Source organism: Brachypodium distachyon, chromosome 1 (assembly GCF_000005505.3).
Source record: "Brachypodium distachyon strain Bd21 chromosome 1, Brachypodium_distachyon_v3.0, whole genome shotgun sequence".
Lineage (NCBI taxonomy): Eukaryota > Viridiplantae > Streptophyta > Magnoliopsida > Poales > Poaceae > Brachypodium > Brachypodium distachyon.
Window position 1 is genome coordinate 24,146,004 of NC_016131.3, and position 138,328 is coordinate 24,284,331.

Sequence of the window (138,328 nt, forward strand, 5' to 3'; positions counted from 1 at the left end):
AAACAATATTCAAAGTTAGCATGCGCAGTATTGCGCGCGGTGCAATTTTTAGGACATCTCCGTCACAGTACGTACTTTATTGTGCTGGTATTATTAAAGAATATCACATCCATGGATGATGTAGAGCTCTTTTGTTTTCTCCTGTAAATTCCATGGTGGAGGTTCTGACAATGATTGTCCTTTTTGGTTTGGAGGGCCGTCCCACACCGACTTTGATCTTAGATTCGTAAAGCCATTCTACTCCCGGGCCTACCACCAGCATCATTTCGGCTCATCCTGTGGCCGGAAATGAGCTAACGCCCGGATCAATTAAACTAGCTAAGTACTTTAGTCTCTAATCTGAACAAAAGATAAGCACTTGGCTACCTCCCAAGGATTAAACATGGACAAGACAACGGTGGTGCTGGATCGGCCTTTTGGTGGTAGCTAGTGTTGTCATACTGAGCCGGAGGAGCAATTCCATCCACAAGAGAATTAGGAAAAGAGAAACACAGGGCACTTCAGCCAGTGCACGCACGCATGCGCCGGCCAGGGGAAATAATTATACGAGAATCTAAGGCGAAATTCACACGACGGAATCAGATCAGCCCATGGTTCTCATGCAGCTCTCAACAATGGAACCACGGAAGTGGGTTTTGGGAGGAGCAGTTGGATCTTGTGGGGTGCAGGAACGTGATGGCTGACTCGGATTTTTGTGTGTTTCCCGGCGGCCTTCAGTTGCTTGTCCCTTACGTGTACAGGCACTATCATCGTTTTTTTAGACGCAGTAGGCATCATCATCGTTTTGTGGTAATGGATTAAGCTCAGGCTCGAGTTGTCAGCTAAAAACAACTCTTCTATTAGGTCAGTTCAAAGTTTCAGTTGCTCTATTTTAGGACTCGAGATGGATACCATGGCATACATGTCTTTGCAACTGAGACCATGTCTTCATTTTGCCAAATTCGCCCTGATTGGAACAAAGCTTGTGTGCAAGAAATCACTGCCTCGGAAAGTCTACTTTGACTTATAAAAATCCTGTCCAGTTCCAGCTTGAATGCACAACACAACGGGGCAATCAAAGAGTAGTTTATTAAAGTGATTCTACCTCGCACATTGATATTATTCAACTAAGTAATGGCATGAATGAACATTTACCTAAAATTCAAGGACACACATCCATGCAGCCATACCAGTATGTAAGATTCTTGACAATTGCTTTGTCATCTGCTGTAAGACACAGAAAATTTTGATTTCGCCTATTTGGTGCTTTCTAACCAAACAGAGGCCAAGAGTATATATATATGTGTGTGAACATTAAAAACAAGTTTTTTTTTGTAAATACAGTTGCCTTGTATCTAAATCAAACTCTTGACACCCACGATGAAAAAACCATAAAAAAGTCTGCTATGCTTCATTGCTGCAAAAACTTGTTTAATGCAGTCGTGTCCAACGCTGAGAATTCACTCGTGGCAGCAAGCACCGCAAGCCCAAGCTTAATGGCATCATCCTTGCTTTGTGCCTATATTCACATGTTGACATGACAGTCAAATGATAGAATGGTGCTTCCTAAGAGTTGAGAGTTGAAAGAAAAGGGATGATAAGCTAACCTCAATGTTCAGGGGAAGAACTGGGTCATGGAGGGATAGCCTCAACAAGAACCAGCCACCATATCCAGAAACCCTAACCTGTAGTAGTAATACAACATGACATATCGATCAGTCAAGATGCATACAGAGTCTGCTGAAAACAGGCAAACATTATTGACGTACGCCTTCGTAATTCTTTGGGGCTTTGTTGAGGTTGGGGTCTTTACTGATCACATTCTCCAAATGCTTCAAGATTGATTCTCCATAGTCACGGAAGGATCTGTCAATAGAAATTAAACCCATGAACTTTATCCGTCTTTCCACATAAGACATCCACAGTCAAGCTTGATCTGCCTTTGTTGTGACAGAAAGTGAACTAAATGGAGTATTGCATTTTATTTCTGAAAAATTAGGGGTACAGCCCTATTTCCACATGACTAAATAATTTTCTTTCATATGTGGAAGCTCTAATAAATCTGAACTTAAACAAGCATAACCAAGGAATTGTATGGATGTCACAAGTTTCATTTCCATTGAATTTTGGGCTAGCCCAAACTCTTGTACCTGCTTTGCTTCTCTTAATGAAAACAATATGCACACACTTGTTTATGTTATCTAGAAAAATCCCCCTTAACTGACCATTGAGATACCCGCAAAAAAAACTGACCATTGAAATGGCAAAGCATTTTAGGCCATGGTAGCATTATTTTTCATGTATGGGATTGAATGCCAGTTAAAAGTTGACATACCCTCCTTTCAAATCTGCATGACTCTGATCAATCTTCAACCTTATCTCCGCTGTCACGGCAGCGTCCTCCAGGCCCTCAACCAAATCAGTCAAAACTTTACTACCAATGTTTGGATTCAATGTTCTGGCACCAGCAAGTTTATTCAAAAGTTTAACCTGAGGCAAGAAAGAAGAATATAAGTATGGAAGTGCATGCCCACAAAAGAGAGATGATGCCAACTAAAAATGTGCTCAAGATCACGATGTTCCAGTTTTTCTTTTTAAAGCAGGTCAAATGGAATACAGCAGATCAGAAACAAAGATACCATCTTGCAATGGTATTAGTCTAGTATGGAAGAACTATCTTCAGAAGGGAGAGAGGCATAGATACAATAGTACAATAATTCCGCTGTAAAATGGCATAATAGTTCAAAACCAGATTCTTTTCAGATAAAATATAACCATGTTAACATTTAACATGATGGATTTAACCATCTTTACAAGGTAAAATACAGAAGGGCACTCACCTCATGCACAAAATGTCAACAATAACTATATGATATGATTCATATACTGCATGGTTCATAAAGTTTAATAAATGTAGCAGAATAAGCACACCCTTACCATAAGATATGCTCCATCATCGAGCCAGTGATTCTCTTTCAGTGCTCCATGGCCACTTGTTTCCATCGCCAAATGTGATTCCTCACCAGCAGAATTCTGAAATATTATCAGGAAAATGTGCGTTTCAATACTGCTGAGTATCATGGAACAAATTTCAGGACTATCTTAATCACGCAGAAAGAGGAAACTAACCAGACGAATAGCCTCATCTATTACATTCTTGTACCCTCGCTTGAATCGGTGATGCTTCCCTCCTTAAGCATAAAATAGATAAGCAGATGATCGTTTAATGAAACAAAGCACCTAGTTGTAACTAGTACGGTAGTACCTACCAAGTTTATTCTCAATAAATGCAGACAGCCCGTCTGATGTCACACTATCTGTCACAACAGTGGTTCCTGGATGCTAGTAGCAGAACAACGAGTTAGTTAGAGGCAAGCAATAGAGTAACATAAAAAAATGCAGCTCCAAAAGACCTTACTTCCTCAAGAACTATGGCAGACATCAAAGCAATCAATCGGTTGCGGTTCAACTCACGACCACTGGAATCAACAGCAGCAGACCTGCAAAGAGCGAGATACTTAGCACCAAAATTATTATGCATATGTAGAGCCACAATGGTTGTTCTGCACCTGTCGACATCAGTATCAAATATGATGCCTAAGTCTGCCTTGTTATTAAGCACCGCTTGTGTAATGGCTTCCATTGCAGCTTTATCCTCAGGATTCGGAATATGATTGGGAAATAAACCTACACAAGCAGCTCATAACATGAGAGGAAGGCCGAAATGAGAGATTAGCTGGATGAAGAAAAGATTGCTATTACCATCAGGCTCCAGGAATTGGCTCCCACTAGTAACAGCTCCTAATGGTTTGAGTACCTTATCCTGGTCCAAGAACCACAATAATTCCAGATCCAAATCAAAGGCAATATTTAATTATTTCAGTACAATTTAAGTATACAATCAGCAGTTTGCCACCTTAACATAATAACAAGTATTAGGGAAAATCTTCTATATCTAAGTAGGGGAAACCCACTACTTGATTCTTCTCAACATGCAAGCATGCCACATCATCACACCATTAATTTGTTCACACATCTATTTAGTGGAAAACTCATATTTTTTGCACATGCATGCACGTTACTTTCCATCAAGCTATTTCCATTAAATGAAGAATGTATAATCTATCATACAATTACATTATATGTTTTCAATGGATACTCTTTTGTTGCTACTTTTTACTCATGTATGTTAACTAAGAATTTCCTTCAACAACGTGGGCTCACGTATGTTAACTAAAACTTTCCGTGACAACGTGCGGGGCATCATCGAGTTAACAAAAAGTAAGAGTACAAAGTCAACTTGGGATATTGTAATCTAGAAGTAGAACTGTGGAAATGGATTAACCAGGAAATCGGTGGCATACCATGTTTATATTATATAAAAGATTATCAGTATCAAGATTAACTTGGCATATGCAATAGTCAATAGGTCATCTTCGTTCCTATACTAAAAGGTGAGAGTCCAGCTCTGCCGAACGATGGGAGAAGGGATGGTCTCGGTACCGAGAGACCTGGGTCCCGAGACCTAAATGGAATATTCGATGGACCAACACCATAGTTGAATGATTAGGGATGATACTATGCATCAACAAATTCCATCAGTGACAACGGGCATAACATGTACTCCCTTCTTCCCAAAAAAGATGTTGTATTAGAATTTTCTCTAATACCAAGCATTGCATGCATGCAAAACAGGCTGGAGCAGACATTAATTGTAAGCGCTGTCATGCCCACGACGCCTAGCGCGGAACATCTCTGGCCAAAGCGCAAAACAGCATTAATCACAGGCGTGTTAGTCCCATGCATGCATGCGATATTTGCCCGCTGCATGCGCTGCATTAACTGCTTGCTTTACTCATCGATGGCATGCGGCAACAAAAGTCGAGCCACACAACAATTAAGCCTCTTATACGACACTTATTTTGGGAAAAAAATTAAAAACCTAATATGTCATCTTTTTTGGGAAGGAGGGAGTAGCATTATTTATATGACTTTCTACACACAACCCATATTCATTTTGTATGTCTACTCCTAGTCTTGCGAAAGAACACGCATACTTCATTATATTGAAAAAGCAACAAAAGAACTTGAAAGACATAGTTGATGCCCCTTAAACTTTTAAAACTTTCCTTCCCAAGACTAAATGTTTACCAGAGATTTCATATTGGTGGACTGGACTTTGTTTTTCTCTTCTCTATTTGCAAGGATTGAGTTGAGAACATAAGGTTTTTTCACAGGCTAACGTGTGGCATTGCGCTCTACACGACACTATCCAAACACTCAAAAATAAAATTCCAGTGTAGATTATTGTCTGTTACTCTATAATTTGTACAGACCACAGCAAAACCAAAATCCATGTCCTTCCATATGCAGATAGTTTTCACTGAATTCGAATTTATGTTGATTGAATCACCTATAGGCATACGTATTCATATAATTTGCAGCAACAAACCATATTCAACCAGGGTCAGTATCCACCCTGGGAACCAATTGATTTCTGCTGGAAATCAGATTGACTGGAGAGGGCTATGAATTCAAAACAAAAGGATTTTACTAATTTTGAGACACCGAATTCAAATTCAGAAAAATTAATGCCTATTGTTGTGTTTGGGAGTAAAGTTATGTTGAAATAACTAAACTTTGCGGTATAATTGATCTATGACAATGCAGAGAGACAACTGCAAATGTTGAGGACATTTTTCAATCATTTGACCTAAGGCATATTAAACAAATCCAGACTCAATAAGGCATATTTCTACAGAAAAAATAATGGAAGTAAACACATTACCACAAAAAATCCACCTGCTCCATTCCCTGCGTCAACGACTATGTGCAGTCCCTCCAATGGTTTTTCTAAGACCAAATGAACAAAAGACATAAGCATAGCATTTTTATTCTTCCGTTATATCGATCTTTGATACTAAAGCATTTCATAGTTTTCTCTCAGATCTATCATCGCCATAGACAGTAGTCATATATTTGAATACAAGTAGAATGTGAAATACATGAAACCATTAACTAAGAAGTTGAGTATGTAAAAAAGTATATGCATAGCAGGAATTAATACGGTGGACACCACGAGTGAACGTCACTGCATCCAAGAAATGTAAATAGACAGTGGGATACAAAACCATATAAGTTTGTAAGGAACAAAGAAACCTTATATAAGATAATAATATAGCATATAAATTAATACGGTGATAGCACAACTGAATGCCTCTAGAGCAACCCACATTGTAATTAGAATGTGAAACACATAACCAACAGAATTTTATTGAGCAGATAAAAATCATATACGGAATAATGACATAAGAAAACAAGGGATGGTAGAAATAACATATCAAATATGAAAAGAAATGGCAAGAAATCTAACTCTGGTCTACTATAGATTGTCTAGTAAATCAAATACAGTATATATTAGCATATAATGAAAACCTTTGTTTCCGGCAGATGTCCGAACTGCTTTCACCAGATCAGAAGCATAGATTGACATGTAGTCCACAGTTGTCACAACACCCGTCTGTTCTTGTTTGCCACCATGTGCAGATTCCTCATATAATCGAGAAGCACGCTCCAAGATATCCTTGATATCAGCCTTATTTAACCCACCATCACTTGTAAAAAACTTAAAACCATTCCGATTGTAGGGTAGATGGCTCGCTGTACAGAAAAACCACCCCAACATTTTAGCAAGGCTAATATTACAAGATTTCCGAGAAATGAGAAGTAGAAAAATTTAAGGTCAATTACAAGTTGCACACCGTTGCTATCAGAGATGAGCACACATGCATATTATATACATAGTCAGAATGTATAGGTTCCAGTGAAGAATAAGACAATCACAGACTTAATTTTTTTGCACAACCACATAGTGAGAACAGATTTCAAGTAATTCTTCTTTTCACTCGTCATTGGCACGATAAATGACAACCTTTAACCCCTGGGATTCCTGATCTTACACAAGGTATGATAAAATCAACACTACGATTTCCATTCTCTTTCACTAATTTCTACTCTAGAGTTATGGATGCAAGGTAATGTTAAAACAGATATGTGCGTGCGTGCATCAACGTTCATCAACACGGCGACCGAATTTCCTTGCTCACTAGCCTCGCTTCATAAGGAGGTTGAGACAAGATGAAGGACGCCCAACTCTCCTTGCTGTTAGGTGGAATAGAGCACTAGATGGTACAAGATCCAAAGAAGAAGTCAGATGGCCAACCCACTTCAACCCCCAAATTGTTTTGTCAACTCATGGCATACATCACTTCCTCTTCGGTAAGGCAAACCTGATCCATCCTCAGTGGATTACGATACTCCGAAATGAGTAAATATAATCCTCAGTGGGTTACAATACTCCGAAATGGCATATTTCTACGATGCTCAGTAAGTCAGGACAATATTCAAATAAATAAATAACAATAAAGATAGTCATAAGGAAAATTTTGCATGTGTGGTAAAGACCTTGTACATTGATAAATAGAAATACTTGTATAGAATGGTGCATATCAGATTGGGTAGGTAGTTAGGTACCGGTTATCATTATGCCTCCATCAGCTGGGCAATGATGTATCTCGTCTTCCGTAAGTGTACTGTTGAACATCGCTGGTGTTGAAGCCAATCTGCATAACACATTGTCAGAACTGAAGACTGAAAAGGAAATTGCTAACTATGACTAACTCCTTATTTCTTCCATGCCACCCATTTAAACTTTTGTTAATAATTTGCCATCCGAGGGTTCAAGTGTGTCCATTTAAACTGAGGTCTTTCTATTCTGCGTTCCTAGAAAATGGTTTGTCTTGTGCAATTTATAAGGCAAAGATGCCACATGAATTCTAGTTGTTTTCATTACTTCATTTCTTTCACACAACAGGCCATCAGAGAAAATTAGATTCTAATATTTTGTTAGAAACTTTGATATATAAATAAACATAGTTGCATAGACTTGAATAACCAAAGAGTATATCCATACAGAACAAAGTTTAGATTTTAATACATAGTGTACATGGAAGACACCAACAGACCCACAGGATGTCATGGAGTGAATTCTTGACGCACTACTTCAGATAGGGGCAAAATGGACATTCTCTATACTTTTAATAGCCTTCATGCAGCAAGTCAATAGCGATGGGAAATAATGAGCAATGTTTTGAAATGGATTGAACATGAGGTTTTTCAGTGGCACATGATGAAACAAGGTGTTATTTATTACTCCCTCCGATCCATAATAAGTGTCGCTGATTTAGCACAAAGTTTTACTAAATTAGACACTTATTATGGATCAGAAGGAGTAGTAAATAAGCAATTCCGTCTTGAACATTTGACTCATGTTTGCTTCCTTATCATTTATCAAAGCAGAGAGGCAAGACATTTATGAAGAGGTGGAACCCCTTGGCACTGTTCAAAATAAAAATTGTAGCTTCCCAAGGATTGATGCATGCAAGTTATCAGTAAAAAAAGTCTCACATGACAGGGGAATTTCAGAAAAAACTACCTTTTTTGTACCTGCAGAGCTCTATACAAAAAACAGAAGATCTTGCATACTGAATGTAAACAAAATAGAAGTTTCAACTCACCCAAACTGTAGAACATCATGTCCTGCAGCGGTGATTCCATGAGTGACTGCATTCTGAAAAAAATAGCTATTAATAGACGATTGTCAAACTAATCACACAAATGATATTTGTGAACTTTAAAGTGGGGAGGTTGCAAAATTCCAACAAGCTGAATTCAAATTAGTTTAACCATCGCAATGCAATGATATTTATGAACTATATGGACATAGGTATCAAAATACCAGAAACATGAAAATAAATTGCATCATTGACAAATCCTGCAAGCAGAGAAGGCAGCCTATCCTGAATTGACATGTTGCTACTTCTGAGGAAAGGTGGCTGCAATCTACTCATATTTTGACACTGCCCCTAATGTATAGGCTCCATAAGGGCTATGAAGTGGATGTGACGGGAGAAAAAGCATGCAGAGCATACAACTACAGGAGAACCTTCCACAAGCTTCTGTTCCTGCCTTAATAATAATAACAATAAATAGAGTGAGAGTATGAGTCTCCCAATTCTCGGTCCATTCCCATAGATCAAACATCTAAGGTGCGAATTCCACCTCTACCCCAAAATGGCAAGTCAGCAACCCAGTGGTCTCAATGTACAGCATGCTGCAGTTCCCTCCAAATACCAAGATGAATTCTTAAAGATGTGTAATTAGAGCATAAATACTAAGTAAGATGGGATTTAAGCCATTGCACTCATGGTAAGATTAACAAATTATCTTGTTGAATTCACTACTTTCTGAACAAACCTACAAGCATATTATAGCCAGACCCCAATGTTTATAAATTCAGAATAGGAAAGAAATACAATTATTGACCAGGAAAAGCATTGAAATAACCAACTATTTGCAGCCAGTACAACATCAAGTAAAAAACCATTGCAAATGTCTCAACATAGAGGCAGCGTATGTTTAATTTGAGCCCAAGCATACCATACCAAATATTTGGCTACCCAAATTTTGTCAAAGGTTTTGATTGCACCTGAGTTGGCCAATATGGCAAGCAAAATGGACTAGAGTTGGTAGGGAGGCATTGAATTGCCAAAAAGTTAGCTCCCATAAAAAAAAAGACCAAAATTTTGGTAGGGTGGGATTTGGCCACCATCCAAAAACATACCCTAGGTCATTTGACATCTCGTAATCACAAGTTTTTAACTAGTAAATGATGAAATTCCACGCCATTGCAAGTTGGAACACAATTTGGCCCAATAATGACTTGCTACTAAATAATCCTTAACTTTGAATAATAAATTTTAAAAACTTGTGCCCAGGACCTTCTAGGTCCTCTTTGGCAGAAAATAGAATGCACCTGCAATTTATGTGCGGAAATTCGTGAATCATGTCCTACAGAGATTCTTAAACGTCTCAATCCGTCTGCTTTCTTCTTGTTTAGTAACCATTCAGCAAACGCAGCAGATATAGCTTCTGTGCCAGGCTCAGTGATGTTGACAGGCTCACCTTCAACTCCAGCAATGGCAACACCACGAATATCACTGCAAAACAAAATAGCCTGTATAAAAGCAGTTGATATATAATAATAATACACCATATATGTACACAACCCAAGAAGATATGAAACTGTCTATTAAATGCCTCTCCAGCTTTCTTGACAATTTGATACTTCCCTAGTTGCAATGAACTAGATGGTTCTAAAAGCTATTATTAAAGGGTAGTCAATTTTGTTCTGCCATATTTTGCAGTAAATAAGTACAAAATCGATTCACAAGAATCGCATCACTCCAATCTCCAAACAAGTCACCACAAGCCATATAATATTCAAAGAGTTCATCAAATATGATTTCTTAACCTTTGGTCCATGATATGAAGAAGGTTTAATAAATGATTTGTTAAACTTTGATGCATGATATGAAGAAGGCATTAGATCCGAGAAAGACCTGGCGGCAATAAATTTATGGGAAGCTACAAGGCAGATATGCACCCATTTGACACATCAAAGACTTGGAAGGATAGCACATATTGACAGCTACAACTTCTGGCAGCGAGTTGCTAGCAGCCTAGCACAGATATGCCGTGTCTCATACCAGAATCATTGTTAGTGATATAGTTTGTGCCAAGGAAGAGAACCACTACCAAGGATGACATGCTAAACAACATATACCACACAAGCTAGCAATCTGGCATAATATTTTATAAATGCCATTGGCTATTAACAAACAACAGTTTTACTGCTTATGGAACAACACCTGAAAACAAGTTATCCGGCCGGAATTACTTGTCACTGATTTAGTACTCTGAGACAAGTAATATGGGCCGGAGGGAGTACATGTTCTGTTACCATGCATATAGCAAAACATAGTTTATACAGTTTGAGTTCAAGAGCTAAGAACATGTAATGTCAAGGAAATCATAAAAAGTATAAAGCTTATTATACCTGCCATTTTGGAGCTTGAGAAAATCAACTTTCTCAGAGGATGAGACAGCACTGGTGCCTTGAGTAGCTGCAATGGAAGTTACTGTACTCCATAAGCAACATTTCACAGTTCAAATGCATACACATGACACAACGCATAATTTCTAAAATCAGCAATCAAGCTATGATCTGACATACCATAACTGCGAATTATCTGACAGAAACACCATAATGAGTTGGAAAAGAAAAAAACAAGTGATACTAGTATGATTACTGAGTGCCTAGAACACACCATTGAAACTAACATTTGCTTGTTTCCGGAAGCTAATCCATGCTGTTGATGTGGTATTTAACCACTTGGCAGTATCAGCCAATGTTAATCTACATCCCTGGAAGGAATGCATGCTGCGGGTATTGAGGGTACAAAAGTCACAGGCATGTCTTGTGTTGTGCCTAGACCGTGTATCATCTTGTGCCAAGAATGCATTTTGTATGGTCTTCGCTGATAATGCTGCACAAATTTCCAAATCTATTAGATCTTCTTCTAATGTTACGAGAGTGCACAAGATAATTGTTTATTTGGGTCAGTGAGTAACATAGTTTTGTTCCACAAAATGTAAATCAGAAATATTTGTACTCTCTCATTTCTCAAATATAAGCACCTTTAGGACACGGGCAAAAGGATTTAGGCATGTGTTGAAATGACCCTCCATACCCCTATCTACTTCTCCATAACCTATTTAGTAACTAATAAAATAAGGATGCAAGGAAAGCGAAGAAGTCTCCTTGGATAGATTTCTTACTTATATCTACATATCTAGGAGCAAGTTTAGGATGCTAGCTTGCTTGTATTCAAGAATAATGGAACTATATATTTTTCTAAAAGCCAATAAGTATCCTATTAGTGGAGGTGGAACTTCATCTGCTGGGAAGTAAAAACATCTTCTTCTTCTTTTTAGCCAAAAAGCAAGTTATTAGCTGTTGGGCAACTAATTGTCAAGAGTCTTCGATGAAATGTACTCCATCTTTAAAAATATTTTTGGTATTAATTGAAGATTCCAACATATTTAATTATTTATGCCAGCATCATGCATTCTTCAACCAAAAGTCCAACAAGACTCCACCTATGCTAATTTTACTCTACTACATTATTTAACCTTCTAATAGGGCATCAAATCTAAGTAAAAAATAGGCATATTTTTCAAATGCTTTCTTTGAGTTTTACTGCTTTGCCCCCCTCCATAGTGCTTTAGGCAATTCTAGCCCGCCCCACTACATTCCCATAGCCAAATTTGTCACCACGACAGCACCCGCAGTGTGCGTCACCTATTCTTAAGATTTGGTCAAATGAGTTACTGGTTCGTGTGGTTTTGTTAATTTCAACCATACCGGCGAACACTAAATATGAGGAGGTGCCAAGTTAGGCATCTGTTTAGTCTAAATAAGCACCAGTGCTTAACAAAAACTGGTTAATTTTTCTAAGCACCCACCTAGGCATCTTGCATTGTACATGCTCTAAATGATTACAAAAACCAGCAGACCAGTCTCCAAATACAATATTTAACAAGTACTAGTAAACACAAAATATGTTCCATATCAATCTGTCAGAGGCTGAAGGTACCCATACGGAGCTGCCAGTAAAAAAATCCTTGACATTTTGCTGCAAACGATATTTGGACACAATATTTATTCACCCCACGATAGTTCCCTATACGAACGATGAATCTCACAACTGGTTCAAGTTCCTTTTTTTCTCTGGCAGATAAGCAATAGCTGTATCAGTTAACTTCCATTTTCGAGAATGCGATTGGGCAGGTTAGTATGGTCCTCTTGGACTGAAGAGCAAAACACATAAAAAACAGACGACGTTCATCGGGGGTGCTATGAACCCTAACCTGAGGAAATTTCCCCATGACCCTAATCCTGTTATTTTCTTCGCTCCAAAGAACAAGACCATAGGAAAAGGTAGTAACCACTAACAATTCAGAAAGTTCTTTGGGTTCCCTTCTGTTCCAAACATGCCCCAGAATTCCCCAAACACCACAGGACGACGGGAATCATTTCTACAGCTATGGATTACGCCCGCGCTTCCAGAACTGTACGTTTCTACCCTTCTCGCTAACCGGCTGTGGTATACGGGAACTGCGGCTACGGATTCGATTTCCTGGTACGGTTCAATTCGATCGGGGAGATAGACTAAAGCAGGTATTGAACGTGCTAAAGGGCGGAAAGAGGAGAAGAATCAACTGACCTGCCATGGGTGCGAGGAGGAGGAGCTCGTGCGGAGGCGGCTTCTCCGCGGGCGGCGAGCACGAGGAGAAGAAGGTAGACGAGTTGTCTTGTTGGATACTTGGATCAGATCGAGCATCTGAAGATGCGACACGGACAAAACATCCGCGAGCCGATGGGTGGAAGACAGTAGACGTTCTTTAAAAACAATTTTTTTAAAAAAATAGCGTTAGACGTTATATTTTTTCATAAGTTCACCTTCTATTCTAATAATAAAAATTAATCCGTTCCGTTCTAAATGCCGTAGCTGAATTTATAAGGAGCATACGCTCGCCTTTTAGTCTTCTGGAGCGAACGTTTTGTTGGTCGTCCGATGAGCAAGAGCTTGACGGCAATCGTGCCACGTGTTTTGTGGCAACTTGCTCTTCGTAAATGACAACTTTACGAAGAGCCCATACACAGTCGTTGGAAAAGCAGTCGCTGCCGGAAAACCTGGCGTTGCCGGCGACAACAGACTTTGCTGGCAGTTTTTCACGGTGGCCGTCAGCAAAGGCCTGACACGTGGGCCCACGTCTAGCGAGTGCGTGACGTCACCGTCAACGGCTGAGGCCGTCGGCTGTCTTTTGTTGCCGGAGGACCACAAATTGGCCTCCAGCAAAGCCTATGCCGTCGAAACGATATAAAGCCGCCGGCAAAGAGGCTTTTACCGGTAGGGCTCCATACCGATGGTCTTTGCTCGCGGCCCCGAGGGAAAGCCTCCGGCAAAGGCTTTGCCAGTGGGTTTTGTGCCTTTGCCAGAGGTCCTAAGCCGCCGGCAACGCAAGATTCTCTAGTACTGAGTAGCAGCGATGGCCGCAGGACCGTCGCCAGAGACGCAGCACCCTCCTTTGCTGGCCAGAATCAGCTGCGCCAACATCAGTGGCGGTTGGTCGGTCGACTGCCCATATCGCACGCTGGTGCCGTTAGACGTTGTTCCGTTGGATGCTCACCCATGAATGCCCGTGCCAAGCCCCGATGGATCTAGGCCCCGCCGCCGACGACACCGTGCGGGCTTTGCCCAGCTGTGCCTTCCGGCGGAGGCGAGGGGAAGAGAGGGTGGCCGGCGGCAGCTTGAGATGGGACGTTCCGGTCGCCTAATCGCCGGATCCCTTGTTTTTGGATTCGGAGGTTTGTTTCGGTCCAGAACTTCTATCATGTGTGATGCCATACGAGCAAAATGCTTTTGTTTGATGGTCCGGAACTTCTATCATGTGTGATGCCATACGAGCAAAATGCTTTTGTTTGATGGCATATCAGCAAACCAATAGTTTGTGCAGGGTAAATATACAATTTTCTCTTTAAGTTTTGAACTGCTATGTTTTCTTTGTGAAAGTGATTTTATGCATTTTGATGCACTTGACTAATCTAATTGGTTTCATATCTACATGCTTCACAAAATGCGCGGTCGTCCCTTCCTCCTCAACGAGCAGCGACGGATTCCTCGACGACGAGCTCACCGCGGCGGCACAGATATTCAGGAGGTGGCAAGCACCACGTCATCGATCCGGCAGCGACACAGTGGCTGAGCGGCGGTGGCATGGATGGACGATGTGGTTGATTGGTTGTTATTTTTTTTTTACTTTTTTTTTTCATCTTTGCCGTAGACACTGCTCTCGGCGAAGCTTGCCTTTGCCGGAGTCCTCGCCCACGGCAAAGTTGTCGACCACACAGCCCAGCAGTTTGATCCAGTTGTTACTTTTGTTTGCCAAGAGCTGGAAAAAGCATACAGCAAAGGCTTTGTCGAAGGCCTGAAAAAAAGAGGCTTCGGCAGAGATCGGATTAATCTTCTCAACACACCAGACACGTGCTCCAGAAGAGAAAAAAAAATTCAATCTGTCGTCATATGAATGGATTCTCTGTCATCAAGCATGCCATGGAGACCAGAGATACCATCTCTTTACCACTTCCCTTTTGCATTGAAGCATCTCTGTCCCCAATTTTCACCTGAGAATAATGTTCACCATAACTTCAGAAACATTGAGGAACTTCTCCATATTCCATTTTCTATGGAAATCACATCCCTTGTGATCTGCTTGGGCATCTGGAAGACCGGGAATGATTTTATCTTAATTGAATGGAACTCCTCCTTCCCTATTCAGATGTAGGAAGATTTTCCAGGATGAACTGAATCTAGTTTTCCTGAGGCAAAAAGAAAGACCTATGCTGAGCTTCGGGACTGGATCTCAAATTTTCGTTGATTTCTAGTTGCATTTCTTTTCTTTGTGATAACCTTCTTGGTTATTTGTACATACTTTTTGCATTCATTATAATATATTTGCAGTTTTTTTATGGAAAGATTATAAGAGAAACTCTTACAACATATTTGTGAGCAACAATATTTGAACCCTGGTCATGCACCTACAACTCCAACAACACACTAAGAGAATTTTCCCTATATTTGCAGTAGATTTGTCTTTTCCTAAAAACAAAAGGAAGCCTTCAGCAAAGAGCCTCTTTGCCACAAACTTATACGTCGAAGTCTCTTTCTCAAATGCAACAACAAAAAAAGGACTTGGCAAAGGCTTTGCCGAAGGTTTTTTGGGCAAGGCATGTGGCATTCAGGAAAGCACGTTTTATCCCGTAGTGATTGGTGTTATTTTACACCAGTGACTAGGTTATGAGACCTGTAGCAAATTGTATTAATATGAAAAGAATTATGTACAAAGTGATAACCAAGGATTATCAGGAGGGTCTATCTAAATCTTCCTATCCAGCTTTTAAACAGAGAATATTTTTTTCTTCTAGCTCTATGGAAAACCATGTTATGTTCTCCCTTGAACAAATGCCTGCATTTGTAGAGTGAGGGCCTGATACTGTTGAAGATACAATCATTTTGAATTTTTCAGATGCTCCAACAAACAAGGGAGGTGATCTCCGTATGAAATGGTACCCTGAGCTGGTCTTTTAATTCCCTGATGTTTCTATGGACATTGTCAGAGGGAGTAAAATGTGGGCAGATGTATTTCCAGCAGCCAAGTGAGAAAGTGCACCGGAAAAAGAGATGATTTCTAGGTTCAAGCTGGAGTCCCTGACCTAGCACATTACATACGAGGTATCTTTTATTCTAATAAAATAACTGTACTGCAAAATATAATTCTATGATGTCGTAATGCTATGATACGATCTTACGATACCGTGGTGAGAAAAATATACTACTTACTCCGTCCAACAAAAAAGTCTCAATTTTGACTAAATTTGAATGTATCTATACACTAAGTCATGTCTAGATACAACCAAATTTCGACAAACTTGAGATATCTTTTGTTGAACGGAGGGAGTAGCTAGTATCCTGACACAGCAAAATAATGAGGAAGGACAACGGTGTGCAATGGTAACAGAGCAGTGCACATAAGATATATGCGAACGCCAATGTGTGAAGTTGCATTTTTAAATTTCGTTTTGTTTTTGTGTCACGGCATGCAAACATTGGTCACGTACTCACGCGTATGTATGTCAAGCACATATATCATCATCTGGTCGTTCGTTCGGACTTCGGAGACGGTGGAGCGCTGTTGTTGTGTATAGTGATTCCGACAGCTAGGAGGCCAGTGAATGCGCGTTATGCTTCTATTACGTACTCAGATAGCTCTCCGATTCCGTCCCGGCCGGAAAAACAGTTCTAGTCACGTCCGAACTCGGTTTCCGATATCTTTGCTTTGGTCCATGCCAGCCCATCTATATAAGTGCCGACCAGCAGCTAGCGGCGGTATCACGAACAAGCACAACTCGCGAACGCGACGAATTAATTGCTAGCTTGATCGATCAAGAGCCATGGCAACAGCGCCGAGCGATCCCGCGAAGAAGAAATTCATCTCCAGGCACGGCTTTGCGCTGACGGCGGCGCTCATCTTCCTCGTGCTGCTGTTTGTCGCCGGCTCAATCGGCACGCTTCATGACCACCACAAGAACGACCCGAACCATCCGCGTACAGTATCACGCAAGATTTTGATCAGCATCGAGAGCACGACGGACGACGAACCACCGAGCCGCCGGCCGACGACAACAGGCGGCGGCAGCAACAACAACAACCCGCTGCCGAGAGGAATCGTGCAGCGAACGTCGAACCTCGAAATGGAGTCCATGGTCGGAAACCCCAAAGAACGACGACAAGAGAAGAACCAAGCGCCGTCGAAGAGCCTGCTGGCGATCCCCGTGGGGATCAAGAAGAAGGCGGCCGTGGACAAGCTGGTCTCCAAGTTCCCCGCCGACCGCTTCACGGTGATGCTGTTCCACTACGACGGGGCGCTGGAGCAGTGGGGCGACCTGGAGTGGTCGGCCCGCGCCGTGCACGTGGCAGCCCCGGGCCAGACCAAGTGGTGGTTCGCCAAGCGGTTCCTGCACCCGGACGTCGTGGCGGAGTACGACTACGTCTTCCTCTGGGACGAGGACGTCGAACTGGACGCCTTCGACCCCGTGAGGTACCTGGAGATCGTCCGTAAACAAGGGCTGGAGGTGTCGCAGCCGGCGCTGGACCGGCGGTCCGAGATCCACCACGCCCACACGGCCCGCCGGCTCGCGCGGCCCAGCCGGCCCGACGGGGCCGAGGCCCACGGGGCGGAGTGGGTGGAGGGGATGGTGCCGGTCTTCTCCCGGGGCGCGTGGCGCTGCGCGTGGGGCATGGTCCAGAACGACCTCGTGCACGGCTGGGGGCTCGACTACAAGCTCGGGTACTGCGCCGGGGGTGACCGGACGGCGACGAAGGTTGGTGTGGTTGATAGTGAGTATGTTCTGCACAGGGGCGTGCCGACGCTTGGTCAGGGCGGCGGCAACCGGGTCGCCGTGAGGCGGAGGTCGTTTGTGGAGATGCAGATGTTCGACAGGAGGTGGGAGGAGGCCGTCGCCGAGGATGGGTCCTGGACCGACCCTTATGCTCAGCCGGCGACCGCAAGATGAGGTGATTGGCTGACTCCAGATGAAGCGACCAGCAGCTTAGCTAGCCTTCTCGATTATATTGACCTTAATTGTATAGATGATATTAGTAGCTAAGGTTCATAGCAACTCCATTTTGATGATGTACATAATACTATTGCGAAGTCAGATCGATGATGTAGTTATTGAATTTCCCATGCTCGAAAGCAGTTCTTAATTACATTATTGCCGTGCTGCAATTGGACAAGTAGCCAGTCGTATTAGTTGAGTACGTACGCACAGTACATGAGTTCATTAATTGGTCAGCACGATTTCGTCACACAAGCAAAGAGTCCACGGTTGACACTATGTTTTTGCCATCAGGAGAAGTTAGCTCTATCGATTTTGATCGATCAGTCTCTGTCACTCGCCACTATGTCGCCAGATAAAAAGCTGACCTCAACACTTGTCATTTTTTCGTGGAGCCCAACAATCACGCACCACAAGAATTGATTTAGCAAGTCGTCGCACTTCAGGTCTGTCCAAGCAAAAGCGATCTGAGGACGAAGCAAGACCATGTAAGGACGGCTTTGAATTTTTTTTTTGGTTTCGTCAGACTTGTCAGAAGGCTTCGTTGCTTGTGTTTTCTGAAAAGTTTACGAATGCATCGTACTGTCATTACTTAATTGTTGAAGCAAATCGTACTGTCATTACTTAATTGTTGAAGCAAATTAAGCAAAAGAGAGCAACTCCATACATGCTTTCCCGCTTTCGGACTTCTGATCATTCATTGTAGTGTCCAGGGGTCAACGAACTACCAGCCAGTTGTTTTTTTTTTTCAGAATGCAACCAAGCGGGTACGGCTACAACGCCACAAATGGCACAAAAAGACTCTACACTACTACAAGCAACCCACTCGTCCTAAGGCCCGACAAGGCAAAATTCCCCCTACACAGATGGGCTTGCTCCCACCGGACGGCCTCCTGGAGAACATGGTTGAGAATGCACCAGCAGGATGGAGAAGCGCCGTTAAAGAGCACATCATTCCGGTGCCTCCAGATATACCAAAGAACCAGGGTGACCGTGGTCCTGAAGTCCTTCTGAACCTCGTGAGGAACTGAAATGGAGGCCCACCACTCGCGGATATTCGAGTCGCTCACGGGCATCCAATCCGGGCGCCCCCACAGTGTGAGAATGGGCCCCCAAACCTGTCTCGCCACCACACACCCCAACAACAGGTGTGAGATCGTCTCCGGCTCCTGATCGCAAAGCGGGCACCGGGCAGGATGCGGCAAGCCCCGCCGCTGGAGTCTATCAGCCGTCCAGCAGCGGTTACGAACCGCGAGCCAAGCGAATAAGCGACACCGCATAGGAGCCCTGGAATGCCAAACCGGCCCGGCCAGTGGATCCGCCATCTTCCCAGCAAAGAGACCGGAGTATGCCGACTTGGCCGAGTAAGAGCCATGACTGGTCCAGTTCCACAACAAGGTGTCACGCCCATCATCCGGAAGTTTGAAACGTAGGAGCCGCTCCCACAAAATCAGGAACTCGCCAATGGCCTCCACTCCCAAGTCCGGCCCCACATCCGAGATCCAGGCCCCCGCAACTCCATCCCTAACCGAGGGGTGCGTAAGATGCGGGGGCGAACAGCCGCTACCAGCGAAGGGAAGCGGTCCTGGATCCTACCATCATCCAGCCACCTGTCGGTCCAGAAGAGAGTGTTCCGACCATCCCCAATCCGAGAGGAAGTGGCCGCCTCAAAGATGGCATCTACCAACTCCGAGGATCGAAAGCTGAGCTCCAGCCACGGCTTGGTGTGGTCGACTCTCTCAAGCCACCTCCAACGCACCCGCAAAGCCGCATTCAGGAGAGAGAGGTTGGGAATGCCAAGACCACCCAACCGCTTAGGCATGCACACCGAGGGCCAAGCCACCACACAATGGCCACCATGGACGTCCTTCCCCCCTTTCCAAAGGAAGCCACGACAGATCTTCTCCACGCCCTTGATGGTTTTCACCGGCAAGTCCATCGCCATCATCGAGTGAACCGGCATCGCAGTGAGAGTAGATTTGACTAGGATGAGCCGGCCACCCTTGGATAAGAGAGGCGCCTTCCACGAGGCCAGGCACGACTCCACTCTGTCCACAAGCGGTGCAAGCTGGGTTGCCGATGAAGGGGCGCGTAGAGATAAACAAAACTTTTCCTACACGAACTCCCAAGATCTAGCCGAGGTAGAAGGCCACGAGGATTACCACTAGACGCGCAGTTGCGGATTATCGATGCAGCGCCTTGATGCAGTGCAGTCCCTCGATCCGATCCAGCCGATCCAATCCCGCGATCGTCGAAGTGCTGAACGTACAGCACCTCCTCTGGTATCCACACGTGCAAGGAGGAGCTCCGACGGCGGATTGCTAGGTCCGGTGCGACAGTTGGACTGAATAGGGCTAGGGTTCTCAACACATGAGCGTGGCGAACCGTGCCCCTTAGGCATCCAACGCCCCTGCTTATATACCAAGTGGAGGTGGGCTCCAGCACTTGTGGCCCATCCACTCTGCAAGTCCAACTCGCATTGTCAGCCCATTTCCGGTTCGGGTCCAACCCGACCAAATACTTGCTCCCGCTCTTAAGTGTGTGACCCTGCAGGCTCATGGCGACTTGGACACGATTGGAGTCCGACTCTCAATCGATCAATCGGTAGCGGCTCCTAGCAGAACGTGCCGACTCCCAAGTACCATCGAGTCATGACGACGTACCTTCCAATGTGACATACGTCTTAGTCCCATTTGCCTCACGATATACCTTGTTGAACTATAGGCGATTAATCGTCATCCCTTTAATAGTTCAACTCTCTTCTCGATCTGTGATATACGATTCATCCGACTAACTCTTAGTCGATCGACCTGGTTAATAGTTAACCGAGTCGCGCATGGCCATGCTTCCCGAATCATATCACTCGAGAGGGCCCAGAGAATATCTCTCCAGTCGGAGGGGCAAAATCCCATCTTGGTTATCCACATCACACAGCTTGATTCTCAGTCAACCCGAATTCTGCCTTTATAACTGCCCTGTTACGGAACAACGTTTGACAGAACCTAAGTTGGTGATCCACAACTCGGATTGTGCGATAACCTCAGGTCTAAGGATTACATTGATTGAGACATGCAAATGACGACCTACTCGTTGCATCTCAATATGGGTCAGTCCGACTCGCTAAACTCTTTAGCCGAGTCCGTGTAACCTGGAATGACATCACCATGCCCATGACAAGTGGAACCGAGTCATCAGCCAACTTTCACATTAGTCTAGGTTATGTGTCCAGCACAACCTCAATGACTAAGGACAATTTAGTATGAGCAACATGAATACATAGTTCCACAATCAAATCACATATTCAATGATACATATCAGATGTTCAAACAAGGACAACTTAATAATCTTTATGAATACATTGAGAATTACATCATACATGATTGCCTCTAGGGCATATTCCCAACAGTCTCCCACTTGCACTAGAGTCAATCATCTCGACATCATATGTCTAGACATCTAATGCCCATACCTCTCATGTGCGCCTCATGCTTAGGCTGTGGTAGCGCCTTTGTCAACGGATCTGCAATGTTTGCATCCGTGTGTACCTTGCATAACTTGATATCACCTTGTTCGACGAACTGGCGAATGAGGTGGTAACGCATGAGTATATGTTTGTTCTTCTGGTGTTGTCTAGGTTCCTTGGCTTGTGCGATAGCACCGTTGTTGTCACAATATACGTCCAATGAATTGGACGCGCCCTGAACCACACCAAGATCAATCAGGAGGTTCCTGATCCAAACGGCTTCCTTTGCTGCCTCCGAGGCAGCAATATACTCAGCCTCTGTTGTAGACGCAGACACAGTATCTTGCTTGGAACTCTTCCAGCTCACAGCCCCTCCGTTCATCACGAACACATATCCAGATTGCGAACGAGAATCATCTGAGTCGGTGAGATAACTCGCATCCGTGTAACCCTTTACACTGAGTTCATCCTCACCTCCATAAACTAGGAACATGTCCTTAGTCCTTCTCAAGTACTTAAGGATGTTTTTAACTGCTACCCAGTGGCTTTCGCCAAGGTCAGCCTGGTATTTGCTCGTTGCACTTAGAGCATAGGAAACATCAGACCTAGTACAAATCATGGCATACATGATGGATCCGACTGCCGAAGCATACGGGATCGCACTCATCCGATTTCGCTCATCAGTTGTCGAAGGACACTGAGTCTTGCTAAGCTTTACACCATGGGACATCGGTAAGAACCCCTTCTTAGACGATTCCATGTTGAATTTCTTCAACACTTTGTCCAAATATGTACTTTGACTCAATCCAATGAGCCGCCTAGATCTATCTCTATAGATCATGATTCCCAGTATGTAAGTTGCCTCACCCAAATCTTTCATTGAGAAACTCCTTTCCAATGATTGTTTGGTTTCTTGCAACATCAGGACATCATTTCCCATCAATAATATGTCGTCCACATATAAGATTAGAAAATTTACTTTGCTCCCACTAAACTTCTTGTACAAACAAGAATCATGATCACTCTTGATGAAGCCAAGCGATTTGACTACCTCATCAAAGCGAATGTTCCAACTCCGAGATGCTTGCTTCAGTCCATAAATGAATTTCTGAAGTTTGCATACCTTGTAAGCTCTTTAGCCGAGTCCGTGTAAGCTGGAATTACATCACCATGCCCATGACAAGTGGAACCGAGTCATCAGCCAACTTTCACATTAGTCTAGGTTATGTGTCCAGCACAACCTCAATGACTAAGGACAATTTAGTATGAACAACATGAACACATAGTTCCACAATCTAATCACATATTCAATGATACATATCAGATGTTCAAACAAGGACAACTTAATAATCTTTATGAATACATTGGGAATTACATCATACATGATTGCCTCTAGGGCATATTCCCAACAGCCGACTGCTTGTGAATCCCCAGGGGAAGACCCAGGTATTTGCACGGGAAGGCGCGAACCTCGCAACTCAGTTGTGAGCTCACTAGCTCATGCTGCTCCTCGGAGCATCGAATCAGGTGAGCCGAGCACTTCACGAAGTTCGTGCACAGACCAGAGGCCACCCCAAAGTCGTTAACGACGGCCGACCACGCGTGGAGATCCGACAGCGTGGGCCGCAGGAAGGTGACCACATCGTCCGCAAAGAGGGAGGTCCGATGTCGAAGACCACCCGCCAAGCGAGAGAGTATCCCTTCCTCCTCCACCTTCACCAGAAGGTAGTGCAGCACATCCATGACCAGGATGAAGAGCATGGGAGACAGCAGGTCCCCTGTCGCAAGCCCCCTCCTGTTGACGATCGTGTCGCCAGGGAACCCATTGAGAAGAACCTGCGTCGTGGCCAAAGAAAGAAGGCCACAAATCCACGCCCTGAAGCGGGGTCGGAATCCCCGGTGCTCCAGAACCTCGAGCAGAAAGGCCCAATCAACGGTATCGAAGGCCTTAGTGATATCAAGCTTGAGTAGGACAGTGTCGATCTTCAAAGCATGTAGCCTTCTCACCATCCCCTGGACGAGCATGAAGTTATCATGCAAGCAACGACCCTTGATGAACGCGCTCTGGTGGGGTCCAACCAACATAGGAAGGTGAGGCATGACCCGGTTGGCCAAGATTTTGGCAAACAACTTCGCCACGCTATGGATGAGGCTGACCGGGCGAAAGTCGCAAACCTCAACGGCATCCTGCTTCTTTGGGAGAAGGGTGATAAGCGCTTGATTAACCCTATGCATTCCACGCGCATCAAGCCGTGCCAGAGCACGGAAGACCGCCACCACGTCGTCCTTGACGACCTCCCAGCAGGCCACGAAAAAACGGCACGAGAAGCCATCCGGTCCAGGTGCTTTGTCGAGCTCCTGGATCGGACAGCAGCCCAGATCTCCTCCTCCGTGAAGTCATCCTCCAACGAGCTAAGGTCGCAGCCTGGCACCTCGAGGAAGTCCAGGTCGAGGGAGAAGCCCCTTTGGGGAGCATCACCTAGCAAGGCTTGGAAAAAATCATCCACCGTGGCCGCCTTGGCTTCATGCTCCGACACCAAGACGTCATCTACGAGCAAGTGGGACACAAAGTTTTTCCTCTTGCTTTGTGACTCGCATGCAGGTGGAAGAACTTGGTACACGCATCGCCCTCCCGAAGCCAAAGCAGCCGGGACCGCTGTCGCGCGATCGTGCGCTCCAGGGAGGCGAGACCTAGCAACTTCCTCTTGAGAAGCCGGCGCAGCCCACGCTATTCGACGAGGCTGCAAACGCGGAGTACAACAGGCTTGTAAAGGATGGGAGGCAAACATCATCTGCGAATGTCTTGCACTTTGTGGTAACGGTGTTATGCTTCTCCAGTCTTTTGTGTATTTCCAATATTCTGTTGTTACACATTAATATTTTCCTCATTTCAGCGTGATGAGATCAGGAAGGACGCTGACAGAACCGAGATAGTTCTTGATGAAACTCCTCACGGGAAAAAGGGGGAGAGTGCACTAAGGAAGTTTATGAAGGTGCGTGCTTCTCTAGTCTTTTGTATTTGCATATATGTGAACCGAGAAATCAATTTTTCATTTCTGAACAATACAACGGCAAGGCAATAGGCTACGGCGGTTAGCCAACCTGATAGGAGGTTGCCATGACCGCGAGATGTCATCGTCAGCACTCTCTAGTTCGTCTTCACCCACCGATGCTGAGGAAGATGTTGAAAATGACTTGTCCAATGAGGTTTGAATTGTGCTTACATTAATGCAATTGGGTTTGAATTCTGCTTACATTAATGCAGTTGTGCTCGCATTGTGCTTACATTTATGCAATTGTCATGGCAATCGAATGCAGGAAGGACGATCTGTGGATGACGACACCACATTAGGTGATTATCAACGTTCAATCCCTAAGCAGCAGCGTGGAAACAAGGGAAAAGGACCCCCACAGATTTACACCATCGGATTATTCGACGAAAAAGAAGAAGGTGGCCGTTCATTCCGACAGTGAAGATGAGGAAGCTACAGAGGAAGCTACTTTCAGCTCAAGGAGACGGACGAGGGGCATCTCTGAAGAAGAGCAAGAAGGAGAGGAAGAGGAAGAGGTACATGAAGATGATGAAGACACGGAACCACCCCGACGGAGGAAGAAGTTGGCTTCGAAGAGAGGAAGAGGGTCTAGGAAGTAGATGTGTTTTTACATAACTGTCATGCTTCTCGTTGGTGCTACTTGTTGAACTATTATAACTCTATTTTGTGTGCTCTCAGACTAGTTGAATATAAGTCTACTTTTGTTGCTCTGGTGCTAAGCTAGTAGAGCTGTGCATGTGAACGATGAACTGTGTATTACAGCTGTTATGTGAATTGTGAACTGTGTATTACAGATGTTAATGTGAACTGTGTATTACGGCTATTAGAACTGTTATGCTAGAACTGTTCTGTGTAAAATTAATAGGTATGGCGCCCAAGCACTGGGCGCTAACAGGGAGCTGTAGCGCCAAAGCCCTGGGTGCTACACACTGACTTGGAGAAATTTCGGCCCCAAAACGCTACTGGAGCCTTCTGTTGCCTAAAATTAATATGTATAGCGCCCAGGCTCCAGGCGCTAACGTGGATGTGTAGCGCCCGCTCGCTTGGCGCTACACACTGACTTGGAGAAATTTCGGCCCCAAAACGCTATTGGAGCATTATGTTGCCTAAAATTAATATGTATAGCGCCCAAGCTCCAGGCGCTAACATGGAGGTGTAGCGCCCGCTCCTTTGGCGCTACAAACTGAGTTGGAGAAATTTCGGCCCCAAAACGCTACTGGAGCCTTCTGTTGCCTAAAATTAATAGTTATAGCGCCCAGGCTCCAGGCGCTAAAGTTGAGGTGTAGCACCCGTTCTCTTGGTGCTACACACTGACTTGGAGAAATTTCGACCCCAAAACGGTACTGAAACCTTCTGTTGTCTAAAATTAATAGGTATAGCGCCCAGTCTCCGGGCGCTATCATGGAGCTGTAGCGCCTGCTACCTTGGCGCTACACACTGACTTGGAGAAATTTTGGCCCCAAAACGCTACTGGAGCCTTCTGTTGCCTAAAATTAATAGTTATAGCGCCCGGGCTCCATGCGCTAAAGTTGAGGTGTAGCGCCCGCTCCTTTGGCGCTACAAACTGACTTGGAGAAATTTCAGCCCCAAAACGCTACTGGAGCTTTCTGTTGCCTAAAATTAATAGTTATAGCGCCCAGGCTCCAGGCGCTAAAGTTGAGGTGTAGCGCCCGCTCTCTTGGCGCTACACACTGACTTGGAGAAATTTCGGCCCCAAAACAGTACTGGAACCTTCTGTTGCCTAAAATTAATAGGTATAGCGCCCAGTCTCCAGGCGCTATCATGGAGCTGTAGCGCCCGCTACCTTGGCGCTACACACTGACTTGGAGAAATTTCGGCCCCAAAACGGTATTGGAGCCTTCTGTTGCCTAACATTAATAGGTATAGCGCCCAGTCTCCAGGCGCTATCATGGAGCTGTAGCGCCCGCTACCTTGGCGCTACACACTGACTTGGAGAAATTTCGGCCCCAAAACGGTACTGGACCCTTCTGTTGCCTAAAATTAATAGGTATAGCGCCCAGGCTCCAGGCGCTAACATGGATGTGTAGCGCCCGCTCTCTTGGCGCTACACGCTGACCTAGGCAAATTCCAACAAACAGTTGTTGGAATACAAACAGCTGTTGCAAATTCAAACAAACAACTGTGATGCAACAGACATATTGATATACATAACAATACATATAAAATGTTCACACTCGGAATCTAAAATGTCCTGAATCAATGGTGCATCACAACTCATAGTTCAATGCAGATTACAAATTCTAATTCGTAGTTCATAGTTCAATACATATTACAACTGTTGATTCAGGAAAAAGGTGTAAATTGCACGGACAAGAGTCTATTGGGTCGAACAAGTGCCCTTTCCCTTCCTCTCCCTCTCCTTCAGCTTTGCTTCGTCGTCGAGTGCCGTTGCGCGACTAGCATCACAAACCAGCTTCTCCTTCCATTCCTTCTCCTCCCTCTCCCTCTTCTTGGCAGCTTCTTTCTCAGCCCTTTCCCATGACTCAGTTAATTTCCTTACTTATTCTTTCTTCCTAAGCTCAGCTTGTTGCTTCAACCAAGTTTCCCGGCTCCAACTGTACATGTGCGCCTCAAATCTCATTCGAGAATCCTCTTGAACTTCCTCACTGTGCTTCCTAATTCTTTCCTTCTCCCTCTCCCTTGCTTTCTGCTCTTTCACCTTCATCTCAGCTGCCTTCCACCACCCTGGCCTCTCACCCTTGTCCCCCTCCTCTTCATCGTCCCACTTAGGTGGCGCCTTCGGAGGTTGATTACCGGCCATACCTACAAAATGTGCAACGTATATGTTAGTTTTGGTAATGTAGCATCATAATGTATATATTATGGAAACAAATATGTAGTGGAATAAAGAAATTCTTGCGGAAACAAATATGTAGTCGAATAAAGAAATTCTTACGGAAACAAATATGGAATGGAATAAAGAAATTCTTACGGAAACGGTCCTGATAGGTATCCAATCATACCACCACCCCGGTTGACTGCTTGTTGCCTGAGAGCTTGAAATGTATGTCTCCCTCGTGTCCCTCTTTGTTGGCTACCAGTACCTCGTTGGCGACCTCTCCCTCGGGTACGTCCTGGTTGGCTAGAACCATCTCGTGTACTTTCTTGTTGCCTAACTCCTTGGCTAGGACCTTGTTGGCTAGAACCATTTCTTGTACTTCCTTGTTGGCTGCCACCAAGTTGGCTTGGAGCTTGCTGGGCAGTACCTTGTTGGCTGCCACCATGTTGGCTTGGAGCTTGCTCGGCAGTACCTTGTTGGCTGCCACCATGTTGGCTTGTGCTTGTCGCGTTCCTCTTCGATCGTTTTCTAGATTGCTGGCTGCTGCAATCTCTAGTGTTGTGTCCCTCCAAGTTGCAATCTCCACACCTTGATCTTTCAGAAGGCTCCTCGAATATATTGTTCCCCATTTCTCGGCGACTGCCACCACCCCATCCGTTCATGTCACCCCTAAGACGCTTGGTTTTCCGTCTACCTCGTGAAACCATCTTCAACTCTAGATCAGGCCACATCTGAATTCCATGATACTCAGGCCACCGCGCTTGGTCAAAGTATGGGTGAAATCTACTTTCCCATGTCTTCCTCGTGGTATCGATCAAGTACTCGGACTCCCTCACGGTCAGCGGATTGTTAACATTGACATTTCTAAGTCGTGCCGCCGCCCGCAAATGTGAGCACGCGAGATGCAGCAACGATGGTCTCATGCACGAGCACTCAGATTTCGTTAACGAGACCTCGAAACTCCTGCCTCCATGTTGCACACCATCGCTTGTGCTGCCTCCAGGCTCGTTTACTTGTTAATCATTTGATCGTTGTCAAAGCATACAAGCTTTAAAGTGTGCGCCTTCCGTGACTGATATGTCAACCAATGATCAACCTTAGGTGGGTATTTGAGAGGCCTATTACGCTTCTTCCACGTACCTAGAATCTGCTTGGCGGTTTCGTCTGAATATTTCAGAAAGTACTCATTCAGCTTATCGAAAGTGTATTGAGTAATTGTCGTAACGGGCTATGCACGGACCCCCTTCAGCACGTTATTGAAGCATTCCGCCATGTTACTTGTCATTTGACCGTACCGGCGGCCCCCTTCATCAAAAGCGCGTGCCCACTTCGATCTATCACCGAGGTGCCTAATCAGGAATTCATGCCCCCCTGCGCTGAGGTCCCATGAAGCTAGCAGTGCGTTTATCAAGTTTGAGAAACGCCGATCAGAGTAAGCATTGCAAGATTCTTGAAGAAGGTCCGTCAATTCCTTGTTCCTACATGCTCTAAAGAAGTTGGCACAAAAATGCCGCATGCACCATCGATGGTGCAATCGAGCATGGCCAGGAATGTCAACCTCCACCGCGTTCAAAATTCCTTGATGGCGATCGGATATGACACATACTTCCCTTTGTGGCGGTCTAACTTTCGATCTAAGTAGACCCGTGAACCATGCCCAATTATCGTTGTTCTCTGCTGAAACCAATGCAAAAGCTAAAGGCAACAACCGGCTGTTCGCATCACAACTTATTGCCGCCAACATTGTGCCCTTGAATTGGCCGGTCAAGAAGGTGCCATCCACGGATATCACCGGCCTGCAGTGCTAGAAAGCCTGTATGCACTGTTCAAAAGCCCAGAAAGCACGGCAAAAAATCCGCACGGTTGCACCTTTGTAAGTCCTTGTTCGTTGGCCAAAAGGCTCGACCACGTGAATCATGCCCGGGTTTGTATGCACCATAGCATCCAACAACCTTGGGAGAAGGTTGTAGGCTTCCTCCCAGTCACCATACAACATCTTGAATGCGGCTTGCTTCGCCTTCCATGCCTTCCCATACTTCACCCGGTAATGGAAGAGAGTATAGACAAGCTCCATGACCGACTTAATGGGCATTATTGGAAGTGACTTGATGGAATTAGAAAGCCTATAAGCGATGAATTCTGAGGTCAGCTGTCTATGATCGTTCTTCACCATAGGTTCATCTATGTTCTTGCCATCGCACAAGTGAGTAGCACAACAACTCACGATGTACCATTCGGACCCTAATTTACGTGGCCTTGCACGGACAATCCATGGACAACGATCTTCAGTACACTGAACCGTGTATCAAATCTTGTTGTTAGAGTGGACAACCTTGTACGGTCGATGGTGCTTGACGGAGAACTCCTTTATCCACATCTTAAATTCCAGCAATGTTCGGAACCTCAAATCAGCCTTAATGCCATACCGTCTTTGTGTCACATCCCGATGGGAACTTGGCCTAGGTTGGACTAAAATCGAACACCAAGTCTCACTCCTCCGTGTCCGCCTTTACATTGCCTCCCAAAAATGCCTCTTTGTCCACGTGATGAACATGAACAATTCTTGCCATCTAGAATATAATTACAATGGAAAACATCCATCAACGTCTCTAAGATTGACTAATATCCAACAAGAAAAGTGCATGGCATTCAAATACTAGACACCCTAAATACCATTCCATAATTACCTGCCAAACATTTTTGGGCCAAGTACATATACTAGGGTTTGCCCCAAATATATCCAACAAGAAAGTGCTACATATCCAAATACTAGACACCCTAAATACCATTCCATAATTCGGACCATACATTCTTGAGCAATTACAGAAACTAGGGTTTGCCCCAAATCCAACTCGAACCCTCAATGCACACAAATTTCTAGGGCAAAATGCGGAGGAAACAGAGGGGATCGGAGGAGAATACCTGGGGGGGGGGCAAATGCCACCGGAATCCACGGAGATTGGGACCAATCGGGGAAGAGATTTGGAGGGAACCGCCGCCGCCGCCGCGGCAGCTCTATTCTAACGGGAGAGGCAAGGGCCGAACCTTCTGTGCGTGAGGCTCTGGCCCGAGCGGTTCGGCCGCTTTAGGGCGGGGGGTATAGCGTCTGGTTACGAGGCGCTAAACTATCACTATAGCGCCCGCGGAAGAGGCGCTATAGTGGCTAGCCGTGGGTCCCCAACGTGGCCACGCTGGCACCGGTGTAACGCCCGGTCACAGGGCGTTATAGTGCAGGTCTAACGCCCGGTATGCGGGCGCTACAGCGAAGGGTCAATTTTGTGAAATAGTTTCGGCAGGAGTCCATTTTTCAAATTACTTTGTGTTTTGGGTCAATTTTGTCGAAATTCAGATCGATCAGTCATCCGTTCCCACACTAGCACCATACCGCAAATTATTGGTTGACCAGGGAAGGCATGCATGGATCGATCAGAATCGAACGGTCACTCGGTGATAAGGAGGCTCCACTGCGTTACACTCTCGCTTCCTTTATTGTTCTAGTTCCTTGCATACTCTCTGGTTAGTGGTTACTAGTCTAGCGTGTGAATATTATGGCGGGAAAGAAGCAACCGGGAGCTGGAGGAGAGGAGAGCTGGAGGAGAGGAGATGAACTGGATCAGCTGGAAGCTCTTGCTGTACAAAGTGGGCTCTACGTCATGGATTGGTGGGAGCGATACCTCTTCGGTATCCTTCGATCTCCACCTCTTTAATTGCTTTTAATTATCGTATCACGTTGTCATGTCCCTTTTTGTTCTTTTTCTTTTCTTGAAACGTTTTCTAGGATTGAGTATCCTTTACGACACTCCCAATCATCATATTTTAATTTGTATCTTACGTAGTATTAAATACACATTTAGATACAGTTCCTCAAATGCTTTGTATTTTAGTGTTGTATCTAAATATGTTTTCATTTATTATGTTTTGTGAAAAAGCAATTATGAGTTTGTTGTGTTTAGCACTAAGAGTTGTATCTAGATTAAAATACCATGTCTTTTTTTTTTCATTAAATAAGATGCCACATCAGATTTTTACTTAGCTGTCATGCTTAAGATACGGCACTCTATACTCCGTATGATCCTGAGAAAAGATTTAGTCTCACACGAACTCACATGCTTCTATTTTGAGGTGTCAACAATTAAAGATTCATGTGTAGTAGTACGTACCAGCTTCGCAAATTTTAGTTATATTTATTGTATTTTCTTCCCATGAAAGACAGCCAACATACCGACCTATTTCTCTCTAGATCAGCTAGAAGAACATATTTGGATTTACTATTCTTTGGTGACTTCGCGCAAAAAATTAACCTCGTTTTTTACATTCCAGAGTTTCAATCACTTTCCTCCCTCTTTTTTTTCTGCTGAGAGAAGTCATTTTCCAGCTTTCTTGTTCTACCGCTCTGTATTTCTCTTCTCTTTGCCAAAAGTGAAGGAGAATGTGATCGCTTGGCCCTAGTTTCCAGCAGACACGACAATTATGATTCTCGTATGGTCCATCTGTTACAACATTAGTCGACTGATGTGGAAGAGGTTTGACAAGTAAGCTCTTTTCTGCTTTCCAGAAGTGCGTTTTTGTGCCTTGGGCGCTGGTAGTAAATATATCATGACACAACGCTTGTATGCATCTTCCATTCTGTTTCAGCAATCTCATCAGGACGTAGCTTGGTACAGGAAACTATTAAATCCATGGTAGGGTTGTCTTAAATCTATGTCCTGAAAAGACACCAAATATGAAGAAGCTTAAGCCATGGAAAGAGGGATATGATAGATAGATGAGTGCTATGTGAACAAGTCGGTTACTCTTAAAAAAAAGTGAACTAGTCGGTTGTCAGTTATAGATTGTATTACTGTATTGTCTTTTTGCCAAAATCGCATTGGTAGCGTGCATGTTTTCTGTTATGAACGCTTTTTCTAATGTCTGCAAAATTGTGAAAATAGACGGAGTCAAATTAAGATGGACTGAGCAAATTATTTTGTAAAGTGAATGGAGAATTGTTTCTTTGGATGATCCAGATTCCGGAGAACGTAAAATATGGATACCACACTATATCAACATTTTTTTACATATCTATAAAATAAAGTTGATCCCCACTATCTTCATTAACTCAATGTTTGCAAGTTTAACATATAAGGTATCCACATTATGCACATCATGAGCATGCAAATTGTCCACGTCACCATCCATATCATGTGTTAGACCATTACAAATTTATTTTGGTGTTTCTTTCGAATTTAATATTTTGATACCTAAATTTTCACTTTCACGTTGTATATAAATATAAATATTTTACCAAATACACATATTTTCACGATATGTGTGTCAATCTTTCTAAGATCTGCGATACACATATTTTGATGTTCGTGTACATCAAAATTACTCCTATCGTTGTTATGAACGCTGAATCGTTTTGCCCTACTATATTCATATTGTTTTTTTTGCATTCAATCATATTATTACCATTTGTTCATAACATCCTATCCAGATGTGCATACCCTCCGTAGTTGCTTTCTCGTTACCAGTACTTTTCCTCGCCCGTTTCCTCGTCTCGATCGTGCGTTCCGCCTCTTCGTCATCTGCGGCCGTCGTAGGATCATGGGAACCGTCATAGTCTTCTTGCGAAGTAACTCCGTCGACTCCCACGATGCTTCTCTTCCCTCTCCTTACGACTACGCGGCTTTTATTTGACGGATCTTCTATGAAAAATACTTGCTTGCATTGGTTCGCAAATACTCATGGTTCTTGGGTTGCTGGGATTGCTTCGACGTTAATTTGGTCACGAGGGATCCCAGGTGGTAGCATCATGGTTGTGAATCTATGGCCATCAGGTTTCCCGTTCGTAGCCCATCTCACACGAAAAAGTGGGATCATGGTGATGGAGTAGTCCAGGTCCCAGATCTCCTCAATCACTCCATAGAATGCTTTAGTCTTGGCTTGGCTATCAGTTGCAGTTTCGGAAACCAATACTACACCGCTATTTTGATATTGACTTTTACAATCCTGAGATTTTGTGTAGTACGTGTACCCGTTAATAGCGTAGGCTTGCCATGTGGCGACGTGATAAGCTGGTTCGCGCGACAACCTTAGCACAGTCTTTTCGTTTTCATCTACTGGCTCCCTCTCATACCAATACTCCTTTAGCCACTCAGCGAAATGTTTACTGTGCTCTCTATGGATCCAAATTTGTCCTCTGGTAGGGTTGTTGTTTTGAAGCTCTTGCATGTGCATTTCCTGGTAAGGCCGGACCGCATCAATGTGTTGAAGCACCACCAAATGTGTTCTGTTAAAGTCAGCTGCTCTCCTCTTTGAATGTACTTCGATATACTTCTGCCCAAAAAGTCCTTGGCCAGCTAGCTTACCCTTGTGCCTTGATTCCGGCACGCCTATTGCTTTCTGATCCGCCAGCCAATCTGTGCAGAACTCGACGCACTCTTCTACCAGGTAGCCTTGGAGGATGCTACCTTCAGGACGCCCTCGGTTACGAACATAGCGCTTCAAAACCCTGTTGTATCGTTCGGCCCATACATGTTGTGCAAAAAAGATGGCCCTAGGCACAATATCTCGTCGACGATATGGACCATTAAATGGACCATGACATCGAAGAATGTCGGAGGGAAGTACTTCTCAAATTCACACAATATCTGTACCATCATAGGTTGCAGTAAGAGACAACGCTTCACGGTAATTGACTTTTGCGAGATCGTGTCAAAAAAGTCACAAAGCTTCATCACTGTCTCTCTTACCCCAGGCTCCATGGCGCCCCTGATTGCAACTAGGAGTAACTGCATGATAATCACACGGCAGTCATGAGACTTCATGCCAACTAGCTTGTGACTCTTCATGTCAACGAGCCGCTTGATGTTGGAGGAGTAGTTCGAAGGGACTTTGATGCCTCGAAAGCACTCGCACACTCTATGCAGCTCGTCCTTGCTCACAATCACGAAACCATTTTTGTCTTCCGGTGACTCTTCTTCTTCTACCCACAGTTCTTTCCTTATCTTCAAAATTTCCAAGTCTTTCCTTGCCTTCGGTCCGTCTTTCTTCTTGTCAGGGATGTTCATCAGCAATCCCAACACGCTGTCACATACATTTTTCTCAACGTGCATCACATCAACGTTGTGCCGGCATCGCAAGTGTGGCCAGTATGGCAGGCCCCAGAATACAGACCTCCTCTTCCACATGGAGGTGTCCGGGCCGTCCTTATCTTTGACATTTTCTGCTTTCCCAGGCCTAACCTCCAGATCCTTGACAATATCGTATATTTCAAAGCCAGACTTTTCCCTAGGTTTACCCTCGTCCTCTTCCTTTCCGTTGAAGCTCTCCGCATCAAGCCTCCACGGGTCTTTAGGGTGCAACCATCGTCGGTGTCCCATGTACACAATTTTGCGTGATGTGGGCAACATCTCCGATATTGTATTCTCCGCGCACTTTGTACATGCCTTGTACACTTTTGTGCACTGGCATGATGTATTACCGTTTGCTGGGTAGTCATGCACACAAGTCAGCAACGCTGCTCTAAGGGTGAAGTACTCCTCCCTGCGAGCGTCCCAAACATTTCTACCTGTATTCCAAAGTTCAGCAAGCTCATCCTTCACTAGCTGAAGATAAACATTTAGGTCAGCTCCGGGTTGCTTTGGGCCTTGAATGAGCATTCACAGGTGGATGTACTTCTTCTTCATGATTAACCATGGAGGAAGGTTGTACACAAATATGATCACCGGCCATGTGCTGTGCGTGCTGCTCATGTTGCCGAATGGATTGATTCCGTCAGTGCTCAGCCCTAGCCTTAGTTTCCTGGGATCACTGGCAAAATCTGGGAATTCTGCGTCCAAGGTCCTCCATTGAGCCACATCGGCTGGGTGTTTGAGGATCCCAGCTTCAGTATTGTCTGTACGGTACTCTCCATCTGCATCGTACATTTTCTCACTCGGATCGTGATAGACCAGTCTCACCGCATCCTTCAAGTTCTGAAACCAACGCTCAAATCGACTACCCATCGGAAGATACCAGACGATCTTCGCCGGCCGACCTTTACTCACTTCTTCCTCATCGACTTCGTCGTGATTGCCATCTTTCTTCTTGTACCGTGAAGTACCACATATTGGGCATTTGTCCTTGTTTTTGTGCGGTCCCGTGTATACAATGTAGTCCAGTGGACATGCATGATATTTCACAACGTGTAGTCCAAGCGGGCAGGTAATTTTCTTCGCCTCGTATGTGCTCTTAGGCAATTTGTTGCCCTCTGGAAAGACTGTAGCAAGGTAACTCAACATCTCCGTGAAGCCCTTGTCAGAAAGCCCAGATTTTGCCTTTATCCTAAGAAGTTCAAGTGTCACTTCTAGGACATTATTGTTGATGCCAACATTGTCATACACTGGTGTGTTCGCGTCCTCGACTAGCTTCTGGAACTTCTTCTCATATGTGGCATTGTCGGGGTCTTTCAGTTGATTCTGTAAGCATTTCCCCCATCCGACCACGCGGAGCTTCATCGACCGGTGTTTCTTCATCCATGGCGTCGTCACCACGATATTCTTCACCACTTTGGTCAAACTCTATGTGTTCTTCTTCAAAGCCACTATCCACTTCTACCGCAACCTCACCGTGCGAAGTCCAGCAAAAATAACCTTCTACGAATCCATTTGCCATTACGTGCATCTCAACATCCACTGGCAGGTGCATCACTGTGTTACGACATCTGTCACATGGACAACACATCTTCACATTGCCCTTACTCTTCATATCAGCTACCACGAAATCATAAAATGTGGCCCATTTTGCTACCCAAGAAGCCGACATTCTCTCCTCATACATCCAACCACGGAGAGACGAGCTACAAAAGCATAAAAGAAATTGAAGCAATCAGTTATAAATTACATCACCGGCCGGGAGGCAGACAGTGGGCAGTGGGAGTTGGGGGGCAGTGGGCAGTGGGAGTTGGGGCCGGGGGGGGGGGAATTAATGGGGATCGGGCAAATTAATGGGGATCGAGACCGTGTACCGCCGCCGGCTGTTGCGGGAGAGAGCCAGAGGGGAGAGGAAGTAGATGGAGCAGAGAGAAGTGGGCGGGGGCTGGCCGGCCGGCTCCGCGCCTGCCGCGCATGCAGGGGAGAGAATGGGTCGGGGGCAGGGACTAGAGGGAGAAGAAGGGGAGGAAGGAGAAGTAGGATGGCCGGGGGAAGGAAGGAGAAGAGGATGGGGCAGAGAGAAGGACGGGGCCAGCGGCCGGCCGCGTGACAGCCGCGCGCGAGAGTAGATCCGGGGGAGAGGGGGCCGGGCCGGGCAGAGGAAGAAGAAGGGGAGGAAGGAGAAGAGAGGAGGGCCGGGGGAGGAAGAGAGGAGATTTACCTGGTGGCCGGCGGCGCCATTCCGCGGCACGGCATAGCTCCGCCGTGAGGAGGAGTATGGCGGCCGCAGCTGGTCGGGGAAGACGTGCAGCGTGCGACCAGCCGCAGCCACTGGGCCTATTTATACGGCAAACCTATCAGTGTCGGTCACAATGTAGAACCCGTCACTGATACTATCGAACCATCAGTGTCGTGTCTAGAGATGAAACACGCCACTGATAGACCACCTATCAATGTCGGTTCTTACCAAGGAACCGCCACTACTATCAGTGGCGGTTTCTGTTCCGACCGTCACTAATGGTGACCCGTGGGACGAGACAGGGGAGCGCGGTCGGTCCATCAGTGGCGTGTGATGTTGTACCCGCCACTGATAGTTATCTATCAGTGTCGTGTGAGAGGCACACGACACTGATGGGGGTCGCGTATAACCTGTTTTGTACTAGTGTTAGGATTATGTGATATTCTCTAATGTGTGATCCATGAACTAAGTTGTTTGTTTACCTTCACTTTGTAACAAAACTGTTTTGATGCAGAAGGCGGGGAACTCACCTTTTTAGGAGAAAAAACGTGCATTGGAGAAAAATAGCAAATGAAAGGTAGGAAGAAAGATTATGCTCTGGAAATCCATCGATTTGTTGGGCCACCAAAATAATGACCAGATATTTTACTCCGTATTTTATTTGAAATCTTATAGGTACACGTACGTGTATCTTCTCTTACAGTATTATGCTGCATGTTATCTATTTTTAGCATATACCACAGACTTTAACTGTCACGGAATCTCAGCCAAAGCGCCCACATGCTTTGATTATTTTGAGGCTGCAGGGAAGGGCTGAAGGTTGCAGTATGCTGAAGCAACAACACAACCAGATGACAGTGACAGTAGTGTAGTATCTACAGAAAAGCACTTTAGATATCGATCGTTTGCTGTAGAATTGATGAAGAATTAATACAGCGCTTTTTCAGACTCGCGCGCGGCGCCCCTGCTGCTGCCGGCCATACGGAGAGATCAGTTTCGAACAAGTACTACGTGTATTTGAGGAAGCTGCAACCATATGATTATGCCACGCACATGCATATCCTTTACAGCCATTCTGATGGTCATGCCACGTACAGCCGGCCATTTCTGATGGCCCATGCATCGGCCGGATGGCCATATTGCAACCACCTGCAATAAATTCGTTGGTTCTTGCCCTGCACGAAATTCTCTGGCGCTGCCAGGAGATCGAGATTCGAGAAGCCGTTATTTCAGGGCTGGATTCTCTGGTTAATAAAGACCACATGGTGGGCATACGTTCAAATTATTCATTAATCCTGTTACAAAGAAAGTACGTACACAATTATTGATCTGGGAATCCAGCCGACTCGCCGACTGAGTTCTGGACGCCGACTTTTTGTTCCAAACCGATCCAAAATGACACATAGAGTACTCTAATAAGCTAGCTAGCCATTGATCCAAGCTAGGTTGAGAAGAATCGTTGCAGCTTGTCGGACATCTCCGGGAAGACGCGAGTCGGGCGGTAGTCCTTGTTGAGGCACACGACGGTGGCCGTCGCTTCCACAACGAGCTGCATCCATTAATTCCATGATCAGCAATATTTTGTACGTATGTACTTTTTTCGTTTCTAAATATTGATTTTAGGGCAAATTGCATATGCATGCATAGAGGAAGATGGCACGTGTACGTACCTTCCGGTCCGGCATCGTCTCGATGATGTGCTCGGCGAATATCCTCACACCCTTGATCCGCACGAGCCTCACCCGCACCACGAACTTGTCACCCCGCTGGAGTAATTAGACCCATGTTATACGGAGAGCAGTACGTAATTAAATCTTTTCTCAAAATATTTGTATATATATATGTATATTTTCCACCTAAGTTAGCGTATCTATAGTGCATACCCTCAGAGGCGTGTAGTACTTGAGATTCAGCTCCGATAGCGCCAACAAGTTGCCGGTGCATATGATCAAGCCCGTGCTGATGCCAAGGCTCAGAAGCAGCTCCTCTCGAGCTGCATAGATACGTTTGCATGACATCAACATTATTATTAACGATCATCAAAGCACAAGAGATTGTTTAAGAACCCGATCGAACGGCTCACAAGATATCTGCAGGTGTACCTTTTTCGATGTAACTGGCGTAGATGCTATTGTTGACGACTCCATATTTGTCAAGCTCGCAGTCCTGGACCGTCATCTCCGTCTCAAAATATTTGTCCTCCCTACAAAACATTAATTGTTATACATGGCAACAATCAAATTAAATATGAATAGATAGTACTCCACACGTACGTACATGCATGCTAGCTAATTTAAAAACTTAGCGAGCAATATACTTCGATCCATGCATAAAAAACCTTAGTTTGATGACGTCCTGCAGCTGCTTCTCGTTGTTGGTGTTGTTCTTGGCAGTCGTAGTAGTACACACGGCTTCAGCAAGGGCACTGGCGTTGGGCGGCGCAACAGCGAGCAGAGCCCCGACGGGACGATGTGGGCGCCGCTGGAGCACTACGGCTAGGTCGTTGTTGCCGGCGCCCGAGACACGCCGAGCCCCAGCAGCAGCACTAATTGCTACCTGGTGCACGGGCGAGAGCTTGGCGTTGTTGTTCACTGCCGGGCTCTGCATGCTTGAAAATGTGAATCAGGCTAGCTAGCAGAATGCGTGTAGTACTGCTCGATGTGTGTGCTGCCGCTCTTGGGGGAGACTAGAGAGCAGTGGAGATCGATGTAGTGCTAGCTAGTTTGGGTATGAGGACCTTTTATATAGCGCAGAACGGGCTGGCGGCGCCCCTTTCGTGGGCCGGCTTACATCATGCCAACGCCTGGAATTGACTACTCCCGTGCTCTTGACTAGCGTTCGCGCGTGCGATCGATCGAAAACGTATCCATATTTGGTTCCCATATCGATCGTGGCGTCGTTACCCAACTGCAGTAGTACTGTACGTAGTAGTAACTTAGAAGGATCTTAATCAACTGCACTACTGCCTCTTGATTCACAACGCACCTCCCATTAATGCCACGGAAATTGGGCCTTGTCTGAGTGAGAAATAGTGTACTGTTCAAGGTGGACCTTTTAAAGTCGATGGTCGGCAATTGTCATTGGCATTGAGCTGGCCAATTAATCTTGGGCCATCGTGTGTGGTGCCGAGCAAAAGCGGTGAGATTTTCAAAAAAGAAAGTTGCCTTTTCAAATTTGTTGCAAAAGGATCTCAAACTGAAAAAAAAGAATATCTTCCCACGAGAAAATTTCACAAAACAATCACATTTGGAACAACTTTCTCAAAAAAAAATTACAATTTACTTTTTTTTACAAATGACTACCGTTTTTGTGCACCGTGGTACTTCAGTACCACGCGCATGGATCTGCGAGTTGAGTGCGTTTAGATGGAAAAACTGACAAAGAGAGCACGTATGTCGGTGTCACCGTGGTGCCACGCTAGAGAAAGCCGTCCACCGTGACCATGGAGGACAGAGGCGGGCTGGAACGCGCCGAGCATTTAGTGTGCGGCATTGTCGTGCGCTGCGCGCATCTGGACGTGGCACGGCTCGCAGCGAGCGGCCGACCACAGCGGCTCATCTTCGTCCTCCTTCTTCCATTTGTCCCCTAGACTGTAGGGGATGTTCAGCTCGAATGATGCACACCACCTGTTCGACAAATTGCTGCAGCAGGCCACCATGGGGATCGAGCAGCGTAACGTCGATCGAGACCCTCCCACCGGAGCAAGCTGCGAGCTTGTTGCGGTGCAGCTCGAGGCCTCGACCCTCGTTGGGACCTCGTGCTATTGGTACGCCATGGACAGGGTCGACGGCGCCACTGTAGCAGTAGCCGCCCCCACCGCTATAGACAACTGCACAGCCTGGGCATGCCACCTTGCACTCCGCCTCCATCCCGCCGCCGTCATGTTCGTCTCGACGCCCGTTGTTGTCACCGGCGACGGGGCTACGAGGGCCGGCCAGGGAGCAGACAGGTGGGGTCGGCACGAGGGCTCGTGGACGACCTTCGCATGCCCCCCGCCGCGCTCCTTCATGGCGACAGCAGGGGGCCCTTTTTCTTGTAAGATTCACGCTGTTGCTGCTGTTTGGGCAGGGGGCTCACTGATGCTCTCCGGCAAAGAGCAGGTGATGTAGCTTTTCTTCCCAAAGCCGCTGTATGCGCCATCCTGCTTCAGCTCGAGCATCGGTGCCTCCTCCGGCCACCTGGGCGACGAGTACCAACGGAACACGCCATCCCGCAGGATCTCGGCCAAGCGAAGAAGCTCGGCCAGCTATCGCGGTCATGCTTGGACGAGATGTCCACATTGGCGCCAAGCTGACACCGACATGTGGGCCATCTGGTCAGTTTTTTCCATCAAAACACACTCAACTCGCAGATTAGTGCGCGGGAGTATCGTGGAGCACAAAAGCGATAATCATTTGTAAAAAAAATTTAAAAAATGTAGTTGGTCCTAAATGTGATGGTTTGCGTAATTTTCTCATCTTATACTAGTCGCTGGCCGCGTGGCCCACGGTCGACATGTCACACCAGAACATGAATACATAATCCGACTCTGTCTCTGTTTCCCCTAAAAAAGACTCTGTCCCTCTTTTCCATTTCCAAAAGGAGAAATGAACAACAGGAAAACAGTGCAGGAATGCAACGGCGAACCGGCCAATAATGGTAGGAAAGAGCAGCAACCCAGCATCCAGCGACACACAACACCAAGTCTACCTGGCTGACTGCCTTAACTTTTGGAATCAAACTTCACGAATTTACCCGTCAAATCAAGTGTCGCTTGACAGCTTGAATGGGTTGCGTACCAGGCTGGCTTCGGTCTGCCGCATACCGCAGTGAACAATCCCATGAGTTCTCTTGTGATTTGATTACGTCGGTCTGGTTTACACTGAAATATTTACATAAAAATTTAATAAATACTGTCAATGGCTATGTGCATGGTCCGATTCAGAGGCCGGAGAGCTCTCTTTAAAAAAACATAAAAATTTAATAAATATGAATTGTCACTTTTGTTACAAAGTTAGTTGGAAATTTAAAGTTTCTCTTAAGATCAAACTTTTTACATGCGATATTTGTTCGAGGCTTGGTGCTCACAAAAATTATGTTTTTCGTGACCATGATGGTACATAATTTGTTCTTGGATTTTCCAACAGCTAGCGAGCTTAGTCCAGAGAGCCATGTCTGTGGGAATAAAATCCTATGCGACCCAGCAGGAAACGACCCATGACGTGGACCCATGTTTAGATCGTTAAGATGTGAAGGAGCGGACAGATCAATGAAACACAGCAGGCATGGAGACTAATTCTCGTGAGATCGTAAAGATCGGACAAACGAGAGGCGGGTCCAACACTGGGTCGTTCAATGCTGGGTCGCATAGGGTTTTTTTTTTTTTTGCATTTCTGTGCCTTTCAATCTCTTCAATAGTTTTTATTCTTTTGGGACAGGCCCACCTATGACCACGCATGAAGTGCACGATTGAACAAGTCCCCCAAAAATGGAGCCTCCCAAATTACATTTAAGTATCACTAGGTACGGGATTAATTAGATAAAATATTAAAGAGCCAGCCAAACACGCCCTTCTCCTGAGCGTTCCCTACGGTAAATAATCCTATATGACCTTCCCTCCCGAGACCCAAGGGCCCAGGATGGATCCTTGCACTCACCGCACGATCTGAACTGATGGAGCCAACAAATTCAGTTGGAATTTGAGCGTGATTAGATAGGCAAATCCAACGGTGAGAAACTGGTTCCAGACACTGGGTCGTTCATGCGAGGGTCGCATAGGATTTTTCTCCGTCCCCTATATACTCCTCTCTTGTTGGGTCATGCCGCGCAACCTCAAGGCCCGTACAATAGTCTCCATCGATCCAAACGATTTTCGTGTGATTTGACTACCTCGAGACGGTTTATAGTGAAATTTTTGTATAATTTTTAAATAAACATGAATTGTCACTTTCACCACAAAGTCATTTGGAAACTTAAACCTCATCTTAAGATAAAAGTTTTTGCCTGGAATCTTTGTCGAGGGATGTGCTCAAACAGGATAAATTGGCTCAACAGAATTGGAATGGTGGTAAGAAGTGTGTTTTTTGTGACCATCGTGAATCTATTCACAATTTGTTTTTCGTTTATCCAATAGAGAACTTAGTTTAGAGAGCCAGTGTTTGTGACTATCAATCTCCCACCTACTAGCCGTATAACCAATATATTTGGCCGATGGCTCACAGGAATAATAAAAAAACACTTCAATCCATCATCCTTGTGGGGCTAGCGTGATCTGTCTGACAAATTTCAATGGCAAGAACATTTTGGTTTTTAACAAGGAAAAAGTTTATTTTTTTGCATGTTATTTTCAAGACGGCGCATTGGTACTTGTTACTTGCTGCATCAGACGAATAAAAGAGATTCTTTAAAATTTGGGTGCAATAGATTAGAGACAACCCATCGATTTGAGTGTCGCGCCAACAATAGGTTTGGAGGAGTCTTTTTTTTGTGTGTGGCTATATCTAAGTTGTGTTGATTTTTAAGCAAAAGGCTTAAATCGAAGTTGACGAATCAGAACCCTTGAATTAGTGTGTAGATCTCATTTTACTTTCTTTTTTCATCATCCATTTGGAATCTTACAACACAAATCATATCAGGAAATCAATTTATTTCTAATTAACAATCAGACAAATTAGATATAGTAAAACCGATTGTCGCGGGCGCCATCTCGGCCGCCGCCGCCGTCGCGACCATCCTCCTCCGCGAAAGCACCGCCGAAACCCCCGGCACCTGGTGCACGCCGACCGACACAAACAGGACGCTATTGTTCCTCCCCGCGTCTGCCATGGAGTGGGAGATGTGTGGGGCCGTGAGGGTATGCGGGGTGGCGAGTGATACTGCTGCTGCGGACGCCATAGATACGGCCCCCGCCACCGTGGCCCCGCCCGCCCCTGCTCGCGCTGGCGGCCGCCCGCGCCGCCACACCTGCCCGCGCCATCGCCCTGCCCCTGCGCGCCTGCCCGCACGTCGCTACTAGTCTGCTGCTCGTTTTCGGTTTTGCGAGGACTTAGACGGAACAGATATTGCATACTCGTATTCGATTCAGTTTTCGGTTTCTATTCTGTCCGCGTTCTTCGGTTCAGCTAGATTGCTCTAATGAACATGCTCTAATAAACACGCACTGCGGGGCAAGTCTCAGTTATTGTTGCTTCCCAGAATCCCCGGTGATCCGAGGAATAATCCACTTTTGCTTCTTCTTTTTCCTTTTCGGGTGCACGACTCAACAAAGTTTCTGAGCAAACGAACACCGGATTCTAACTCAAAAACCGACAAGAAACAAGACCGACTCCCCATTTCCCAACAGGAAAAGTCAACTCTTCTCAGCTGCAACAGACAGCCGGACTGGACCCGGCCTGCACGCACTGACTTCAAAGTTGATGGGCAGCATTTGGAAAAGAATACACAACTTTAATTCGGCTTTCTTTGAAGCAGATCTATTATTCCTTGATATTTACAGGTATGCCCTAAAAAATCATGAATTTGTTCCTTCAGTACCATCGCCCACGTATTTAATTTGAAAGCCTGAATTAATACTCTTTTGTCAAAAGTGATTGTTGTCAAAAGTGATAACAGAATCAACACAATACGATACAAAGAGAATACTAAGCTTTGAGTTTTACATGCTCGCTAAGTTGTACTATTTCTTTGTATTTGCGTCTATGCTCTTAGAAAGCATGAATGTTTTTTTTTCTGCGACGGAACAGGTTTTTTTTATTGATGAATATTGGACAAATTATAGTCTTCGAGTAGCAACTCCGAAATGCATGGAGGTGACTCAAGCCGCATTAAACAAGAATGCACGTAAAAATAATAATAATTAAGGCAATAGTGAGCAACCGTGCATGGACATCAACTGTTGTATATAGCCAAAATAATTCTATGAGAAACGTTTCATGAGCAGTGGTTAACAGGACGGGAAAATAGGCAAGTACAAGTAAAAGACAAATTCTTATTTACATGAGATGAAATTATGCGACTACCTCTTTTTTCACATGGGTCGTGCCTAGGCATGCCTTTCGCCTTAGCGGGGTAGCACGTCACGACCCGTATATATGTGATTTTGAAGACCGGGCCGGGCTAAGCCCGGTTAGTAGCGAAGCGAGCCGTTGGCCATTTAATACACCTCTCCCTCCCTCTACCCGTGATACCAGGTCTAATTTTCTTGAAACTTGTTAAATCTGTGACATGTGATGTTGCAAACGATGAAAAATCTCATCTACTCTTTTGTTTGATCGTTCTAGGTTCCTCTTTCGTGCAAAAAAAGTTATCCGTTCCTCTGTTGGGTGCCAAAACAGATTGCTCTTAATCGATTCCAAGATATAAAACAACATCACCTATCTTGTGGTTCTTCAGTTTGTCACCGACCCCTGTCTTCTCTCGTCATCTGGCGGTGACAATGGGAGCTGAGGCGGCAACCTCCACAGCAGCAACCTTCTACGACCACATCGTCCACTGATGCAGGTACCTCCTCCTCCCCCCTCTCGTTTGTCGCTGCTACGTGGTGGCACTTCCGGCGCCTGGCCACCTCGACCTGCGCACCATGTCTATTCCCTTTCCTCCCACAGTTCCCTTATCCCAAGGAAAGGTAGGGCTAACAATCAGATCAAATCCTCCTAATCTTATTAGGAACTAGTACAGTGCCCGTGCGTTGCCACAGCCTTTTAAACATATGCACACAAAAATTTCACGTTCATTGAAATGACAATAAGATAATTTGACATTCAATCGGATTTAACAGAACAATTGCTTTTGTCATGCAGTCCATAATTGTCATATTCCTGACCATGAGAATTATGAGTCACTGAGTGTATTACCGACTTATCGTTGATTTCTTCAAAGAGCGCAAAGGCCGGTCCTTGCCCTCCCCCCCCCCCACCGGAGCCAGGTACATGCCGCTGCAGGATGGCCACCTTGTCCAAAGGGTGTAGAGGCGGGCCCTTTCCCCCACCAGAGCTAGGTACTGGGCGCTCCAGGATGGCCACTTTGCCCAGCGGCAGCCCGTGCGTGAGCAGCCATACATAGAACCCGCTAGCGGAGGAGGCGGACGAGCACGCCGCGGCAACGGACGGCACCTGGCCCCGGGTGATGAGAGGAGGGTATTGGCGTGGCAGGCGGCGAAGCAGATGTGGGAGCTTGAGCACGGGCACGAGGGGCTGCGAGGGAGGCGGCGCAGGGAACAGGGGAGGAGGAGGCAGCGGTGGTTGCCGGAGAAGGCGGCAGCAGCAGGCGAGACGGAGGTGGAGGAGGCCATGGGTGGCGCTCTAGATTCGGGTGGTCGGTGGTTGAAAGGCGGCGGCGAAGCGCATGAGGTCGGTGTGGATGAGGGGACGGGCGGCTGCGAGGCGTCGGGGCGGAGGTGAGCGCCCGGCCATAGAAGGTGGAGCAACATTGTGGCAACCAGAGCGCCGCCGCAGCTACTGGGCCGGCAGATGGAGAGAGAGAGCGCATGGAGAGGAGGGGTAAACTTGCAGAAAAACCCAGATCCGTGAAACGGCAGGACAACGCCTTGTGTCCCAACCCAGAAGGAGGCAGGGCGAGATGCGGGTCGGGGATGAGTCGGGAAGAGATCCGTGGAAGAAGACGAAAAATTGCTGTTTAGCCGAAACCCTGGAAAACAAACCCAGTTCCGTCCTTCGTTTGGAGGGCAGGTTGAATTAACAAAAATTTGATTGGACAAATTACAAAATTCAACCTTTATCCCTTTATTATTATTTGGGTAGATTTCTTCCTAATCTTAGTCCAACTCGATGGACCAGGCCATATTAGATCTCGCAGGCTCGCTCCGTGGCTCGTCTTCCTCCTCGCGCCAGCACCGCCACCGCTGCCGAGCGCCCCAGCCCCCTGGCTCGTCTTCCTCCACCGCAGGTTGATCTCACCTCTCTCTCCCGACCGTTTCTCCTGCCATCACCCCACGAACGGATCCCGCCCTTTAGCTCCCCGTTTCATCTTCCCCAATTCATAACTGAGGCGAAAATCAAAGTGGGGCGGCCGCCCTACCTTGCCCCTACCGGGTCCTCCGCCCGTGCTGCCGCGAGAAAGAGATGGGTGAGATGAACTGGGTGAACAGGAAGATCCACCTCTACAACGTCACCATGGGCCTCTACATGCTCGATTGGTGGGAGCGATGCCTCTTCAGTATCCTTCGGTTTATGTTTCCGCAATCAATTTCAGCAGCTGTTTCGTAGATCTGTTTCAGTTTATGGCTAATTTCTCGCTAGTTTCGTTCAATTTTGTTGTTGTTGTTGTTAGAATTAGATCCCCTATTGGCTATCAGCAAAGCAAGATTTAGGTTTGGGTACGAGGTCCAATTGGTTTATGTGCTACAACCACTTTCTCCCCATGTGGTTATTGATTTGTCGAATCATATCGATTTTGCAGTTGCTAATTTGTTCCTCTAAGGCTCATTTGTTTGGCTAGTTCTTGGATTGGTTTTTTCCTTTAACTCGAGTAGACATAATGGTGCTGATCCTGCTCTGTTTTATCTGCTTAAATGGATCTCGCTTCGCCATGGATGTCTATCAGAGGTACGCACCGCCCTCTCTAATCTCCCATCTCTACTCTGGAACGTTATATCAAATTTCTGTACCTGCTAGGTGTCAGATTTAGTTTAATCACGAGTCTATGAGTTAGAATTTTGCTATGTGTGGTCTTGAGGTTTCTGTAGTTTTCTCATGTCCTGAAGTGGGCATATATAGCTGTAATTTCTGCATCTATAGGACTACTATTTGCAATCTGTTGCAATGAGAATGGCACAGCTATGTGGAAAAGGTCCATAGCTCGTTGAATCCTTTTATTTTAGTGAAGAGTGAGTATATCGGTGATACTTCAACTTTTGACTTAAGAAGTTCGTTGAAAATAAAGAGATTAGCATGCAGAAAGAAAGGAGTAAAGAAATAAGGCTGGAAAGGAACCACGGTTGCAAATGATCACACTGTAATTAGCTTGGGCACCGTTTTAGCGAGTTTGAACCACGTGTCCTGATATTGATGGCAACAGTGAATCACACCAGACAACATTGCTTGTCCCTTGAAACGTGAATTGATTATGTGTTTCTGTAGTGTCCATTATGCTTCGTTGCAGGTTATTTTTATCTGTAGTGTCAATGTTAAGATGGGTTTTGGTTCTTGAGTACAACAATCAATATAGTAGTAGTAAACCGGACTTTTACTTCCAAAAACACGTTTAAGTGGTCCAGAAAGTTCTAAAAGTGTTGTTTTCCGCTGGATATTTATGTCCCAAACTAGCAGATGATATTGCAATTCACCTGGCGCTAGATGTTGACATGGCACCTCCCCTTTCTCCTTCCCAGCAGAACACATGGACATTCCCTCGAGCACGCCGTGTGCATACCCACCACGTCTAACCCATTGCACACAACATCCATCACTCCTTACTAGCATTCTACAGCTAATCGATTGCATCGGATATGATCAGGAACGCCGTGCACATGTTGCTATGGCCAGGCAGCCTCGACAGGGCTTGCACATTGATTCCAGAGCTTGAGCCCGTAGACCGGTCTTTGTCAGCCTTACATGCACGGATGCACCTACCAACTTTGGACCTTTTTGAACCACTTAAACAAGTTTTGTGGATTTAAATGTTCAGTTCTCAAGATTATGGGCGTATGATATTAGTCAGGAACAAACCTAAAGCTTATAGGATGTTACTGTCCTGATGCAGATTTAAGGAGTGAAGTCCATATAGAAACGCTGAGGTTTCCCGAAAAGATCACTTAACCTCCTGAGGTATACTACCAAGTATTTAACCCCTGTGGTTTGATAAACCATCTAAATCACCTATGCCCCTAATTAAGTAATTAAGCGGTTCGGGAGGGTTAGGCTTGCCACACAGGGCTCTCGTCTGTCGCATGATGGGTGTCCTCTCGTTTCCTGGTGAAGAGTGTCGCAGAGGTACCCGCAATCGACTGCAGCATGATGGGATGCTCTTCTCGAGTCTTCACTCACTCGTTGTGGCTAGGTGGATTTGCTGTTTCTCGTGTGCTGCAGTTGATTGCGATGCCAGTGTGGTTGCCGTGCGTCGACGGTTTGGTCCCGGGCGTCTGTCGCTGAGACTGCTGCGTTTGGGTGATTTGAAGTGCTTCTGTTTGTCTGCCGTTGTTGGAATTTCGAATATTCTAGGTGGCTGGATGATTTTTCATGAATTTAGTTTGATTCTTGTTACCATATCAATGGAGTGTGTAGGCTGCAGCTGTTATGCAGCTTGTTAAGCGATTTCATGGATATCAACGTGAAGGGGGGCTCTTATTACTTCATTGAACGAGCACGAGCCAGAGATTCCAAAGAGTTCAGGATAGCATCGCTAGCTAGATCCTCATGTCTGACTAGCCAATTAGATAACTAACACTACTACATTTTCATGTTTGTTCACTCTTTGTTTTGTACAAATATTTCACATTTCGTATGCATATTTCAAAGATTGCTCTGGCTTTTATTTTTGTACACAAAAGAACCCTCCTCCTAGTTCACTAATTTCTACGAAGGTACTAGATCTTTTGGATTTGAAAAAAGTTTCGGAATATGCATGCCCGTATATTAGCAAGGGCAGAGTGGACGATGGAACAGGGCCCCTAATTTTTTGGGCCCCCCAAAATTTAGTTAAGTATATGTATTAATTTGCAGGCTGGGTATTAGGTGAAGATAGAATCAATATAGCCCACCAAGCGCATGCAGCCCTTTCAAGCTCACGACTAAAGGAAACTAACGCATATGCTTCCTAATTGCTCTTTCTTTCGTCCCCTAATCGCCTGCTAAATCTCTAATCTGATTTCTCACACACATTGGCCTATGCAACTCCCCCAGCCTGAAAATCAATCTAGCAGACACCAATCTCTACTCCAGTTCACCAACGTTTTTTCCTAATTCCACTTTGGATCATTAGGATTTTCCAAACATGGGGCCTCATTTTATGTTTGGCACAGGGGCCTCCAAAGTCTAGAGATGGCCCTGGGAATATGCTCCCAATGTGCTTATGACGTAATAGCTGGCGGATCTTCAGCCAGTGTGTATCATCTTACGAGAATACAATGTGGCATAGATAACCCAGAAGAACTATGCGCATAAAAGTCTTTGCCGAGAAGGATAACCCTAGAGTTCTGTCTGTCTTCGCATTTGGATAAGTGCTGATTTCCAAGAATGTGTATCTTACTATAAGGTGGTAATCTCTTATGATAATCATCCATGCCTTAAACGCATCCTAATGTCTGAAAGTTGGGTAGGCTGGATTTGATGGTTATTTACTCTAGATGGCAAAGAAATTTGATTAACATGCCTAATCTGTTGGTCGCTACGAGGATTGACTAATGTTTCAGCTCTAGCTAGTGAGTGTGCTACAGGCAGATAACATGCGTGCTTTTGCAGCGTTATACATAGTGATACCTGGACTTGTGTTTGCACGGACTGAACCAGATATGATCAATTAAATAATGTGGGAATAGGTAATCACATGTTTTTTGGCACAGCATAGGAAATCTCTTCACTGTATATTTAGCTCAGAGTCCAGCATGGCAACTGGCAAACTATGTATGCAATACTACCCTCCCAAACAACTTAAAAAGGGTGGCAGGGGCTGATTTAAATACCTGGTATTATACCTTGGGGTTAAGCGATGTCTTGTGAAACCTCAGGTGGGTATATTGACTTGACTCATTTTTATTTGCTTTTATCAAACACATGATGGTGCCAAGCTACCAACCAACCGCACTGTTGCTCCTTTCTTTCTGCCACTGCCAACCACATGAAGTACTGAGCTGTACTGCCACGTCCAAGGAATTAGTGGTTGTTTTACGGTTTTAGGAGGGGCTTTTTTGTTTTTTCTCAGGTCATAGTTTTCCCCTTTTTTCAGTTGCTGTGTAATGGTTAAAATGTTCTATAAAGTTCAGACTTTTCTCCCTAATAACAACTGTACACAACCTGAGTATGACATGGAATGTTTCCATCTTGGAGCAAGAGTGTTGAATGGATCAATGAACAATATAAAGCTTTTTAACCATGGACATCTTTCAGCTAAACTTCGGTTGTACAGTTGTACTGCTATTTCAATCATAACAAATCTATGAACTATATTCGTGTTGAAATCACCACTCATCTAGTTTCCTTTCAACATAAAAAACCCTGTCATCTAGTTCCAAAACTGTGCACCATATTACATGTTCTGCATCTAAACCAGCTGGTTCACGGTTAGAAATCCATCTGATTTTTGAACATTCTGTTGCTTTTTTTATTCATACAAGAAAATACTAAAACCTCTAGAAATTTTGAGTTCCTATTTTTTAACCATCTCTTTTGGTCATATTGTTGTCCCTTTTCAGCCATCTGAAGTCTCGGTTTATGCATGGCGGGAACCATGGCATGGGAGGAATCGGCATGCCCTCATAGTCGTTGAACAGAGAAGAAAAACATGCTGGTTCTGAAATCTGAATGCGGTTCAAGTAACTCGGTTTCGTAGTTTTGTATATGTGTAATCTGCTTAAGTTTTTCTTTTTTTGTGTGTGTTAATTTTGCACTATGTCAAGTGGTAGATTGTACTGTGAGATGGCTTGCCGTAAGATAGTAGTACCGTGCATAACTTAATTGTCGTATGACTATGAGCTCAGTGACCGCCTCTTTGCATTCTGTGCTGCCGGAACAGTGTGTAGAGGTGAACGATCTCTTACGAGTTTGTCAATGCTAGAATTTAGAACAGGCGTCATGCATGGAAACACTGCGCACCTATCCGGGCATTTCCGCGTATAGTACCTGCGTGGACATGTCCAAATTGCATTGTATAGCGTGCTGAAGGTAATCACATTGACGGATAGCAAAGGTTAGCATAGATAACAGAACCGAAGAAACCAGTATAGCATGATACAAGTTGTCACAGGGAATAACCACTAACCTTGAACTGCTTCCACCTCGTCGCATGTGTCTGATAGAGTATGAATACGGAGTGATGCTTTTCATCATTTTCATGCATAAAGAGGAATTCAACGGATGCTTTCTTTAAAATGTTATAGCTTTGTATAAGTAAAATTTCTTAAAATTTGAACTTTATAGAAAAATCTATTGACATTTTGCAACTATAACTTAGTTTTATCAAACGTCTTATTTAATGTTGTAAATATTAGTAATTTTTTCTTAAAATTTGATCAAACTTTAAGAAATTTCATTTAGTAACAAAACGAGAACATCTTATATTTAAAAACGTAGGTCGTTGTAATATACTCCCTCTGATTCTAAATTCTTGACTGAAATTTGTCTAAATATAGATGCATCTATTCTTAAAAAGGGTTTAAATACATGTAATATTTCGACAACAATTTAGGATCGGAGGATGAAATAAGTTGTTTTCATGATATGTAAATTACCCATACGAAGTACGGACTGTGAATGATAGTCAACCCTGCCTGACTACTGCATTTCCTTGTCTCCCAAGGCGCGAAGACCCAAAGCCAGGTTTGTCTAGCCGGTTTAGTTTTACCGCAGGATGCCTTGTTTTGAGTTTAGACGGACGAGCACGGCGTCATTTGCCGTCACATCCCGCGTCGATTGCTGAGCTCTCCCAAGTCCCAAATCCCAATCCCTTCGCCCCGAAGGAAAAACGAAACCAGGAAAGAAATTTCTAAATTTCGCCTTAATTTCTCACCAATTCCCAAACCACCGCGCATTAAAAGTCCCACCGAAATCTCCTATCCCCCGGTCCAGTCTGATCTGTATCCGCAACACCGCAGAAGCAACCTCTTCCTCTTGGTCTCCCGCGGCAGGGGATCTCCGGGTAACCGGGGTTCGTGAGCCCTGCGATCCCTCGCCTCCGAAGGCATCGGATTCCGCGCGCGCGGTTCGGATTCCCCGGTTGTGCTGTCCTGACTCTTTGGGGGTTTCTGAGCAATTCCTTCCAGAAGAAGAGCGTTCCCCAATTTGTGCTGTCTGGTGAGTCCAGATGGGGCTGCAGCAATCCAAGGAGGAGCTGCTGTACCAGCAGGTGAATTACGGCAATATTGAGGGGATTCGGACCCTCCGGACGCAGGGCGCTGGCCTTGAGGCAAGCACAATTTCTCCTCGTTCGTATATATATTCCTTTCGATTACATGAGGTTTGTTATATGCCTGGGGATTTATTTTCCTCAATGGGGGTGAACTGTTCCTCGCAGTGGATTGACAAGGAAGGGAAGACGCCCCTGATGGTTGCGAGTATGCGCCCTGATCTGCTGAATGTGGCCAAAGTTCTGATTGAATTGGGTGCAAATGTGAATGCGTACCGGCCTGGTATGGATGATTTTCTCATGCCTGTCTTAATGGACTGCCAGTCGAACTTAGATTATAACCATTATTCCTAGGATGCATAGCGGGGGATTTGCGCGGTTGGGGCGAGTACGAAGTAGTTATTTGAAGCTTAGAACTTGGAATTGGCTGAAATCCGTTGTGTTGCTTCAATCAAAAGGGGGTTGATTTGGCCAGTGTCATAGGTGTAAAAATTGTGCATACACTGAGGATATGCAGCAACACGATGAAGTTTCTTTGGACTAAAGCTGCCCATTCTAATAGAAAACCAGTGCAGATTGTTGTCAAGTTAGAAAAAAGCTTATTGTTACATTTAATTACACTTGAGTATTACATTTCATGCGAAACGAAACCAGGGGAGCTGTAACATCACAGTATCGACATACACCATACCAGCTTTGCTGGAAAGAAATTTCTCATTTCATGTGATTCATTTATCTTACTAACGATCTAATATCTTTAGGACTATTACTGGATGCATGGTGAAGTAAAGAGATGCAACTTTTTTTGTTATTACTGTTGTAATGCCTCCCATTTCTCTTTATATTTGTAGGATCACACGCTGGGACCGCTTTGCATCATGCTGCCAAGAGAGGACTTGAGCTGACTGTCCATTTACTTCTCTCGCATGGAGGTATATGATGCAGTAGATCTAACCATGGCTCCATCTTTTTGCCCCATGAAGCTATTAAAAAACCTTTTTTTTTTGCAGCTAATCCTTTTATAACAAATGATGATTGCAATACTGCACTTGATTTGGCTAGAGAAAAGGGTCATGTAAAAGTTGTTAGGGCCATAGAGGTATACATTTTCTTTAATTCCCATTTTGCTTTAGTGTACTTGTGGTGGCTTTCTCATTTTCATCGGTTGCTGCTATAAGTTATTATTATTTTTCATCGGTTGCTATTTGTTCTTTGATTATTTTCAGGGACGCATTTCTCTTTTTTGTGGCTGGATGAGGGAGAATTATGGTCCTGGCTTTTTGGAAGCATTTGCTCCTCAATTCATGACTAGAAAGATGTAACATTCCTATGGCCTTCTTCACATGGTTTTCTGTACTCTATTTTATTATATCAAGTTCACATAGATGTGAGAATCATTTCAGGGTATATTTTATGATTTCTTTCTTACCTTGAATTTTCTCCCCAGTTGGGCAGTGATTTTACCCCGTGAAGCACGGAATCCAGCAAGACCTGTCAAGCTTGAGTTAGCAATATATCCTGAATTGCAGGTAATGATCATTTAGTTCCAGAAGAATTAAAGACATAATGCTTTTGGTTCTTACTGTTGTGCTTCGCCTCGGCAGTAACCACTGTACTTCCTTCATTGTTGTGTTATGTTTGCAATTTTATGTTTTAGAGTTCTATCATTTATAATATTTCTATTTTCTGAATAAGCAGGCTTCTAAACCTCGTGCTGTAGTTAAACTTTGGAAATCTCAAATTGAGGAACCAAAATATAACCAGGCTGACCCTTCCATGGCAATTTTTGACAAAGTTACAAGTATGTACAATGTTTTACTTTTTCAGTCCCAAATTATGCAAGTTTGAAATGCTTGTTTGTGTTGTTGACTATGTGCTTTATCAATCTTTCCATGAGTAATTTACTTAAAATCACCACATTTGAGGCATTGTTCTGACATAAGCACCAAAATTTTAATCTTTCCTTCTTACTCCCTCCGTCCCATAATTCTTGTCTCAAATTTGCCCAAAAATGGATGATCTATTCCTAAAAAGCGTCTAGATACATGTGATATTTCGACAAAAACACAGGATGGAGGGAGTATAAAGTTTGGAGTTGGTGGTCGTCCTATCACCAGGCTTTATGGCAATGGTTCATAGGCTGACTATCATGTTCTCTTCATTTATCAATTTTCTTTTTCTTGATGATTCCGTAGCAAAGCACGTGGACAAAGTTAGTTCTTTTTTTAAAACCCACCAGTAATGGGTTAGTCGTTGCTCACACCACAGATTATTAGTTGAGTGCTTGGGCACGAAAACTGACAACGGGGCCCACCCCTCAGGTCTGACGTGGTGATGCGTTAGTTGAGTGCTACTCTGGATTAGCCATTGGGTGGGCGTGTCCTGGATGATGCAGCCGGCCGGATGTCGCTGGCACCAGACCACCGCGCTAGTCTAATGCTGAAGCAGCTCGTCCTGGAAGCCGTCGGCGGGGAAGTCGACAGCCAGCTCCTCATGTGGGCATTGTGCACTTGCATCTGCATGGCATGCATGCTTGTTATATACATTGATGATCGATGCAAACAATACTTCTAATCTATCAAAGTGAATCCATCAACTTATTCTGCATTATCCAAATACACTCGAATCCATGAAAGTTAATCGATCGGAGTCAAGTATAACATTTGAGAGAGGCATTAAGCTATTGATGGATGAACTCAAGTACTCATGGCGTCGACCAATGTGGTGCTGTTCATGATGATGGTGGCGTGGTTGTATGTCCCCCTCTGTCCTGGCCGTGGTGCCAAGGCCCTGCTGCTTCCCGGTGTTGACGATGGGCCAGCTGAACACCCATACATGCTCGGCAGCGTCCATGACACAGTCCAGTGTGGCGTGCTGGCGCTGCACATCCTGGTGAGGTGGTCGGCAGCCGTGGACGCAAGGTCTAGCACCAGCTTCCTGTCTTGCTTCTGGATCATGTACCACGCCACAGAGACACCGCCATGGTGCTGGTAGTGCTCCGTGCCGGTAATCTGCAGCTCGAAAAAAAAAATGTTAAAATTTGTTGGAGCAGCTAGCCGCTGCTGCTCCTTCTTCCTCGGGCTTCCTCTCAAAGTCTCAAAGCTGCAGCTTGGTTTTCTGCCGCGGCAGAAACATTCCTACCGCGGCAGGAATCAGCAGCTCTTCACGAACAAGAACAGAAGAATCACAGAGACATCTTTGGCAACGGGCTGCCTCTCACGGCCCTTCTTTTCTCCTTCCTTTTCTCTCCTCTTGTTACCGAAAAAAAACATGATTACAATGCATGCCTTATATAGAGCCAATAGGCCGTTAGCCCCTAAACTGACGCTACGTGCACCTAACCGAGATCTGCCCCTCCTGAGATCACTCCAGGCTTCGCACGACCCGGCCAGCTCCTAACAAACCTTCCATACTCTCCTGAAATCTCTCCAAGAGTTGCCTAATACGTTGGGTCATCTTCTGAACTCGATCGACCGTGCCGCATCTCACGGCATCTCGCCTGGACGTCGCATCTCACGACGCACACCGGCATCTCACCACCATGTCAGTCGATCTTCAGCCCAAAAAACCAAACACCTAAACTACATGCAAATGAAAAATAAACATCTAGATACACATATATCAAGATTAGCTCTAACAAAATTTTGTGGGTGGTGATGTTAGAAAGCCGTCCAAATATGTGGTGGTTATGAGTACTTTACTGATATTTCCATTTTAGTGAAATTTTATGTAATGCTTGTCTCACTGTCAAAAACAGTTTGCTAAGAGAACAGTGGGCCTATTCTTAGTGATGAACTCATGATTTTGGTAGAATTGTTGTCCTAAAGGAGAACTACACGCCCATCCACATTTTCTAAAGCAAGTTTGTTATTTCTATATGTAGTGATTCCTTTTGCTTTGTATACATACACCTATACACATATACAAACACATGCAGAGTTTCCTTTTCCTCTTTATACAAAGGTAGTGTTGTGAAGTGTGGTTACTTCAAATATTTTAGTGATGTTTCATTACATCTTACTCCCTCCGTTTGGGTTTATAAGGCTCGTATTGAAATTTGTGCCACACTTTAACCAACAATTATTCAAATTATATTTAGTATATGTATATAAAAGTTATACAATTAGAAAGAGTTTTTCAATACGAATCCAACAATATATCTTTTGTGCCGCAATAATATCATATTAGCAATGCAATTTTTGATCAAAGTTTTGCATAAAATTCCGCGTGGGTCTTACATACCCAAACGGAGGGAGTATATTATTGTTGCATGGTTATCTGTGACTAATACCTTCCATCATAGACATAATTTGGTTTCTGTCGGATCAGCTGCACTTAAATGTCACATTGCAATATTAACTGGGACTTATCGTGGTGCCATTTCTTTCTAATCTTATGTGAATATTTACAGAAACTCGATACAAGATTCTATCGGCGTTTGAAGGTGACAAGCAGCAGATTCGATCATTTTATAGTGCATGTTGTGGCATGGCACAGGTGATATTAGTTGACTTTCTGAAATGTTTCCATTACTAACTAATCACTCGCTGTATATTCCGAACTATCTTTTAAGAGAAACCTTCATTTCTGAAATGATCAATAATAATGATACTACTCTACCTAGTGTTTTGAATTGTTGATGGATATAATGTTTGGTTTATGTAAGTTAGAGTCGACATAAAATTGTTAACCTCAATACAGAAACAAAACATCTACTCCGATCCATATTAATTGTCTCAAATTTGTCCAAATATGGATGTATCTATGCCTAAAAAGCGTTTAGATACATGTAATATTTCGATAATTAATATGAATCGGAGGGAGTAATTTTCTAAACATCCCCTTTTTTCAGGTTGTCAGCATGGTTCCTGCACGACCAGCAAATGCCCCAGTTCCAAATCCATTACCAATAAATACGTCTTCAACACCTTCAGTGCTATCCACTCCCAGCAAGGAGGATGTTGAGTTAGCGATGGCTATCAATGCCTCCATTCAATCAGCTATAGCAGAGGGAGTGCCCAACATTGAGCCAACAACATCCACTATAAACACCAATGGCTGGGGAAACACTGCAAACAGCTCTCTCAGCGGATGGGGCCCACCAGACGCTCATGCACCTTCAAAGATTAGTGGCCAAGGACAGGCTGATGCCCCAAGCAGCAGCACATACAACGGATGGGATATACCTGGAACAAGCGCTAGCCAAAGTTCGTCCACGCCTAACAAAAGCCAAACAAACCCTTCAGTTGTGATTCCACAGGAGGTACCTCCGACTGTTCCAACACCCACTGCTCTTCCAGCTATTCCAACACCGACTGCACCACCACTTGCTGAAGGAACCTTCTACAATGGTCCAATTCAGTACCCATCCATAGATTTCACACCAGTTGATGTAACCATGCCTACTGCCGAAGGTGCTGTGGTGGTAAACTCTTCGAAACCTGGAGAAAATGACGCGGACACAAGCAGTGGTAACACTCCCTCAGGTACTTGTGTTATTTGTTTAGATGCGCCTGTGGAAGGGGCCTGCATTCCATGCGGTCACATGGCTGGTTGCATGTCCTGCTTGAAAGATATAGAGTCCAAGAAATGGGGGTGTCCCATTTGTCGTGCCAAGATTAACCAGATTATCCGCCTGTACGCAGTTTAAAAAGTTTGAACAGTGGACCAGCAAGTCGGCAAGAGCAATGCCTGAGTTTAATGGGGGGAAGCATCATCTATAATGTATGCGATGATGTGATACTGCAGAATTTGTACCTTCTTATGTGAACTATCTGAAGCTACAATGCAGCAGGCAACTTGTGTATAGATGTCCGACGATTCTGTTGTGCATATAGAGTGTAAGCTTTTGTCTTGCTGACTGCTGAGAGAATTTCAAACGAACCACTTCCGCACTCAAGGTATTGAGTATTGACTCTGCCTGGTGTACCATGTTGTAACTTCCTCGCCAGTTAGTTGTGCTGCCGTGTAGTGAAGGGCTGAGGCCGTGGTTATAAACTGGTAAACTCTGAAATTAATGAATTGCTAGGAAAGTAAATAGTGTATCTATGACATGGGAAACACAAGGAAGAAACTACACTATCTTCTATACTACTATTCTACTCCACTTGGCTGGAGCAGCTACCGGTTGAAGCCTTGCAGTTGGTTCGGCAAACGGTCTCATGAGCTGGAGGAAACAAAAAAAAATCGAATAGCAATAGAACCTGACAAGTACTAGGGATAGCGTGGTAACAATATCTAGTAGATAATGCAATTTATTTAGAAGAAATAATGTAACGAGTTCTTACGACATTGGTTCAGTCAGAGCAGGGATAGAGTAGGGATGCAAACGGGATCCCACGAAAGTCCCGCTTCTAATTCATTTTTCAAATCTTCTATTCAAAATTTTGTTCAGAATTTGAATAAGAGATTTGAGAATTGAATTAGAAGCGGGGCTTTCGTGGGATCCCGTTTGCACCCTTAAGTCAGAGTGGCTCTCCTTTTTGTTGACTTGGTTCTTGTGGACTATTTTAAAAAACGCATGTATGAAATATTATTGTACGGTAGGGTTTTTGCGGGTGGTACGGTAGGTTTCTTAAACATCCGGGAAACTCAAACTCTAGATTTGTCCTGGGAAAATAAGCATCTACAACTCTAAATTGACATTACTAGACTCATATCTAAGAAGATTGCACAAAATCAAAAATTGATGTATGTTATCAAATACATATCTGCAATTCGAAGTTATCCTTACTATTTTTTGGGATATAAACAAATCCCTATATGGTTGGGCCCTTAATTCTACATGACAAGACATTAAGCCAATAAATTTTTTCATTTGGTCAAGACAAGCTCTTACGAGCTATTTTCCTTTTCTTTTGCCTCTAGGGCTTTCTGTATACCTCTTTTGTACAATGCTTTTCTTCTAATCGAATGACAGAGTTCGACCGTCTTTTCCTAAAAAAAAGGATTGACCAAGCCACCTAGACAAGTCAACAAATCAAGAAAGGACCTAGCTAAAGGGTAGGAACCTGAGTGTGAAAAAAAGGACTCAAGGCATGAGGAAGACGAAGTGGGAGGACCCTAAGATAATTTCTAGAACTTACCCTTAAAGAAATCTACCCTCCCACTTCTCATGGACCCTAAAGTAACACCCCCCCCCCCCCACCCGAACACCCCCACCAAAGGGTGTGCCTCTCATTCCATCCTCACTTGAATAGGTTGAGGAAGGGGGGGGGGGGGTTGGATCCAGGGAGCTCCAACACTATCTCCGAGAGCCGAAGTAGTGTTACGAAGTGGCCACCATTGCTGAAGTTGTCGGCGTGGCCAAACCTATGCCATTGCACGACAATAGGATCCAAAGTAGTGTCTGAGGAGGAGATTGATGAAGAAGCATCCACCACCGCCGAGGTTGTCGGCACGGCCAAACCGCTGCCATCGCACAATGGCCAGTTGCACCAGGAGCCTGTGGCATGTGAGGGATTGAATTGGCAGAGCAGCGCCTCCCTTCATCTTGGCCGCCTCTTTAGTCACCCCCCTCTAGCGCACAACGATAGTTCTACGAAGGAGGCGTGATGCGAAGAGGCAGAGGAGGGGAGGCATCAGGGGCTGTGGAGTCGATAGGAGGAGGCCAACGGCCCCCCGGTGATGACTTCTTAGTGTTCTTTTCGGTTAGTTATGACTTATGATCCTTGCATCACCGGTACCACTCTTAGGCCCGTCACTAGCCGCCGAACAGCGATAGTTGCTTTTTAGGTAGTATCCAATGAATGAAATAAAATAGGTAAGGTTTCTAGTTAATATTGTTTGGTCAAAGGCTGGTCGGTCGACAAATTACTGACGAGTCAATATTCTCTTGACTGTTGGTGATGACTCTTTATTATTCTTTTCGGGTAGTTATCACTGACGGTCCCTTGTATCACCAACAGCGTCTATTGTCACAGATCATCGATAGCTGCTTTTGAGGTAGCGTTCAACACGATTGAGCTCAACTAATAGAAAGGATTACTATTTCATATATATGTCTCGGTATTTTTCATGGTTAATATCAGTGGACTTAGAGCAGGGCCATCTTAGTGTATGTTACTAAGAAAGAGTAATTAAGGAGGGAAAGACCAAGACCAAACTTAGCACTATTTACCAAAGAAAAACAAGTTCAAGTCCCAGGCCATGGCCCCTTTGCATGGGGCTTGTCCTCCGCCTTTGGTTAATATGAAGAAAACAATATGCAAGAGTGATTCGTGCCATTTGAACACTGCATACCAATTGCATCGTGGTATATACATATATAAAAGAGGTATATGAGACAGGGTACACTTTATATATAAATCTGGAACAATACAACGGATTAAAAAAATGATCAGTATACAAAGGCGAAATAGAGGAAAGAGTTGCGTTAGGGCGTGCATGCTAAAGCAACATGGATATGCAACCTTGGACACCTTGATGCCATTCGATGGATCGAGTACTGTGTGTCATCAATAGCCACCCGGGTTAAGCTCAATCAAAGTACTCCTTAGCATTTTTCTTCTCCAGAGAAGGTTACGAGAGGGGACGAACAGCTTAATTTGCTTGCTCAGTCGGTCCCGCCCTTGTCTTCTTCGCCCACCTGAGGTAGCGGCGCCGCGCCCTCCTCCGGCGCAGCCCCGGCGCCGCCGTCCTTGGCCGACGCGCCGCCGCTGCCCTCGGAGCTGCCCTTGTTTTTCCGGCGGTTGGACTTCTTGGGCACCGCGGGGAGGTCCTGGCAGGTGGTGGAGCCCCCCTCCTCCGCCGCCTTGTCCTGCTTCTCCTTGTCCTTCTTGCGGTTCTTGCGGATCCCCTTCTTCGCCTTGTCCTTCTTCTCCGTGGGCTCGGCGCCGCCGCCCGCAGAGGCGTCCATGGAGGAGGTGGCAGCGGAGTCACGGGACCGGTTCCGCCTCGACCGCCGGGCGCCAGGGGACGGAGGGGAGTCCCCGCCAGCGGCGTCGCTTTTGGTGTCTCTGAAGGAGGTGTCTCCTAGGCCGTCTACCACTATCTCTGCACGACAGAGAAAAGGTAATATGATTATTATACCTAATAAATTTGCATCAGAAAATCACAAAATATGGATTCAAATTAATGGAATACAAGGGGGGCGGGTAAAATAACCTTGAGAAGCCCATGGGTTAGAGGCGGCAGCAGCAGCAGAGCCTCCCCTGTCGCTCCTGAACGAGGCCGAGTCCAATGGCGCTGAGTGGTAGTCCTTCATCTGTTATGTCCAATATTTTTCAAACCAAAAATAATTACTGCCAAGGTCAGTTATCTGAAAGTCGTTTCATTTCTATGTCACTGGGTTATGGACTTTTAAACCTGACTGACTAACGGATTGATCCCAAACATTTTCATTGCGTAAAAACTACTACCTCCGTTCCTAAATTTTTGTCGTTGTTTTAGTACAAATTTGAACCCGTTCCTAAATTCTTGTCGCTGTTTTAGTACAAATTTGAACTAAAACAACGACAAGAATTTAGGAACGGAGGGAATAGCTGAATTTATGTACGTAGCTTATTGTTAAACATGTTTGATAATGTAATAAACATTGGCTTAGAAAAGACGTGGAATTACCCAGCTAGGTGCTCCAGGCTCTTCCACCTTCTTGTTTGCAGTACTTGGTCCGTCCCATCCGATGTGCGCCACATGTTTCACATCCGTAGGAAATCCGATTTGTATTTCTTGTTCCTTAGTATCTGGATATCATCGTTTCGTATGACAAATGAGGGATGTTATGAATTAAAACATCAAACAAACAAGATAAAGAGACTAAAGGGTATGTACCCATTATGTTAGTGAAGTAGCGGAAGGGTCTCAGTATTCCCTTCTTCATCTTTGTGCTCATGTCCTTTCAGCTAGCTTCTCCTACTGTGTTTGTGCCCAAGCACTCTTCTTGAATCTAAAAATTGCTGCAAGAGAAGGACAAGATAACGAAGACATAGCATTGTATGAATCCCAAATTTTATGTTCTAGATTCCTATTTAAATAGATGAGCGTGAAATTAAGTGTTGCAAAGAAGGATGATGCCACATTTGAATGCTTACTCTGTCAAGAACCACAAAAATCAATGCTAACAAGAACGAACAATTCTTGTTAACCGGTTCTCTCACTCCTTCGTCCTCAATGGGCCAACAGCATGTTGCTCCTCCCTCAATCTCTTCCTCCCAGAATTATGCTAGCTCAATATCGCGAGACCCTCCGCATTGCAATGGGCATATGGTTTAGAAACTTATGCCGAGCTCAGCGGAGGGCGCATCGCGGTCGATGGAATTCTGAGGGTGGGAGGAGGAGGAGGAGTTCTATATTATGTCTAATTTTTTTGGAGGGCCACAAACCCTTTGAGCCGTCTCCTAATATTCAACCATGCATGGGCGTAGGAAGAGGCTACCTGTCCTTTTTGTGGCTATATAAGGAGGGTACAGTTATGGAAAACTGGTTGGAGGATGAAGAGGACGTTTGCCTAAAGATAGCCCTTTGGACAAACATATCACTGCTAGAAATAACCCTTGTGTCGCTTCCACCATGAGTTCCCATGCGATTCGCCGCTTTCTGCTCCACATTTTGTGTATATATAGGTTTTCCTGGTCCAGTTGGTCAATCTCTTGTGACAACGTTGAGGAAAACAACACATTTTGCCTCATGTCCTTGTGGATGCGAATTGATGTTCCTGTTTATATCATCAGAATTTCCCCAGCTGCTTTCTTTCCAAAAAAAGGTCACTGATAATACTTTTGAGAGAGACCAACCGGCGGGGGGGGGGGGGTCCCCACCTGAAATAATACTCGCTTTCAAGAGCAAAACATCAAATACAAGAAAAGGTCACTGAAACAACTCTTTCATCATCCATACATTGTCGATTTGTGGAGAGAGCATATTAATTGGATATCTTCATACTATCAGTTATCTGGTAGATGTTACAAATATACTATAAAACATATACTTTCCTATTTGAGTTGGGAAGAAGAAACTGCACGAGCAATATCCTGATTGCATCAAATTTTCTTGCCATTATTGGTTCACAAATTTGGTTGTATAATGAAGGTAAAAAACTGTTTGTGGTACAAGTACAGCAATAATGGACGACAAATATTGCAATTTAGAAGTGATCTTGATCGCCAGTTTGCGAGTAAGCCAAGTTATATCATGATGCCTTAAGATCATCCATGCCGACGCTAGCCTGAGTAGATAGTTTTATTGTAAACTGTCATCTTCAGAAAACGTGTGGCACAAAAAGCATAAGCAATCTGGGTTGGGCACTTGGACTTACCAGAAACTTGTGGTTTTCTGCCAGTAAAGGGGAGAATGTTGCACAAAACTTCTCAATGTCTGCATTTATGTCACCTAAGCCACTAATGATATCCATGAACTTCTTTCTATCTGGAGCAAGCTTCATGGCAACCTGGAATCCTCAGGCATCACTATGTGCAATGTGCATGCTAAGGCACTTGACTGAGTAGAATATAGTACTAGTTATCTTGAGCACAATTCATTTATTATAGCATAGCAAACGAAGGGTTTCCTAGTTTATTGATACCAACTTTAGTGTCCCCACCACAAAATGGGGAACTTTTGCCACTTTGAAGGCTCTATTAATGCATTCGTGACAAACAGGAAATTACTAGTATTGTATTTTCGTAGCTTGCTGTTTTGATCCAAGTCCAATCCTAACCAAGAAATATGTGCATTCTCTGAACCTTAAATGCCATTGCTTGGCTAGCTTTTCCATCTGTTACTGCTGACAGATACCTATATGGCTATATATCCATGTAAAGAATAAAAATGCAGTTTGCATCTAGTTTCTCTCCACTTCTCTTACTGCAGCACTTATCAAATACATAATGGTCTACTACATGTAAATGTTGTTATAGTGGTATGTCACAGTGCCTAGTTATGTTACATAATGGTACACAGTATGCACATGAAGTTAAAGTTGCTTGTGCTTCATGTCGAACTTTGAACACCGAGTTCAAGAAATTTTGCACCCTCTAGATGATATCAACATGCCGTTCGCTATCTTAATTGTTGAACTAAAAAGACCGAGTGCTCGGGGTTAACCAAAATGAGAAAAGAAAATCTTTATTTGTCTCATCATTCATAATAACAAAATTTAACTTTATTTGAAAGTTTAGGCAAAGAATAATACCGAGAAGCTCGAACTCGCCAGCCAACCATGCCGTTTCTTGAGTGTGTTTCTATATGCATCACTGCAAACTTGTGGCATCTGCCAATCGGGGTGCTGTACCAAATTATGGAACAGCGCAACCAAGAAGTCCATGGCTCTGAGAAATCAAGGAAAACAATGTGAAATCTAAGAATTATACTCCTGTAAATATTTCAGCCTGTGATTTGGTCAACACCTCCACCTAAAAAGGGACTTCTTTAGTTCTCTGGATAATCGAGTCATTTGAGCATATGTGTATTATTTTGTGTTAAAATTCTCCGTGGCTGCTGAGTGGATGTAATTTTCGTATGGATAGCTATAATTATTCGTGCATGAAAACTAAGAGAGAGTGTAGTGTCATGACTAACTCATAATTTTATTATATTTACATGGGTTAGTTTACCTTGTCAACCATAAAAGGCCATTGGTACAACTGCTAGAACTTTTGGCTGACTTAGAGGTAACTTCCACTTGCACCATGGCGTGCAGCTGCTCATACTTTGAAGGATCAGATGCATATTTTGTCTCCAGTCTCTGCATGATAACAGGAGCAAGTAAGCACCATCATAAATAAACAGTAGAAGACGAGACCTAAATCATAAGTAGCGTGTTGATTTAACTCTTGTCTTTTCTTGTCTTAAAGCATATCCAGAATAGCATTAAGAATCTTCTGAAAAAAAAGAGGATTCCTCTTACCGTAATATTGCCACCAATGTCGCTCTTCACAATGGACATGGCAGATCCAAATTTATCTACAGCCATACGTTAAAACTTTAAGATTGAATGTCATTATTTTTGAACCGTTTCTTGCAGGGATGCAAAAATTCCTTGCCTAACACAGGAAGAATGTGCTTGCACACTTGAAGAAACGGCTTGGTTAGGATGACGCCGCTCTCTGACTTGACGTGCTTCATCCCTTCGAGCGAGGGTGCGAACACGGTGGTTCCCTCCATCTGCAATCCAAGAACAGGCATCTTAGCTGCAGCAGTCGAGTCGCCATAGCTTGATCCAGGCGGCAATGCCGACTAGGGGCTGGCGTAACATTGGGATCCGATTGAAGAAGAAGAAATATCTCGTTTGATTCGATTGATCAGACTTCAGAGCGAAGGAAGATCAGGGCAAGCAAAACAAAGAACGATGCAAGAAAGCTAGGCATCTCTTACCGACAAAAGGGATCTGCACCGGATGTATTTTGCAGGGGAGGAGGAAGAAGACCCTAGGCGGCTAGGCTTCGTGGGGAGCAAAGAACTTGCTCGCGGGCTTCGGTAGGCGGGCAGGGGGGTTTAGGTCGGCGGCTGCAAAGAGAAGCTGGGGAGAAATTTAAAAGGGGATGAGGGGAACCGACTGACAGAGAAATGGATTTGTCAGAGATGGGGATTGAGATTTGATTTTGTTAACATCTAATGTCCTCGCAAATAGAAAATCTAATGATGAAGTTGATGCTTGTAACTCAACCTTACATGTCTACTTTCTTGAAATTATTAGAATGTGAACCACCACCTGTGAATTGAAAAGGGCCATTTTGTAATTCATGTCTGGCCATCCCTCATCATCTATCTAAGCATAATTTTTTCAAGAGGTAATTGCACCAACAGTCCAACAACTTGACAGGTTGGAGCATTTTAGTCCAAGAAGTTGCAAAGTGAGCAAAACTAGTACAAAAAGTTGAGATTCAGATTGCTTAGAGGTCCAAATCAATCAGGTGTTGACACGTGTCATGTTTAGTTGGTCCAACAGTTTGTGTTTTTTGCTGAAAACCCCCTGCGGTCATTTAAAATGTTGTGTTCAGCCGCGAGCTCCTCGTTGTTGTCTCCGAGCACCACGCATGCCATCTCCGACGACCACCATGTGTGCTTCGACCTGCGAGACACGCTCGCCACCTTCATCGCCATGTCCGCCTCCTCCCCCGCGTCCGGCTCCGGCCCCGTGCTCTGAGCTTCATATCCCTCCTCAAGCTCTGCGTGGCGCGGGCCGATCTCGCCACGGGCCATGCCGTCCGCGCGCAACTCTCGACGAGGTAGGCACGCAATTTCCTTTGCCCAATTCTTTAGGTATGCATACGCCTCGACGAGCGGCGTTGGCTCCGCCTCGACGAGGCCAAGGCGTTGAGGCGGACCGGCTACCCCTCGCCGTCGGACTGCCGCCTCCCCCACGGTTGGCAGCTGATCTGGGGCGGCGGCCCGTGCCACCGCTGCCGACGGGTGCTTGGCGGCGCGGAAGGATCTGGGAGCACTTCGTCGACGTGCTCACGCCGGAGCAGCAGGCGTTGCCGAAGTGGGATCGCCACGCCAACACCGCCTGGGCCAGCCTCTTCGAGGAGGAGAACGAGCGCGCCGTCTGTGATGTGCCGCACCCGACAGTGCGGAACAACATCGACGGCCGGCGCGTCTTCTGGCGGGGAAGATCCCTCGAGGCCGTCCTGGCGCACATCGCCGCCGGCAACCAGCGGCGGCTCGATGGCGGCGCACCCCCACCTCCACCACCAGCCGGACGCCACCGCTACCTGGACGGTGGCTCCGGCTCCTTGTCGTCGTCCTCGGCGGCGCGCACGCCGTCGCTCCAGGTCATCAAGGATCCTCCTCGGTCGGAGCATGGCGGGCCGCGTCGCTGCCGCGCGGCCACCTCCGCCTCGTCCGGCCGAAGCCAGAGCCGGAGTGGTTGCCTGCGTCGGAGTATGAGAGCGCCGCCATCGAGCACCGCGGCGCCTCCGACCCGGAGGAGTGTTCGGGTATGCGTGCCGCCCAGCGCGCCAGCAGGGAGGAGGTGGAGCGGCGCCGCCTCCTCGGCTACACGGCCTCCAGGCTTGGTTGGACGAGGAGGCGGCAAAGCATAAGCCGGCATTGGCGCCGGTGAAGCAGGAGCCGGGCGTCATCGTCCTCAACTCTGACTCCGACGGCTCCGGCTTCAATTTCGACAGCAACGGCAACGCCGCCTCCTGGATCGACCGCCTAGACGACTAGGTTTTTTATTTATTATGTATATTATTGCAAGTTTGAATGAAATGTCGCTGAACTTTATGAATTATTGCAAGTTTCAATGAAATTTTGCCCAAAAATATGGCATGCCAGACGCCATATGGGGGTGCCGTTTGGAGATGCTCTTATCGAGTTACACGAAAATTGGCCTATTCATTTTTTTCCATGATTCCTCCAAAAAATCAATTGTCGGGAACTCTAGGAATTAGCATCAGGTCACATAATAATAAAATAATTATAGTAAAGATTAAAGTGGATAAAAAAATGAAATCAAAAAATTAATTTACCTAGGAAATTTTCTAAAGAACCAAGTCCTTAAAATGTAGTCATGCGACTCATGCCCAAGCTACCACCATGAAGGTAGGTAGGACCGAGAGCACAAAGTACGTACATGCGCACGTTCCCGGCTAGATTTCTAAAGCGTGGTGTGACTTGCAAAGCATCGTTATCATCATGGCAATCACGATTCCTTTGGAAGTAATCACATTGTATGATGCTCTAGGGATCGATCAGCCGGCCCTACCATTGTTGCCCTTTTGGCAAAGGAAGATGATCAAAATCAACACCATGATTAATCGTGTCATCATTGCCTCATATATATACATTCTCTCGACGTCGCGCGCCCATCGAGCTAAACAAGGAGGGCCCCTAATAGGGCCACTTTCTCTGTTTCTCATCAGTAACATTAATTCCCCCATATGGCTATGGGGACAGACCGCCTGGACATGGCGCCCATATTACAATGAAGCAACTCTGAACGTGGTGACTGGCAAGCACGATGTAGCTGTACATGTACATGTGCACAAGTGCTTCGAGGCAAGGCAAACCAGTCTTTGTCTCCCCTCTGGCTGCCGTGGATCTTGACCACTGAGAACCCAGCAGCACGTCGTGGCAGGGTCGATTCTTCTCCGGGGGGCTTGATGAGATCTCTTTTGGAAGACCGAGAAGCAAACCAAACATGGCCCCGCTGGCGATCCGCCGCCGTGCGCCCCACGATTTCGTCGTCTCTTTGCTTTATTGTAGCTGTGTCCTGTCTCGATTTCCAGGCTTGTCCTGTTGGGAATCCAAAGAGCTCTGGCTTTTCCTTCTTCGTGTTGTGGCTCTTTTCTATTGTCCTCCTGTTACCTCCGTCCCATACCATAATACGAGCCACGACATTTCTAAATCCTCAATTTGATTAATTAAATATGTATGTTTTTTAACAAAAACATACCATTAGATTTTTTATCGAAGATTTTTCTACGGATATATTATTTAATTTCTATTAGTTAGTTAAATTAATGATCTAGGGACACGTGCGTGCCTCATATTATGAGACGGAGGGAGTATTATTCAAAAGGATGTCCTTTCTTTCCCATGGCACTGCTAGTATAGTACGCGTATAGTACTCTCTCAGTCCAACAATATAGACGTATTAGCTTTCCTTTGACCAATGCTTTGACGACAAATTACTCTATTAATATATAATTATATGACATATATTCATATTCATTATATTCCTACTCAAGTATACTTGACTATGGTTATGATTTTGATAACATTAGTCACACATTCATGAAATAATTTGTAGTCAAAGACTTGGTCAACCAAATCCTAATATGACTCGTATTGTTGGAGGGAGATAGGACTAGCAATAGGAGTATTTTATTAAGCCAGATTCGTTCCAGATAAGCTTGGGAACCGTACTCGAGTAGTACTGTAGCAGTGATGATTGGGTTCTAGCAGATCCCAATTCTCAAGTGGAAGCATCGTAGAACAACAACATGAAAGTACTTGCTGCATGCTAGGGTGGCCGGGGAGGAAGAGTCAACCGGCATGTTATTACACCGCTGGTGAACTTGAAGTTCGATACATCTCTGTTCTTTTTCGTGACCACATTCGTTTAGAGTTGGGCGTACGATTTACTACATCAATCTCGTCTTTAATGATCTTTCAACTATGATATGAAAGCTGCGTTGCACCTTCTTTTGGTGGACCTTTTCGTTTGCTCGACTGATACGCAAACTCGAAAGTATTTTGGTTACTTTATAGGCATGTTTACTTCTTCTTTTTTGAGCTTACAGGCATGTTTGCTTGGAGCAAACCAATTACCCCTATAATGATGACCAATCAATAGACCATTCAAAACATGTTTTTTTTTCTTCTTCAAAGTCTTTTTTTTTATGAAAGTGGAGATCTATATTAAATCACGAAGTTGAGATCAGGAACTTACAACATGCTAGACAAGTGGTTAGGACTTGGGCCTTAGAATGATTTATTTTTTGTGAAAAGGGCTGGAATTTTTTTTTTTGGTTCAACACTTCCCAAAATCGAATTGATTAAGTACCCGACTACCAAAAAAAATATAGCAATCCAATCAGGCTCTAAGCTTTACTTAGCTCACTTAACCCTCTAAAGACCGGTATGATCGACTAGAGGGGGGAATAGACGACTAACAAATTTTACTTTTTCTTTTCTTTTCTTGAAAGATACAAACACTTAATCTTAGAGTTTACTAAATTCTCTAAAGTGAATGCAACCCTAATATGAATTGCAATAGCCGAAGTAACAATAAATAGCAAGAAAGTAAAGAGCAAAATGGTACCACACGCGGAGACGAAGATTTCACCGGAATTCCACATATTGGGATGGGTGCACGTCTCCGTTTGGAGGAGTGCTCTACCACAAATGTAGAGACGTCACAAAGGCTTACTCTATTCTCCAACTCACCACACCACAAAGGTGGGATGAGCTCTCACAACACCATAAAAGTGAGGTGAGTTCCACTAGTGGCTTCCTTGGGGGCGAAGTCCAAACCCTTACAAACTTGACCGGGGCTAGCTCCACAACTCCATTGGAGGCTTCCAATCAAATCATCGAGCTCCTCAACACCAAGGGAGAGATCAAAGGCGACCGCTTCCGTCTAGGGTTCCCAACAACCCAAGAGAAACGAAATTCACAAAGCAAACAAGGTGAATCAACTTTTTAACTTGGTGAAACCCTAGATCTCGGTCTTCTCCTCCAAATCTCAAAGTATTGTCGTTGGCGCCAACGAGCGCTTCTCCTGGGCCGCAGGTCAGGCCCATCTTTAGGACCCAGATGCCCATGGATGTGGTGATGTGGATGCAACTACCGGGCTCGAAGGTCATGGCGCTGGCTTCGGTTGCAGCAGAGGTGCTGGCTATGGTGTTGTTAGCACCGGATTGGTTGGCGGCCAAGGAAGTCATGGCACTGGTCGTCCTAAGTGTGGTTGTGACCGGTTCTTCCATGTCGGCGGCGATGGACGTGGTTGGGGCTGGTTCGATGACCTACACCGAAAGAGGCAAAGGGGGCAATGGGCGATTGTGTTACCTGCTTTGTCGGAGAAGCTGGTGGTGCCGCTTAGGCTAATGTCCAGCAGCACGTTGAAGGCCATGCGAAGATCCTCAATCATGGAGGTGGAGCCACGAGTTGCGATGCTTCTGGCAATGAGGCGGTGACTGGTACTGTGGTGGCGTTGTCTGTTACTGCTACCAATGGTGATGTTGTGAATAATGACAATAAAGTTACGTCAGGCAAACGACCTAGGAAGGCGATGATCTGAAGTGACACCGGTACGATAGGGCAGGAGGAGTTTCCATTTTCCTAGTTTGTTGTCATTTTGAGTTGTAATAACTAAGATTTGTTCGCCTTATGCGACTTCAATAATATAGAAATCTTGCACATCGATTGATGTAGAGGCAGGAGAGCCCTCTTTTTGGAGAAAAAATGACCTTGAAAAATATGTTTCTTCGTGCAATTTACTGAACAAAAATTGTGATAGTGTTATTCTCGTTAATGTTAAATGTGACATGTAAATGAATTGGAAAATAACTAATTGACATGTCTATTTCTTTACAAGTGGAGTGGGTCGGAGTAGGATCTAATGAAGGATAGAAAGAAGGGCGCTTATGACTTATCCATGTGGGGTGGCTCAAACAAACTCTATGCCATGGTGGAAAAAAGTGATTTGATACCAGATGACCCGACACGACCAACTTGTAGTTACAAGGCGACCGGGACGAGCCAGGGACCGTCTCTACAACAGTGAATAGAGTGGAGCCGGCCGGGGCAGTGCCCTGGATGATGACATTGCCCTGCTGCTTGCGTTTGGCCACCGCCAACACCAGATTGGGTAACGTTGCGGGGAAGGCGCCGAAGGAAGCCGCGCCCGCCGGCACGAGGGATTGACTACTTCCTTTACTTTATTTATTTACTACTCGTCCACTTTTCTTTTTGTATGATGGGGTACTATAATATAACTAAAGTGACATTGATATGTAAATTACATAAAGAGCTTGAAATTTTTGAACTATGCCAGGGGATGGCGCCATGGCTTAGAGCGGAGAAAACAAAAAATTGAACACATGGACTGATTCCGCGACACCTAAACTAAGAGCATCTCCAACGGCATACCCATATTTTGCTAGAATACCCAAAAACTGCCAATATGAGTATTTTGCTCCAAAAACTAGCTCCAACAGCATACCCATAAAAATTGGATACCCAATTTTTTTTGGGTAGCTATCCATATTCTAAACCCAATATCCATATTTGGGTAACGAGAGCTAAAACATGGGTAGCTACCCATAACTTGGAGGGAACCAACTGACCTTGAATTTCAGGTTTCCCTCCCCATGGCCCCTCCGCTCCCGCCGGAGTTTGCTCGCCGCCGGCCCGTTAGAGCCCGCCGGCGACCTCCCCGCCACCCCTGACCCCTCCGCCGCCTCTCTGGCTGCAACCGCCGCCGTTCCCCTTGCCCCGTCCGGCTAGTCGCGCCCCGCGCCGGGAGCCGCCCCAAGCCGAAGGCGTAGCGGCGGCTAGGGCTCGCGCCGCCGCCGGCCGGCCCCTCGTGGCCCTCCCCTGCGTCCGCCGCGGCCTCCGTCAACCCCTCCGCCGCCCTCCAGCACCATGGCCGCCCTACAGCACTGTCGCCGTGCAGGCTCCTCCTCCTCCACGGCTCTCATGGCAGCGGCGGCGGCGTAGACCACGGCGAGCTCGTCCGTGACGAGCACCGCGCCTCCCGCTCCTCTTCCTCGTCGCCGTCTCGCGTCCCCCTCCTCTACCCCCCGCGCGCTGTTGTCCCGACCCCCTCGTCAACAAGCTGCTCGTGCGCCATGGTCATGGCCGCCGTCCGACCGACGAACGCCGCTGCGGAAGCTCCGGCGACGTCTCCCGCGCCGGCGCTGCTGCGCCCGACCTCCCTTGTGCCCCACACGCGCCAGCTGCATCTCCCCGCGGGTTCAATTTGGGGCAATTTGGGATTGAGTTTGGGGCTGATTTGGGGAAGATGGAGATTTGTGAAAAAAAAAGAAAAGGAAAAAGAATATAGGTATGGGTATCCAGTTTTGGGTACGTTGCAAAAGTTGAACACAATTTGGGTACCCATATTTTCTCTCTTCTCTACCCATATTAGTTTTGGGTATCCAAAATATGGGTATGTTTTTGGAGATGCTCTGACCAATCATTTGCCCAACTGATTTTCCTTCATTCATGCAGCAATGCGGCCGGCGTGAGCAAGTGACCCGCGCGTCGGCGCGTGACACATGGAAAAAAATGCACGGACGAGGAAGGGAGACAAGCAAGGAAGCATCTCACGACAAAGGAAATTTATTTGTGACGAGTTTAACAAACTCGACCTCCTGCCTCACCGTTTAAAAACGAAACTCGACCTCGTAAAACCGAGGGAGTACCAAAATGCCTAAACTGATACATGGTTGTGTGAAATGTGTATGCGTTTATTGATATTTTTCTATTCATATTGTTATTTTTGCCATTTGTGAGCTTTGTATATTTGCGCCTTCCATTTGAGTCTCGTCTAACTTTGCCCCAAATCATGTACCCAGCCGATGAAAATGAATGGAATATGGAGCAAACTATTGCCACCGTCACAGACGAAAGTTGCCACCCTCATGGAATTAAACGTTCGTTCTCTAGCCTTCTGGCCCGACTGAGGTAAAGCTGTCACCCGCACAGAACTAAAGTTGTCTTCCTCACGGACCAAAGTTGTCATCCTATAAAACTAAAGTTGCCATGCCACAGAACTAAAGTTGTCACCACACAAGACATGTGATGCAATCTCAGACACAGTTTGCTCGATCAAATGGCCAGCAGATCGTTCACTTCGAGAGAGTAAAGAGCAACCTTGCGCTGATTATAAATTCCGAAAAGAAAAATGGACGAGGAAAGATGAGCTAGTCTAGTAGCGTTGGTGAACGTAACGTACAGCCATTTATATGTTTGTTGAAGATTTTTTGACTCTCAATTGAAACATGTCTTACTCCATTTCCTTTTTTACACAAAAAAATGTCTTATATTCATGTGGAACATAATTGGTTAATTAAAAACCGTTGGCCCGGATTTGTAGATATCACGGCCACAACCAGACCACTTAGGACAAGGACCCACCATGAAAGCGCCGCGCCATGCGCGAGAGGACATAGCAGAAAAGGTTCCGAAAGCTTTCTGTTAATAATGCTACCACAATCTAGCCGGTGTTTAATTTCTTCCAATCTTCAGCACAGGGAGGCTCTTCGTCAAATCCCTTTCTCCTCCTCTGCTTTCTTTGCCTTGTCGGCTGTCCAACTGTACCGGTGGTTGAAATGGCGCCTTTCCGACACGCACTGGAATGCGAATCCAGGTGTTAAGAAAAATTCTTGTAGCTCCAGGCAAAGAATTAGCGATGTTTTGTTCCATACACATCGGAATAACAGAAAGATCGAGGGGCTAAAAGTGAAAAGGACCATGTTTTTCTGTACTTTATTTTCCACTGATAAATGCCACTCGACCACTCCCTTTCCTGCTAGCTCACGCAGACACTGTTCTTCTGCCGTTATCAATATTTATTGCCTCCTCAATTCTTAGTACCGCAGCTTAATTAACTCGCATATTCCCCGCCTCTGCCTCTGCTCCATGCCATGTTCTTGAATTTCTCTCGAATTGTTTTCTTGCTCCACAGCAGAGGCGCATTTGCCGGAGATTTATAGTAGCCTCCCACTTTGCTCCCCTCCCTGCTTGTCCCTTTCCCTCAGTGGGGGTTGGCATCTGACCCAAGCAAAGCGTCGGTTCTCGCAATTCCTGCCCACGCTTCTTTTTGGCTTAATCTGTGTGCAAGATCTGATACAAAGGGGGAGGCAAACCAAGAGAGGAGGGGTTCTTGTGTGGAGTTCTTTCAGCAATGAGGCCCGACGCGCGGCTGGATTCGGCGGTGTTCCAGCTCACCCCAACTCGGACCAGGTGAGGGCATCCTAGATCTGCTCAGCAAGCCGTATTAATTCTTGCTTGGAGTTCTCTTGCAATTTGCTTTGAAGCCTGCCGTGTGATTTGAACAGTAGTTTGGTTGGTTGCGTTGTCCTAATATACGATTCAGGATGTCAGGCTCAGGCCATGGATCTTTGGTGCGATTTGGAGCTTTATTTTCTTCTTCTGTTGGGCTTAATTGTAGTAAGTAGCAGATCTGATAATTCTACTGCGGATTGATGCTCCCGATTCTTTCTTGATCATGGAAGTTGCTTCTTAATGCTTGTGGCAGTAGCAATATCCATACTGCTAGTCATGTCACCATCCAAGATTCTATCTGATGGGAGCTGTCCTTGTACTATTTCCAGGTTTGATTTGGTTCTCATAGTGAATGGCCGGAAGGAGAAGATAGCCTCCGGCTTGCTAAAGCCGTTCCTGGCACACCTCAAGGCTGCCCAGGATCAGATTGCCAAGGGAGGGTACTCGATCACGCTTGAACCGAATTCAGGGGTCGAGGCACCATGGTTTACCAGAGGCACGGTGGAGAGGTTGGTGTCTAGATTTCTACGTTTACTTGTCACGTAGCCAGTTGGGTCATTGCATGTTAGTTCTCTGCAGATTTGTGCGCTTTGTGAGTACTCCGGAGGTGCTTGAGCGAGTGACGACAGTTGAGTCTGAGATTTTGCAACTCGAGGATGCTATCGCTATACAGAGCAATGATAATCTTGGGTTAAGATCAGTAAGTGGGGAATTGTATCCTATGGGTTTCTACTCTTTGTTATTTGCAGAAAGGTAACATACTCTTGTTTGCCATTTCGAAGGTAGAAGACCACGGAGGGAAATTGACAGAAAGCAATGAAGGTTTGATAACATTGTACCGCCTTGATTGATTATTTGGTTATGTTTTATCATGATAAATTGAGTGGTGCATGCCTGTAGGGAAATGCTGTTACAGTATCTGCTTGGACCACCAACAAATAAAAAAAATGCAAGTTGCAATCCACTGATCCAATCTGACTGTTTTAGAATTTAGAATTAGCCACTACAAAGTTTGATATGACACCAAGGACTACAATTATTGAGTTAGGTACATGTAACACGACTTTAAAGTTGTTAGTCTGTATGAAGGAAGTGCCAATTCGTATTATCTGATCCAAGGGCAAGCTTTGCTATTATTTTAAAGTTACAAAACTGGTTGGTGAAATTGCTTTAAATATGGATTTGTGACTAACTTGGACTTCTCTAAAAGGTTGTATGTTCCAAAATGGGTGTGTGTGAATTAAAGTTTCTTGTGTAGCCTGCATATTTCATTTGCTACTAAAACATGCCTGACATTATGTGCCCAATCATAGGTAGCCGGTCAAAACATGATATGGATGCAGATAAGGCAATTGTGCTCTACAAGGTGTGATTATATGGAATTATGAGCTTGCCTTTTTTCTTCTTCTTCTTTCCATGTATGTATCATGTCCTAACACTATGATCGCACCATGATTTTTATTGTTGACAGCCTGGATCAGAATCTACGCCAGCAATGCAGGATGAGACTACAGCACATGAGGAGAATTCAAAGTATGGAAATGTAACAAAACATTATAAAGTTATAATTCTTAAAATAAAATCCGCATTTCAACATTTCGTAGAGAAACCTGCAAAAAAAAACATTTCGTGGAGAAATAGCATTAATCTTTTGTGACCTCTGTTGCAACCGGCATATATACTCCTAGATCACTTTTAGTACATTTTATTACTCCCTGCGATCCGTAATATGTGTCGGGGATTTAGCACAATTGTACTAACTTTGTACTAAACCTCCGAAACTGGTTATGGATCAGCGAGAGTACTTAATATTATCCTATATTTGAAGGTTGCTATGATAGTACTCCATACTTATTATTATGCATTACAACTTTGCAGAGTTCAATTGCTCAGAGTGCTTGAAACCCGTAAAAATGTCTTACGGAAAGAGCAGGCTATGGCGTTTGCTCGTTCTGTGGCGGCTGGGTTTGACATTGATAGCTTGGGTTACTTGATTGCATTCGCAGAGCGCTTTGGTGCTTCACGTTTGATGTAAGTGGTCTTATCATTACTTAGTTTTTCTTATACTGGAGTAAATTACTTAATGCATTGTGTGCTTTAAACATGTCCTTACGACTCCTAATTCGTTTTGAAGATTGCATCTAACATTCTGACATATCTTCTATTCTATAGCATAGTCCAAAATCAGAATAACCTCAATAGTTCTGATGTTCTCCTGGCGTTTATTCCAACGTGAAATATAATCTGCGCGCTAACAGCAGCTACAGCATCAACATTATTCCTTTCAGACAACTGCGTAGTGATGATCTCTGACTTTGTTCTCTTCTTGAACTTGCTGAGATTGTAAATTCACAATAGCTGTTACATCATAATAATTAATATTGTGTAGCCTGCTCCCTAAGTTGAACAGTTGCACAACTTAGTTACTTAATCATGTTAATACTGATTTCAGCCTACTCGATAAGTTGAACAGTTGCACAACTTAGTTACTTCACCATGTTAATACTGATTTCATCAGGGCATCTTGCATGTTAACTGCTCCAATGTTACCAATTGAACAGGAGGGCATGCTCACAGTTCATTGAACTGTGGAAGCAAAAGCATGAGACTGGACAATGGATTGAAGTTGAACCTGAAGCAATGTCTACGCGCTCTGAATTTCCTCCCTTTAATCCATCTGGCATTATGTTTATGGGAGACAACATGAAGCAAAACATGGAACCGCTTTCTGTTCCCAACGGAGAGACCAATGGCGAGGATGCTGCTAAAGCTGGTATGTTTCTGCGGCATCTTCAAAAAGGGTATCCCGCTTAAATTTTAAGCATTGCCTGACGTACGACGCAAAAAGGAACTTCTTTTATGCTTCTGTACCACATTGGAAAAAAATATGAATATGGCAATATGCAGACTCTGAGAACTTATCTTTAGGAAGAGAATTTTGGATTTTTGGTTGGCATGATATTCTGTTCTACCTCTCCAGTGAGGAACTAGATTATAAGTTCCATCTTATTCTGCAACTAGTTCACGTTTTTCTTAATTTAACGCTGTTTGCTAAATGCTAATGCACTCAAAATTTCCTTTCAGACAGTAAGAATCCTTGCGATTAAGTATGGTCTAAACATGTAGTTAGTCTGCCTTAGTCAAGCTGCACTGCAATTTTGATGTTTCTGTTTTTATTATAAGGTCATTGAGGCTTATATTTCTTTGTTACTTTACAGATCAGAAATCTGGTCAGCATGCAGGATATCAAGCAGCATACCCCCCATGGGCAATGCATCCTCCATCTGGTGCAGCTGTTTACCCACCTTATCCTATGCAAGGCATGCCATACTATCCTGGAGTGAATCCATACTACCCTCCATATCCTCCTGTGGATGACCCTAGGCATCACTACTCGGGAAGGAGATCATCGAGGAAGCACTCGTCGGATAGTAAAGACTCAGAAACACTGGAGGATGGAAGTGATGACAGCAGTTCAGAAAGGGGGAGTTCTCATGGCCACAAGTCACATAAAAAGGGCAAGCGCTCAGGGAAGAAGAAACCTAGTGTAGTTGTTATTCGGAATGTGAATGTAACATCAAAAAAACATCGTTCATCAGAGAGTGAGTCGCAATCAAGTTCTGATGCTGGGTCTGAGGACAGTGATGATTCACACCCTAAGTCAAGAGACGGGAAGCATAAGAGCTCAAGTTCAAAGAAAACAAGTGGTAGAAAAACTGCTATGGGCTCTGGAGATGAGTATATCAAGGATGAAAGATCTTATGGTCAAGATGCCGACCAAGGAAACTGGAGTTCATTCCAAAATTTCTTGCTAAGAGCAGAAGAGAAAACAAGATCCAATGACGCAGACCTATTTTCTGGTGAAAAAGAGCCCCCATCAAGTAGAAAAAAGAATGTAAACAGTGCTGATCCCATTGTTTTAGCTGGGCGAGATTCTTATGATTTCCATGAACGAGGGGCAGTAGGCTTTGATTCAGCCAATGGGAGGTCTAGAGGTATTCGAGCGCTATCCAATGATGAACTAGTGATGTCTGGGGATGGGAGAAGCTACATGGATGGTGAAATGAAGGAGATAGAAGCTGCTGGTGGGGCATACAGGAGAGGGACAAGTGATGACTTCATGGTGTATGGTCAGGGAAGGCCGATCGACAGGAGGAGTTCATTGGATCCTCTTGCAGAGGCCAGGTATAGGAGTCCCACTCAGGTTGACAAGAATGGGTACGGTGCGACTGATGAGTCCTTTATAATTCCTGTTAGATCCGACTCACATGATAATGTTGGACCAGAAAGCCGAACTGCTATTGACATCGATGTCGAGCTTCCTTATAGCATTCAGAAAAAAACAGATAAAAAGTCTGAAACTCAACTTTTCTATGAGCCAGATCAATTGTTGCCAGAGCGTGGATTTGATGATGCTTCATTTGGATATGACCCGGCAATGGATTACGATAGCCACATGCAGGTCCAAACCATTGTCAAGGTTGAAGACATAAGTGCAGAGGATGTCTCACCGAGTATTGATAATGACACAAAGAAGCCAGAGAAACAGAAGCCAAGAAATGCGAAGGATAGTTTGGATAAAAGAAAGAAAGAGGCATTGCTGAGGAGACTTTCAGCTCCAAAGACCCCACTAAATGATGCACAAAAACGTGCACAAAATATGCGAGCATATAAAGCTGACCTTCTGAAACTGAAGAAAGAGCAGGTACTGGCATATTTTATTCCCTTTTTCCACTATCTCCATTCGATTTGCCTAAGATCGAAACTTGTCTACCATATGATTTAACTGAATTATATGTACCTCTGGCCAGTTGACATTTACTTTTACTATCTGTCATCAACCTATCCAAGTCTGAATACAATTGAACTGGTGCAATTTCCAGTAGTATAAACTGCCTCCAAATAAGAGTGTGCATACCTGTTTTTACAAAGAAAAGAACACAAATACTCTGTCCAGAATTACTGTATGACATGACTTTTTCTAGTTCAGCAGGTCCACCATTGAATCCCTTTTTTTCCATTTCCCAAACTTTGCTTTTTTCTCAGATCCTGTTGTTACTTAAGTTTGATATTACGTGTGTGGTTATCCATCTATATATATTTAACCTCGTGGTGACTTGTCTCACTTACAGGAAGAGGAACAAATGAAGCGACTCGAGAGGCTAAAACTAGAGAGGCAAAAGAGAATCGCTACAAGAAGTGGGAAGGATTCTCCAAAAGCAAGCAAAGAGCACGCAAATGGCCTGAGTAAATCGGTCCCGTCATTTACCGGTGTGAAGAAAGAGAAGGGTGGGACAACTGAACCATTAGGGGAGCGGCTGAAGAGGCTCTCTGAACCCAAAAGCCTTGCTGGGACAGATCATCCTTCCAATCCAAAGTTGATCACCGCAGACCATTCACGCAGAAGAAGCATGGCATGAGGGCAGACAACGTGATATCTTGAATTTGTCATTCATTCAGCTTGGCAACCTCATTCGAACCATGAACAAGATCCCCAAACTTCCTGTGCAGGGAAAAAAAAGTGGTGTTTGCTTGCCTATTTACAAGATTGCCGATGGAAAGCGAGCTTCTCTCTTACAAAATGGCCTGGTATTGACTTTAGAGTTTTGAAGTGGCATGATTATATTCATTCTTTGATTGAAGGTTGGATTGTAATAGCTGTGAACCTGTTCTTTTTGTTGATAATATGCTATATTACTATGTATGTATCTAGGGAAGGAATTGGTCATTGTTTGAGATAGATGGTCTCGTCATTGTGGATACCACTTTACCCTGGACTTGGCAGCTGGAGGATTTGGTAGCTCCGGTTGGTAGTTGGACCTGTGTGAAGGGCGCTTGATGTGTATTGAGAATGTTTGAGGCAAAAAGAGTTGAGACTATGAACCGAGCAGTCTCAAGTCTTAGCTGCCACCACTCGGATCTCCTCCTTAATCCTCGCTAGCTAGTGCCGTTTGGGCGGCGATGTGAAGGGGCCTGTACTCTAGACCAGATCAGGACGGCCCGTCGACGTCGCCAGGGCACCAAGATGGCTTATGTTGGGGGCTGCTGTTCGCAGCTATGGCAATTCAGCGTTCGGAGACCGATAGATCTTTGTCTAGTGCGTTTCCTCCTCGTGACTTGTTCGTTTGAACCCATCCCTGTCCTGATCCACGGGGATGAAAGGGATTGTACTTTCTAGTCCTTCTGCCTAAAAGAAAGCCTCAAAGGGACGCCGTAAAAAGGCTGGAAGATCAAGAATGCTCTCTCAGACTCTGATCGTCTTCTGCCAGGCCCAGAGCCAGACTGCCGCCACGAACTACGGAAAAGCCACTTCAAAACCTGAAACGGAACTGCTGTGCGTAGGATACTTGAACTTACGATTCTTATACAATAATAATAACCAATCTAGTTGATGTGCTGCAGTTTGCTTTATGCATAGATGGTTGGATCTAGAGTACGTGTCGTACTGTAATCGCACGAAACTAGTCAAAACTTGTGAATTAGACCGTAACACAGGTCCATTCGAGTAAATATTTGGAGCCGGGTCCCTGTTACTGCGAGAAACATACTTCTCAGTTCACCAATACCGTTGAACAAAATCTCGTCAAATCCACACCTCAGATTTCATTCAAACAATTTATAGAGAGCGTGTGTTGTTTGGTAACATGTTGAACAAGACTAAAGCTTAGTTTGGCATTGCTGAACTGTGATGTGCTGTGCTGAACTTATTTTATAATTTGTTGTTGAAAAATACACACGTAAGCAGAAAAAAGTTGGTTAGTCAAACACAAAAATAACCAAAAGCCGGTTGTAAAAGCTAGATTATCATAATCCACCGCAATGTCAAATACAGCCTAAGGCCTAGTGTTTTTTACTTTTTACAATAGCTTTTAGGTCCACAAATGTTGAAGCCGAAAAGAACTCCATTTTAGCCTAGCTAGCGTGATAGCCTTAACCCCCAGGCATTAGGGCGGGGTTAAGGCTATCAGGCATTAGGCATCACTTGTTTGATGTAGTTATTCAATAGTTTGGTACATTGTAGAGCCATGTATTTATTCGGTTGTGTTGGTAACAATTATGCATACCTAGCTAACCCTTACCATTTTGTTCTATTACGGAGCCATTCAAGAAATCGTCACCATGATAGCAATGGTGTAGTGACCTAGCTATTCATGTAAAATTGATGTATTTATTTAGTTGTTCCATAACATTTACATAATAAATTCTATAAGATGCATAATTCAAAATCATAAGGTACTACTCATCACTTCGTATTTTTTTGCGAGATTTTTTTTGTATAGTTGGTATCCGATTATCACATACTGTTCCGGATTATTGTGATGTTATTGTATAATAATCTTAATCTTATTAGTTTTGTTCAAGATTCTGATGCATATCACTGTTGTCATCACAAAACTGCCTTTGCGAAAAAGTCATTGTAATGATTACCTCCATTTAATATCAGATATATTACTCAAAATAATTTTACTCTTGCTTCAGCTGAATTGACTGCATATCAATGCCGCCACGATCATACAATGGATCTGGCCTCCGGCCCCCTGGTTGTTTCCGGTACTGTCACCTCGTGAACTCTTTCACAACACAATCTTTACACATGAACCCATGTCACTAACAGATTTCAATCTGAGTACGTATCAAATTGTGTTGTCTGTGTTAACTACGAACCTTGTGCACTGTACTAGGGTGAGGTACCGCTCCTCAGACATGGGACATCCCATGTGAATCTGTGGCCAATGCAACGGAGGTGCATCATTATTGATATGTGACCTTTCATGCTCGAGAGAGCTGCCGCGTCATGCATTGCGGAGGTGCAAAGCCTGCCTGAGGAGGCATGTCTAAATCATTGCCATATATGAATTTGGGGATTAGGGTTCTAGGATTGAAGTCTAGGAATAAGGGGTCATTCATGTGCGAGTAAGTCAATTCCGAATTGTTTTTTGATTTTGTTTAATCATGCACCTGTCGTAGATTACAGCATTATACCTACCCAAGGGAAACAAGTAAACTAAATATCTGATTGCAGTTTTAACCCGAGTATCAAGATACTCACTAGTTTTTAGAGGTGATATCCTATCGATTTATGTTGAAGTGACATGTAAGATCACTTTCGGGGTACCATAAAAAGCTCTTTGTTGAACATGTTACATGAGGAGCCAAAGGTTGGACAATTCTTTGTTGCGTGAACAAAATCATCGTGATGTAAAGTCGCGTGAAGCGTTTACGGATAACACTACACACCAAACTTTCTAAAAGTAGATTTTGCATTTAGTTTTGAGTAATGTGCACGGGAAGCCATCGACTATATTGAGTGTCTCACCTAGGTCTAGTGACTTTGAAATCGTTTCTAGACCATCACAGTACGTTTTCATCAAACCCACTCATTGACAGTTGACGCGTTGACAGTTAACAAATCTAGTGCTCATTTGGACGCCAGTTGACGGTAATTATTCCAGTGCTAATTTGGATTCAGATAAGTTATAAGTAGCGAAGTTTTAAGATTTGTACGACGATCTTAAGTTTTAAGATCTAAATGACGTGTGGTATCCCAAATAATCCGATAACATCTGATTGATGCACTCCTTTGTTTTTTTATTCTCTTCTGCCGATAACAAGCCATATGGGCTTCATAGCACACTACTGATGAACATTGATCCGATAAATCTAACGGCCACGTGTAGAGACACAAGTTGCGTGGACATCGTCGACATCAATCCAATTAATTTTGAAACCCATCGCAATCAAACTGGGTTCGCTTCTATTTTCTTTTGCCTCCTGAAACCACCTCTCCAGCCTCCCGAAGGCTGAAACCACCCCACAAAAGGCAAAAAAAAAAAAAAAGGTCCAGCTCAATCCTCTTTGCCGGCTCCGCCGAAACCCCTGTCCCTGTGGCCTGCCACCTCGAAGCGACGGGAGTCTTCCTCCTCCGCCCGCCTTCCGGTGCTGGACTGGCGTGGAGCGGAGGTTTCCCCGTACGCACGTGATTCCTTTTGTTAGAAAGCAAGGACAGGGCAGGGCAGCTAGCTTGTTCGGATTGTTGTTCGTTTCGCTCCGATCTTTTCTTAGCTTTGGGGTTTGAGCAATCGAATCCAACGACATATTTCTTCTTCTGCTGCTGCTTCCAGAGCAGATTATTCAGAATAATAATAAATTTTAAGGGGTTGGAGCAGCTGAACCCCAATGCCCCGCAGCAAGTCCACCTCTGGCGGCAGCTTGTTCTACCGTAGGAAGAACTCGTTGCGGCGCGATGATCTCGTCAGCAGGAGCACCCTGCAGCTGGTGAGAGCCTTCTCCCTCTTCTCCCATCAATTGCTACCAGTTGCCAGCAATGGAAATCGGCCTGGAAACCTTACTAGTTTGTGCGTATTTGACTATTTCGTAGGTAGTCCCTCCGATCCTAAAACAACTGCAAGATAACTGTCATAGTACATCACTGAAACAATGTAAACGAATCGAATTTTAAGACAGCGCACATTCAGCAAAATGTAGTACTCCCTCCGATCCTAAAACAACGACAACAATTTAGGATCCCCCATTTCTTAACTGTCTTGTTTGGTTAAAGTATCAAAAAGCTTTTTCATGTGGCGGTATTCCCATGATACGGTATAACCTTGTAAGCTTATTAATTTTGATGGCAACGCCTGCAGCTGGACTTCGATGATGGCTCACCACCAGAACATGCTTGGAGAAGGAAATTAAGTAGTCACGCTAATAGGTTGAAGGAGTTCAATGTAACATTTAGAGAAGCATTTAAAATGGTATGTGAAATGAAATGCAAGTACCACCCATCTCTGTTTCTTCATTCTGCTGAAGTCTTGAGGTAAGGCATGAACATAAACATAACCAAATTATTGTGTTCACTCTCTGACTGTCAGATGAAGCTTGGTCTCCGACTTTGGTCATATATTCGGGAAGAAGCTTCTTATGGAAGGGTAATGCACTAACATGCTGATTCTGCACTTCATATCACCAAATGTTATGTTTCCGCAAAAGCTTGTTCAGGACTGTGCTTTTATTTATTTCTTCATTTTAACTTCAAAATTTACAAATTTACAGAAAGCGCCAATTGATCCATTTACAAGAGAGAGCACCAAACCGTCAGCCTCACAAGGAGTACCTCTTGGTGGGATGGGGTGTGTGCTTGACGATGAATACTTTACACACAGGCTTTCGTTCCGTGTGTTGCGAAAATCATTTCCTGTCTGTGATTATTCCCTTTTGCAGGACTGGTAGCATATCAAGAGGTTTTAGAGGGGAATTCAAGCATTGGCAGATAACTCCTGGTTCATGTGAAATGTTACCAGTAATGGAAAACCAATTTTCGGTTAGGCACTTTTCACTTTCTTAAACATGCTACTCCCTCCGTCCCATAATTCTTGTCTCTGTTTTGGTTCAAATTTGTACTAAATTATGGGACGGAGGGAGTACATCGTAAGAGTCATAAAAATCTTAGTTTGAGACTTGAATTCATTGATTAAATATATACTCTTTTCTAAGTTCCGTTATTTTTTTTAACAATATTTGGTTTACTTGTTTTTGAATTGTGAGGTTGTTAGTGTATTTAACCAAGCAGTGCATGATTTTGCTACGGGTTACGAATTTCACCTAGAGCACACCTATGAATTATTGCTCATTGTGTTCTTTAACTACTGCAGATCTTTATAATTAGAGGTAGCAAAAAGTACTCCTCAGTTTTAGCTCCTGGTCAGCATGATGGTTTAAAGTATGATTCTTCCCTTTGAGAGACCACATTTCTAATATATCAACATTTATTATGTGAGCACTACTATCGGTTGATTGATGTTCTGCCCATTGGATGCATGTCTGAATTTTTATCCCGTCTTCACATGTAAGAATGTATATATCAATCTGGCATTGTCTATCAGTAGATACAAAATTATATATCGGATTTGCAGTCTTTCATCTAATTTCTTTGTAGAAGGCAGGTTTATTGTGGTATCAAGCTATTGCATTAGCTTATTTCTGTTGAATTCAGTGAGCTATACCATTGCTGAGCATGATCCACCTCTTGTTTGCCGTATTCTTTCTAGCTTCTTAGTTTCAGCTAATTTCTTCGATCACTTTTATGTCCTTTGGTTCAGGAAATCTAGCAATGATGGTATATCATCCTGGGATTGGAAATTAAGAGGCGATCGTTCAACATACCATGCTTTATTTCCTCGAGCATGGACTGTTTATGATGGTAATGCTATTCGTTTATTTTGGGAGATGAATCATCAGTACCTTATCGTTTGACCCGTAGCTGTTAGCCATCTATGCACAAGGCCTGGATATTAATTTTGAGTTTTGTCTGATGATGTAGAACTTTAACCTGCAAATTACTTTTTAGTATGAAAGGCATATCCCCCACAGTATTGGAACACGGTACATGAGACTTACCAGGTCTTATCCTTTTGGTTTATAAGGTGAACCTGATCCTGAATTGAAAGTATCTTGCCGCCAAATATCTCCATTTATTCCCCACAATTATCAAGAGAGCAGTCTTCCTACCTCAGTTTTTGTCTACACTGTAAGTTCTTCATTACTTCTAGTAGTAAAGTTCATAAAGAATGGAAGTAGCACTGACTATTGACAAGGGCATGTTTGGTTCAAGCTAACTTTGGCACAACTAAGCTGAAGTAATGTGTGACTAAAAAAATTTAGGGCATAAGTTTGGCAAAAGATGGTAAAAGGTTGTGCCTGACACACGGGCCATGCGGATAATAAGTGTGGGAAGCTACTAATGTAGTTAGGACTCAAGAAACTACTCCGTACCTACTAAGAAACTATGGTATGTCTAAGGTCAGTGGTGAAGTTAGAGAAAAACACCATTGGGTTCAATCCCTTTGGTTATGGTGTAATTTTTCACTAATAAATAAATCAAAGACTAGATTAATGAAGGAAATACATATTTCATTGGGTTCATTTGAACCCAATTGTACTATAGTAGCTCTGCCACTGTCTAAGGTTAGGCGTGGCAAATTGTGGCTGCGAACCAAACATGATGTAATCTTGACTCATAGTTTTATGATTTGGTTTTTCTAGTCTAGCTTGTGCATACTTACGAAGAGAGTTCATAAAAGTTTTATGAATTCTCTCAAAAGTTTTATGCTTTTTCTTAGTATTACCAAGAGTATTCATAAATGTTCATTTATCTAGTTTGGCACAACCATAAAACTTTTGAGAGAATTTTGATGTAGCATTATTGTTTTTGTGTATTAACTGCTGCCTTATGTGGTATCTGCAATCTTATCTTTGTATGGATATGAAATTACTGCAGCTAGTCAATACTGGAAAGGAAAGGGCAAAAGTCAGCCTAGTGATGACCTGGGCGGTAGTAACTGCTAGTCTTTTACTCTATTTTCATGTGTACTTTTCTTTTTCTTTTTTTTCTTAAGATCTAACCATGCACCATTCTTGACACAATCCCAGAATTCTATTGGGGGGCTTTCAGATCACTCTGGTGGTCATGTAAATGAGCCATTCATGTCAGTATGTCTTTACTTACTGCCTAAAATTTATGCTATAACTTGTTGAAACTATAGTGAAACCAGTTATCTGCCATTTGGTATGCAGAGGAGAAAATGGAGTTTCTGGCGTTCTTCTACATCACAAGCAAGTCATCAACTATTTGCCATTCTTTTTTACTATAGTTGTTTGGCAGATTTCTTTAAGCATTTCTGTGAAGTCCCAACTGCAAACTAAGAGCTTGTAGCCGATTATTGTTTGCAATATTATTTCTACACTGGTTCGTTCTGATTCAATTAGGAATAAATATTTTCCTTTAACAACATAGTCTTCTCATCCCCTATATTTGTATTGGAAGCACCTAGAATCTCTGCCTAAAGAAGCAAATACAATTGTTCCATGATATATCTTCTCTACATATGCATTGTATATTTGTAATGCAGTACCTAGATGATTACTGTTTGTGAACAGTTCTACACTGGTCCATTCTGACTCAATTCGGAACGTATATTTGTTATACAACATATTCTTTGCATCGCCTATATTTGTATTTGAAGCACCCAGAATGTCTGCCTAAACGATCAATACAATTTTTCCATGATGCATGATGTTCTCCACGTATGTATTGTAATGCACTATCTTTTTGTACTTCAGAGTTTTAGCTCATTATTGTTCTGAATAGTTCTATACTGGTTCATTCTGACTCAATTTGGAACGATTTTTTTCTTACAATATAGACTTCACATCCCCTCTATTTGTACTAGAAGCAACCAGAATGTCTACCTAAAGAAGCAATTCAATCTTTCCAATGATACATGATGTTCTCCGTATATGCATTGTGTTGCAATACCTTTTTGTACTTAGCAGTAATTAGCTAACAACATTGCAGGACTGCCAATAACAATCCTCCTGTAACATTTGCTGTTGCGGCATGTGAAAACCAAAATGTAGATGTGACAGTGTTGCCTGTTTTTGGGCTTTCTGGAGAAAGCTCTGTTACAGCGAGGGAAATGTGGGGCACAATTGTTCAGGTGATTCTTTTTTCCTTTTGTTCTTCAGTCATTTTTAGGCTTGGTATTACTGGATGCTAGTGAACACTGAACACATGGGAAATCTTTTGTTGAACTGATTTGTCTACTTGGAATAAACAATAAACTGCCAAAATATTTGACTTGAGTACATTTCTTATCATCTGATTGTTGAAAGGATGGTTGCTTTGACCGAGATAATTTCAAGGCTGGCCCCAGCATGCCTTCTTCACTGGGCGAAACAGTTTGTGCAGCAGTTTGTGCTTCAACCTGGGTTGAAGCACATGGAAGATGTACAGTTGTATTTGCCTTGGCTTGGTCTTCTCCCGAGGTTAAATTTAAGAAGGGAAGTACATACCACAGGTAAATTTTGCTGTTCAATGGTCTTTTAGTGATAATAATGATAAGTCCAAATGATCATTGACATAACTGATGTGTTTGTTAGTAATAGTTCTTAATTTATTTATTTCAAACTCCAAAGCTATTGTTGAACAATGCAGGTGTTCTACTGACAAAACTTGATTGATAATTTTGTTACCTTTCCTTAAACTATCCATAATTATCTGGATATATATTTACAGCAAAACCCTGTGACTGTGTGACAAGCTGTTCCACCTGTTTAGTAAGGCTTTATTTTGTGCTGTGTTTGCAGGAGATATACAAAGTTTTACGGAACTTCTCCAAGATCGGCTATAAACTTGGTGCAAGATGCCTTGATGAGTATGTATTTTTACAAATCCTATGCTGGCCCTTGTAATAATAAGCCCTATTTAATACTAAGGCCAGCTAATAGTCACTAATAATTTCTGTTCAGCATTATTAACTGCCACCTCGTTTCATTTCATAAAAAAAAAAGGGTGAAATAAAACCATTCCACATCAAAGGGGTATATTTGCCAAAGGGGAATGAACCTGTTCTACCAACCAAACACAGGGATTAACCCAGATTCCAGGACCGCTCCATTCCACCCCACTTGGTTCCACCAACCAAATACTATCTCAGTGTATATTGAATATAGTAGTGAGAACCAAGAACTCTCCTAGAGTTAACTGACTAGATATGCAAGGTTGCAACTAGAGTTAAGAGCTCTTTAAGATGAAAACTAGCGAGTTTCTCCCCCCTCAGTCTCATCTATAATGATTACAATAGTTAGTTTTCATCTCGTACATGAAAATTCTGGCTTGATTGATTTATCTATTGTAGTGCTGATTTCCATTGGTGTTTCATTTCGTTTCCTAATTACTTTAAAACTTGTAAAACTCTGTCTATTGATCCTCATCTGACTTGCAGGTTATAAGCATTGGGAAGAGGAAATTGATAAATGGCAAACCCCAATTCTTCGTGACGAGAGGCTTCCAGAGTGGTACAATATTATACTTGTGCTTGTCTTACACAACTTGACTACTAATGATACCTCACCCCATGATTCTGACGGAAAAAATGTCTGCATTGCTCCCTCAAAGCATCACAATTATCCTCTTAACAGCTTAAACTATTTCTTGAATTAATGCATCCCTGAGCTCTTGAGGCTGATTTTGTAAGTGGCTTTGCCATGTGGCCACCATACCACCTAATCTTGTCCATTTTGGCACTACACGGTCGCCTGTCCAAGCCAATTAATTATCCATGTATGGCACTGTAACACTCTGGCCCAAATTTGCTCAATGCCCAGCGGCCCAGCCCACCAGTGGGATGGGCCACATGTACATAGCACCCCTCTTACACTTTTTTCTTGATTCACGTGAAAGGGTTAACCCGGAGGTGCTATATTTGGAACACAAGGGTATATGTGTGGGATCAACTCTATCTAAACTATACATGTGGGACTAAACCCACCACACAGTACATGGGCCTCTCATACTAATGGGCCAGGGTATTACAACTTACAAGAACCTTGGCCTACGCATCCTGCTGGGCGTCCTTTGTGCCACCTTCTGCCATATCCTCCATATCATTCAGGTTAGTTGTTTCAGTTTCCACTCAGATCCATTAAGACATCTGATTCATTCATGTGTCTGTAGTGTCTGCCTCGAATCCAAAAGGTCCAGGGATGACCCCTCATTGGCCCATTTGGCTGACATAGCCCCAAACGGCATGGGGCATGACTCATGAGCACTTCAAACATGCCACCAGTGAAACCGTAAGCTCATCAGCACGAGCTACTAGCGAGCTCAACCGGCCTTACACCAGTGGCACCGCGAAGTGCTGGTAGCGTTGCTGTAGCACCCAATGCCAGCTAGTTCGGTCTGAATCCCAGAGACAGACACTATTCATGGTGCACACATTATGCTGGTTCAGTGACCTGATATACTGGTGTAGCGGGATCAACCTACTGGTTGCATTCGATGCTGCGATGTCTGATGGTGTACACATTGTCTTGTTGTCACTGTTCATTCACCTGCTAGTTACGAGTATTTAGATTGGGTCATTCCGCGTAGTGCATCTTGCAGTAGTGATGTTCTTGTCTGTGAATGATGAGGGTAGAAGCCATTGAGCTTGCTAAGGTGCAGAATTTGGTGTGTTAGACCCTGAGAATCAGTCACCAGCACCATCCGAAAATGTCGCACAGTTGCACACACGAGCTCATGTCGAGCCTCCACAATCAGTCATATTGTCCTCTGCCTGCTATTTGTTTGCTAAAATACAGAGGAAAATAAAGAGAGCCAAAGGTCCATTTGCAAAGGGCCAACATGGAGACACCACCTGCATGACCATGGTAAAACAGGACTCAGGGGGTGAACTGATTCGGCATTAGAAGTTCAGGATGGTTTAATAATAAAAAAATAGTTTTGTGGTCAAGCGGACAGTCTATTGGCTTCTGGGACTCAGGGCGATAAAGTGGATATTTCCCAATTATTAATTGCATGGAGTTTAATATTTCGCCTCATCTATCTTTTGACAGAGCTTACTATTTAGTTGTCAGTTATAGCCATGCACGATAAATAGGTATTTATATATTGTATACTTTAATTCTCGCAGGTACAAAATTACTCTCTTCAACGAGCTATACTTCCTAGTTGCCGGAGGAACTGTTTGGATAGGTATCCATTTCTCCAGATCCTTCCTGATTTTTGCTTTGGACAGAAAATATCAACCTGAATGACTGATTCAAGAGCATGTTAATATGTTCTTGCCCTAGCACACAGAACTCCGTTGGGCTGTTTTTTGGACTCAGTTTATCTTGCCATATCTGACATATCTAATAATGACATTACGAGAAATGATATTTCAATCTATGCTTAGGTGGTTTAATTTAATAATTACTGATTCAGTGAACATTTTCTTTGTATTTGTATTTCATTACTCCCAGACAGTGAATCTTTGATGGTTGATGCTGATAAAAAAGTGAATTCAAGTCTACCTGAGGACAGTGATTTGCCACTTCATGACAGCAATTGCAACTCTACTGTTCCACTGATTGATCCTATGCCACTTGATTTTGATGACAAAGAAAATGTTGGGAAATTTTTGTACCTGGAAGGAGTGGAGTACTTCATGTGGTGCACGTATGATGTTCACTTCTACGCTTCTTTTGCTCTTTTGAATCTCTTTCCCAAGATCGAGCTGAGCATCCAGCGTGATTTTGCTAGAGCTGTTTTACGTGAAGATAGAAGTAGAGTCAGATTTCTTGCTGATGGTACCTGGGGCACTCGTAAAGTGATTGGTGCTGTTCCCCATGACCTTGGAGCACATGATCCTTGGCATGAATTGAATGCATACAATATACATGACACAAGTAGATGGAAAGATCTCAATCCCAAGTTTGTGCTCCAGGTTTACAGAGATTTTGCTGCAACAGGTGACATGTCATTTGGCAAGGATGTCTGGCCTGCAGTTTGTACTGCTATGGAATACATGGAACAGTTTGATCGTGATGGTGATGGCATGATTGAGAATGATGGATTTCCTGATCAAACTTATGATGCTTGGACAGTTCTAGGTGTAAGTGCCTACTGTGGTTGTCTTTGGCTTGCTTCCCTTCAAGCCGCAGCCGCAATGGCTCGTGGCCTTGGACATAATGATTATGCTGAGAGGTGCATGGTGAAATTTGCAAAAGCTAAACATGTATTTGAAACCAAGTTATGGAATGGTTCATATTTTAATTATGATAGTGGAGCAAGTTACAGTAGCCGCTCTATCCAGGCAGATCAGTTGGCTGGACAATGGTATGCTGCATCATCGGGCTTGCCACCTCTGTTTGATGAAGGCAGGATAAAATGCACGCTTCAGAAAATATTTGACTATAATGTGATGAGGGTAAAAGGAGGACGTATGGGAGCAGTCAATGGTATGTATCCAAATGGTAAGGTAGATGAAACTTGTATGCAGTCGAGGGAAATCTGGACTGGAGTAACCTATAGTTTAGCTGCAACAATGCTGCTCCATGGAATGGAGGATCAGGCTTTCACGACAGCGGAAGGCATTTTTCTTGCAGGATGGTCTGAAGAGGGCTATGGGTGGGTATACCTCTTTGTTTCACTATATCTGTTTTTTTATTATCAAGAGCATGCTTTTCCTATCTTAAATTCGTAATTCACACAACAATGCTTGTTTACTTTTTTAATAAGATGATGCTCTGATTTCATTAAATAATGCTTGTTTACTGACTGTTGGGTATAATCATACATGGTATTTGACATGGTTATTTTTGGCTTGTACTTTCATGCATTTCTGCAACCACCAGCTTGTTAGATGATACTACTTGTTTTAAGACGAAACAGGCCTAATATTTGATATATCATTTTAACCAGGTACTGGTTTCAAACTCCAGAAGCATGGACAATTGATGGCCACTATAGATCTCTGATATATATGCGACCGCTCGCAATATGGGCAATGCAGTATGCGTTGTCTCCTCCAAAGGCGATACTTGAGGCCCCGAAGGTAAATACAATGGATAGGGCCCACATTTCTCCTGGCGCGCTCCAGTTTCTCCAGGATAGCGTCAGGAAGATCACTCCCAAAAATGGGTGCTTTGGAAGCAATGTATTTAACTGTGATTGCTGATGTGATTAAAGATTTAGCTCACTTCTCCTTTTACACATACCATGTATTCTAAATCCAGTTAGGTAAAGAAAACATAGAGTTGGAATTTCGCTTGCAGAGGGATGGTCATATGTAATATCTTTATCTTGTATATGGTGATGACTTGTGGTGAGCATAACCTTGTATAGTACCGTAGTAGTACTGTACATAAATGAAAATGTATAAAATTTTGTGTGCATGCCATGCCTTCACAGATTTCACATCAGAAGTGAGCAAACACTATTTGATATCGTAGATGTTAGTATAATTTTCTATAAACTTTGTCAAATTTTGAAAAGTTTGGCTAGGTACAATATCTACTAGAGAAAATGCCGAGATAAAATCAAGCAAGCAAGTGAAGGTCCCTAACTGAATGATACCGTTGATCAGGAGAGCTTGAGCTGACACACCAGTTCTCACGGTTAGAAAATGAAAGTACAGTAGAAAAATTGTCGCCCGGAAGGAATTAAAGCATCTGTGGAATCTTAGATACATAATAGTCCAGGACAGTGAAAGGCCTGAATTCCCTAAAAAGAAAAAATGAAAGGCCTGACTTTGCCTGGCTGGCTAAAAGTCTATCAAAGGTCAGGTTCCATTTGTCTTCGTTTGTAGTATTTAATGTCATTAATCACAGTATATAGATAAATCACGCAACTTGAAAATGTCAGCAAAACTGTCGTCCTCTGTCTCTATCACATACTCGCCTATCTCTGTGTATATATGCTGGATAATGACTCGAGATGATAACGTTACCGTAGGTGTATGACGATGGAGCTCATCTTTGACAAACCAACCCGATTTTCTGGCCACCAGTTCAATTCTACCAGCCAGCCTAGTTTATAAGCAAGAGATCTTCTCCAGTACAGCATCAAAAACACTACCAACAAACTAAACCCAGCCATCTTTTGTAACATGGCAGCAGATCTGCTCCACAAACTGACGCAGGAGACGACGCCCCAGCAGCTAGCATGGTTTCTGTCGTTCTTCTTCTTCCTCTCGTTGTTTTCGGTGTACTGCTACTCCTTGTTCACCGCAAGGGCAGCAGCAGCAGCAGGAAATAAGAACCAGCAGCGTCCCCCGCCTTCGCCCCCGGCGCTTCCCATCATCGGGCACCTGCACCTCGTGGGATCCCTCCCGCACGTCTCCCTCCGCGGGCTCGCCAGGAAGCACGGGCCCGACGTGATGCTCCTCCGGCTCGGCGCCGTGCCGACGCTCGTGGTGTCGTCCCCGCGCGCCGCCGAGGCCGTGCTGCGCACGCACGACCACGTCTTCGCGTCGCGGCCGCGCTCCGTGGTCGCCGACATCATCATGTATGGGTCGTCGGATGTCGCCTTCGCGCCCTACGGGGAGTACTGGCGCCAGGCGAGGAAGCTCGTCACCACCCACTTGCTTAGTGTCAAGAAGGTGCAGTCTTTCAGAGCCACCGCCGCGGAGGAGGTAATTTATTTTCGGTTTGCTAATACGTGCAATCGATCTCCTATGTTGCGTGCGGAGTATCTCTCTCGAAATATAGACTATTTTTCTGTCCAAAACCTAAAGCTACTTTTAGTGATATGGATGAAAGCACGTGCACGAGGTACGGGTCCCCTCCCTCTAAAAAGTTGGTGAAAATTACACCCCGGATGCCACCGCAGAAGGATCCAGGCCCGTTATTTGTCTCTCCTCGTCTATTATCACGTCCCGCATCAGCTGAATCCCATCTCTCGGTAGTCGGGACCAGGACCTCCCGCCGCCGCCTGTCCCTAAGCTTACCCCGACCGCCGCCCGATCTCCTGCCACCGCCTGCCCCTGCCCCTGCACCTGCCCATCATGAAAAATAATGTGTCCGTTGCGAGCCGCGAGCTGTACTGCCTTGTGAATGTGTGCGGAAGAATGTGCAGGGTCCTCCGTCCATGCGCATGTGTGTGCATCTATACGTGTGCATATGTGTCGTCTGTGTATGTGTGTGCTAAGATAAATAAAGTTGGTTTGCATTAATGAAAAACTTTAAATATTTTCTATCAACAGTGTCGAATCATTTATTATCAATTAGTCTCATTATTACTCATATAGTCATATTAGCATTAGACATACGATGGACATAAAATCAGCAAGTTGTGGTGGTCTTATTGTTTTACGGACAATTTTAGTCATTTTCACAACTCACAGCCGCTTCACAGCTATGTTGCCAAACGACCAACCTTTATTATAGTTGCTGGGAGCTTTGGCAGCTCAGCCAGTCCGCAGCCGTTTCTGTCACAGCCGCAGCCCAAACAAACAGCGCCTATATATACCAAGGCTTTTTCAACCGGTTTTTAACTATTTTCACGTTTGGATAACCAACGTTTTCTACTTTCGTGTGTATTTTTTACATCATATTATAAAATAAGTTCAGCGTAGGTAGCACAGTTCAGCAATACCAAATGAACTCTAAGAAATAAGTACTCCGTATCTCTTAATTGTTCGAGGACCTTTTTTTGCGTTATGTGCAACTTAAGTTTTTTGGAATCGGCCAATTGCACATTAATTTATCGGATTTGTACCTTAAGTTTTTTTTTTCTTCAAACAATTACTAATGTAATATTTTGATTAGTAGCAAGTTACTTTGCTGCCGATCAGAGAAATAGCTTTTGCATGAAATATTCTATACATAATTATCCTTCGTGTTGGTAATTTTGTTATCACGCACGGACTTGCATTATCGTTATAACATCTTGCACTATCCTAGAAACACCAACAAAAGATTAAAGAAAGTAATCTCTCAACCCTCTGTCAATAGTTGCTTAAATATTTGCAATCCCAAAACAATTGATAGACAATCAGCCGTCTCATACTTTCAAAATACATGCCATAGGTGAGCATGGTGATGGTAGAGATCAGGGAGGCTGCCGCCAAGGGTAGTACGTTGGACATGAGTGATCTGCTTAATACATTTGCGAACGACATGGCATGCCGCATCGTCTCAGGGAAGTTCTTCAGGAAAGAAGGCCGGAGCAAGATATTCCAAGACCTTATCAATGAGAACTCGCGGCTGCTAGGAGGCTTCAACGTGGAGGAGTACTTCCCAGCATTGGGTAGGGTAGGCCTACTTGGGAGGGCAATTTGTGCCAAGGCCGAGAGAGCAAGGAATAGATGGGCCGATCTGCTGGACAAGGTGATAGATGATCACTTGAGTAAGGAAAAGTCAACATCTGATATGAAAGACGGCGATTTTGTTGACATTTTGTTGTCTATTCAACAAGAGTATGATCTCACAAGAGAACACATGAAAGCTCTCCTGACTGTAAGTATGTTTTATAATTATACCCCCCAAAATTATACACTACTATATTGATGTATCAACATCTTACATCTTCCTAATTAATTTCAACAGGATGTATTTTTCGGGGCAATAGACACATCATCGCAAGTCCTCGAATACACCTTGGTTGAGCTCGTGAAGAGGCCACAGGTAATTAGGAAGCTACAATCTGAGGTAAGGAAAATTGTACCCAAGGGACAAGAAATTGTCGGTGAAATCCATCTGAATAACATGACGTACCTAAGAGCTGTCATAAAAGAGTCGCTCCGGTTACATCCTGTAGCGCTTCTACTTGCTCCACACCTTGCCATGGATGACTGCGACATCGACGGGTGCATGGTTTCTGCGGGGACACGTGTCATCATTAATGCATGGGCCATTGGTAGGGACTATAACTCATGGGAAGACGCGGAAGAGTTCATACCGGAAAGGTTTATAGCCGATGGCAGTGCTGTACATGTCAACTTCAAGGGAAATGATTTCCAGTTCTTACCTTTTGGGTCAGGTCGAAGGATCTGCCCTGGGATAAACCTTGGAATCGCCAATATTGAGCTCATGTTGGCCAACCTTATGTATCATTTTGATTGGGAGCTGCCCCACGGAGTTGAGAACAAAGATATTGATATGACGGAGGTGTTTGGAGTAACAGTACGCCGTAAGGAGAAGCTACTCTTAGTTCCCAAATCATGTGTGTAACGAACTGCAAGGATGACATATGTTGATCTTACTCTTACTACAATGTCTCCCTACTACTACAAGCTAACGATTCGGTCGCATTGGTATATTTTTGTTAATAAATATTGTCGCTTTGAAGTGGCTTTATGGCTGTAATCAAGTTAGAATAATATTTATGCTAGCACACAACATCACATCGCACATTGCTGAAAATTGACTTTTTTGAACGGTCCTTGGACGTGTATACACTTGTCAGTCATGGATTGCAAGCATTAAGACGTGTGAAGCAAAACGTCTTGTTATTGAAAACACCTACCATGTGTTGTAGCCATCGCCGCCTCTTCCAGCACGACCCGCACCACCAGAATGAAAGGTGCTGCGGCGCGGATCAGGAGGTAGTTTCTACACTTATGTCGCTCTGTCATGTGTCAGGTGAATTCTAATTTTTGAGTGAACGTAGTTGGTTGTTGATGTAGACTTTGATGTGCGAGGATTGTTAACCAAGGTCAAAATTAGCAAAATCGTAAAAGTTGTTATAGTTTATCTGATTTTGTCGGTAAGCCAAGGTGCGGTTGTATATAACCGAATCGTGGAAGCTCCCGTGCCACCGACGCGTGAGGCCCACATGCCATGTCGATCAAATTTGCCGTTTTACACAGAGGAACGAACGAAGGAGAGAGCAAAAACCAGATAAAGCCCAGTCTCTCTTCCTGCCCGCGCCCACGCCTCGACCACTCGCTCTCCTCTCCTCCACCTCCCTCCACCATGCCCGCCTCCCTCCTCCCCCCGACCTTCCTCCCGCACCACCGCCGTCGCCACCACCTCTGCCTCCCTGTACCCAGCTGCTCCACCTCCTCTTCTTCCTCCTCCGTGTCCGGCTCTGCCGCCGGACACGTCAGCCGCTACGACTTCGAGCCGCTGCTAGCGTACCTCTCCGCCCCCTCCAACGTCGCCTCCCTCACGTCGCCGTCCCCTCCGCCCTGCGTACCGGCCCCCGAGCGCCGCCTCGCCGCGTCCTACGCTGCCGTGCCGTCGCACGAGTGGCACGCGCTGCTCCGCGGCCTCGCCGCCAGCGACGCGTCCCTGCCGCTCGCGTTCGCGCTGCTCCCTTTCCTCCAGCGTCACCGCCTCTGCTTCCCGCTCGACCTGCTCCTCTCCTCGCTCATCCACTCGCTCTCCGTCTCCGGCCGCCTGCTCCCGCACTCGCTGCTGCTCTCCTTCCCGCCGTCCCTCTCCGACCCGCCCTCGCCGCTGCTGCTCAACTCCCTCCTCGCCGCCTCCGCCGCGGCCTCCCGCCCCGCCATCGCGCTGCGGCTCCTCGCGCTCATCCGAGAGCACGGCTTCCTCCCAGACCTCGCCTCCTACTCCCATCTTCTTGCTTCGCTGCTCAACACAAGGGACCCGCCGGACGCCGCCATCCTTGAGCGCCTTCTCGGCGACCTCAGGGAGTCGCGCCTCGAGCCAGACGCGCCACTCTTCTCCGACCTCATCTCCGCCTTCGCGCGGGCTGCGCTGCCGGACGCAGCACTCGACCTCCTCGCCTCCGCGCAGGCCATCGGACTCACTCCACGATCCAATGCCGTCACCGCGCTCATCTCCGCGCTCGGCGGCGCCGGTCGCGTGGCCGAAGCTGAGGCACTTTTCCTGGAATTCTTCCTTGCCGGGGAGATCAAGCCACGGACACGCGCCTACAATGCGTTGCTCAAAGGGTATGTGAAAATTGGCTCGCTCAAGAACGCCGAGCAGGTGCTCGATGAAATGTCGGACTGCGGAGTCGCGCCGGATGAGGCCACATACAGCTTACTTGTGGACGCATACACCAGGGCTGGACGGTGGGAGAGCGCAAGGATACTGCTCAAGGAGATGGAAGCTGACGGAGTTAAACCGAGCTCCTATGTGTTCAGCCGGATCCTTGCGGGATTCCGTGATAGAGGTGATTGGCAGAAGGCATTTGCGGTGCTCCGTGAGATGCATGCAAGCGGTGTACAGCCTGATCGGCATTTCTACAATGTCATGATAGATACATTTGGGAAGTACAATTGCCTTGGGCATGCTATGGATGCGTTTAACCGGATGCGAGAAGAAGGGATTGAACCGGATGTTGTTACATGGAATACGCTTATTGATGCACACCGCAAGGGTGGGCGGCATGATCGCGCCATGGAACTGTTTGAGGAGATGCGTGAAAGCAACTGCCCACCAGGCACGACCACATATAACATCATGATCAATTTGCTTGGTGAACAAGAGCGGTGGGTGGGGGTAGAAACAATGCTGTCAGAGATGAAGGAGCAGGGTTTGGTTCCCAACATTATCACATACACTACACTTGTGGATGTCTACGGGAGGTCTGGCAGGTTCAAGGAGGCAATTGAATGCATTGAAGTGATGAAAGCTGATGGACTGAAGCCATCGCCCACCATGTACCATGCCCTTGTCAATGCGTACGCCCAAAGGGTAAATAATTTTTCTATATTGTGGAGTTTTTTATATGGCTTGTAATTGCTCATGAAGGTTTTTTTTATTTGCGAAAATTGCTCATGAAGGTTCATTACAATTTTCTTAGTTCCCTAGCTAACTAGTTCCAATAGTGTTGATGCCGAACTGTCACTGATGTTATACTAACCAGTAATTTTTTCATGCTAGCCAATTTTTTTTTTTTTTACATCCTAGATAGCTAGATCTGGTAATTAGTTGCATCATGCTAACCAATATTTATTTTCTACTAACAAGAACCTGTGTAATCTAATGATATATTTGAATTGTACAGTCACATTTTCTTTTTTCCATTATCTGATTTGCAAGTGGTGTAGAATATGAAAGATTCTTGTGAAGTCAATATGTATGTGTGGATTTAACAGATTCTAGACTCATATTTTGGTTCTCGTAATTCATGAGTAATCTAATGATATATTTGAATTGTACATTCACATTTTCTTTTTTCCATTATCTGATTTGCAAGTGGTGTAGAATATAAAAGATTCTTGTGAAGTCAATATGTATGTGTGGATTTACCAGATTCTGACTCATATTTTGGTTCTCGTAATTCACACTGAACCATGTGCAGGGTTTAGCTGATCATGCATTAAATGTCGTCAAGGCCATGAGAGCAGATGGCCTAGAGGCTAGCACGGTAGTGCTCAACTCATTGATGAATGCATTTGGTGAGGACAGAAGGGTCGTTGAAGCATTTTCTGTGCTACAGTTCATGAAGGAAAATGTAAGTGATATCTCTTGCTCTCCTTTTTTGTTATCTTGTCCTACGTCATATCACTATGCAATTCCTCTGGAGCTCATGAAAAGTCTGCTTTCTTTTGCCCGTCATATTGCAGGATCTTAGGCCTGATGTTATAACATACACAACACTAATGAAAGCTCTAATCCGTATTGAGCAGTTTGACAAGGTAAGCACATACTCTTTCATAATGTTCTTTCCGGCAATACTGATGGAGATAACTCAGATCAAAATGTTATATGCACATTATGCTGCATGCTGTTATGTACAGTTGTTAGATTTGATCTGATTTGCTATTCCAACCATTTCTTCTTGACTAATTAGACAAACAGCTTGCTGCATTGTATAAAGTTGTAAATTAACTAGTTTTATTTTATACTACCTGTGAGACCTGTCAGCGAAAACCCATGATCTCAAGTTGGCCTTGTGCTTTGTAAAACAATGTAACAGGTTCCAGTTATCTATGAAGAAATGATCACATCGGGATGTGCCCCAGATCGAAAAGCTAGAGCAATGTTGCGTTCAGCTCTAAGATACATGAAATACACCAAGGTTGCATAGGGAATCCTGCTGGACTTATGCGCCAATGTCATTCATCAACAGAAATGATTCTCTCTTTGAATAGTGTCACAATGTGCATTCATATAGAATCATATATTCATATCAGTGAGTTATAGCTGACAAAATAAGATCATATTGCAATATACGGTTTTCTCACAATAACAAATGACTAGCATGGAAGTGTCATAAGCGTACTTGGAGCAAGAAAGCAGCAAAGAGGAGTTCAGGAGCAGCACTGTTGGTATTGTAGGATATACATCCAGTGGTTTTAGGTTTGCACACATTTGTACATGTGCCAGCATTCTTCAGGAGCACCATTCTTGGTTTTGGCAGGATAGCTATCGGTGGTTTTGACTTTTGAGTAAGATATGCTACTGGTAGTTTTGAGTTTTGTGTACATATGCAAGGATTGTCAGGAAATTACTAGCAAAAGTTGAAAAGTTAAGGCTGCTGCAGCTTACCCGTCTGTTATTGCGAAAAGAAGCTTGGACAAAGTGTGATCACTCTGCATCTCATTCCTTTCTAAAGTGTTGTACCGTGGAACTCATTCAAACATTACTGTTTGCCCAGTTTAATATTTGCATGCAGTTCACTGTTAGTTATCTTCAGTGTGGAAAGTGAAGTTACAGTTGTATGTGCTAGTATACTTGGGAGGGTACACATTTTCGATATGTATGAGCCTCAGCCTCTGTGAGTACTCAAGACTGGAAAGGACAACTTGCCAGCTCCTTCATAAGTGCATCATGGAAGTTGCATACAGGCCTTCTAATCTTCTATACAGCTCACTTGGGTATTTCCAACTTACGAAACTACTTTGATTCTGTTTATGGATGATGACTACTGCCAATATGTCTACCAAGTTAGTACATGGTGAACTTGTTCGCTCATTATAACTATGCTACTGGTGCTTAACTATGTTTTTGAGCAAGGTGGTTCTTTGTCGTCTATATTACTGTAGTCGTTTACTGTGCTCTATCATTTTGTATGAGCTCAACCTTGTTGACTTCCAAATGAATCAACAGCAGATGGATGTGTCGCTGGTCGCTGCTTTTGATGGAAGAGAAAACATCCCTGATATGGAGATCTTATGATTATCCTTATAAACAAATGGACATGTTTTTGAAGGAAGTAAATCATGGTTGCTCCCAAATTGTACTGGTATAAGAGGGCTGAACATTTCATTCCAAGTTCTGCATGAGGTAATTATACCCTTTGTGCTTTGTAGCATACTATTGTTCAGCATTTTCAGCATCCTGTGACTACTACGTATTGAATAGTGGAAGCTTATATGTGCTAATATTAAGTTTGTCACTAAATATTCGGGAACCAGAACAAACAAATTATTTTCATGTAGTCCGGAAATATGAGCATAGCTGGTGTCAAATAGTGTGCTGGAACATAATGCCCATTGGCTCTTGAACTGGGACTCAGTTCATACTTCGTGTGTGAGTGTGTACTAGGAGAGCATGGACATGTTAAGGAAAGAACACGCTTTAATGCAATGATATAGTTTCGCTAGCAAACATTATGATATAATTAAATGAAGCTCCTCATACGAGTTAGTTACTAGGAATAGTTAGTATTGATTCTAACATGTATAAAGTGTACTCATATTATCAACCATATCTTTTACAGTTTCTTGCAGTCTCTGTCATCTGGAATGTAAACAGAGAATTTGATATTGTGGCAGTATAAATTCTCCAATACTACTATTTTGCACTCCACAATTTATTTTTTGTTCCCTGCATCTCAGATTGAATTATGAATTTTAACAGTAGTGACTGATATTTTCATTATGCATGTAAAGGCATGATAATCAATAATATCGATGCGCCTGAGCATGGACATGCTTGGTAGTATCAGTTGTATCGTAGGATTAATCTACGGATGGCTCTCACCATTATTGCGCTTCTAATTGTATGAGCGCATAGCCGATTAATCTACAGATAAACGGAGTCAATATGTAAAACTGAGAGATTCTTGCACGCCTACACAGCAGGGGAAATCCCCTTGCAAGTTTGCATGATAGGTCATTAATTATCAGCACATGCATTGGTGTCGTCCGTGGTCAGTCACTGCACAGTCGTCTTGTGCTATCCTAAAGTGCATCCATACTGAGTACTAGACTACTAGTATCTCTACTACTCTTGCAATGTCCGCATCCCATTAACTGGCGACATGTTGCACGAACCGCTTGCCATTTTTCCCCAGTAAAAGAGCACCAACCGACCACCGGAAACGCGCTACACGCCCAAATATTTCATAGGGAGTAAGTACTTAGTAATCTCCGTGAATGCGCTATCTTTCTCCCTCTAGCTCACAAGCACGGCCAGGTGAATTGCACTCGATCGATCCAATAGGGCAACGTGTGAATGGCAGTTTTTACTCGTTCTTCCAAATCCATCCATCGGCCAGTCTGTCGTCCCCTGCAGAACCCTATTTACTCCATCACTACCCCAACCACCCAACTGCGTGCTCTTTCAATTCATTGCGCCGGCCACCGCCATGACAACCTCCCCCCACCACCACCCCAGCTCACATGGCCAGTCTCTTGCACACCAGCTGAACATTAATCAATGCCCCGCATCTTTTTACGAGCTATATAACACGCTGAGCTATCTCAGACCTTAGATACCCAAGCAAGAAAGAGCTTTCCAGAGTAGAGAGTAGCCAGCCAAGCTGCAGCCATGGGGACGGGAAGTGCAGGTACGGGGAGCAAGGCAGTTGTAGCGCTCGCTCTGCTGCTCTGCCTGAGCAGCGCCGTGGGTGCGTGGGCGAGGCCCGTCGCGTCCAAGGGGAAGCATGCCGGAGATGAGAAGTTCCTCTTGTTGAAGAAGCACTTCGGTAAGGGACTTGGAGGCGGTGTTGGGAAGGGGGGTGGGCTCGGTGGAGGGTATGGGAAAGGTGGAGGGCTTGGTGGTGGCCTAGGTGGCGGTGGTGGCTACGGCGGAGGTGGCGGTGAAGGACTTGGTGGCGGCATTGGCCATGGTGTTGGTGGAGGACTTGGTGGTGGGTTCGGCAAAGGAGGTGGACTTGGTGGCGGTGTTGGTCATGGTATCGGTGGCGGCCTTGGTGGCGGAATTGGCCATGGTGTAGGCGGAGGTCTTGGTGGTGGGATTGGCAAAGGAGGTGGACTTGGCGGCGGTGTTGGTCACGGTATCGGTGGTGGATTTGGGAAAGGAGGTGGACTTGGTGGCGGTATTGGTAAAGGTGGCGGTCTCGGTGGCGGAATTGGCCATGATATGGGTGGAGGTCTTGGTGGTGGGTTCGGTAAAGGTGGTGGACTTGGCGGCGGTGGATTTGGGAAGGGAGGTGGACTTGGTGGCGGTATTGGTAAAGGTGGCGATCTTGGTGGTGGAATTGGCCAAGGAATTGGCGGCGGTTTTGGTAAAGGTGGAGGTCTTGGCGGTGGCATTGGCAAAGGTGGAGGACTTGGTGGTGGCATTGGCCATGGCATCGGTGGCGGATTGGGCAAAGGCGGAGGCATTGGTCATGATATTGGAGGTGGCTTCGGCAAGGGCGGCGGCCTCGGTGGCGGCTTCGGCAAGGGCGGCGGCCTCGGGGGTGGTGGAGGAGGTGGGTTCGGTGGTGGCAGCGGCTCCGGTGGAGGTTTCGGCAAGGGCGGTGGGTTTGGTTTCGGGTTTGGCAAAGGTGGAGGACTCGGTGATGGTGGCAGCGGGGGCATTGGTGGTGGCCACTGATGTGTATCCGTTCGGTCGTTCCGGCTCTGTCTGTATGTGATATGTTTGCCATCATAATATTCTGTTTCGATAAGAGCAGTAGGTACCAGGGAGAAGATTGTTCCTAGCACGTAGTATCCTGTTGTGTTTGTTTGGTTCGCGTTTGGAGAGATTAGGTTCGCACCTGTACGTTGTTATTAATTTGGTGATGCTGATATCACAGTATGTACTTCTCCAAAAATATGTTTGTTCTAATGATTAATAATATAAAATAAGTATAAATAAGAGAATGCTTTGCAGTTTCCATGAGTGCGTAGGGATTCAAATTCTTTTCCATTAGTATACTACGAAGTATTTCCATTCTGAAACTAATACTACAGTATTGCAGAGAACTGAGGAACAAACACAGCGATAGAGTGAGAGTATTTAGATTCAGACGTGAAATTTTGATGTGTTTGTAATCGTAATTCCGCCATCATCAGAAAAAGGCAGTATTTGCATCAGTATTTGTTAGGCTCTCTTTAATATTTTAGCTTGGGACTTCTACTGTGCTACAATTTTCCTTCACTAGTACTCCAATACCTAGAGAAGTTACCGATAATTACTGACTGATGCTTGTATCTTTGCCTTTTCTGATCTTTAAACCGTAACGATCCCTTCAGCTATTCCTTGACATAGTGGATGATCCTGGATATAGTTCTTTTCTTTTGTCTGGCTATACAGGGCAGAGACATGAGAGATGAAATGAGCCTAAAAAAACAGAGAGATGAAATGCAATTTTATTTATTTTTTCGTAACCAGTAGATGCTTTGTTTTTAAGAGGAAAACCATCGGTCCATCGCTGGGGATGTGGTGGCAGCACGAACGGATCTGCGCCACGACCTCATTGGTAGTCGTCGATGTCGTGAGAATCCTCGGGGTCGACTTTGGTAATTTAGGTGTCAAGATGGTTGGAACAGCCATTGAGGGATGAGATGGATTGGGGATTTTATTTTTGAGTAAACACAGTACGGCGCAACGGTCACAAACACACACGCACCGTTTCAAAAAAAACACACACGCGCACAATCAGCCTTATGAATGTACGCACGCACACCCTACCTCGAGAAACTGAGCCGGCAGGATCTAAGATTCACGAAATCATCACAAACGCCTCGTAGTTGACGTCACTCTCACTGAAAGAGAACGCCGGTTAAACCTTGAAATAAATTCAGAAAATGCGAATACCCACGTCAAATCTAAAACTTGAACCATGGTTCCACCACACGGAACCAACCACCTGGGTGGGCTGGTTCGACCACATAGATTGGGGATTTGGGGAGCCAGGAGTCTGGAATTGGAATGGTTTCCTTGGCAATGAGGGACTCACTTGGGCTGGAGAAGAGTGTGTTTTTGCAAAATAACCAAAATGCAACCAGCACATGGTTTCAATCGAATGGTTGGTAGATAGACGATGCATGATTCACCAAGAACGACGGATGCAAATGATACAACACCCTTAATGTTTTGTGCTTATAATTTGTATTTTGTTTAATTTTAATGATTTTCCTATTTTTTTAGGAACGCACAGTAGGCATTGCAAATGGACATTGAAAAAAGAGGTGCTCTCTGGTTTCTGGGGTTATGTGATTGCACGACACAGTTGTATGAAGGAAGATAAAAAGCCCTTTGAAGCAGCATGGCCCTTGTGTTAAGTCTATTAATAAGCAGAAGCCAGATGAAGATTTTGTGCTTAAGCTGACAGCATGAGGCCCAGTTCCAAGAGAAGTTGGATTGGATCTCAATGTGATTGATTAGAATCTGACATACCTAAGCAACCTGGTACTCTTGCTTGGTCCAGGGATAACTCCATGAGTCCTGCATACTGTCAAGTTCAGTGTCAGTGACCAGGGCATTAAGCTCCTGTAACTGATCATATGCTTCCACCGAGAGAGGGAGGTGGAAGTGGTCTGTAGTGTCATCAGCCCTGATGAGATCAGCCACAGAGATGTCTTGCAGGAACGCAAATGAGAAGAGCAGGGGCCATTTGCTGGAAAGAAGTTCTCCCTGCCATGAATCCTTCCAGAACTGAATGGTGTTGCCACAATGACAGCTACAGGTAGCTATCTCTTTATAGGTCTCCAGAAGCTTGAGATTGTCTTTCCACCAGAAATATGCATTGGCTTGTGTGCTGGAGGGAAGAGAATTAGCATAATATTGCTCCTAGACCAGTTGCACCCATGGAAGATTGGCCTTGTTGAAGAACCTGTGCATGTTTTCAATCAGGAGAGCCTTATTCTGCAGTTCAAGATTAATGACACCCAGTCCACCCTCATCTTTAGGCCGGCAGACGATCTCCCAAGCAGCCAGAGGAGGATTTTTCCTGGTCAGAGCCTGTCCTCTCCAAAGGCAATGCCTTCTGTATTTATCCAATTGGGTAATAACACCTTGGGGGAGGAGGAATGTGCTCATATGGAAGGTGGGTAAGGAAGACATGACAGAGTTTACAAGCTGCAACCTACCCCCATAGGATAGCATGTTGGTGAAGCAAGTAAGCCTCCTTTCCACACGTTTGACCAGAGGCATGAAGTCTTGAATCTTAGACTTGGTAGTGCCCGAGCCCCAATATTACATCCCAGGACTTCAGCCAGAGTCTGTGCACAAGTCTGCTCCAAGTTGATAGGAATGACGTTGGATTTCTGAAAATTGACCTTCAATCCAGTAGATTGATGGAAGTGGTGCATAATATCTTTCAGTTTGATGAGCTGATCTAGGTTGGCTTGCATGATGATCAGTGTGTCATCCGCGTACTAAACCACAGGAAAATCTTGGTTAGTGCCAGGTGTGATGGGCCTTTGAATGTCACCATCAGAAAGAGTTTTATTAAGTGCTGATTCAAGCAAGTCAGGTTTATTAATGATTTTCCTATTGAGAAGTCGTCTGCTTTTTAGTTAGAGATCAGTCGATGTGCTTGACCGTCAGATCTTAATCCAACGATAGCACGTGGGACAGGAGAGAGTGAAAATGAGCCTTATATCTTAATAACCCCTTTAATATATCAACTGAGATTTAAAACATTTTGCTTAAAAATCACGCGTAGAAATAGCGACACCCTTTGTTTAATGTATACTTTGTTTGTTTGCATACATAAGGCACACGTGTATTAGTAGATCATCATTTGATTAACAAAATATGCTCGGAGTATTACATTGCGTAAAAAAGTATATCATTAAATTCATATCCAAAAGGTTTTCAATAATATACCTTGTTAGGAGACTCATTTTTTGTTTCTTTCTCCAATTTATATTAGTTGTTACTGATTTAGTACCAGTGACAACTAATATGGATCTGATGGATTAGAATTAATGGCTTAAAAAATAAGTATGGGTTTTATAAACTTTAACGGAAAAAATGCTTGCTTTTCTTAGCGTGCAAAAATAAGAATACTTTAGGTCCACATCGACAATATTAAAGGTAAGCAAATATATACATACTTATAAATAAAGGTAATAACACCCTTAGTACATAAACTTGAAGCGGTTGAGCAATTTCATACAAGAACTTGAAAATTGGGGCCAAGTGGTCCAAAACTTGTCTAGGCGGATCATTAGTGACCAGATTAGTCCGAATTAGCCATGCTGGCTGCCTAGTTGGATGTTTAGATGGTTTGCATTTTTTTCATTTTAGCCCCTGCGATCGAAATACAATTTCTTTCTCATCCCTAGGCAATGCAAGGCGAGTGAAATTTTGCAAAAATGTTCATGTTTTCTTCATATTTTCCATTCTAGCATGTAGCTCTTCTTATACCCGCGGTGGCAGCACGCCGTCAGCTCGACTCAGGCTCACCAATGTCGGCAATGTCGTTGCGCTCCTCCCTCGCTGACCGCCGCCCTCTCTCTCGCTGCCCTATACCTCGCCGTGTTGGGGATTCGTGGATATAGGGTTAGGCCGCAGGGATTTCCAGAAAAAATTAAAAGAAGAATCATGTGCAAGGGTCTTTTCGCAAGAGCGTAGGGAAACGAGGGTTTTTCTATAAAAATTACCGAGCCCTCGGCCCGCGACGTTGCCACGCTGGCAAGACATGCGGCCTCTCCGGAGCGCATCTGACAAAAAATGAACCCGCAATACAAGTTTTGGACCACTTGGCTCCATTTTCAAGTTCTTGTATGAATTTGCTCGCACGCCTCGAGCTCTTGTACTGCAGGTGTTATTAACTCTTATAAATATACTTCAAAATATCAAGGGAGATGTATTTCGTTTATGCTTTGATTATATTATTTATTTCTGGTCAGAGGAAGAGAACGAAGAAGTCACTTCGCCACTCATTAGGACCAACTAGGAGATACGTTTAGGTTGCAACCGACCTGTCAGTTCTGGGGATACCTAGGTATCTTGAATCCTTAGAGCACGGGTATCTTGAATCCTTAGAGCACGGGTCCACAATAACCGTAGAGAGTTATGCAGGGAGCGGGTATCCTCGTGGACCGCTATCCTGGAAATGCCTTTTCGGGACTTGATGTCCACTTCTCTCCTTTTGGTCCCGGAGCCCGTGGCTTCGTGGGGGCGTCTGGCCACACGCGCGGGGAGAAAATGCATCATCCCTTATCTCACCGAGTCACGGGTGCCTAGCTTTGGTATCCACGAGCCGGGCCGGTACGTGTCTGCCAACCCTTTGGCACCCTCGAGGTTGCGCGACTGTGGGTGTGATGATCACCACGCAGGGCTACAGGCTGGGTGCAGCAGGTCCGTCTTTACCTTTTGACCGGCTAAGGGCATCTCCAAGGGGACTTGCCAAATCGATGCCATCCGTCCGTTTTTGTCCACGGACAAAAAAAACCAACCCAATGGGGCTTGCCAAATCAATGCTATATGTCTATTTCTCCACGGACATGCTATACTCAAGCCAAATTTGGCATTGGTTTGGCAAGTCTAGACATTGTCCACGGACAAGCCACGTAGGCATATTGGCACAAAAATAAAAAAAAAGTTTTTGGCATGCGTGTGGACATATATCAAGTGGACGGATGACATGTCCATTTGACATGCACCTGTTGGGAGAAGTGGTAGTTGTCGACATGCCATGTTGTCTGGATATGTCATGTCCATTTGCCTGTTCACCCTTGGAGATGCCCTATAAAGTCCATCCCGTGCCAAGATTATCACCAGTCCGCCCCCCGACAGGTTCTTAAGACCCTTTGTGCCACGGGCCTGGCACAGTACCCCTCGGACAGAAGTGCAGGCGGCCAGCTTCCTACTTGTCATGTAGCACCTGTAGCATCACGCACGGCGCGTGATCTTGTCCGCCACTTTGGTGTCCCCTTATTATACTATAAAAAGAGGCCCTTGGCTTCCTCGACAAGGAGGTGGCATCCAGGATAGTCCAGGCAAGGAGACTTCGAGTAGGAGTAATGGTTAAGATTCAAACTACCCAAGGGGAGGAGCGTCTCTTCATCCTCCTACTCCCGCCACCACGAACAATGGTTGAGCCGGCTGCTCAAGCCTTCCACTATATACACCGACTCTCAACCCCCTCGATCAATAAAACTTAGCAAGACATAGAGTTTAACACCTCGGGTTAGCTTGAACCGGTAAATGACGGTGTCTTGGTTTATACCGGCGAGGTTCGAAGTGGTCTCGCGCCCTCACTACTGAACATATAAGGGGGTGTCCTCACACCCGTGTCAGTGCTCACACGGGCAAACACATATTTGTAGGAGAAAGTATTTCTGAAATCATAACAAGTGATTGCTCTGTGAAAGCAATCTTTTAAAAGTTTTGAAAAATTTCGAAAAAATACAGCAGGGTAAATTTCAGTTCAAGCTCATATTAATTTCATAGCCTCTATTATCCATCACCAATTTTTTTTTTCATAACCCTAAAAAATCTGATCTTAGAATTTTACATGTTTATAAAACTCTGTTGTAACATTTGAAAAAAAAAACTTTGTCATGATTTTTTTTTTATCGGTCATGATTATTGAATGGTCACCGTTTTACGTTATCCTTCCGGTTGGAGTTGGAGGAAAGACCAAGAATCCCCGTGGCTTGTCCAAGAACCAAAGTAAAATTGAAAAGACCGCGCCTGCGAAATCCCCGGGATGCCCCTCCAAACCCGCACCAAAACGGCAAAAACCCCACCTTCTTTCCACTGCCACCTTCCGCTTACTTCGCGGCGACCACCACCGACCAAATGGCCGGAGCAAAACCCCACTTTGCGCCGCACGCCGCCTACGCCCAAGCACCCGCCTCCCCCTCCGCCTCCACCGAATCCGACTCAACCGTAGATGCCGACGCCGACGTCGTCGTCTTCCGCCTCCTCCTGCCGCGGGCCTTTGGCGACGAAGACGCCATGCGCCTCTACGCCGTCGTCGCCCCTCTCCGCCGCCACACCGCCGGGCTGCACGTCCGCGTCGATGCCCTCGAAGGATACCCCGAAGATGCCGCCAGCCGCGTCGCGGTGGTCCTCGGCCCCACCTCCCCCACCCGCCCCGTCGAGGCCTCCTCCTCCTCCTCCGGCGAGCCCCTGCAGCTCTCACCCGCGCAGGAGGCCCTCGTCTCGGTCGTAGACGTCGGCGGGGTGCTCCACCGCGTCGTGGCCCGGGCCCCTGAGTTCGTGTCGTGCCTGGTCCTGGTGGAGGCCGCGGGACTCGAAGCCCTCGGGAGGGGGACACTGGAGGCGATCGCCAGCGAGACCAACGCGGAGCTTCGCGTCACGTCGTTGGCGGAGGGCGCGACGCCGAGCGTGCATTCTCCCAAGGAGGTCATCGAGGTATGCTGCTCTCACCCTCTCCCTAATAGCTTTCAATTGTTATTGTGCACTGTACTGGTACGTGCCTACGTGGTCACTGGCCATGGAAATTAAGTAATACTTGGTCCTTGATCCTTGTCTACGTCAAGTCGTCAAGGATGCGTCTCAGGGGAGCCATAAATTCTATATTAGTGACTGCCAATTGCTCTACAAGTGTAGTTCTACTGCCGTTGCACGTTGAGGCCAAAAAAAACTGAAAAAAGTAAGCCCATTAGTGGGAGATGCATAGCTGCATGCGGTGCAAATTATTTCTTGTGTGTAATTGAGGAGGCAGGTGCATAAATGCAAAACCACCAATTCATGAACTGCTTCCTTCGTCATTTACCTTTTTCTCTTGTCCTGTTCACATCGCTTCCATTGCGCTATCGTTTTTATAAGGAAGTTCTGGACGTACTTATCAAGATTTATTTGGCATATTTTCTTGTCAAGTGTTATGGGCATGTCCTACTTATCAAAGAATAGGAATATGTTTGCCTTAACCGTTGTTTCCATGAATTTTTGTTCTCCAGGTATTGTTATCAAACAGTAGACATGGACTCTATACCTTTTTTGTTTTCATGTCCTACCTTCTGGAAAGTAAAATGGGAAAAGTCCACCTTTTTCTGGTTATTAATATATGCATCCATTGTTACTGTCTTGAATTCAATGCAGTTTTGTTCTTTAGGTATTGTTATCAGATACTATTAGCATGTGTACTCCATATTTGGTTGTATTTTTGGGTGGTGCATGTCTTACCTTCTGGAATAAATGAAGAAAGTCCACGTTTTTCCGTATGAATATACGTATCGCATCATTTGAACCAGAATAACTTGTCAGTGCTGAGTTTTCTTTAGGCATTTTTTTCTGATATTTGGCTTGTATTCCATAATTTGTTTTACCTTTTTGTGGTGCAACTGCTATCTTCTGGAACGTCGAAAGCAATATTTCATTTCTGTTTTAGTTATGGATTTGTGGATAATAATCCTCTCCATCGTTCTCAACAGAATAATGCTTTCGCGATAAGCTAGTCCATTTGGTTTAGTGTTTAGCAATGCAAGTTCTGTACAGTTCATATAACAGAACTGTGGAATTGTAGCACGCGAGAAGCAACTTGTGCTTTCTCAAGTTTCAGTTTGTTTTAGAAGATAGGGACGAGATATCCTTTATTGATGTCCTTAATTAAGATATCCTAATACGATATTCCTCCCTAAGTTAGTTCAAGTTTTTACGATCGATCCATATTTGGTCTCCACAAGCTTCATAGAGATTAAAAAATAAATATAACAAGTTCCTGGTCTATCTCCCTCCCTCTCTGCACTTGCCTCCATGGTGCAACTACGCTGCTCGGGTCCACGGCCAAGTAGTCCACAATAAATGATTTCTGATTCTCTGTTTCTTAGTAACAAACTAAAATGTAAAACGGTCACTACTACCAGGGATTTCTAAACGAATACAGGGACTGGAGGACCTTACATTGTTCTCAACTTTGACCATTTTCAATTTTGTTTACGGAACACTTGTCATGTAAAGTTGTGTGAAAATTTGATCAGTTTTCCAAAGAGTAATTCTAGACCCAGATAGTGTCAACTGGAAATGAATAACTTAAGTGAGTATTAAGCGTCTTTTTCCTTATCCTTCGCACTTCGTAAAACATCATATGTTTTTTCCTTAAAAAATACTAATCTCTTCCTTTTTGAAAATTTCAGATAACTGGAGACAGAACTACCATAAGGAAGGCTATTGTTGCTTTGTCTAGCTATCTTCAAGGTGATTTACATGCTTGCAGCTTGACAACTTCTGTTACGACACCAAGCCCAATGTTCCCATGGAAATCTTCAGAAGTTCCTGAGCCTAATTATGGAGATTTGCACTCAGGGGTATCCACTAAATGTGCAAACATCAATGTCCCTTGGATTGATTGTCCACAAGATGTTGCAGGAAATGTCGAAACTGAAAATCTCCAGCAGATTTCGTTTAGACTTCTCTGTCATGTCAATCTTGCTGGAGGTTTGATTGGCAAGAAGGGCATGATTATCAAAGGGTTTGAAACTGAAACTGGAGCTTCTATTGACGTTGGTAATCCTTTCAGTGGGTGCATGGAACGTGTGATAACAATTTCAGCCTTAGAGGTTTGAACATTTAAAGTATCCATTCCCCATTGTATGTCTCACGAGTTTAGGAACTTTGGCTTGTAAATTTTTATATCTACATTTGTATTTTGAGATTTGTAACCATGCTTGCCGCATGCTAATCTGATGATTAATATTTTGGTTCATTCATGTATTTTTGTTTTGTTTCTGTTGCCTCGTGTAGAGTCCAGGTAAACACTCCAAGGTGCAGAGTGCAATCCTTTGTATCTTTGACAGAATGGAAGAGGTTGAAAGGAACTTGATGTTTGGCAAGCCAGAATGCTCAGCGAGGGTGCTTGTGCCCAAAAGCCAATTTAGTTCTCTAGTTGGTTTAGGTGGTGCTATAATCAAGGAAATGGTTAAGTCAACAGGAGCAAGAATTGAGATTTTGGATGAGATGGACGTTCCAGCTTGTGCCTCAAACTGTGAACGAGTTCTGCAGGCAAGTATTCTTGAACAAAAACAACCATAAACAAAACTAAATGATTTGTACGTTTTTGTTATATGTATTTATCCTGTGATGCATAGTTTTGTAAAGATGCAGCAGCCATGATCCATGTGAACTTAACCTTTTGGTTCGTTGTGGTGCTTGCTTGTTATTTTTAGCTTGCCTGTAATTGCAAAGCTAGTGGCTAGTTAGCACTGAACTAGCGCTTCACCACCCCTTTATCTAATATCCACTTTGTGGTGGTTACTCTGAGTTCCTATGGGATGTTGCTTGGAAGTCCTTTCTTCCATTTTGCATTTCATTAGCTATCAGTGCTTTGCGCCTCCCTCATGTACATGTAGTACTCATGATGGACATTCAATCTTTTTTCAGATTTGAAGAGCAATATTTATGCTAGTACTTGGTCCATTCTTTACTTCATACCCATGTTGTCATTCACTCATGATTGTTGTTCCTTTCTGATGCCTCTATTTTCCTGCTTGTGTTGGATAGCTCCATGCTTATTTAGATTATTTTGTTATTTCTACAGATCACTGGGAATCTAGTGAATGTCAGAGATGCTTTATTTGTTGTAAGCGAGAAACTGCGTAATCATGCTTTCTCTTCTAAGTGTACCAAGCACGATGATGGTAATGCTACCGCTTCAGATATCATTGAATCAACTGCAAGCATGACGGTCAATATTTCTTCAACAGACAACTATTCGACTGACAATTTCCCAAGGACTGATCATGAACCCTCTGTAATTCAAATGGAGTCACTCGAGAACTCGTTCAGTGCCTTCCACTTGGGATCTCCTGGTTCTTTAGAACTTGAGGTCACGTGTTACAAAAAAATTATGCCTATCTGCTTATCTGGTCATGAACTTTCAGTTGTGCCGTATTCAGAATTTTCTTTATGTGTTTCTTGGAGACAATATATGATATTCCTTTATTTTTTAGAGGAATTTAATAATGGAATGACAAGCAGTGTGCTGCATTATCTGATGGCACTAAATGCAAGAAATAAATTTAGTGAAATCATGTACTTTGAATAACTGCAATGATCATCGTATTTCATTTGGCAAATTTGCTAGGGTTAAGTCATTTTAATCGGCACAGAATGCTTGTGTGCTTGTGAACTAGTATATTCATTGCTCTGCTTGAACTTTGATGTCAGCATATTTATGTAACTCTGTAACATATTTGATGCACAAATCAGCATTAGAAATTGCGTTTAAAGAAATCCTCACAAGTAAAGGTTTATGATGTCTGTATCTTGAGCGCACATTCCAACCATGTCTATACTTTGGTGTTATATAAAATTATTTCAGCCATTTTGTTAGACCGGATGATATAAGTACTTATATGACATAATCACTTGTAGTTTACTCTTTCGTTTTAATATAGAGGGAGGGTGGGGGGGGGGGGGGGTCCGAAACAAATGTGCTTGCACTTCCTTGGAAAATTTTGTGAAGTGACTAGTGTTTATTGCTGAGTAAGAGGTGCCAACATATCTGCTATTTTATGTGCTAATGGAAAACTATTTTCTAAGAGTACTTTTGGAGCTAACCTATAATCACTTTGCAGCCTTAAGTTCTGATCCACGTTTTGTCTTTTATGGTACTAAATAGGTATTTTAATGCAGAGTCTTGCTAATGCTGAGGACACTGGAATCATTAATTTAAAAAATGAGGGGCAGAAACCTCCTAATAGGAGTTGTGCTGTTATCACTGGGGTGCAGAAACCTGCTGATGGGGATGACGACAGAATCAGCAAGTCAAATCATGGGATCACATCTCCAGACGAAAACCAACTTATGAGGTGATTGTTTAATTGTTTATTTACTTGGAGTGTACATTTGCCTTAGCATTTGGTCTCTGCAAGGAGGGTATGATTTTTTTTCCAGGAATGCGGCCTATGGTACTTCAGTTTTTCTTGTGAGTGAAGAGATGTCTTGGATGCATTCTCGTCAGTAACTATTATCTGTGTTATCTAGCTGCCTCCTGATCCTCTCCAGCGGCATACAAAAACCTATAACAGTAACTTATTTTACAAATGGTGCTTTATACCCCTGGCCTTTGCATCCAGGATGCATATAACCTTTTCGAGAAAATGCAAAAGCATTGGCCTAACTCTTTTCAAAAATTTCATAGTTCTTTTATATGTATTGTGTTAGTAATCCATGCAATTTCGTTACTCCTGATCGGTATGCTATTTCTGGTAACCTCTTGGTGGTGAACAAACTTTGAATTTTGAATGTGCTATTTCTGGTAACCTCTATAAGGCGTTACACAAACAAAACATCAAACATTTTCCAAATTAGGTACCCTGGCAAAAGAAGAATATCATTCAGATTATTGGATTTGTGCACAGTTACCTGATTTGCTTTCTGGTAACCATTTGGTAGTGAACAAACTTCGGATTTTGAATGTGTTATTTCTGTGTCAACTCTAGTACTTCATCATTTGTTGGTGTACAAATTCGAAAAAAGTGTATTCTTACTGCAGTGATGAATGTGCATCCATGAGCAGCTTTCCCTGTCCTGTCCGTCTCAACTGTACCTATATACCTTGGCAAATAACCTGAAGATATCAACAAACCACTGATTGCATATCCTATCCTTTGGTTTTGTACGCAGCCCGCTTTGTGTATGCTATCAACATGCACGAATTGACTACTTTTCTATTTGACTTCTCATTGTTGTAATTTCTGCTTCTACTCACAGGGTAATGAAGGATCCCGTCGTAACTAGAATGACATATGAGATTGCTGCTTGTGGTGGCATTTTTTGTCTTCTGTATAGGGATAAGGGAAACAACTTGGCCCAGCTCAGACAGGTTTTCCTACTGAACTATGTTTAACCTTAAATCTTTTTTATTTTAGAAATAACCTTATATGTTTGTCATCATGCATTAGATTAAATCCATCAATTTGGTTTAATCCTGATTGGTGTTCCATATAGAAAGATGGGATTTGATCCTAACTATAATATTTGACGATGTATGTGATCTAACCCTCATGGGGTATATATAGATAACAATGAGGGGAGATAGACTTGGAGTACAAGACAAGCCATGCTATGTTTAAACCTAGTCTATTTTATCTTCTTATCCCTAATTTAAACATGTTGTACTTCTAACATTCCACCTCAGTCGTAACGGGAGCGAAGCGGATGATTGCGACTAAATTTGAAGTCTCGCACTTCTATCGTCTTCCTTGCTTCGCCATCATCAATTGTATTTCTAATGTTCATGGTCTGTCATCTAGGGCGATGCCTGCCATCCCCTTCTGGTGTCGTCCCCATGTCTTTCCTCTATTCCCTCCCGCAATCATGGCGGGAGTGCCATGGACGCTAGTTACGACACAAACGCTTTGATTGGAGTTGTTCCGAGGAGTATCTATAGACGTAGCCCTTGATGTCGATGTCTGTGGAAATATGAGATTGGAACCCTAAATTGTATGCCACGATATTCGGTGTTGTATTGATGTGACCCTCATATGGGGTATATATAGAGGTACAAATGGGGAGATAGACTTGGAGTATAAGACAAGTAATCTCGTTTAAACCGATTCTATCTTATCTCTAATCCCAACCATATTATATCTCTAACATTCCCCCTCAGTAGTAGCTAGAGGGGAGCGGACGATTGCGACTGGATTTGAAGTCTTGTGCTTCTTTTGTCTTCTCCGCTTCGCCATCAACAGTCGCATCTGTGATGATCATGGTCCGTCACCCAGGGCGGTGTCTCTGTCCCCTGTCTCTCTATTCCCTCCCGCAGTCATAGCGAGAGTGTCATGAATGCTAGTGACGACGCGAACGCTTTGACTGGAATTGTTGCCGATGAGTCGCTGTAGACGTAGAGCCCTTAAAGTCGATGTTGAGATAGCCGATCATGATCTAGCCGCGGTCGAGGTAGTCGTGGTCGATATCGTAGTCGTCACAGTGGATGAAGCCGCACATAGCTGAAGGCGCGAAAAAAATGCGCTATAATGTAGAGACGGAGCTGCAATCGAAGACGATGCACCTTGCAGATGTCAGAGGATGTCGTCGGAGGCGTCGTGCGGATGTCAGAGGATGCGTCAAAGGAGATGAGACCACCAGTTTTGCCAGGACTAGAGGGAACCCATCGAGTACGCATCGGTTTTGCCAGGACCGTGCGCACCGTGCGATCGCCAGTTTTGCCAGGGCTAGAGGGGAGTCATCACAAATAGTGATGTTCGTGTCGATATAGTCGAAGCCGTCTTGCAGAAGAGTCTGTCAGAGGATGCTGGAGATGATGACGCGGTCGATGCCGTCGTCGGTGAAGCTGACGCGGGAATGCCGTCGTTGCTAATGCGTCTTGCAGTTGAACTGTCAGAGGATGTGGGAGATGTCCATCCGTGTGGACGAAGTGGTGGCGGCTGGTTGACGATGATTCTTGATGAAGATCACGTTGATGGAGACCTTTGGCGATGAAGTGTCGGCGATGGCATATCAGCGGGCATGGCGACGATGATCTGTCGCTCGAAGGCGTCCCTTGTGACGATGATGTGTCGGTGCCTTGCCGTGCCTAAGAAGGCGACCGAGATTGCATCTCGTCCCACACCGGCCTGGCGTGTGGATGGATGTTGATGTCGCTTCTCGTGTACGTGCTCGACGTAGAGGTAGCTCCTAGCTGGGCTGATGTAGTCGTACAGCTTGATGTGGAAGGCTCGATGTAGAGGGTTCAGAAGTGGCGTACTGTCCATAATCCAGAGTCGATGTCGCGGCTGGTTCGACTCGGTGTAGTAGGTGACACAGATCGGTGCAGGCAGCTGGTGGAGCAGTTATGCAGTTGGCACTTGGCCTGGCGCTCGGTCGTCGGAGACATATGTCTTCTCGTGAGCAATCTACGCGGTCGGCGAATGCTTGGGAGATGCGCCGTGCGGACGAGCGTCGGAGATGCGTCCATTGGACGAAAGTACGTAGACGCGGCGTGCGATCGATCTGCTCTTCTTTTCCCATCGGTCTCCATGCATGCATGTGATGCGTCTGATCGACAAGTGCATGCATGCACTTGGCTCACCTGGGCTGGATCCTGATGTTCTGCTGCTGCTGCTTGGTGTCGATCCATCAAATGTAGCTCTGCGCGCATACGTGGTGACGTCGCGGAGTCGAAGTAGATGCGTGGCTGGGCGCATCCATTAAGAGCTTCGTTGTTGGCGAACTCGTCTATTGATCTGCTCCTTCGTGCGCGCTGATCTGCAGATGAGCCGACGGCTTCGCGTGGACTGGCCGGAGAAGTCGACGCCCGGATTTTCTTGGCTAAGAATCAATCTGCTAATGAAATTTGGGGATCGAATAATTAATCTAATGTAATCTATGATGAAACCGATCTCGGATTGATAGGAGGAAAAACTACGGATGGGAGCCCTCCAGGGAGAGTATGGAGATCAATCTCCTGGGAGGTCAGCATGTTGCGGAAGGTGTGGCCAAGGATCGGTGACGTTAATCTAACCGCTCTGATACCATATGGAAATATGAGACTGGAACCATAAATTGTATCTCACGATATTCGGTGTTGTATTGATTTGACCCTCATATGGGGTATATATATAGGTACAAAGGAGAGATAGACTTGGAGTATAAGACAAGTAATCTCGTTTAAACTGATTTTATCATATCTCTAATCCCAACCATATTATATCTCTAACAATGTCGAGGTAGCCGAGATATAGGTAGTCGTGATCGATGTAGTCGTTGTATGGACGTAGCCGCATATAGCCGGAGGCACAAAAAAAATTGCGCTATGCTATGATCTAGAGATGGAGCTGCAGTCGTGAGACGATGCACCTTGCAGATGTCAGAGAGTGCCGTCAGGGGCACCTTGCGGATGTCAGAGGACACGTAGGAGATGAGGCCACCAGTTTTGCCAGAACTGGAGGGAACCAATCGATCACACATCAATTTTGCCATGACCGTGTGCGCCGTGTAGAGTCATGACAATAGTGATGCTAGTGTCAATGCAGTTGTTGCTGTCGAAGATGACGGTCAATGCCGTTGTCGGTGATGCATCTTGCAGTTGTTCAGCCATAGGATCATGGAGATGTACATCCTTGTGGATGGAGTGGCGGCGGTGTGTTGACGATTGTTGTTGGTGAAGACCACGTTGATGAAGACTGTTTGCGATGTAGATGTAGTGTCAGCAATGACAAAATAGCAGGCTTGTTGATGATGGTGCGTCGCTTGATGGTGTACCCTTTGGCAATAATATGTCGATGCCATGCTTTTTTGTGAGAAGTAGATCGAAAATTGCATCTCCTTCCACACCGGCCTGACGTGTGGATGGATGCAAGTGGATGTCACTTTTCGTGTATGTGCTCGATGAAGTCTGGGCGGTGTGGTCGTACAGCTGATGCAGTGCAGGAAGGTGATGCAGATCAATGCTCGACGTCGAGGATCTCATGTAGCATGGCTCGGTTTAGTTGTATAACTCGAAAAAGGACGTGTGGCTCGGGTTGCCGACCGCCTCGGTCATCAGATCGGATCATGACGGCGTCCGTGCTGCACGACGAAGACCTCGGGTGGACGCGTCGCGCCATTGTGCGGTGTTTGGAGTTGACCTGCGCTGCTGTCGTGGCTACTCGGGTTGGTGTTGAGGTCGCGGTTGATGCAGGTCGCATGCATGCATGCGTCCATTGATTTGATCCATCCGCCAAGCCGCTTGTCTCCTGCATGGGAAAGAGGAGTTGGAGCAGCCTGATAGTTGTGTGTGCGTGGAGGTCACGCTGCGTGGCGAGAGCTTGATGTAGGGAGTATCGCCCTGAACCCCTGATGGATGGCTGCATGTGTAGACACGGTATGTCGATGACAAAGGCTGCGGGGGCTGCGGGCAGCATGATCTCACGGTCGCTGCCGCGTTTGGCTGGGTGTTGCGCTGTTCAGGTCGATGCAGAAATGCACTTATTGGAGAGGCCGTGCCGGATGTGGCCAAAGGATGGATGGATCGGATCAAGTCCATGATGTCCATGTTGCTGTTGATGTAGATGCCGCTGCAATCACCGATTAATTTTCGATTATTTTTCTCACTGCAAGTTTGAGGATCGTGAGGTTTATGGTGGCTAAACTAAATCTATCTAGTAGATTGGGAATTGGAAAATTGATCTAAACTAATCTATAGAACCGATCTAATCTTTGATTGATCGGAAAAGGCTAGCTATGGATGTGGCGCCCCCATTGAGAAGAAATCAATCTGCTTGGGGGCGACATGATGCGGAATTATGGAGGACCAAGGATCTAATGATGTTGGTCTAGAAGCTCTTATACCGTATAGAAAGATGGATTTCACCCTAGTTGTATTACTCCACAATGTATTTGATCTGACCCTCATTTGTTATATATAGACAAGCCATGCTATCTTTAAACCTAGTCTATCTTGTCTTTTCTCTAGTTTAAACACATTGTACTTCTAACATTCCAGAGTTGGTTCTGAATTGACTACTGCGGAGTATATGCTTGGACGAGTAAGGAAAGACAGTTCAAAACACCCTTCAAATTCATATTTGACACTGTCTGTACTTGTCTCTGTTGGCAATAACTGACATATCTTGATTTCAACTTGTTGAGCTCTATGATGCTCTGGGTCCGGAGTGGATTGGAAGCAAACTTGTAAATTGGTGTAACTTCTACTCCCTCCGTTCCTAAATACTTGTCGCTGTTTTAGTACAAGTTTGCACTAGAACAACGACAAGTATTTAGAAACGGAGGGAGTATTAGAAGTTGAGGTCTCTTAGAAGTTTAGAACTGCTTCTTTTAGCCTGTTACTTATATTAGGTCGGTTCTTTCATCAAACCATTGGGCCTACAGCAGTTACCTTTTCATTTTATGGTACTTATTTGTGTTCCTATTCCACCTACTTCCATTATAGTTCTAGGTTTTTTCATGCTGTCTTGTAAGTTGAAATAGTACTGGATTCCATAGTTTGTAATTTGTATGGTATTATACTACTGCAGTTACCCTCCCATATTATCATATTTATGTTGCTTCTTATCCCACCTATTCCATTATAATTCTAAGGTTTCTTCATGCTGTCTTGTAAGTTGAAATAGTACTGGATTCTATAGCTTATAATTTGTAAGAAATATATACTGCAGTACTATGTTAAAATATTAACTTCTGGATCTCACAACATTTGGTTATTGTGAATTTTCAGATCACTGGTGCAGACATTAGCGTTTATGATCCGCCTCCAGAGACCAGTGACTGTTCGATTGTGATATCTGGAACGCCAGATCAGGCACAATTAGCTTTGGCTGCTCTCATTGACTTGACCCGACAGATGTCATGATCATCATCAAATCCTCAAGCGTAGATGGAGTCTGCTAACTTCGTGGTCATAAGTATTTTCAGAACGACCCTGCTAAATTTGCATGACACCGAGAGATGTTTTGCTGGCATGAACTTGCTACATTGATGTGTAAATATGCCTGCCTGGTGGTGACGCGGGATATCTTTAATTGGGTGAAATAGTTGGCTTTGGGCTTTGGCATGGGTAGCGGATGCATCTTATGCGAGGATTGCATATTTGACTACGGCATATTGTTCTCTCTTTTTACCTGTTGGATGGAGAGCTTGGGTTGTTTCGTTTTGTCCTCTGAATTTGTTTTAGAACATTCAGCACTTTATCCATCCCTGAGCAATGAACACAAAAGTATAAGATACAAATACTAAAGCCGAAGACTTATTCGAGCCGTGAGCGCTCCACGTCTGCTCGAGTGGGTTTTGGCTGCAATTTTGCTTATGGCGATTGTATCTTATTGGCCCACTGTCAGTTGGACTGCGTGTGTGTCTCGGTTTTCATCACGTGTGTTTTGTGGTATCCATCTCTGTGTTGTTTCTGTCGAATTTTCTGAATTGTCTTCGTGTCTTATGCGCTGGCGTCGTGGAGTTCTCTGGAGTCGGATCGCTGGCCCAAACCCATCCCCGCGACCCTGAACCCAGACCCGTCCCCGTTCTCCGGTCACGGGTTTCAAATTTTTTCCAGTTCCCGTCCCCATCGGGTTTTTTATTCCTATCGGGGAACCCGAACCCGTTTTCTACACAGTCAAAATAGCAGCAACAACATTAAAGAAAAACAATAGAATTTCAGTATCAATCGCATGTATAACAACAGCAACATGACGACATCATTTAATAAGACAACGGCATATTGTTCTCACAAAATAGACGACGATCTCATACAAAATAGAAGGAGGAGTGGGTAGCGCCGCGTCGTCGAGAGAGCACGCGGTGGCGGCGGGCGACGGGAGAGGAAGTGGTGGGCTGGCGGCTAGAATGGGGATTTGGGAAGGGATTTAGAGTTAGAAGTCTTATATATGTGGGGGTTTAGGTAGATATATGGGCTGTGTTGGGCCATTTTAATGGGCTATCTGAAAATTTTCCGGGTTTCACGGGTACCGGGTTTGGGGAGTGCCGGACCGGGTCTGAACCCGTGAAACCCGCTGGGTTTCACTTTTGACCCATGAGCAAACCCGCGGGGATTGCATTTGACCCAAACCCATCCCCTAATAGGGTAAAAACCCGTGGGTTTCGGGGCCCCATTGCCATCTTGAAGCGCGGGTGCCCGACGACGTGCTCGCCGACGTCCCGCTGCATCCGCAGGGCCTGGCGCGACACCATCGACGCCCGCCGCCTCCTGCGCGTCGATCTGCTTCCGCTCTCGCTCGCCGGCATCTTCATCCACCTGGACCACCACAAATTCGCGGAATTCTTCCCTCTCGCCCCTCCTCCTCGATTGGCGCCTATCCGGTCAGCGACAAGCTCGACTTTCCTCCGCCAGCCTTAATTTCTTTTGAGGAAAGGACGGTCGATCCCCGTCGCTCGATTAGAAGGAACAGAACTATACAGGTAGTTCCAAGGTGGAACTTAGAGCAAAAAGAAAAGAGAAAAGGAAAGAAAAGAAAGAGAAAGAGAAAGCAAAAGCCTAATCTCCCGGGTCGGCGGAGCACGCTCTAATGCGACCACGAATGTCCTCCCAAATCAGGTGAGCTACCTCAAGCGCGGGCAAGGTCGCGCTCCCAAACACACGCCTATTTCTCTCCTTCCAAACGCCCCACCACGCATAAAGGAGCCTATTTCTCTCGGTGAGGGGTTTGCCGTGGATTAAGGACTCCCAGTAAGCATGGGTCGAAGGCGGCGATGAGGGTGCTGGGGAATCATCATTGCTCCAGTGCTGGATGAGATTCCACACCTCGATCATGAAGGAGCAGTCGCGGCAGAGATGGGCGATGGTCTCCGGATGGGTCCGGCTAATGGGGCAAATTGGCGAGTGGGGCCAGCCCCTAATGACCATATTATCCGCCGTGAGGATCTTCCCGTGTAGAACAGTCTAGGCAAAGAACCTGACCTTCAGTTCCGTGTGGGCCTTCCAGATCTTGGTCGCCGCAAAAGGAGGGATCGAACCGATGAATTGCGCCTTGTAGGCTGAGGCAGCCGAGTAGGAGCCCGAGGGGGACCAACACCAGGAGACGGTGTCCGTCGCATCCGTGAGATTTACACCGGCGATGAGGCCCCAAAGATCAACGAAATTGGAAAGCTCCTGCGTGGTGGCAATGCGTTGGAGGGAGCGACTCCAATTGTTGCCCTGCAGCTCCTTTTGAACCGAACGGTGTTTTCTAGTGGCGATGGCATAGAGCCTAGGCCATCTAGAACTGGCGATGGCACCATCGGGCAGCTAAGGATCATGCCAGAAGAGGGCCTTGGCTCTGTTGCCAAGCTGGATTCGAGTGGAGGCCCGGAAGAGGTCCATGTCCGCCGACGTGCAGGGAGATATGAGGCCAATCCAAGGCCTGCCCGGGTCGACCCAAGAGAACCAAGGCCAGTGAAGCCTCCGTGCCCGGCCGAACTTGGCAAGGTTAGGGATTCCCAACCCACCCAGGGAGCGCGGCCTGCAGACAGAACTCCAGTTGACCAGCGAAAGCGAGGAAGGCGCCTGCCCCGGCCTCTCCTGCCTCATCCAGATGAAAGTGCGCATTAGCTTGTTTATTTGTTTGAGGACGCCAGGACGAATGGAGAACGCTGTGAGATGATAGGTGACCATCAACGCAAGCACAGACTTGGCCAGCGTCACCCGGCCAACACGGGTGAAGTGCCCGCCTTTCAAACCCGCGAGCCGGGAGTCGATCTTGTCGATGAGGGGTTGGAAGGCCACCGCCTTGAGCCTGGCAGGGTGAAGGGGAAGCCCGAGATACTTGCAGGGGAAGGAGCCCCGCCTAGTCGGGAAGGCACGCAGAGCGTCAAGGGCCTGCACCTCGGAGCACCCGATTGGGAAGAGCTTAGATTTATCAAGGTTAGTCCTGAGGCTAGAGGCGTCTCTGAAGAGATGCAGAAGCCTATTGATTGCAGCGAGGTCCTCTGCTTCAGGGCAAGTGAAGATTCCGGCGGCGTCCGCGTAGAGAGAGACCCGGACTCGCACGTGGCCATCCTGAAAGGGATGAAGGATCGCCATTTCAGTAGCTCTCCTCAGGATGTGGTGGAGAGGGTCGATGGCCAAGATGAACAACATCGGGGAGAGGGGATCTCCCTGCCGAAGACCGCGGGCGTGTTGGATCCAGGGGCCAGGGATCCCATTTAGGATGATCCGGGAGGAGGGCGAGGAGAGGAGCATACACACCCATTGGCGCCATTTGGGTCCGAAACCCAACACACCGAGCAGCTCCAGCAGGAAGGGCCAAGACACTGAGTCAAAAGCCTTGGAGATGTCGAGCTTGAGGAAGCAGCCTGCCTCCCCCTTCTTCTGCATATCCCGGATGATCCCTTGAACAAGGACAAAGTTGTCGTGTATACACCGTTTCTTGACGAAGGCCGATTGATTCACGGACACAATTGAGGGAAGAAGAGGAGTGAGCCGGCGAGACATGAGCTTGGAGAAGATCTTCACCAGGCTATGAATTAGGCTAATTGGCCTATAATCTCCGATGCCGGAGGACACCTCTTTCTTAGGCAGAAGGATCACATTGGAGGAGTTAACCAGACCCGAGATGTGACCTCCTGAGTTGGCCATCCCGTCAATGGCGAGCTTGAGAGCGTCCTTGATGGTCTCCGAGCACGCCCGAAAGAAGCGACTGATGAAGCCATCCGGTCCAGGCGCCTTCTCGGCCGGGAGATCGAAGATGGTAGCCTTGATCTCGTCAAGGGTGAAGGGGGCGTCCAAGGGGAGAAGGGCTTCATTTGGCGCGTAGCCCAGAGCGGCCCAATTCAAGCCCACAGAGCGGGGGGAGGCCGTCCCAAGGAAAGCCATGAAGTGATCCCGAATCACGTTCTCCTTCTCCTCGTGTGAGATTGCAATGCTGCTAGGGGAGGCGAGGGATTGAATGAAATTTTTCCTTCTTCTCCCGTTCGCCCAGATGTGGAAGAAACAAGAATTAACATCCCCAAGCTTGATGGTGTTGACCCTTGCCCACTGCCGGATTCTGATCTTGGAGATGACCGCGAGACCCACAAAATTTGCCCTCATGGAAGTGCGAAGCGAACGCTCTGCCGGCGAGAGGGCCCTGCTCTCTTGAGCCACGTCGATACGGCCGATGATCTCCATTGCCACGGCCATTTGAAGATTGATAGAACTAAAGTAGGCCTTGTGCCAAGCCTTAAGAGCAAGTGGCGTGCGTGCGAGCTTGATGTGAAGACACCGCGCCTTGTCGTGGGAGATGGTCGGCACGGCTCAAGCCGTTTTGACGATGTCCTGAAAGCCCTCCATTCGCGTCCAAAAAGCCTCGAAGCGGAAACAACCGGCCTTGGGGATGGAGGTGGTGCCCAGAAGGAGGGGAGTGATCTGAGACTGCCGCAGGGAGGGCCTGCACGGTGGCCAATGGGAAGGCAAGGTCCCAATCGCTTGTGCAGAAAAAGCGGTCGATCTTCGTGAGAGTTGGATTGTCTTGCTCGTTCGACCACATAAAACGCCTCCCGGTGAGCCGTAACTCCCTGAGCGAGAGTAGGTTGAGAGCCCTCTTGAAGCTACCCATGAGTCGGCGGTTGAGAAGATTATTATTCTTGTCAGCCGCCCTGTAGATTAGGTTGAATTCGCCGAAGACAAACCAGTTTGGGCCTTGAGAGGAAGCCAGACTTCGAAGCTCTTGGATGAAGGCCAACTTCTCTGCCTCGCCTTGGGGGCCGTAGACTCCAGTGAGGTGCCAATTCGAGCCGTCTGCCCTCCAGGAGATAGTGGCCGAGATAGTGTTGGCGGAGCAAGAGAAATTGGAGAGGGAGAAGAGCCGGCTCGATGCCGCGAGGATGATGCCGCCTCGGGTGCCTTGGGCTGGTAGGAAACCGAAGTAGGAGGCGAAATCTTGGCCGAGCAGGCCGGCTACTTTATTGCAAGACACTGACTAAAGCTTTGTTTCCTGCAAGCAGACGATGGAGGCATGCGCGTTCTCGACTAATGCACGAACTGCGGCGCGGCGGGCAGGGCTGTTCGAACCACGCACGTTCCAACAGAGAAGGCAGACCGAGTCACACATAGCAGGGGGAGTGGGGTCGTCATCATCGCACGGCACAGAGGAGCAACATGACGATGTAACTGGAGCTCGACGACCACAAACAAGTTCTGATAGGCCTTCCGAGAGGCAGACGCACACAACTAAACCTAAACATGCAGAAGTAGATAGATGACTAAGACGAAGACATCCGAGGCACAGCTCGGGGCAGGGACGGCGGCATTGGGGCCTGCCAGGCTTCGGGAAGGCAGCTAAACATCTAAATCACGGTGATGCACAGCCGCGTCCGACGCCGCATCCACGCCCACGAGCCGCCGATGGAATCTTCTTGGTCTTCTTGGCCTGCGCCACCAGGGCCTCAATGGCAGCGATCGCCTGGCGAAGATGGCCAGATATGCTTCCCTGGCCTGGTCGTCGAAGGGTGCCGCCGGAGGTAGGGAACCTAGGTGGAGGGCCACAAGCGCCTGCGCCGCGAGCTCAGAGGACAGACCAGCAGGGCGGCCGGCAATCCTGGCGTTGCGACTTACTGAGGGCGTGGGCAGCGGCACCAGGACCGGCTCCTCGACCTCCGCGTAAGGTGCCGGGAGTGGCAGAATGGGTGGCGGCAGCTCGGTGCAGATGGTGTCAATGTAGACCTCGAGGCTCGGGGGAGGCGCCAATGGCGATGAAGGCGACGTCAGACACTGATCCAGGTCGGAGAAGGGCATCAGTGGGTCCTGCAGGGAAAGAGAGACCACCTTGTCCTCGAGCCGGCTGTGGCGACATAGGACAACAGAGGGGAGGGAGACGTGACATAGAGTGGTGAAGCAGCAGTTGGTGGAGGCGGTGACAGGTCTCGTGGAACCGGCATGGGCCTGCAGACGTCGAGAGCAGCAGAGGCCGGGACGGCACGGCGAAGCTAGGGCCAGGATGGGGTGGCCCGCCGACCACGGGAGCGTACAAGGCCCACGGAGTAGGCATGGCGGCGGCCCTCGTTGCGCGAGTAGTTGTCGTCAACCACATCGCGCCACGGAGCAGGCATGGCGGCGGCCCTCGTTGTGCGAGTAGTTGTCATCAATCACGTCACACGTCACGCCACGGAGCAGGCATGGCGGCGGCCCTCGTTGCGTGAGTAAGGTCGTCATCTCAAAGGTCCAGGTGTGCGCCGGGACGTTCTCCACACACAGCCTCATGTGGTAGGGCATGAAGACCAACTCCGTGTGGCGCTCTGGCACTCTCCCGCCCAAGGAAGGATCTGGAACTTGTGGACGTTGGAGTGGAAGCGTTCCTTGTCGACGGCGTCCTCCCGGACGCGTTGCTCGGTGAGGAAGACGAAGAAGTCTTCGGGGAAGTGGGGGGAGACACGCACCTCATCCAAGGAGATGACAAACTCCCGGCAGAAGGCATCGGCCACGTGTCGCAGCTCAGTGCGAGGCTGGTCTTGGCCGATGTTGACGAGGATGGCGTGGGTGTTGAAGGAGTTCTCGGCGACCACCATCTCCTGGGTGACCGCCATGACGCAGTGGTCGTCATCCGGGCGCCCCTGGAAGTCCCCACCGCCGGCCATCAGAACGGCGGCAAAGGAAAGGCCGGGAGAGACGCGGTGGGTGCGATCCCGAGGAGCAGGAGGAGGCAGGGGTGAGGCAGGATCAGGAGCCTTGCAGACAGCCTCAATGTGGCCCGGCCGGCGACACCTCCAACAATGGCGATGCTCCCTGCAGTTGCTGGCGAAGTGAGAGGAGCTGAGGCAGCGGAAGCAGCGACCACGCATCCATTTAAGGAGAGCCGAGAGGCGCTCCTCCCGACGCTTGGTTGGAGCCAGCTGTGAGCCACCTCGGTACTCCCGGCGCCACCAATGCGGGCGCCGAACCGGCAACCAGCCATCAAGAGTAGCCGGCTCCTTGATGGCGCCGTCTTGTCTCCGCACTTCCGACGAGACCTGACGAGGAGGGGCACTCAATATCCCCCGCGGCGCAGCAGGGCATGAATGCGCGGTTGGTCGAGAGGAGGCCGCCCGGTCGGCGGAGGCGGCAGCACCTAGCGGCTGCCAGGTGGGACCCTGAGGCGGAGGGTCTGCACGCATTGAGAGCTGTGGTTGAACTCGGGGCGGGGAGCCAGGAGGAGGGGGAGGCAAATGGGTTGCAATGAAAGCAGATCTGCCCAAATCCCCCGCGTTGAAGACGAGGATGGAAGGAACAACAGGTGTGGCGGATCTTCGCTACGGCGGGATGTAGATCCGTGCAGGGTGGGCCACAGGCAGAGAAGCAGGCGACCGGATCTGGGGCGGGGGGGCCCGACAGCAGCGGCAGGGAGTCGGGGACGAACTCCCCTTCTTCCTCCTCCTCGTCGCGGGCGTCAGCCCAGTAGAAGCGCGGGGTGGACCAGGAGATGGGGGTAAGGCAGGGGAGGTCGGTGGGGTTGTGGTTTGGAGTGGGGGAAGCACCCGGCCGAGGAGGCGCGTCGCCGGCGCAGTCGCCCCTTGGGGTGGGGGGGAGGAGCTATCCTATCCATGCAGACTTGATCCTCTGCCAGCCTTAACGACGGCTATGTCTGGACCATTGCAACGGGCACCTATTGCTTAATAGTAACTGCGTGGTTAACCCTGCCACTCGACGGTGGCATACTTTGCCCCCGTGCCCGCGCAAGCGCGTTTCAGGGAATGTGTCTTACAGAAAGTACCTTGCTTTTGATCCGGCTGAATCACCACACTACCAGGTGTTTATGATCCCCTGTTTGAAACGATATTATTCTGAACTAGACCCCTTTGTGGATGAAAAATCCGAGTGGCCACCGTCTCTATGCAAGATGCATGTATTCTCATCAAGGTCAGGTTGTTGGCAGGAGACGTCTTTTGTCCGAGAAGGGGATGCAGCAGGGACTGTTGGTGAGATGCAAGTAGATCGCGACGACCGATTTACTACTGCTGCTTATTTCCGAGGAGCACTTTATGTACATTGCAAATCTGATTTCGTTATGAGGTGTGTACCCCTGGATTTTTTTTTAACTTTTATCTTTCTGATTCCTCTCTTAAACATCTTTGGACAACGATTTGATTTTGCAGGATATCCTTAACTACTAATACGTATCATGTAATCAAACCACCAATGGTAATTAGAGGTAGAGCTACCCATATCTTGATGTATTAGCAAGATCAGAAAAGGGGGTGTACTTTGCTTCACTTCATGATGGTCGGCTTCTGGTCTGGATCCTTGATGAATCTTGTGGTCAGGTCAAGTGGAAGTTGACACATAAGAAATGCCTTAAGTCTTCCCTTAAGTCAATTCTTGCATCTGACCATCCAATGCATGGACCCTGGATCTTAGAAGAAATTAACTACAACTTATTTCTTTCTTCTCATTTTCCAAAAGACAACAAGAAAGCAATCGTTGAAAAGGAATTCGAATGGAACTCCGACAATGATGATGTTCATTACAAAGACGTGGTTGAAGATTGCTACCTAGAAGACAAGAAGAAATCTATGGTTGAAGGGAATGTTGAAGTGAACTCCAACAGTGATAATGCTCTTGACAATGGATTTTGGGTTAAGGAGCGTTACGAAGGTACTGAGATACTTGGTTTTCATCCATATAAAGAGATAGTCTTCTTGAGTATTACAGCAGAGATTGGACTGGCCTATCATTTAAATAGCTCAAAGATGGAAGTCTTGGGCAAAATATACCCAAGGGATTATACAGATTTCAAGGAGTCGCATGATTCGGAGACGATCATATCTTCCTTTGCATACACGCCATGTTGGATGGAAGAGTTTCCTAGAAAGAGTTAGTCTATAAAGGGATTCCTATCTACCAGAAAAGTTTACAATCATGTTTGTTAAGTCTATTATCTGCTGTGAGCGCTATTTTATGTTTTTCCAGCTAGTCTCTTCTTTAGAATCTTGTAGCCCTATAAATTGTATTTCTCTATGAATCAAGCTTCCTGCTAACTTCACACATCTTCCTCCTTGGATCAATTGTTGGAATAGACAAATTGTTGCTCCTGCAGGTCAGCATTTGTTTTTTGCAGGAATTTGGGATATAAATATCAACAAGACAGTAAGTAAGCTTACTCCAATTTAAATGTTCATGGAGTTAGATATGACAGGAATAATATGGATCACAAGCATTGTTATATTTCTGCCTGCTATTTGTTTTCTGTATCCACAGCTCAAATGTTTCTACCCTCGTCAAAATGCTGATTCAAATACTGGGAGCAAAAGAAGAGCAAGAAGCGGAGGCTTTGCTTGGTGGGCTCCAAGTTATAGCTTTCTGCCACTGCTTCTAGCTAGTACTACCACTTTGGTTAGCGTACAATGTAAAATCAAGGTTTAGTGTATAATCTGCTTTCCATCCAGGCATCCACTGTTTGCGTAACCTAGAAGGGAGCAAGCAAGCAGGTGTTAGTTTCTGCTTCATTCACTTCTGATCTGTTCTGGATGTATGGAATTGATGGCCAAAGAGGTCCTATGGTACGATTTGGCCACCAACACTGAAGAAAAATGAATTAGATTAGACAAAGTGGCATTGGCTTACCAAAAAGTTGGTTTCCATCCAAACATAGACAATTTTTTTGGTATGATAGGGTTTGGACACCAACCCAACACACCGTTGAGCACTTGTATAAATATACGGTTGTAATTAAATCTTGATGCTTCAAGAAGCAATCAAGCAATAGACAGTACGACAATCTCATCCGAAGCACACTAGAGTCTTGTGTATAGTTCCGTAGGGTTGTGAGAGGATTCGGTTAATGTACTTTGTGTAGTTTCAGTTCAGAGGATTGCTTCACAGCAAACATGCAATTGTGTAGTCAAAACTCAATTCACAGCAAACGTATATAGCTACTTTTTTCTAGTCATACTTGGTAATTCTAATTTACATCCGTGCAAAATAAATCCTATCTTGATGTATACATGCCTTTTCAGTGGTATTGACTTGCTATTGATTGTTCTTAATTGGGAGAGATTCAATTCAACGGGCAGATGCTACATTTGGTTGTTCATGATGTTAACGGATAATCTCTGTCAGTTTTTAGTCATCAAAAGAAACACTGGTGCCTCAGAGGGCGATGGCACTGAAACTATCATGTTGCCAGTGGGAGGAAGAGGGACAATATGATTCTCGGCCTACTGCAAGTATATATGTTGTTTTGGATATTTCGGATCAAATCTAATTGAGAGAGCATGTGGCTTACTGCCTTCCACTAGCATCACACTCAATCTCAAATTGTTTAGTGAAATCAGGAAGTACAAGCAAAGGTGCAGCAGTCAAACGACATTTTAGTTCATCAAAAGCATTATCTTGGGCTAGGCCCCAAACAAACTCAACACCTTTTTTAGTTAACTCATTCAAAGGTGCAGCAATAGTACTGAAATCTTTCACAAAACGCCTATAGAAACCAGCAAGACCGTGAAAACTTTATACTTGACTAACATTCATTGGAGTAGGCCAATTTTTAATAGCTTCAATTTTAGAATCATCTACCTCAACTCCATGTTTAGAAACATATCCCAGAAATATGACCTTATCTTTGCAAAATATGCACTTATCAAGATTACCATAAAACTTAGCATCACGCAACACTTGCAAAACTTGTCAAATATGATCACAATGTTCAGATTCATTGCAGCTGTAAATTAATATATCATCAAAGTACACAATCACAAATTTACCTATGAAGTGTCTTAAAACATGGTTCATCAAGCGCATGAAAGTACTAGGTGCATCAGTTAACCCAAACAGCATGACTAACCACTCATATAAACCGAACTTTGTTTTAAAGGTTGTCTTCCATTCATCCCCTTCTTTCATCCTAATTTGATGATATCCACTACGCAAATCAATTTTAGAGAAAACAGCAGTACCACTCAATTCATCTAGCATATCCTCCAAACGTGGAGTGGGAGGACGATATCGAATAGTGATGTTATTTATAGCTCTACAATCTACGCACATGGGCCAGGTACCATCTTTCTTAGGAACTAAAATAACAGGAACAACACATGGACTTAAACTTACGTGAATATAACCTTTGTCGAGAAGCCCTTGTACTTGTTTCTGAATTTCTTTTGTTTCCTCGGGATTGGTGCGGTAGGGGGCTCGATTGGGCAGTGACGCTCCTGATATCAAATCAATTTGATGCTCTATATCTCGCAATGGTGGCAAACCAGCAGGTACCTCGTCCGGAAACACGTCGCTGAAATCCTGTAAAACATGAGAAACACCAATAGGCAGCGGGGTCATGTCGTTAGTACAAAACAAAACACCTTTGCACAGAAGCACAAAAGGCATTAAAATAGGATCCTCGTTGAACTCTCTCAAATCAGATTTGGTGGCTAGCATTACTAAGGAATTCTCTCCCTCACAGTTCTGTTTACCACTCAGATTTGGCTTGTGGCTCTCGCTCACCGAAAGTGGAGTTGCTCACCTATCTAATTTCTCACGCTCATTCTCACAATTTACTTCAACTTTCTGCCGTGATTCATTTACAATTTGTTGCGGTGTCATGGGCCTCAAAGTAACATCCTTGCCACGCCAATGCACACTACAAGAGAACTCATATACTGTGACGAAAACCCTCACGACGATGGCTGGAAGTGTCACTGAAACACGTAATGGGTGACGCTTTACACCTACCGTCATGTATTCGTATAAATCAGTGACGCTCAGAGAATCACCGTCACACATTTCTCTATTCTGTGACGTTGTGATACCTTCCATGACAAACGTGGTAGCGTCTCGGATGATTTGAATCGGTGACGCTCGTATTTCGTCATGTAATATCTATTGGAGGATCCATGGTGACGGGTCCAGCGCTGTTAATAAATAGGTTAGCCTTTAGTAATAGATTGTGATTTCGGTATTGGGTTTGTGGCTAGGACGTCAATCTAGCCTATGCCCCATCATGGGTTCGAGTCCGAACAGCCACCTTTTTACCATATTTATTGACTGTTGCTATCAAAAATTAAAAGCTAGCCGATCTGAAAAAATCATACAAAATTAAAAGGCACACTGCGAGTCGAACTCACGACCTCAAAGGTCCCATGATACAAGACGCCACTCTGCTACACAGCACGTTGTTGTCTTTTAAATAGTGCAAAGTATTTTTAATATTTGTACCCAGGTTAGGCATTAGACGTATCGAATCAAACCAAAATCACGCAGCAGCACGTATCGGGAGGAGCGTCGGGGACGATCCGCTCGATTAGAGGAACACGCAGGCCGGGTCAATAGGCCGATCTCCTAGGCCATCCTCGGCAAAAGCAGCAGGCGCCAGGCGGGCGCCTGATTATTCATCGATTCTCTTCGGCGGAACGTTGATCTCGTCTGCAAACAGAAGGCGATTTTTTGCAAGTTGATGTAATTTCGTGCTTGGCCGCAGGACCGCAGCAGCACACCAAGGTTAACTCCCGATTCACGTACTGCTTCTCGGGTGCAAGTGCACGGAAGGGGATTGTTGCACGTTGATCTTTTTGACCAGACGCTGATTGTTGCATGTTGATCTCGTTGTGGTCTCGTAGGTACATCTTGGTGTTCGATAAGAGAGGCTCGGGGCGAACCGCGGCACGACGGAGATCTTGGCTGCGATCTGGCCGGCCATCTTCATCCGGCTCGGTACGTCTTGAAGCCGTAATTTTAGGAGGATGAGAATTAGCTTGAAGTAAATCTTCATGGTCTTTTGCGGATTTTTCTGATTAGTTTCATTAAAATATTTATTAGTGAACATGAAAAAGTATTATGGAGACAAATAAATAGATTAACCTTGAAACAACAACGATTAATTATTTTATGCTTAATAGTGATTTTGGTAGTGGGGTTAGTACAGTAGTACAATCTGTTTAATGTGGAGATTTTGTAAGCATATTTTTCTTATAAGTAAATTAATTTCTTGTAGAAGAATGGACCGAAGTTGGATACACGGAACTCGTTTCTCGACACAATTTTTGAAAGGTGTTGATGAGTTTATGGCTGTTGTTCGGAAGAATTTCAGGAAAAATCAAGGCATATTATGCCCATGCCAGAACTGCCTGAATCTGCAACACCATAGCCAGTCACTTGTGGAGGAGCACGTACAGTGCAATGGTATGTCCGTCACATACACGAGGTGGATCTTTCATGGTGAATCGTTAAGTGATGATGAAGGAGATAACATGGAGGATACTGCATATATGTCTGACGACAATGATGACTTTCATGAAGACAATCGAGGTGATGTTCCGTATATGGTAGATGATCTGGCCAGGTCTGGAAGGCGAGGTGAGGGTCAGCCAAATCTCTATTCCAAGCTAATTGAGGAAGCCAAGAAAGAACTTTACGAGGGATGCAGCGACTTCACACGGCTATCATTCATTATTAAGCTCCTCCATGTCAAATCATACAACCGGATTACAAATAGAGGATTCAATGCAATTCTTGAGCTGATTAGTGCGGTGTTTCCACATGCTGACATACCAAAATCATACACAGCGGCCAAGAGTGTTCTTCAGGAAGTTGGGCTTGGTTATGAGACTATTCATGTCTGCAAGTTTGATTGTGCATTATTTTGGGGGATCTATGCCAACAACACCCATTGTCCTGAGTGCGGGACATCAAGATGGAAAGACACAGAGAGAAATAAAAAGGTACCTCACAAGGTTCTTAGGTACTTTCCTATAATCCCTAGGCTTCAAAGATTTTTCGTGTCAAAGGAACATTCAGCAAATGCAAGGTGGCACAAGGAGAAGAGGTTTCCTGAGGCAAACATTATGAGACACCCTGCGGATGGTGAAGCCTGGAAGCACTTTGACCGTGAGTTTGCATGGTTTGCTGAAGATGCCCATAACATTAAGTTTGGTATTGCCACGGACGGATTTAACCCATTTGGAAACATGAGTAATTCATACAATATGTGGCCTGTTTTTGTAATCCCATATAACTTCCCACCATGGATGTGCATGGACCAATCCAATTTCATGATGTCTTTGCTTATTCCTGGAAGAAAAGCACCTGGAAAGGAGTTCCATGTATTTATGCAGCCGCTGATTATAGATATGATGAAGCTTTGGGGAACCGGTGTGGAAACATATGATGCATTGACAGAGGATTCATTTACTTTGCATGCTGCATTCTTGTGGTCGATTCATGATTACCCAGGACTGGCCACTTTATCAGGACGTAGCACAAGAGGCTATTATGCATGTGTGCATTGTGATGAGAACCCTTGCTCCATGCCTTTGAAACATAAGATTGGGTATACCGGGCATTGCAGATTTCTGCCTACTAATCATCGTTTCAGAAAAAGCAAAGATTTCAACGGGTTGATTGAGACACGAGAGAAACCTTGAAAGTTCACAAATGATGAAGTGTTGGAAAAGTTAGAGAAAGTTAAGAATTTCAAACCAGGGAAGTATCCAGGAAATAAGAAGAGAAAGCGCACTCAGAAAGATGAACCAAACTGGAGTCAGAAGGTGAGCTTATATGATCTGCCATATTGGTCAAAACTGAAATTACCATACAACATTGATGTAATGCACGTTGAGAAGAACATATGTGACAATATACTTGGGACTATATTGGAGATTCAGGGAAAGAATAAGGATACAGATAATGCCAGGATAGATTTGCAAAACTTAGGAATCAGGGAAGACCTGCACTTGAAACCTGATGGAAAGGGTGGGATGGTGAAGAGAAAAGCAGAGTATAATCTTACCAAGGAAAACAAGAAAAGATTCTGCGAGTATTTAGCTAATGTGAAATTTCCAGATGAGTATGCTGCTAATCTAGCCACATGTGTGGATCTTGAAACATGTAAAGTGTATGGGTTGAAGACCCATGACTGCCACATATTACTGCAACAAGTAATACCTGCTGCACTCAGAGGGCTTGTGAGGAAAGACATATATGAGGCCATTGCTGAACTAGGACATTTTTTTAGACAGTTGTGCTCTAAAACTCTTAGACTTGATGTGCTTCATCGGATGAAGGATGATATTCCTGTAATTCTTAGCAAGCTTGAGAGGATTTTTCCACCCGCCTTCTTTGATGTCATGGTTCATTTAGCTGTTCACCTACCCGAAGAGGCGATTCTGAGGGGGCCCGTGCATTACGGATGGATGTATCCAATAGAAAGAAGGCTTGGGTACCTAAAGGGAACTGTTCGTAACAGAGCAAAACCAGAAGGGTCAGTTGCGGAGGCATATGTGGTTGATGAGTGCTTGACTTACTGCTCTAGATTTCTAACTAATATTGAGACAAGATTTAACAAAGGAGATAGGAACAAGGATGGGAAGAGGGTTGCTTCTCCTGATGAGTTGAGAGTTTTTTCAACCGCTGCAAAAGGTTTTGGGAAGGCCGAACTCAAATTTTATGATAGTGAGTACGATCAACTGGTTTGGTACGTGCTTAATAATTGTCCTAAAGTAGAGGATTACATGGAGTAAGTTTCCCAGTCATCATTATGCATAGTACGTGG

The 138,328-nt window shown here is 45.0% G+C and overlaps 14 protein-coding genes and 1 long non-coding RNA gene across 28 annotated transcripts; 11 read left to right on the forward strand and 4 right to left on the reverse strand.

Annotated features, from left to right (window-relative positions):
- Positions 1-1,101: 1,101 nt before the first annotated feature.
- LOC100845876 (phosphoglucomutase) lies at positions 1,102-13,326 on the reverse strand. 2 transcript variants are annotated; one of them, XM_003563132.3, is made up of 18 exons: positions 13,167-13,326; positions 11,208-11,426; positions 10,937-11,003; positions 9,854-10,037; positions 8,556-8,608; positions 7,513-7,601; positions 6,415-6,639; positions 5,768-5,832; positions 3,742-3,802; positions 3,549-3,666; positions 3,398-3,479; positions 3,249-3,321; positions 3,109-3,170; positions 2,917-3,012; positions 2,315-2,469; positions 1,749-1,845; positions 1,587-1,664; positions 1,102-1,498 (listed from the first exon to the last, which is right to left on the reverse strand). In XM_003563132.3, exons 1-18 carry the CDS (start codon positions 13,171-13,173, stop codon positions 1,391-1,393), a joined length of 1,839 nt encoding a protein of 612 aa, XP_003563180.1. In that variant the 5' UTR covers positions 13,174-13,326; the 3' UTR covers positions 1,102-1,390. The 2 variants fall into 2 exon arrangements, with proteins under 2 accessions (XP_003563180.1, XP_010238878.1); XM_010240576.2 differs by lacking the exon at positions 11,208-11,426 and having other exon boundaries at positions 13,167-13,324.
- A 3,444-nt stretch (positions 13,327-16,770) lies between these two features.
- On the forward strand, positions 16,771-18,242 carry LOC100824859. Its single transcript, XM_003560209.2, has one exon. It carries the CDS (start codon positions 16,955-16,957, stop codon positions 18,074-18,076), a length of 1,122 nt encoding a protein of 373 aa, XP_003560257.1. The 5' UTR covers positions 16,771-16,954; the 3' UTR covers positions 18,077-18,242.
- A 14,919-nt stretch (positions 18,243-33,161) lies between these two features.
- On the reverse strand, positions 33,162-35,917 carry LOC100825465. Its single transcript, XM_010231385.1, has 5 exons — positions 35,147-35,917; positions 34,313-35,026; positions 34,172-34,210; positions 33,984-34,069; positions 33,162-33,930 (listed from the first exon to the last, which is right to left on the reverse strand). The coding sequence occupies exons 1-5, from the start codon at positions 35,915-35,917 to the stop codon at positions 33,162-33,164; spliced, it is 2,379 nt and encodes a 792-aa protein (XP_010229687.1).
- Positions 35,918-37,841: 1,924 nt separating this feature from the next.
- On the reverse strand, positions 37,842-39,498 carry LOC100846180 (acyl-acyl carrier protein thioesterase ATL4, chloroplastic). Of its 2 annotated transcripts, XR_002962121.1 has the most exons (6): positions 39,130-39,498; positions 38,894-38,994; positions 38,675-38,784; positions 38,462-38,557; positions 38,109-38,340; positions 37,842-37,986 (listed from the first exon to the last, which is right to left on the reverse strand). XR_002962121.1 is itself a non-coding variant. In XM_003563133.4 (5 exons), exons 1-5 carry the CDS (start codon positions 39,396-39,398, stop codon positions 38,233-38,235), a joined length of 684 nt encoding a protein of 227 aa, XP_003563181.1. In that variant the 5' UTR covers positions 39,399-39,498; the 3' UTR covers positions 38,040-38,232. The 2 variants fall into 2 exon arrangements, 1 of the variants encoding a protein (XP_003563181.1); XM_003563133.4 differs by lacking the exon at positions 37,842-37,986 and having other exon boundaries at positions 38,040-38,340.
- Positions 39,499-40,440: 942 nt separating this feature from the next.
- On the forward strand, positions 40,441-41,348 carry LOC112269946. The gene is made up of 2 exons (XM_024457496.1): positions 40,441-40,740; positions 40,860-41,348. Exons 1-2 carry the CDS (start codon positions 40,448-40,450, stop codon positions 41,083-41,085), a joined length of 519 nt encoding a protein of 172 aa, XP_024313264.1. The 5' UTR covers positions 40,441-40,447; the 3' UTR covers positions 41,086-41,348.
- Positions 41,349-46,536: 5,188 nt separating this feature from the next.
- LOC100846484 lies at positions 46,537-51,503 on the forward strand. The gene is made up of 3 exons (XM_003563134.4): positions 46,537-46,943; positions 47,260-47,332; positions 51,136-51,503. The coding sequence occupies exons 1-3, from the start codon at positions 46,850-46,852 to the stop codon at positions 51,200-51,202; spliced, it is 234 nt and encodes a 77-aa protein (XP_003563182.1). The 5' UTR covers positions 46,537-46,849; the 3' UTR covers positions 51,203-51,503.
- Positions 51,504-52,297: 794 nt separating this feature from the next.
- Positions 52,298-58,821, forward strand: LOC100820980 (probable E3 ubiquitin-protein ligase XBOS34). The gene is made up of 9 exons (XM_003563136.3): positions 52,298-52,844; positions 52,953-53,067; positions 53,636-53,716; positions 53,795-53,883; positions 54,011-54,102; positions 54,232-54,313; positions 54,483-54,585; positions 57,196-57,281; positions 57,637-58,821. The coding sequence occupies exons 1-9, from the start codon at positions 52,743-52,745 to the stop codon at positions 58,432-58,434; spliced, it is 1,548 nt and encodes a 515-aa protein (XP_003563184.1). The 5' UTR covers positions 52,298-52,742; the 3' UTR covers positions 58,435-58,821.
- Positions 58,822-61,004: 2,183 nt separating this feature from the next.
- LOC100826087 (glycolipid transfer protein 1) lies at positions 61,005-66,231 on the reverse strand. 7 transcript variants are annotated; one of them, XM_014897565.2, is made up of 6 exons: positions 66,096-66,231; positions 65,765-65,885; positions 65,629-65,684; positions 65,336-65,466; positions 64,915-65,050; positions 63,646-64,170 (listed from the first exon to the last, which is right to left on the reverse strand). In XM_014897565.2, exons 2-6 carry the CDS (start codon positions 65,883-65,885, stop codon positions 63,982-63,984), a joined length of 633 nt encoding a protein of 210 aa, XP_014753051.1. In that variant the 5' UTR covers positions 66,096-66,231; the 3' UTR covers positions 63,646-63,981. The 7 variants fall into 7 exon arrangements, with proteins under 7 accessions (XP_010238905.1, XP_024312896.1, XP_024312897.1 ...); XM_010240594.3 differs by lacking the exon at positions 66,096-66,231 and having other exon boundaries at positions 63,646-63,948; positions 64,039-64,170; positions 65,765-65,939; XM_010240603.3 differs by lacking the exons at positions 63,646-64,170; positions 65,336-65,466; positions 65,629-65,684; positions 65,765-65,885; positions 66,096-66,231 and adding exons at positions 61,005-61,778; positions 61,890-61,989; positions 62,346-62,467; positions 62,556-62,680 and having other exon boundaries at positions 64,915-65,212.
- A 6,266-nt stretch (positions 66,232-72,497) lies between these two features.
- Positions 72,498-73,795, forward strand: LOC112269835. The gene is made up of 2 exons (XR_002962001.1): positions 72,498-73,236; positions 73,404-73,795. It is a non-coding gene; the product is annotated as an uncharacterized LOC112269835 (long non-coding RNA).
- Positions 73,796-74,701: 906 nt separating this feature from the next.
- Positions 74,702-80,997, forward strand: LOC100821282 (COP1-interacting protein 7). The gene is made up of 10 exons (XM_003563137.4): positions 74,702-75,140; positions 75,512-75,691; positions 75,762-75,882; positions 75,965-76,004; positions 76,496-76,548; positions 76,654-76,715; positions 77,061-77,213; positions 77,744-77,955; positions 78,401-79,887; positions 80,315-80,997. Exons 1-10 carry the CDS (start codon positions 75,082-75,084, stop codon positions 80,600-80,602), a joined length of 2,655 nt encoding a protein of 884 aa, XP_003563185.1. The 5' UTR covers positions 74,702-75,081; the 3' UTR covers positions 80,603-80,997.
- A 2,986-nt stretch (positions 80,998-83,983) lies between these two features.
- On the forward strand, positions 83,984-93,904 carry LOC100827020 (non-lysosomal glucosylceramidase). Its single transcript, XM_003560215.4, has 18 exons — positions 83,984-84,458; positions 84,827-84,937; positions 85,055-85,111; positions 85,236-85,312; positions 85,404-85,503; positions 85,835-85,902; positions 86,282-86,382; positions 86,606-86,709; positions 87,460-87,513; positions 87,612-87,667; positions 87,756-87,794; positions 88,537-88,678; positions 88,854-89,038; positions 89,328-89,395; positions 89,966-90,038; positions 91,655-91,716; positions 91,986-93,132; positions 93,427-93,904. Exons 1-18 carry the CDS (start codon positions 84,360-84,362, stop codon positions 93,680-93,682), a joined length of 2,799 nt encoding a protein of 932 aa, XP_003560263.1. The 5' UTR covers positions 83,984-84,359; the 3' UTR covers positions 93,683-93,904.
- Positions 93,905-94,462: 558 nt separating this feature from the next.
- On the forward strand, positions 94,463-97,836 carry LOC100827325 (indole-2-monooxygenase). Its single transcript, XM_003560216.4, has 3 exons — positions 94,463-95,137; positions 96,534-96,962; positions 97,053-97,836. Exons 1-3 carry the CDS (start codon positions 94,613-94,615, stop codon positions 97,674-97,676), a joined length of 1,578 nt encoding a protein of 525 aa, XP_003560264.1. The 5' UTR covers positions 94,463-94,612; the 3' UTR covers positions 97,677-97,836.
- A 514-nt stretch (positions 97,837-98,350) lies between these two features.
- On the forward strand, positions 98,351-107,372 carry LOC100821581 (pentatricopeptide repeat-containing protein CRP1, chloroplastic). 5 transcript variants are annotated; one of them, XR_002962220.1, is made up of 5 exons: positions 98,351-100,112; positions 100,723-100,875; positions 100,988-101,059; positions 101,341-102,650; positions 106,692-107,372. XR_002962220.1 is itself a non-coding variant. In XM_003563138.4 (4 exons), the coding sequence occupies exons 1-4, from the start codon at positions 98,421-98,423 to the stop codon at positions 101,449-101,451; spliced, it is 2,028 nt and encodes a 675-aa protein (XP_003563186.1). In that variant the 5' UTR covers positions 98,351-98,420; the 3' UTR covers positions 101,452-102,750. The 5 variants fall into 5 exon arrangements, 1 of the variants encoding a protein (XP_003563186.1); XR_002962222.1 differs by lacking the exon at positions 106,692-107,372 and having other exon boundaries at positions 101,341-102,310; positions 102,474-102,767; XR_732788.3 differs by lacking the exon at positions 106,692-107,372 and having other exon boundaries at positions 101,341-102,380; positions 102,474-102,750.
- Positions 103,635-105,435, forward strand: LOC104584866 (glycine-rich cell wall structural protein). Its single transcript, XM_010240637.3, has one exon. The coding sequence runs from the start codon at positions 104,139-104,141 to the stop codon at positions 105,150-105,152; it is 1,014 nt and encodes a 337-aa protein (XP_010238939.1). The 5' UTR covers positions 103,635-104,138; the 3' UTR covers positions 105,153-105,435.
- A 3,916-nt stretch (positions 107,373-111,288) lies between the features above and the next one.
- Positions 111,289-123,137, forward strand: LOC100827626 (KH domain-containing protein HEN4). 2 transcript variants are annotated; one of them, XM_003560217.4, is made up of 7 exons: positions 111,289-111,878; positions 113,603-114,025; positions 114,210-114,467; positions 115,003-115,290; positions 116,100-116,275; positions 117,180-117,291; positions 122,626-123,137. In XM_003560217.4, the coding sequence occupies exons 1-7, from the start codon at positions 111,300-111,302 to the stop codon at positions 122,758-122,760; spliced, it is 1,971 nt and encodes a 656-aa protein (XP_003560265.1). In that variant the 5' UTR covers positions 111,289-111,299; the 3' UTR covers positions 122,761-123,137. The 2 variants fall into 2 exon arrangements, with proteins under 2 accessions (XP_003560265.1, XP_024317229.1); XM_024461461.1 differs by lacking the exon at positions 122,626-123,137 and adding an exon at positions 117,722-118,691.
- The last annotated feature ends 15,191 nt before the right edge of the window (positions 123,138-138,328 follow it).

What these genes read in the sequence shown, in the direction of transcription:
- LOC100846180 (XM_003563133.4), bottom strand. Translation starts at nt 39,398, where the DNA reads ATGCAGAGCCCGGCAGTGAACAACAACGCCAAGCTCTCGCCCGTGCAC. An exon ending in CAGGACGTCATCAAACTAAG is followed by an intron (nt 38,995 to 39,129) that starts GTTTTTTATGCA and finishes AATGTTTTGTAG; the next exon opens with GGAGGACAAATATTTTGAGA. An exon ending in AGACGATGCCGGACCGGAAG is followed by an intron (nt 38,341 to 38,461) that starts GTACGTACACGT and finishes TAATGGATGCAG; the next exon opens with CTCGTTGTGGAAGCGACGGC.
- LOC100826087 (XM_010240603.3), bottom strand. Translation starts at nt 62,616, where the DNA reads ATGAGCACAAAGATGAAGAAGGGAATACTGAGACCCTTCCGCTACTTC. An exon ending in AGCCTGGAGCACCTAGCTGG is followed by an intron (nt 61,990 to 62,345) that starts GTAATTCCACGT and finishes TGGACATAACAG; the next exon opens with ATGAAGGACTACCACTCAGC. An exon ending in TAACCCATGGGCTTCTCAAG is followed by an intron (nt 61,779 to 61,889) that starts GTTATTTTACCC and finishes TCTGTCGTGCAG; the next exon opens with AGATAGTGGTAGACGGCCTA.
- LOC100846484 (XM_003563134.4), top strand. Translation starts at nt 46,850, where the DNA reads ATGGGTGAGATGAACTGGGTGAACAGGAAGATCCACCTCTACAACGTC. An exon ending in GTGGGAGCGATGCCTCTTCA is followed by an intron (nt 46,944 to 47,259) that starts GTATCCTTCGGT and finishes TAACTCGAGTAG; the next exon opens with ACATAATGGTGCTGATCCTG. An exon ending in GCCATGGATGTCTATCAGAG is followed by an intron (nt 47,333 to 51,135) that starts GTACGCACCGCC and finishes GTCCCTTTTCAG; the next exon opens with CCATCTGAAGTCTCGGTTTA.
- LOC100821282 (XM_003563137.4), top strand. Translation starts at nt 75,082, where the DNA reads ATGAGGCCCGACGCGCGGCTGGATTCGGCGGTGTTCCAGCTCACCCCA. An exon ending in ATTGACAGAAAGCAATGAAG is followed by an intron (nt 76,005 to 76,495) that starts GTTTGATAACAT and finishes GCCCAATCATAG; the next exon opens with GTAGCCGGTCAAAACATGAT. An exon ending in GCACATGAGGAGAATTCAAA is followed by an intron (nt 76,716 to 77,060) that starts GTATGGAAATGT and finishes ACAACTTTGCAG; the next exon opens with AGTTCAATTGCTCAGAGTGC.
- LOC104584866 (XM_010240637.3), top strand. Translation starts at nt 104,139, where the DNA reads ATGGGGACGGGAAGTGCAGGTACGGGGAGCAAGGCAGTTGTAGCGCTC.
- LOC100827325 (XM_003560216.4), top strand. Translation starts at nt 94,613, where the DNA reads ATGGCAGCAGATCTGCTCCACAAACTGACGCAGGAGACGACGCCCCAG. An exon ending in GAGCCACCGCCGCGGAGGAG is followed by an intron (nt 95,138 to 96,533) that starts GTAATTTATTTT and finishes TACATGCCATAG; the next exon opens with GTGAGCATGGTGATGGTAGA. An exon ending in ACATGAAAGCTCTCCTGACT is followed by an intron (nt 96,963 to 97,052) that starts GTAAGTATGTTT and finishes TAATTTCAACAG; the next exon opens with GATGTATTTTTCGGGGCAAT.
- LOC100845876 (XM_003563132.3), bottom strand. An exon ending in TTTCCGCACATAAATTGCAG is followed by an intron (nt 8,609 to 9,853) that starts GTGCATTCTATT and finishes TATTTTTTTCAG; the next exon opens with AATGCAGTCACTCATGGAAT. An exon ending in TTCTTCCCCTGAACATTGAG is followed by an intron (nt 1,499 to 1,586) that starts GTTAGCTTATCA and finishes ATGTGAATATAG; the next exon opens with GCACAAAGCAAGGATGATGC.
- LOC100825465 (XM_010231385.1), bottom strand. Translation starts at nt 35,917, where the DNA reads ATGAAGCTCCGCGTGGTCGGATGGGGGAAATGCTTACAGAATCAACTG. An exon ending in GCACGCACAGCACATGGCCG is followed by an intron (nt 35,027 to 35,146) that starts GTGATCATATTT and finishes GTTTATCTTCAG; the next exon opens with CTAGTGAAGGATGAGCTTGC. An exon ending in AGTGCTTTCGAGGCATCAAA is followed by an intron (nt 34,211 to 34,312) that starts GTCCCTTCGAAC and finishes ATTATCATGCAG; the next exon opens with TTACTCCTAGTTGCAATCAG.
- LOC112269946 (XM_024457496.1), top strand. Translation starts at nt 40,448, where the DNA reads ATGGGGATCGAGCAGCGTAACGTCGATCGAGACCCTCCCACCGGAGCA. An exon ending in GCCGGCCAGGGAGCAGACAG is followed by an intron (nt 40,741 to 40,859) that starts GTGGGGTCGGCA and finishes CTGTTTGGGCAG; the next exon opens with GGGGCTCACTGATGCTCTCC.
- LOC100824859 (XM_003560209.2), top strand. Translation starts at nt 16,955, where the DNA reads ATGGCAACAGCGCCGAGCGATCCCGCGAAGAAGAAATTCATCTCCAGG.
- LOC100827626 (XM_024461461.1), top strand. Translation starts at nt 111,300, where the DNA reads ATGGCCGGAGCAAAACCCCACTTTGCGCCGCACGCCGCCTACGCCCAA. An exon ending in CTGGTTCTTTAGAACTTGAG is followed by an intron (nt 115,291 to 116,099) that starts GTCACGTGTTAC and finishes ATTTTAATGCAG; the next exon opens with AGTCTTGCTAATGCTGAGGA. An exon ending in ACTTGGCCCAGCTCAGACAG is followed by an intron (nt 117,292 to 117,721) that starts GTTTTCCTACTG and finishes TCTGTCATCTAG; the next exon opens with GGCGATGCCTGCCATCCCCT.
- LOC100821581 (XM_003563138.4), top strand. Translation starts at nt 98,421, where the DNA reads ATGCCCGCCTCCCTCCTCCCCCCGACCTTCCTCCCGCACCACCGCCGT. An exon ending in TACAGTTCATGAAGGAAAAT is followed by an intron (nt 100,876 to 100,987) that starts GTAAGTGATATC and finishes GTCATATTGCAG; the next exon opens with GATCTTAGGCCTGATGTTAT. An exon ending in GTATTGAGCAGTTTGACAAG is followed by an intron (nt 101,060 to 101,340) that starts GTAAGCACATAC and finishes ACAATGTAACAG; the next exon opens with GTTCCAGTTATCTATGAAGA.
- LOC100820980 (XM_003563136.3), top strand. Translation starts at nt 52,743, where the DNA reads ATGGGGCTGCAGCAATCCAAGGAGGAGCTGCTGTACCAGCAGGTGAAT. An exon ending in CGCAGGGCGCTGGCCTTGAG is followed by an intron (nt 52,845 to 52,952) that starts GCAAGCACAATT and finishes TGTTCCTCGCAG; the next exon opens with TGGATTGACAAGGAAGGGAA. An exon ending in CAATTCATGACTAGAAAGAT is followed by an intron (nt 54,103 to 54,231) that starts GTAACATTCCTA and finishes TTTTCTCCCCAG; the next exon opens with TTGGGCAGTGATTTTACCCC.
- LOC100827020 (XM_003560215.4), top strand. Translation starts at nt 84,360, where the DNA reads ATGCCCCGCAGCAAGTCCACCTCTGGCGGCAGCTTGTTCTACCGTAGG. An exon ending in CCTCAGTTTTTGTCTACACT is followed by an intron (nt 86,710 to 87,459) that starts GTAAGTTCTTCA and finishes AAATTACTGCAG; the next exon opens with CTAGTCAATACTGGAAAGGA. An exon ending in GACGAGAGGCTTCCAGAGTG is followed by an intron (nt 90,039 to 91,654) that starts GTACAATATTAT and finishes TAATTCTCGCAG; the next exon opens with GTACAAAATTACTCTCTTCA.